General features: G+C 46.3%; 7 protein-coding genes, 2 long non-coding RNA genes and 2 pseudogenes across 14 annotated transcripts; 6 read left to right on the top strand and 5 right to left on the bottom strand.

The window, feature by feature from the left end:
- Positions 1-23,778: 23,778 nt before the first annotated feature.
- LOC125506498 (uncharacterized) lies at positions 23,779-30,049 on the top strand. 2 transcript variants are annotated; one of them, XM_048671302.2, is made up of 11 exons: positions 23,779-24,018; positions 24,134-24,734; positions 25,561-25,711; positions 26,025-26,159; positions 26,311-26,363; positions 26,452-26,649; positions 27,073-27,123; positions 27,211-27,674; positions 28,136-28,325; positions 28,708-28,801; positions 28,929-30,049. In XM_048671302.2, the coding sequence occupies exons 1-11, from the start codon at positions 23,960-23,962 to the stop codon at positions 29,054-29,056; spliced, it is 2,124 nt and encodes a 707-aa protein (XP_048527259.1). In that variant the 5' UTR covers positions 23,779-23,959; the 3' UTR covers positions 29,057-30,049. The 2 variants fall into 2 exon arrangements, with proteins under 2 accessions (XP_048527259.1, XP_048527260.1); XM_048671303.2 differs by having other exon boundaries at positions 23,780-24,018; positions 25,579-25,711; positions 28,929-30,048.
- A 2,988-nt stretch (positions 30,050-33,037) lies between these two features.
- LOC147973922 (uncharacterized) lies at positions 33,038-45,395 on the bottom strand. Its single transcript, XM_087524839.1, has 4 exons — positions 45,296-45,395; positions 36,200-36,584; positions 35,650-35,896; positions 33,038-35,516 (listed from the first exon to the last, which is right to left on the bottom strand). The coding sequence occupies exons 1-4, from the start codon at positions 45,393-45,395 to the stop codon at positions 33,300-33,302; spliced, it is 2,949 nt and encodes a 982-aa protein (XP_087380965.1). The 3' UTR covers positions 33,038-33,299.
- Positions 45,396-60,709: 15,314 nt separating this feature from the next.
- On the bottom strand, positions 60,710-63,496 carry LOC125529356 (uncharacterized). Its single transcript, XR_015603069.1, has 5 exons — positions 63,360-63,496; positions 63,114-63,290; positions 62,845-63,012; positions 61,964-62,166; positions 60,710-61,727 (listed from the first exon to the last, which is right to left on the bottom strand). It is a non-coding gene; the product is annotated as an uncharacterized LOC125529356 (long non-coding RNA).
- On the top strand, positions 61,337-65,836 carry LOC125529355 (uncharacterized). Of its 3 annotated transcripts, none has more exons than XM_048693769.2 (7): positions 61,337-61,473; positions 61,955-62,155; positions 62,457-62,515; positions 62,994-64,428; positions 64,502-64,614; positions 64,702-64,942; positions 65,047-65,836. In XM_048693769.2, exons 2-7 carry the CDS (start codon positions 61,999-62,001, stop codon positions 65,601-65,603), a joined length of 2,562 nt encoding a protein of 853 aa, XP_048549726.2. In that variant the 5' UTR covers positions 61,337-61,473; positions 61,955-61,998; the 3' UTR covers positions 65,604-65,836. The 3 variants fall into 3 exon arrangements, with proteins under 3 accessions (XP_048549726.2, XP_048549725.2, XP_048549724.2); XM_048693768.2 differs by having other exon boundaries at positions 61,455-61,589; XM_048693767.2 differs by having other exon boundaries at positions 61,458-61,593.
- LOC125529357 (uncharacterized) lies at positions 64,616-66,271 on the bottom strand. The gene is made up of 2 exons (XR_007292615.2): positions 66,072-66,271; positions 64,616-64,918 (listed from the first exon to the last, which is right to left on the bottom strand). It is a non-coding gene; the product is annotated as an uncharacterized LOC125529357 (long non-coding RNA).
- A 4,426-nt stretch (positions 66,272-70,697) lies between these two features.
- LOC125511511 (putative metal-nicotianamine transporter YSL9) lies at positions 70,698-86,771 on the top strand (annotated as a pseudogene). The gene is made up of 9 exons (XR_015603070.1): positions 70,698-70,745; positions 70,958-71,374; positions 82,765-82,931; positions 83,045-83,142; positions 83,416-83,550; positions 83,667-83,856; positions 83,945-84,062; positions 84,181-84,482; positions 85,102-86,771. The product of XR_015603070.1 is annotated as a putative metal-nicotianamine transporter YSL9 (transcript).
- Positions 86,772-88,539: 1,768 nt separating this feature from the next.
- On the bottom strand, positions 88,540-89,272 carry LOC147973923 (uncharacterized). The gene has a single exon (XM_087522296.1). The coding sequence runs from the start codon at positions 89,183-89,185 to the stop codon at positions 88,787-88,789; it is 399 nt and encodes a 132-aa protein (XP_087378422.1). The 5' UTR covers positions 89,186-89,272; the 3' UTR covers positions 88,540-88,786.
- A 432-nt stretch (positions 89,273-89,704) lies between these two features.
- On the bottom strand, positions 89,705-92,307 carry LOC125511510 (putative apyrase 3). Its single transcript, XM_048676897.2, has 7 exons — positions 91,977-92,307; positions 91,745-91,873; positions 91,551-91,607; positions 91,334-91,426; positions 90,987-91,192; positions 90,505-90,596; positions 89,705-90,395 (listed from the first exon to the last, which is right to left on the bottom strand). The coding sequence occupies exons 1-7, from the start codon at positions 92,250-92,252 to the stop codon at positions 89,860-89,862; spliced, it is 1,389 nt and encodes a 462-aa protein (XP_048532854.1). The 5' UTR covers positions 92,253-92,307; the 3' UTR covers positions 89,705-89,859.
- Positions 92,308-104,341: 12,034 nt separating this feature from the next.
- On the top strand, positions 104,342-105,691 carry LOC125506443 (acid phosphatase 1-like; annotated as a pseudogene). The gene is made up of 2 exons (XR_015603071.1): positions 104,342-104,892; positions 105,542-105,691. The product of XR_015603071.1 is annotated as an acid phosphatase 1-like (transcript).
- Positions 105,692-116,596: 10,905 nt separating this feature from the next.
- On the top strand, positions 116,597-119,222 carry LOC147973924 (stem 28 kDa glycoprotein-like). The gene is made up of 2 exons (XM_087522297.1): positions 116,597-117,133; positions 118,640-119,222. The coding sequence occupies exons 1-2, from the start codon at positions 116,694-116,696 to the stop codon at positions 119,022-119,024; spliced, it is 825 nt and encodes a 274-aa protein (XP_087378423.1). The 5' UTR covers positions 116,597-116,693; the 3' UTR covers positions 119,025-119,222.
- A 16,407-nt stretch (positions 119,223-135,629) lies between these two features.
- Positions 135,630-138,267, top strand: LOC147973925 (stem 28 kDa glycoprotein-like). The gene is made up of 2 exons (XM_087522298.1): positions 135,630-136,178; positions 137,685-138,267. Exons 1-2 carry the CDS (start codon positions 135,739-135,741, stop codon positions 138,067-138,069), a joined length of 825 nt encoding a protein of 274 aa, XP_087378424.1. The 5' UTR covers positions 135,630-135,738; the 3' UTR covers positions 138,070-138,267.
- The last annotated feature ends 5,912 nt before the right edge of the window (positions 138,268-144,179 follow it).

The following is a 144,179-nucleotide window of genomic DNA, read 5'->3' on the forward strand; positions in this document are numbered from 1 at the left end:
CATGCCCCATAAACCACCCAAGTCCGTCCCTAGACATATGTGCGTCACGTTGACACGCTGTGACTCTACATACTACTCACGCATGACCACCGGTGACTTTGATGTTTCACAAACATTCCCCCTTTCTGAAACCGTGTGCTGCCGAATGCCACCAACCTACAGAATGAGTCTGGCGTGAGTACAAACATGACTCTCTAAATGAGTATTCAAACAAATGCATGTGGTCCCACCAACTCGCGCCGTTAGAGACCTCACACCTGTGCATCCATAATGGTGCCTTCCTACCTCAGTGTTAGCAAGCAAGCCTCTCCGACCACACCACCATGCATCCAGAGGGTTAAGAGCCAGTAATGCCTCTCAAAGGCCCACACCACTCCATGCCCGTGATGCCAGACACGCGTGACTCTCTAGAGGCTTCACAACCGTGACTCCCTAAATTCGTATTCAGAAGCATGCCTCTGGTATCACACTTTTGAATTTTCGCAACAACAAAAAACCCACTTCCGTGCCTCTTGGGTCTTCACCTCCGTGCCTTCCGTAACTGCATCTACGTGCCTAACGTGTCACGCCACGAGACTCTTACATGGTCACGGTACCACGCCCATGTCTCTTCACAAATGTCAGAACAGTGCATCTCTAACCGAGCATTCCAACACATGCCTCTCAGACCACACTATTGTGCACCCACAACATTGATACCCATGCATCGAGAAGTCGCAATCCCGTGCCTTGCGTACCTGGATCCAAGTGCCTCTCTCACATGACACTTGCCATGACTCTTACATGCCCCATGACGTCGCACAACCTTGACTCACTTCCAAACCGTGACCCTGTAACTATGTATTAGGAGCTCAACTCTGCTACCCCGTCCACGTGCCTCCAGCCCTTGTAGTAACACACGCCGATGACTCTAAAGACTGCAAACATGTGCCTCTCTAACTGCGTATTCCGGCCCATACCAATCCTGCCACTCCTCTAGAAGACGCGCTTGTGTGGACAACTAAAGTATACTCAGCGCAAAAAGACTGCTTTGCATTTTGTTATTTTTAGAGTAAAAAGCAACATTACTACTTCAAAATCACATGATTATTGAATAAACATAGTACTTAGCAAGCTAAATAACTTGCTCAATCACATAAAAAACTACAACTTGACATAAGGAAACTTGTTTAACCTGATACAGATGACATTACAAACTCCTTCGTTCTAACAGAAGTAAACTACGAACCTGATACAATAGAAAGGACAAGCATAAACACAAGCAACTCCACGACCAGTTTTCTATGTTTTTGTCGTCACTAGTATACGTAGTAAGGATCGTCATAATTCTTCTCTGCCTCTTTTGCACTCTCCAGACCTTCTCTGATGTTTTCAATTCTCTTCCATGACTCGTAGGTTGCGTACGCATCTACCGCTGCATACTTAATGAGGTAATTTGGCAATGGGCTGATCCCCCATAGTTTATGGTCTTCAACTCTATCAATCTTATCCTTCATCTGTTTATAGAATGGGTGGATCACGCTACCTGCAACATCAGCCAAAGAGTGGTACCTCTTTCTTCCCTTGAAAGGAACTCTCCATTTGCGCTGGATGTCGACGTACTTGTCGGGGTTGATCTCCAAACCAGAACTTCGCAGCATCTCTTTGTCACCTGCAATACTGAAGCCGGCAAAGGTGTAGAACATGTCCTTCAGGAATGGGCGCAGGCTCTTGGGCCTGCAGGGGGATGGCACATTTAAGGTCGATTCATCAAGTATCGATCAAGTACATACTTATATAGTACGTATAATTCATGGACGAAAACATTTCAGAAACTGCTACGCAGAGTTCAGAAATAAAATACAAGCACAGCATGTTATTTTTATTTTTGGAATTTACACTTGAACCAATTACCTATCCACTTCTTAGCCACGTTAACACATCAATTCAAGAAACTGAACTACACTAGAACATGAAATGTAGAAAATACACTAGAACAGAAAGTACGCTAGAACATCGAGTTCAGAAAATAATCTCGTACATCAAACCCATAAATTAATCTAGTGCATCAAATACGCACTGATCTGGTGAGTCAAGTTCAAAATCTATTGTGCTGCATCTACTTCAGAAACTTCACTGATACATCAACTCAATAAACCAATCTAATCAAATTTCCGGGTGAAAAGATAATTAAACAGAAGCATAGAGAGGTTGAAACTGTAGGATGGTTCACTATTTTGTTGCCGCGGTGATGTGATATACCAAACAGAGTTCCTCCACGCATAACTGTAGAACCGCTGCCCTCTACGGAGGTTGGTCCTCCCTGGTATACTCGACATCAACGCCGATGTAGTGAGGGTACAAGCCGCAGACCCTCTTCAGGATCCTGCTGATCATCTTGTCGGCTTCCTCAGGATTGCTGGTGCATACGACATCCAGCTTTTCCTTGCCATGGATGTCAACCTCCTTGAGGTGCACTTTGTAGTCGTGCTTCTGACCGGGGACCTGAACGTCGTCGACCTCCGTGCTCTGGTCGAACGTCTCACCACGGGGACGCTTGGCAGATGGTTCCACCGCCATTACGCTCCTCCAGTGATGGCTGCCTTCACACAGAGATTGTGAGGAGATGCTAGTTGAGATGGAATGGCAATAGTGTTTTCGGAATTGAGCGACTATGGAAGCGCGGTTACCCTTTTCTACCAAGGTCTGGGTCATGGAGGAGGCGATTGGACGCGACCTCGTCGTGGTAGAGAGGGCGGAAGACATGCGCTCGTCGTTGCTGTGCGTCGAGGCAACCGCCGAGTGGCAATGCTCGCGGTTGGCGGGAAAAAGCAACCGTCAAATTGTCCCATTAAGTACGTAACAAATGTTATTGCTCACACCTTTCCCGGCGCACGCTGCTACTACCACACGACCAATGCTGCACAGACTTCACACATGTGGACCCACAACCCATACTCTCTGAGTACTATTCGCACCGATGCCTCTACTACCAAACTTCCCGACCCATCACTCTCATGTGCCCGTGGCGACACACGCTCGTAACTCTAAAGACTTCACAACCATGACTCTCTGAGTAAGTCTTCAGATTCATGCCCCTGCCACCACATATTTGTGCATCCACAGAGTTGATACCAGTGCCTCTAAAATTCCAACGTCGGTGCCTGTAGAGCCTGATGTTCCGTGCCTCACACGTCTACTAAGATGCTATAGCGAAAAAAAACCAGGCAACACAAATCTTGATACTAAAATCAGACCGTCGAAGATTACATATGGTTCCATCATTTCCATTTATCCCACCTCCACTACTCTCTTCCTTCCTCTCTTCCACAGCAAAATCTCGAAACATTCCACACTCACACAAGATCTCCTCATAGGTTCATTACACCAAATTCCAAGTAGAGTTCCCCTCGCAAAACAACCACCACCATGCTTCACCAACCACCCTCCCACTTCGAGATACACATTGTCAAACGATGCACCCAACAACACAAAGTACCCACCCGACGACGACGAAGCAAGGACTTCAACACCGCCGGGGGAGATCACAACAAAAAAAAAACAGACAGAATCGACCGATGGAAGCGAGAAGCCGAACACAAGCAATCGAATGTAAATAACAATCTATCCCATTACATTCCATTCTCCAGGGACAACAACCCTATCCACCACAAAAAAACAGAGTTTTGCACTATCCAAAATCAACTTGTCTCAAAAATTGAAGTACCGTACACACGACATTTAATAGAAACGCTACTGCTCCCCGCTGTGGAATTTTCACCACACGAAATGTGCTTAAAAGTACTACACCTGCCACTTCACTAACTATACACTACTAGGGAAAACCTTATACACAGAAATTTAGCAACAGTGCAGGTTAAAAAAGGGCGCTAGTGCTAGATAGCAGTAGCGGTTCAGAATAAACCGCGCTGCAGATACGATCCTAGCAGTAGCGCGTGTGCCTGTAAAAGCGCTACTACTAATATTCCCATTGCTGGAACGATGGGCTACGCATAGCAGTAGCGGCCTTGCAGGAAGCGCGCTACCGCTACGGCATGAGTAGCAGCATGCTTCCTGTAACAGCGCTACTGCTAATGGAAATAAAATAAAATTAAAAACAAATAGAAAAGTAAATGAAAATGAAAGAAACAGAAAGAGGAGAAAGAAAAAAAATAAAATGTAAAGCAAAATAAATGAAAAAGCGAAAAAACAGAGAAAGGCTTAGCTGTAGCGTGTGTTAGTAAGAGGCGTTGTAGCTAATGCAGCTGCAGCGCGTTTCCAGGACCCCCGCTATAGAAACAGAAAAGGAAATAAAAAAGAGGGGAGAGAAAATTACATATGTATAGCAGTAGCGCATTTTGGAAAAAGCGCTATAGCTACCTTAGCTATAGCGTGTTCTGCGAAACGTGCTACCGCTAGTTTTGACTTAAACAAAAAACCGTCCCCCCCCCCCGGCCACCACTTGCCCCCCAAATCTCTTGACCCACCCCACCGCCGTCTCCTGTCGGCGTCGACGCCCCCGGAGCCACCAGAGCCGTGCGCCGTCGACGCCACCAGAGCCGCCCCCAACGCCACGGAGCCGCACGGCCTCATCAACGCCACCGGAGCCGCCGTCGACGCCACCGGATCCTCCCTCACCACAACTGCCTCCCTCGCCGTCATCAGAGACGCCCCTACCTCCCTCGCCACCACCGGAGCCATCCTCTGTAAGCCCCCACCCCTCATCTCTCTCTCTCATGCATAGGTTAGCTAGTTTAATTATGTTAATTATCTAGGTTAGGGCAAAAATTTAGTTAGGGCTTTGACAGAGAAGTAGTTAGGTTAACTAGTTTAATTAGGTTAATTACCTAGGTTAGTGCAAAAATTTAGTTAGGGATTTGACAGAGAACTAGTCAGGTTAACTAGTTTAATTAGGTTAATTATCTAGGTTATTTAGGCAAGTTTTATTTTAAAGATGATCCCTTCCTAGACTTTTATTGTTGATTATATCTTTTCATTGAAGTGGTCATGTTGTTTGTGCCCAAGTGGCTTTGTTGTTTGAATGAAGTTGAGTGGCCTATATATGTTTTGCCGGAATGTTGATTCATTTCTGTTCTGGCAAATTTCAGGTTCTCGATTTGTCCACTTTTTAGCAAAGGTCATGCCGAAATTTTCCGTGAATTTCGGCATGACTTGTGCTACAAACTAGGATATATCGAGTGCCCGGGATTTGCCGCACCAGGAAGGAGTCAATGTTCCTACAAAACATAGGCCTTTTGTATGTCATTATTCATTTTATTAGGTCTAGAATTAATTTACTAGATTTAATCGTAGGAAACATGGCTAGCAACGATGAAGGACAGGGTTCTGGTGATTGTGACAACGTCTCTGGGCGGCAGACCAATTTTTTAGCATTACCGACGATCAACCGGTGGCATCAGGGACTGAGACCGACACGCAGACCGGTGCTGAGACTGAGACCGGCGCTGAGACTTAGACCGGCATCGCGACCAGCGCTGAGACTGAGACCGGTGCTGAGACTGAGACCGGCGCTGCCTCGGAGAGCGGAGCCGGTGTAGAACAGAAAGCAAAGAGGCAACGGCTTCCTAACAAACTCAAGACTACTAGACTGGTGGTCACGGAGGTGGACGACGGCAATTTTGAGCCAAAGGCGCCCGAGGAAGCGCGTCGATGCTACGGCAATCAAATAGGCTGCATCGTACGGACAACCTGTATCGCTGTTTTCGAGATGATGACGAGAGACCACTTTGTGTTGGATGATGATTATGATGAGACTATTTGTATGTATATGCTATGATTACATTTGTGGTCTCGCAGGCATTTGTATGTGTAGCATGATGACATTTTTATGTGCTGAAGATTCTGATATAAAGCCTGTTCAAATACAAAACAAATATGCCAAAAAAACAAAAAACTACTAAAATTAGCAGTAGCGAGTGGAGAAAAGTTAGCAGCAGCGCGGTAGTAGCAGTAGCGCGCACGGAAGAAGCGCGCTATAGCTATTAGCAGTAGCGAGCTTCCACTAAGCGCGCTGCTGCTACACTTGTGTAGCAGTAGGGCTGGTGAGCACGCGCTACTGCTATGTGTTAGCTGTAGCGCCTTATTAGTAGCGCCGGTCCGCGCGCTACTGATACACCTAAAACCCGCGCTGCTGCTAGCCTTTTCCCTAGTAGTGATAATACCTCAAACGATCCAAATACTTCGAGCATACTGAGAGCTCAAACTTGGTAATTACACTAGATTTTCTCTGCCCGTTCTCCCTTGATTGTAACTATTTTCAAGTTAAGTGCCTCGTGTCCGTCACAACACTATTTTTACTTCAGTGCCCCCTGTACCATAATCCGTGCCTCTTGTACATTCTAAGCCCTGCCTCATGTGCGTACAACCACGTGCCTCGCATGACACTTGCCGTGACTCCTACGGGGCCTGTCGTGCCACACCCACCTCACTTCACAACCTTGGTTCTGTAACCAAGTAGTCGGACCCATGCCTCTGCCGCCACAGGTTTGTGCATCCAGAGAGTGCACACCCGTGACTTAAGAAAACACACGTACGTACCTGTTGTGGATTCACCTTTTTCTGCCTTCCATGCCTGAACCAACGTGCCTTTGTCGCTCCCGAGACTTCACCACCATGCCTCTTTAACCAAGCATTCTAACACTCGGACCCATGCCTCTGCAGCCACACGTTTCTGCATCCATAGAGTGTACACCCGTGCCATGAGAAAACACATGTACGTGCCTTTGTCGCTCCAGAGACTTCACAACCATGCCTCTTTAACCGAGCATTCTAACACATGCCTCTCCCAACGCACTCTTGTACTACATCCACAGGGTTGATACCCGTGCCTCGAGAAGCAGCATGTCCGTGGCTGCGTTGGCTTGATTTCCGTGCATCCACTGCTTAAATCCACGCGCCTCACACAACACTGGCCTCCTGTGCCTGCGTCAACGTGCCTGTAGAACCTGCACTTCAGTGCCTCGTGTGCCTGTATCCACATGCTTGTAGAAAGGCTCCACTTCAGCACTACCACGTGACTTCACAAACGTGGTGCCTTCACTTCTTTGCCTACACGTATATGCACCCACGTGCCTCACGTGGCACTCGCCCAGGCTCTTACGTGCCCCATAATGCCACACCCACGTGACTTCACGAACATTGTTCTGTAACCGAGTAGTCGGACCCATGCCTCTCCCGACACACATTTGTGCATCTAGAGAGTACACACCCATGACTTGACAAAACACACGTACAACGTGCCTATTGTCGATTCACCTTTTCTGCCTTCCGTGCCTGAACCAACGTGCCTCACATGCCTAACGAAACATGCGTTGTGACTCTTACATGGTCCCACTGCCATGCTCGCGTCACTCCCGAGACTTCACAACCATGCCTCTTTAACCGAGCATTCTAACACATGCCTCTGCCACCGCACTCTTGTACTACATCCACAGGGTTGGTACCCGTGCCTCGAGAAGCAGCATGTCCTGCCTGTATTAGCTGCATTTCCGTGCCTCCGCTGCTTACATCCATGTGCCTCATACGACACTGGCCTGACCCGTGGTTCTCTAACTGCCTGTAGAACCCATACTTCTGTGTCTCCTATGCTTCCCTCTGGAAGTGCCTGTAGAACCCACACTTCTGTGCCTCCTGTGCCTGCATCCACGTGCCTGTAGAACCTGCACTTATGTGCCTCGTGTGCCTGCATCCAAATGCCTGTGGAGAGGCTCCACTTCAAAACTAACAGTCTCAACACTAAAAAAATATTGTAGCACAAAAAAAACCCAAGCCAAGCATAACGAATCTTGATGCCCAAACGGACGGCTGAAGATTAGAGACGGTTCAATGGTTTCCATCTCTCCCTCCCTCTTCTACTACCTTGCTTCCCCTTCCGCAAAGTAAATCTCGAAACCTTCATCACTCCTGCACGCTCTCCTCCTTCCTTCTACACACAAACACAAACTCAAAATCGAGTTCGCGTCACCGGACAACTGCCACCGCGTTCGCCAACCACACTCAAATCCGACAAAAAAACAGCCACACTCTGCCCGCGACAACACCAATAACCCCGCAGGCTGCGGCGACCAACAGCGAGGACTTCAACAGCGGCGGCGGAAATCACAACAAAAAAGGAGCAACGACACAATAAGCGGATGGAAGCGAAAAACACAGCACAAGCAACTGAAGGTAATTATCATTCTATCCCACTCCATTCCACCGGGTAGATCGTAGTGATTTTTCCACTTCCAGGAACAGCAACCCCAGCCACCGCTACCAAGGAGTTTTCTAATAACCTAAATCAATTTGCCTAACAAGTTGAACTAGCGCAGAGATGAGATTTAATAGAAATGCTACTGCTCTCCACCCTGGGATTTTCGCCATACGATTTGTGCTCAAAGGTAAGAAACCTGAAACATCAGTAACTAGAATACGTCCATAGATCCAAACCCTGCAAGCATCCTAAGAGGCCTAAACTGATAACCGTACGAGATTTTCTACATCCCTTGTCCGATCAATGTAACCGTTTTTTAAATTAAGTGCCTCTGCTGTGAAATACCGTGAACAAAGAATAGATGTACCATGTGCTTCTATGGTAAAACAACCCGTGCCTCTCTATCCATCCAAATTTGTTTTCACACCACGCAGGTTTTTTTCCTGTGACACTTGACTCTGCTTCTAACACCTGCCCATTTTTTATGCAGCAATGACAAATCGTCACGAAGAAGCTAAAACGCAGCAAAATACTGACGAAGACCCTGCTGAAGAGCATGCAAATCAGCAAGCTCCGATCAAAGGTTAGAGCAAAAAGTCTCCACTGTCCATCTACAAAAAACTATATTGGGAGTTATTAATAACTTAACTGCTATCCTTGACAACAATAACTTAACTATGTCTACAAATAAAACTACCTACCACTTTTTATATATTTCTTTATAGAAAACATAAAAAATGTTCACACACTATCTTATTTTTAATTCAAAAACAGTTTAACTTACCCAATAAATCTTGAACTATCATTGATGATATTCCTCCAATTATGAAATATCACCTGCAGAGTGCATTTTTGTCTCAGAAAATGCTTCACCCTGACTTCACTACCCCAGCTGCACTCATAACCTTAATTAATATTTTCTTCCATCCCTTGATTAGCTCAATCGATAACAATAGTAATAACCTATCTTAACCCAAGAAAATAAAACTAAAAATCCCCTTTGGGAGTTTCACATTCCTTATGCATAATCATGGAAGACATATATTTTAAATGTGTATCAACTATTTTTGGACAAAAAGAACATCATTTTTTGTTACCTGGTCATTATACAGGACACGAAGACGGTGATATTCACAGCGCAGAAACAGGCAGCATGACTCCTCATTCATCAGAAAAGGACACAAAACAAAACATGAGGAACAAACCACTTGCAGAAGAAATGATAACTTACACCAGGCTCAACAAGAATAAACATCCAGCAACAAGCAAAAAAAGAGGAAATCAGATACAAGCACTGTTTTTACTCCTGGAGCAAAAAGGCTAAAGCAAAAGGACAATGATGAAAACATCATCGACACTAGTACCTTGCAGAATCAGCCATTACCTCTAATGGTACTCCCGCCAACATCATCAACCACCACGAAGAAACAAGCTAAACGCAAGAAGAAAAACAAACGACGAAGGGTAGAAAAAGAACAAGACGATACCAACAGCAAAGGTTCAGATACCAATGATGACGACGATGACAAGGAACATGATGCAGATTTCATTCCTACAGACGGCGATGATGCCGACGAGCATGACACCGACGCAGAACATGACGATGATGTAAAAACACACTTATGTACTAATTTTGAATACCACCATTAAGGACTCAGGATCTAATGTTGCTTTCTAACGAAACCCTTTCATTTTGTCTTCTGAAATAGAACAAATCAGGACAGAAGGACAGAAAGAGAAGAAAGACAAGCGGAAAAGAATTGGCAGCACCAACAGTTGACGAAGAACAGCAAGAAACAGACGAAGAGAAATGCCAAATCAAGGCCGGGTCAGCATTCGCTCATGTCAAGAAAGCATGGAATTTACTTAAAGACCGTCATAGGGAAGATATTAGGACGGCAGGATTTGGCAGCATAGAGAACTGCAAAATAACGGGCTCCATCTGCAAACCACTTGCAGCACACATCTACGACAACCTGGACATAGAAAGCATGACAATAACCTTCGGTGATGGTACCGAAGACAAGAAACTCAAGATTACCAAGGAAGCTATACACAAGGTGTTTGGTTACCCAAACGGCACGGAAAAGTCAGCACCAAGGCCAGTGAAGAGCCCAACTTCAATGAAAAAACTGATGTCAGACCTTGGCTTCAAACATACAGATTTCAGGCCAAAAGAACTGTCCGTAGAGCTAAATAAATTGGTGGAACTAGATGACAAACAGTCAAACAGGAAATCAGTTAAAATATTTTTCCTTATTTTTTTCCACAACGTTGTCTGCGGGTCAAGCGCCGCTATCTTCGCCCGACAAGCTATAATGGTAGAGGACATGAACTATCCAGAGATGGCAAAGATGGATTTATGCAAGGTAATCGTCGAATTTATTAAGGAAGGAGCCAAGATATGGCAGAAACACAGAGACTCGCCTCAGGAAGAAAAGAACAAAAAGCATGTCAATGGTTTGTCACAAGGGCCAGTAATCATGTACCTTGACTCCCTGCTGCTGCCAACTGACACAAAAGAAATGCGGAAGATTGCAAAGACAATGGACAAGACCTCATTACCATGAGCAAACCATCTCAAAGAGAGTGACCTAGCGAAAATAGCTAGAGCAGACATGAAAAGGGGCGGAAAAGCACGACCAGATGACTATGAATTTGGCAAAATACAGGTATAGCTATATTGTACATAAATCAGTCCTTCCCTTTTTCAAAACGGTTTCCGTTCTAATTAACTACATTCCACCAAAACGATGCAGACATGGAAAGGAACATCAGAGAGGATCTTCTATGCCAACACAGCATCAACTCTGTCTTCAATTCGGCAGATAGCAGGAGAACATCGCAAACAACAGCAACACCAGAACACGACCAAACTGCTACCACCTCCACCCAAACGCCGGCGCAAACCATGTGTCAGCACCAGTGGAAGCACGGAACCAAACAAAAGCAGAAGAAAGATTCCAAAGGATAAACAAATTGTTGCAAAAAGTACTTCATGAAGCAGAACAGATACCCTCAATAACCACCAGGCCTGAAAACCAATGCAACGAAAAGGAAAAAATACTGGATGAAAAAAAACAAGAACCTAGTCATGCAACAAACAATTGCCCTGATGGATTCATTGGAACAACTCAGACAGTTTCAGGACATAGTTTGCACAAGGTACCTGACAGACAACGCGACCCTGCAGACACTAGAGCAAGCAGATCCAGCAGCCTCAAGTAGACTAGCCGATGCCAACCGCACGAATGAAATCGTAGCCACAACAGAACCAAGAGAAAGGAGAAAAAAAAGAAGACGAAGAGAGGAAGAGAAAAGCAAAATCAAGGGACATAGGCATTGACAAGAACAAGATAAAGCGGCAAAAACAGGTAAGTAAATACTAATGCATGGTGCCATGCGCACACTAAAGCAAACCCCTGTTTCATACCTAAACTGAAAAGAACTGCCTCAATGCTTTCAGGAACGTACCAATAGCACGCCAGACCAAGATGAACTCCAACAGCAGGATGGTATCAACAACCCCAAAAACACGAATGAACACAACAAACAAAGCTACAACAACAACTACCCCAACACAAGCACAAGATACGATCGACGTCAGAACCTATGAAGAGGTCTGTATGAACATCCATTTTTCCTTTCAAAACCAGATAGAGTTCTATGTGAACTAACAAACCTCCAACAAAATTTAGGCTCAGCTGAAGAACAGTCAACTCAGCAGCCCAGCCAAATAAATGCAAGAGCCTAACCCATAATCAACCGTTAGCATAACAAACAACAAAGAAGAAGAAAACAACGAAGAGGAGGTAAACTTCCATAACCCACTATTACCCACACCGAAAACTCATAAATAGCAGGAAAGAAAGTGAACCACAAACTCATATTGTTTGATCTCCAGGTATCACAAGCACTGCAAGACCAAGAGACAACCCGTGATGAAATTGAACCCATAGTGAACCTCAAACAGACGAAGGGGTCACACAACAGGAACTTTGTGTACAAGAGATTTCTAGTGCCACAACATTGCAGATCACCATCACGAGTACAAAGGAGAAAGCGCAAGACATCCTAGCAGATGAGAAACAAGAGACTGTTATACCTGACAAAGAAACAGTAGATGCATGCACAAATAACCCAGTCATCAACACGAAGGTAAAAATTCAACAACAACAACCACTTTTCAAAATATTTTTATGATGTCTGAACTACCTAATACACCCCGCCACGTCAATACAAAGATTATAAGGGATGTCTCACCATTTTCTATGAACAAATGCAGGAAACAAACGAGTATGCTGATCTCGAAGATCAAGAACTTCAAACAACAACATATGAAGAGGTTGAAGAGGTGAAGTTACAAAGCTCAGACACAAATGAAGTTCAATCTATAATTTCAATTTTTATTAAACAGGAAGAGGAAGCAAGCAAAAGCACTGGCCTAGACATTCAACAAGAAAAACTAGAGGACAACACGAGACAAGGAGAAGCCGTAGTACAAGGAGTAGACAGTCCTGCAACTCCAGAGATAGAGGTCTTATAAAAAAATTGTAACTAAAACAGTCAGAAATGCACCCATTTCTTAAATATTTTTTGTGATGGTGCAGACACAAGAAGCTCAAGAGACCATCAAACACAACCAGGGGAGCCCAATGAGAACCCAAACATGTTCTTCAAACAATAGACAATAATGCCACTGAAGACCAAGCCACAAAAAATTCACTGACCAAACAACAGGTACAAGAGACAGCGGCAGCGTCAACGACTGAAAAGGTAAACTTACGAAACCTGCAACTATGAAATTATAAAATTGCTGCATGCAGAATAAAATAAACTTCAACCTAAACCACATTTGTACTCACTCCAATGGACTCTCACTTTGCCGCCTCTATGTTTGAATAGCTGCAAGAAAAAAACAAGGTCAATGACGATGAACAGCAAAATAAAGAGCAAGAGAAGGACCCAAAACCACCACTGAACGAAGAATCAGCAGTAACAACAACAAATACAGAGGTGAAAACACATAACACCTCTTCATGAACTTATAGTTGGAAAACACGCATTTGACATTTCACTACTTTCTTGCATAGCAGAGAGAGGAGACCAATGAGCAAAAGGAGGACACTGAAGAAGGGCAATATGTTCTTCAAAAGGCAGCCATCAACGTAACAGGAGACCAAGCCCAAAAATATTCACTCACTGGAAAACACGCAGCAGAGACGGCAGTAGCAACAACGACTGAAAAGGTAAAGTTACATACGTTGGTCCTACCAAAGTATAAAATAGCTATGTGGAACCTCAAATGCACTGCCACTTAGCCACATCTATGTTTCAAAAGCTACAAGACAAAAACGATGGCGCCAGCAATGAACTACAAAAGAAAGAAGAAGAAGATGCCCAAAAACCTCCACTCAACGAAGAACAAGCACAACATTCAGCAGCAACGATTGAGGAGGTAAAGTTACATAAGCTGATTCTACGAAAATATAAAGTAGTTCCATGAGAACTGAAATGCACTCAAACTTAGCAATCTTTATGATTGAACAGCTGCAAGACAAAAAACATGACAGTGACGATGAACACCAAAAAAAAAGAACAGGAGGATACCCAAGAAACTACACTCGACTAAGAACAGGTGGAACAGTCAGCATCACCAACGACAGCTCAACAGGTGAAGTTGCACAAAATATTTCCACAAAATTACACGACTTAATCACAATCAAAATAGCTCAAACAACGCACCAAACAATTTGATGTTTTCCCATAACATCTGCTATAATTGAAATAAAGTAGCAAGTTAAATTATTTCAATGCTTTTTCAATGATAATGCAGAAACACGAAGAAGGCGACCATGGAGATACAAGCAATGAAATAGACACACACATTGTTCCAGAGAAAGAAGAAGAAACCATCGAAGAAAACCCTACACCGTCATACGATGCCAATTCCCCTGGCAAAGAGGTCAGTGCCAACCAGGTCGAGACTAAAAAACAAGACGAAAAGACCACCAGCAAGACACGACGGTTGACCAGGAAAAACATGATGCTAAGAAAGACATAGACGACTCGTATGAAGATGCAGAAAAAACTGAACAAAAGGGTACAATGCAAAAAGAAGAACAAAATATGCCGCAACAAGCAGAAGGAGAACAAGAAAGGAATAACACTGGACAGGACATATCTTCTAGCATCGAAGCAGGCAAGACAATATAAACTTAATTGCTATCTTGTGATCTTGTGACTTGGAGTTATTTATATTAAATTCAAAATCATCGCAGGCACACTGGAGAAAGGGAACAAAGATAGTGATTCCGTCAACAAAGCCATCGAAGACCTGTACAACGCTGTATGCAAGCCATGGACACAGAGAGAAATGTAAGTTCATGAAACTAACACAAAACACATTATTACACACGATCATTTTGACTGTATCATGTGTAAACTAAAATTTTTTTATAAATATACTTTACAGGGATGAGCTTTTCATTGCAACGAACAAGTTTGATGTCAATCTAGGCCATGTCGCTGAAAGTTTCAAGGTCGATAGTTCAGTACGCACTGAAGCAATCGAGCCCATGCTAACAATTTTGAGAAAACAACTAAATGGCACAGGGAGAAAGATTATGTCGTTAAGCAACACTGTAAGTAAAGATCATGGCAAAAGAATCACGTTTAAAACAATATATATGACTTTATAACTGAACTTACAAATTCCCTTTGTGTATCTGTGACAAAACAAGCAGCACTCGATAAAGGAAGCCGACGACGAAGATCCAATGTGCTACAGAAATAATGATCAAAACACAATAGAAAAAAATTACTACCTGCCAGGCTTACATCATTTTTCAACATGCAAGAACACGAAAAACTGCAAGATTATAACATGGTAAGCAGATCAGCTTGCGTATATGTTATGAAAAGTTATCTTTTTATTTTATGTTTCTAAATATAAGAAGATTTCCAAATATTTTCTTTTTATTTTTTGTTTTGCAGTTCCTTCTACCATGTTGTTGCGCGGGTTTGAGCAAGACGAAAATACAAGTCATTACTTCACCATTACAGTTAACATGCAAAAACAGCGCTTTGAACTCCTTGACTCTTCAACTGCATATCCAGGCACAATAGAATTCTTCCACAATGTAACCAGCAAATTAATGAAAATATGGAAGCACGTAAGCACAGAACTACAACTTTCACAAAAAAGCATCGACCATTTCAAAAGGGTCAAACTACAGGTGCCACTTCAAGGAGAAGAAACATAAGCACTTCCAACATTTCACTTCTTTGATTTTTTCAATACAAGTTTCACTACTAAAATTACTGAAATAATTCTCTTATTTCGTCTTTTCAATGCAACAATTACCACTACCATTGCTCCAACATTTCTCTTTGTTCCGTTCCTTGAATACAACAATCTTACTAGTAACATTCCTCTACATGCAGAACGGACTGCGCATTCTATATGTACATGAACCTGAAGCACTACTCCAATGATGGAACAGCAGCAACCTTAAAGCCAGAACAAGTACCAGAGTTGAGGAAAAGAATTCTATATCAACTAATCAGTCAACACAGAGGGAATACCAAACTGTCATTAATCAAGTGTACAACAGGTTAGTCTTTTCAGAAACTAAATCTTACAATTTTGTCACACTAGAAGAAGTAATATTCTTTTTTAAAAAATATTATTATTTGATTCTAACAGATATGCTGAAGTATGAAGTCGATATGGGAGATAAAGAAATGCGACAGACAGAATGTTGCATACTAGAAGAGTTTCCGCCAAATCCCGAGCAGAAAGAACATATTATGCGTGCGACAACCACAAAAGAGCATGAAGTTATTGATATATCCAGTAAACACAAAGAGGTTATGGATGTCAGCAGCCACGCCATCGCCCAAGAATCTTGCACAGACCACGAAGAAAAGGATCCACCAATAGAACCAGATCAACCACCACCAGACGACAAGATACCACACCATGCTGAAGAGGAAACGGACGAGCAAAATATTAACAGAAATATCCCGAGCACAGAGCAACCTGAACAAACAGGAACTGGTTTAAAAGAGGATGACAGAAGCAACGACGTACCAAATACACAAGAACAGGTTTCCGAGCAAAAAAACAACATGTTCTTCTTCAAGAAGAAACAGACTCGACAAGAAATCAGGAAGGCACCTCCAGCACCATCTCTTTAGACTTCCTAAAATACAAAACAACGAAAAAGCATGAAGAAGTTGATGAATTTATTTCAAACCTTGACCCAGACCAACTAAAGCAATACGATATGCTTAAACAGATGGGGCAGACATCCGATGAAATCAAAACAGCAATGATTTACCAGGAAGACTTTGAGTTCAACAAAAATGCCACGCCGTATCTGACAAGCTTACAGCAAGAATCAGGAGAACATTCAATGGGTCAATCATCTGAGAACAGTTCAGACAAGAAAATCTCGGTCAAGAAGAGACCGGTAAAGCCTTCAAGCAGGCTCCATGGAAAAATCGTGATTCCTACTTTTGTCCCAGGAGATTACAAATTTATGAACAAAGCCAAAGCACTTCATGAATACCTATTCAGCAAAGAAGGATAGGACTAATGCGGAGAGTAAGTACTTTCTCTTGCCACAACAAAAAAACAAAGAAATGTTGCCCCTTTTTTAACCAACCTAACTAATGTATAAACTTTTTCTGCTTGCAGTGTAAACGTATATATTAGCTCGAAGCGACCCGATTGGATTACAGGAAAACAAATAATGGAACAGCTACAAAAAGGAGATGATGGACAGATGGAGGGCTCCATCGCAAACACATTGTTCGAAGAATGGATAGTGCAGCAACAATATAACACAACCGATAAAGCCACACTTCCTGCAGAATTTGCAAACGTATGAACTCCAATTTGACAAAAAACACTTGCACCGTTTCAGTGTTTATAAAGATTGAACTAAAAATTAGAAAACTTTTTGGTCACAGATCGTTCTCGGTGTCAAAATTGGAGAGAAAGGAGGACTGGCAGAATTCAATGAGGACGAAGCATTGAAACAGTTTGCACCCCTTGTAACAGGGAATGAACTTTTAAAGAAAAAGGTGGTAAGTTAATAGAAATATACAAACATAATTCATTTCTCCTACAGATTGCACATTTAAATAACATTTAATTCTCCTGACAAGAATGAACTTTAACTGACTCTGTCTCCAAACACCGCAGATTATGATACCTCACAACACAGATAAACACTACACACTATACGTGCTCAACAAGTACACGAGCTCCATCGACATACTTGACTCACTGAATTACAGAAACAGAGATGGAAAGAATACATGGAAAACACACCATAAGGATCATCCAGAACTTGTACGTCAATTAAACCTTGTTTTCTAATTGGTTTTCCAATTCCTGCATTCCCTTGTTTAATGCCAAAACACAACAATAACACCAAACCGTAATCACGGATTAATAGGATGCACGCACTCATGAAGAAGCATTACGGCGAAGCGGAGCTACGAGCCAACGGCGAACCGAACTGGTCGAGGATAGCAGAAACACCTAACAGAGTTTGCGTGCCAAAACAGCAGGGTACCCAATGCGGACACTTCATGGTTCAATTTGCAAAATACTGGAATGGCATTGATCTCATAAAAGATGATGAGGATTTCGATGTAAGTGAATAGTACGAGAGCAATAATTTTAATTTTTACAAGCACCACTACTTGAATACTTCAGTTATCTCATGAAAGAAAAATAAAAGAATATCCAATGACCTCCATGCAGCAAAGAAACATAGATGCCGAGTGGAAACCAGAGTTCCTTTTTACAGCCATATTTGGTGAAACAAACCAAGTAAAGTGCGAGGATCTACCTGGAAGAATCAAAGAATTCAAACCAGAAACTTCGAAGTTCTTTTACACCAACAAAGGTAAGAAAATCATTTGTACTTATCTTTTTTTTGTAATAACCTACCCATCCCACGGTTCACCAATGTCTTTCGTATCACAAGAGCTTACATATTACATATCTGTTTCCGCTGACAGAAACAGATGAAACTAAAAGGGACAAAAGACGAAGCATTAGTCCATACCCAAAACATTCTCATTACTTCCAACACACAAAGGAGGCGTCCAACCTCTTCCATCTCATCATGAGCGACAGCTGGCAGGAAGAATACAAAAAGTGAGTTGTTTTCTATTGCACCTCAAATATAGTTGGACAGAGGCCAAAAATAATGTAAAATTCTGTTTCTCACTGACCGTGACCTCCAAAATTATTTAATCTCCCTGTCGCAGCAAAACTATATTTAGGCGCATCCGCAGGGACAGTGAAAGCACGCAACTTACTGGAGCCCAACTGAAGGCAGTATTAATTTGGTCCAAGACCAGCACAGACGAACATATTTAGGCGCATCATATGGAAAAGAGGGTCCTCGATGACATAGCAGAAATCTGGGAAAGCAAACAAGATTCAAAACAGAGTGATAGAGTAATATTAGGCCCAAACTTTGCAGAGGTAAAATTTTAAAAAGCAAAATCTTGTTTATATTGCAACACCTACTCTTTTTATATTGTTACACAGCTCTTTTTTCTAACCGTTTTTTTCATCGTAATTATTGTTTGCAGCATATATTGGATTTAAAGCATCACAAAACTGGTATTAACAATTTAAGAATGAACTGCAAAAAAGAAAGAATCAGCTGGTTCCCATGTATCTCAAGGAAAATCAACGGAAAAAGCTCTCAACAGCAAACATGGTAACAACCTTTTCCTCCATGACAAAATCTCAAAATATGCGTTCTATTAAATTACTTTATATTAAACTGTCATCTAAGCAACAAGTATTTTGTACGTGGATATTCATTCCAATGGAGAAGGATGACCGCTATGTACTATATGTGCTGGACAAATACAAAAACAAAGTTCACATTATTGATCCTCGAGAAATGCTCTAGAGGAATTTGAGAAAGAAAAGATAGACGTAGATAAATTGGATGAAAAATAAGCAAGTCGAGTTCTTCAGGAAAATGAAGATGCTGAAAAAGAAAGAGAAAGACATGTTCAGGAATATCATGTTCATAAGATGGCAATCGTAAGCATTTATACATAACAATTTTTTCAGTTTTACAAGTTGCAATATAAAAACAATTAATTACAAATGCAATATTCCCAGGTACCTAGGTTTAAAGAAGTCTTCAACATCATACTAGGACAAACAATGACTCCCATGCGTACAAGATGGCAGATTCATACCGTGCAAGATGTTCTAGTGGTAGAAAAGGGAGAATCAACATTTGTTGTTTTAAAGCTTGCATTCATCTACAATGGTGAAAAGTTTGTCCAAGACCTGGAAGATTTGACAGTAAGTTTATATAGATTTACTTATAAACAACTTATATGCACAAACTCTAATAATATACTTCTCTTCTCGGCAAAATTTCACAGGATGAGGTCGAAGATTGGAGGGCAGAGGCAATGTACATTCTCTTAAGTAGCGAGATGAATCAAGTCAAAGCTAGTGAAATGGGTGACGAGATTAGCAAGATCTTGAGAAAAATGAAGACTAAAACTTTTGATTTAGCCCGCGAGGCTAATTCTATCTAGACGTGACAATTTTTTTATCAATAACTCACATTTCTATGTAATATAGTTAGAAATTGAGTGTTCATATTGAAAAGAGAAGTATTTCGACAACAATGCCTCTTACATCATCAGAGAGTGCCAGTAAACTATAAAAAACAATGCCTCCTCTTATTTGTACCACAACACTGACTCCCAAAACGAACCCTTACGCATGACTCTGGGGACCACCCTCCCGTGCCTCCAGAGGTGACAAGGCCTTTGTGCCACCAAACCCTGGGTCACCATGCACTCGGGCAATATCCACACACACACATACCATTACGCGTGACTCTGGAAACCACCCTCCCATGCCTCCAGAGGTGAAATGGCCTTTGTGCCACCAAACCCTGGGTCACCATGCCTCTGGGCAATATCCACACACACACATAGCCTTACGCGTGACTCTGGAGACCACCCTCCCGTGGCTCCAGAGGTGAAATGGCCTTTGTGCCACCAAACACTGGGTCACCATGCCTCCGGGCAATATCCACACACACACATAGCCTTACGCGTGACTCTGGAGACCACCCTCCCATGCCTCCAGAGGTGAAATGGCCTTTGTGCCACCAAACCCTGGGTCACCATGCCTCCAGAAAATATCCACACACACACACATAGCCTTACGCGTGACTCTGGAGACCACCCTCCCGTGGCTCTAGAGGTGAAATGGCCTTTGTGCCACCAAACCCTGGGTCACCATGCCTCCGGACAATATCCACACACACACACATAGCCTTACGCGTGACTCTGGAGACCACCCTCCCGTGCCTCCAGAGGTGAAATGGCCTTTGTGCCACCAAACCCTGGGTCACCATGCCTTCGGGCAATATCCACACACACACACATAGCCTTACGCGTGACTCTGGAGACCATCCTCCCGTGGCTCCAGAGGTGAAATGGCCTTTGTGCCACCAAACCCTGGGTCACCATGCCTCCGGGCAATATCCACACACACACATAGCCTTACGTGTGACTCTGGAGACCACCCTCTCGTGCCTCCAGAGGTGAAATGGCCTTTGTGCCACCAAACCCTGGGTCACCATGCCTCCGGGCAATATCCACACACACACACACATAGCCTTACGCGTGACTCTGGAGACCACCCTCCCGTGGCTCCAGAGGTGAAATGGCCTTTGTGCCACCAAACCCTGGGTCACCATGCCTCCAGGCAATATCCACACACACACATAGCCTTACGCGTGACTCTGGAGACCACCCTCCCGTGCCTCCAGAGGTGAAATGGCCTTTGTGCCACCAAACCCTGGGTCACCATGCCTTCGGGCAATATCCACACACCCTCTTAGCCTTACGCGTGACTCTGGAGACCACCCTCCCATGCCTCCAGAGGTGAAATGGCCTTTGTGCCACCAAACCCTGGGTCACCATGCCTCTGGGCAATATCCACACACACACATACCAAGAACGCCTCAACAGTGGCTAGCTCCTACGCACACGTGACTTCACATGCTTCAAACCCGTGCCTCCGCGGGCAACATACCAATGCCTTCGTAGTATACACACATGTGAATGCACGCACAAACCTAACTCGTAAACAGACGTGACTGCAAAAATTCAAACCCGTGCCTTCAGCACAACGTTCAGCACATGCTTCAAACACATGCTTCAAACCCGTGCCTTCGGCACAACCTGCTATATAAAAATTAAACACACGCCGCACAAACCAGCACGCCGCACGACCAACGCGCCGCACGACCAACACACACTTCGACCTATGCCCCCCCCTTCAAGATGTTTATAAAAATTAAACGAGCCGAAGACGAGCCGGAGGTTCCCTCGCGCCGAAGGAGCCGTGTCACACGACGACGTACAACGCGCCGCACGACCAACACACACTTCGACCTATGCCCCCCTTCAAGATGTTTATGAAAAATAAACGAGCCGAAGGCGAGCCGAAGGTTCACTCGCGCTGGAGGCGCCGTGCCACACGACGACGTACAGCGCGCCGCACGAACCAGCACGCCGCACGACGAACACACACTTCGACCTATGCCCCCCCTTCAAGATGTTTATGAAAATTAAACGAGCCGAAGGCGAGCCGGAGGTTCCCTCGCGCCAGAGGCGCGGTGCCACACGACGACGTACAACGTGCCGCACGAATCAACACACACTTCGACCTATGCCACCCCTTCAAGATGTTTATGAAAATTAAACAAGCCGAAGGCGAGCCGGAGGTTCCCTCGCGCTGGAGGCGCCGTGTCACACGACGACGTACAACGCGCCGCCCGAACCAGCACACACTTCGACCTATGCCCCCCCCTTCAAGATGTTTATGAAAATTAAACGAGCCGAAGGTTCTCTCGCGCCGGAGGCGCCGTGCCACACGACGACGTACAACGCACCGCGCGAACCAACACACACTTCGACCTATGTCCCCCTTCAAGATGTTTATGAAAATTAAACGAGCCGAAGGCGAGTCGGAGGTTCCCTCGCGCCGGAGGCGCCGTGCCACACAACGACATACAACGCGCCGCACGAACCAACACACACTTCGACCTATGCCACCCCTTCAAGATGTTTATGAAAATTAAACGAGCCGAAGGCGAGCCGGAGATTCACTCGCGCCGGAGGCGCCGTGCCACACGACGACGTACAACATGCCGCACGATTGAATGATTCTGGAGACTGCTTTTTTACATTAAAAAGTTGCTTTTTTTTCTTTACTTGAAAGGTGACATTTGATAGTGTTGGTAGTCCCCGCCTGTAACTACCCCATAAATCTCCATTACCCGGAAATATAATGGGAACAAAAAGGGAAACAGAAAAGGAAAAAAGGGAACCAACCGCGCGAACCGGTATTTTTTTTGTGTTTTCGCGTGAATAGGGAAAACAGAAAATTCAGGTGGTTTGAGGGTCAAACTGCAAAACGCACCAAACTACAAATCGGAAAGGGAAAACCGGGAACCAACCGCGCAATTGGTTTTCCCTTGCAGGAGCGCTCCGCGCGCGACACTTGTCACGTGCGGAACGCTCCCGAACCGCTCGTTACGAGCGCTCCGAAGGAGCGCTCGTTAACTAGTTGCTCCCTTATAGCTATTGCGGCATTTCTAAAAAAAGATGATGTGACACCACGCGACTCCCTGATGGCCATTGAACTCTACCCTGAAAAGAAGAAAAGAAAAGTGCACAGAGTCGGAGATCTAGTTGTAAAGTATGGATTATTCATAGGTGTTTGATGAACCAAATCCTCAACCATGTAAAAATAGACACAACTGTTCCAAGGCAGAGCAGAAGCTTCACCTTTTCCCCAGATATGCAAACCCCGGTGGCAAGCACACTCTATGGAAAAATGTGTGGCATGCAAAAGTCCCTCTTAAATATGTGTATTACTGCATGGAAAACAGTGACAAGAACATTTGCGACTGAAAGCATGGCTAATAATAAAGCCTGTTGCTGGCTATATACTAATGTCATGTCACATATAGCCTTTGTAAAAGTACACTCATATAATAAGCCAGCTATTAAGTTGGCTATAGTATTTAATATATGCATGTGAAGACACACACTTGATTGGGAGGAAAGAAGGCTGCACTTGTTCACACGCTGCATGCAAGCACTTTTTCTAGTAACCTGTGCTAGCGCTTGGCGACTGATCAAGCGCCCGCTGCGCTCTCTCTCCTTCTTTCTCACCCTTCCAGCTAGGATTTCAATGACTTGGCATGTGTTATAGCCAGCTGACTAGGCTTATTATACTTGCTCTGACAAGAACAGGGTATTTGGGCACCTTTCTTGGTCGTTTTTTTTTTTTTTGAGTCAAACAACTCCGTGTGAGGCGACGACTCTGATCCGACGCTGGGCCAACCAAAGGCCTAGCCGAAACCACGCTGTTCTGGGCCTCATGATATTTTTCGCTCAGTTCGTGAAGCAACGCAGCCCAAGACCATTCCGCACACCGCCCACGCTGCCAGCCTGGGCCCGCATGGCCGGCTGCCTATAAGGCAACGGCCAGTGCGAGGGGGCCCCACCAGGCAGGAAGCAGCAGAGAGAGAATTCAAATTCCAATTCCTCGGTGTCTCCCCATTCCCCAACACCACCAGTCCACCGCCACCGCCACCCAATCCGTCGCTCTCCTCCCCGCCGGCGATCGCCGCCGGGGCCCTCATCGGCGCGGCGCCGCTCCGGGACCGGGCGATGAAGCTGAAGATCAACAAGGCGTGCGACATCGCCTCCATCTCCGTCCTCCCTCCCCGGTACGGTCCCCCCGCCCAGGCCGATCCCCTCCCCTCTCGCCGCCGGCTGCTCGCGTTCGTTCCGACGCGTGCTTGGTTTAATTCGTGCTCGTGGTGTGTTTTGTTGGTGGTGCAGGAGGACCGGAGGGAGCAGCGGTGGCGGTGGCGGGATGAGCGCGCCTGCTGCTGCTTCCGCCGCGGCGGCGGCGCAGCAGCAGCGGTCCCAGTCCATGTCGCAGAAGTCCTTCTCGCAGGGAGGAGGAGGAGGCGGCGGCCCGTTCTCGCAGGGCGTCGGCGCGTCCTTCTCGCAGGGCATAGGCAGCGGTGGCGCGTCTTTCTCCCAGGCCAGAGGAGCGTCCTTCTCGCAGGGCAGCGGCAGCGGAGGCGCCGCGTTCTCTCAGGTCGGTGGAGGCGGAGGCGCGGCCTTCTCTCAGGGCGGTGGAAGCGGAGGCCCCGCGTTCTCTCAGGCCGGCGGAGGCGGAGGCGCGGCGTTCTCTCAGGGCGGTGGAGGCGGAGGCGCGGCGTTCTCTCAGGGCGGTGGAGGCGGAGGCGCGGCCTTCTCTCAGGCCGGTGGAGGCGGAGGCGCGGCCTTCTCCCAGGGCGGTGGAAGCGGAGGCGCGTCCTTCTCCCAGGGCGGTGGCAGCGCGCCGCTCGTGCACGCGCAGTCGCAGCTCTCGCAGGCCTCCCTCGACGCGAACCTCCTCAGCCTCCTCTCGCAGGCTCCCGCGCGCGACCAGGTCCCGTATACATCATCCCTCCTCCTTCTCCAATTGTTGCCACTGTGTGGTGATCCATGATCGAGGCCGCGTTTGCTTCTACCGGTTGGATCACAGGATCGGTGTGTTCGGTGAATTTGTTGGATCAGTGGGTCACTAGCATGTCGGGTATGTCGGTCTTGAGTTTGTTGCTTGCAGTAGCGAGTTTGCATCGAATTGATTGGTGTTGGTTACTGTTAATTAGTCGCTTCCACTGAATCCTCTTGTGCTTGGTTAATCTCTGAAGTGGCCATTTTATCGATCTTATGTTTAGTCACAGTAGCGTTGCAACGAATTGATTAGTGTTGGTTACTGTTAATTAGTCGCTTCCAGTGAACCCACTTGTGCTTGGTTGATGCGTGGAACAAATAGTTCAAATCTCTGCAGTGGCCATTTCATTGGGCAAATTAGTGAACTAAGTGTTATTGCTTGATATCTCAATTTGGTGCACGCGAGCCGAGCATTCATGTACTTGCATTACTGAAAGTGTTAGAGGAACGACACCCATGTGATCCTTTTCTGCTAGACTGTTTGAAATGGTGATTTTGATCTGTATGATTTGTCACAATTGACGCCGTTCTGTGCACAGTCAGTATGCAGTTACGATTTATTCATATCCCTCAATGCAGAGGGAATGCCCAAACCAACTGTTCTTATCCTAATAAATGTTTGAGTGAGAACAGCTATGTTTTTTGTTATACTTGCTGGTTACAGAAGGTGGATTCCTTAAAAAAAAAAGTTATATGATGTGCACACTTTTTATCTGCTGCCCAATTATGATCTTCATTCTCTTTCCTTTGGTGACCAGAGATTTGCCTTGGAACAGGACTCGTCGAAGAGGACATCTTCATATCCTGCCAGTTCAGCTTCTTGTGTGCGTGAGGAATCTCAGCTGCAACTGACAAAGATACCAACCAACACTATCCACCGCTGGAGCCCCTCTCTTCCGGATAGCAGATGTAAACTCAAGCCCTTGCACCTGACAGAATTTACATTTTATCCATTTTTCTTTTGCGGGAAATTACATTTCATTCATGGCCATAACAACAGTTCACATGCTCTTCAAGCACACTGATTTTGGTGTTCTGAATAGGTTCACAAAAATTCTCTCATTAACTGGGTATGTAAGTCATATAGTGCATGCTTTAAACAGATAGTGACCTGAAGCTGTTCTAAAAGTAGAATCTAGATTTTATTTTAAGCTGTCACATTGTCATGATATACTTGGAAGTATATTTCGACTAAAGTGCCAAGTTGATGTTTTTTCGACAGGTCAGGTTAATGAGGAAGTTGAGCGCAAGTTTCAGCATCTGGCAAGTTCAGTACATAAGATGGGAACGATATTAGACTCAGTGCAAAATGATGTGATGCAGTTAAACAGAGCCATGAAGGAGGCATCACTAGACTGTAAGTCACCCCCTAATTGGTACTTTTGATCAATATATGGGCGATCGTAATTGCTGCTATTTCTTCATGAGTTTTGCACTCTAGCTAATTCTGTTACATCCCACAAATAGTACATCATCGACTAATGAGAGCGTGTATTCGCTTTGTTCAGCTGGTAGCATTCAGAAAAAGTTTGTGCTCCTAGAGGACTCTCTAAAGCAAATTGTAAGGATAGTTGCTAGTTCAGTCCTTTTTTTGCTTCTCTTTTTTTCTGAGGCAACAAAGTTTAATTAATCCAAACGTGGTACCACAGCTTAAGGGACAAGATGATCTGAAAGCACTCCTTGAAGGAATCACAGAAAGTAATCCTGACCGACTGAGTGTTCTCAACTCTCTCGCCAGCAAACAGGATGAGATGTCCTCGTTACTTTCAGTCTTGCCAAAGCATGTGCAAATAGAACTGGGGCAACTGAAGGGTGACATCAGCAGAATTTTCTCAAAGGAGATAGAGGTACTACTGCTAAGATCAACCACTAGCTTTAGGTTCACTTGTGTTTGGGAATTATTCTGATGTGCATATGAGTAATTATCTTACCTTGCTGATTTACCACCATGTAAAATTCTCCCTTATGTCCATATGTGTGAGTTTAGTTTCTATGAAGGCATATAAGCTCGTTCATACCATTTTCTTCTATATCTTATTTTTCTTTCAGGAAGCGTAATTCCGTTGTGTATTCATGATATCTAACACTAAAAATTCACAGTCTACACTAGGGCTTATTTTTTCAGCATTTTACTCTGAAGTTAAAGGATTGCTTCTGAAGAACATGCACAATCTTGTAGTATATCATGTGGCATGCTAAGACCCCATCACTTCACATACTAGAGTAAAGCAACTAATGTTGGTTTTGCTGACCTTTGCCTATTTGGACAGGGGATAGTTAGAGCTGTTGATACTAGGCTTGACCGGATGCAAATGCTGGCAGTACGTGTACTTGTCGCTCAACTAATTGAATTAACAAGCCTTTCAGTACTTTTCTCCTCTTATTCTATTTCCCTTTCTTTGCTGAAGAACCAGAGCTGCACCACCAATGCAAAACCCCTGATGAACCAGACAAGTGTAACAAATGGAAGCCCCCTGATGAAGCAGACACCAGCAGCAGATGGAAGCACCCTGGTGAACCAGACAAGAGTAGCAGATGGAGGCCCCCTGATGAACCAAGGACCAGTAGCAGATGAAATCCCCCTGATGAACCAAGGACCAGTACCAGATGGAAGGCCGCAGAAGAAACAAAGACCAGTAGCAAATGGAAGGTCCCAGAGGAAGAAACAAACACCAGTAGCAAATGGAAGGCCCCAGAGGAAGAAACAAAGACCAGTAGCAAATGGAAGGCCCCAGAGGAACCAAAGACCAGTACCAAATGGAAGGCCCCAGGTGAAGCCAACAAAAACAGCAGATGGAAGCTCGCAGATGAACCAGAAACCCGAAGCAGATGGAAAGGCCCTAATGAACCAAGTACTACCAGTAACTCAAGCGTAATCTTCTAACCTCAGCTCCTTATACAGATCCAAGTTGTTAGATAACTAGTACTATGCATTGCTGTAGTATGGAGCATCAGATGTGAAAATTGCCTTGATGAAAAATCGAAACGCTAACTGAACCTATAAATGCCGACATCCTCAAGAGGAAAGCTGCAAGATATTCTTATGTGCAGGAGGATCTTGTGATAAGATCCTTCTCATTTTCTTTTGCTGCAAAGCTAGTTAGTTCTGGCCTTTGAAATGTTGAAATGTCCTCTTGAGATTTGGTAATTAAAACGCTTGTACAGTAGATCGTTATCTCCGTTTTGACAGCAAGATCAGATTGGTGTGTTTTCAGTTATATTGCTAACTAAAGTCCCTTCACTTTTCTGAATATGCATCTGCCTTTGCTTTAGTCTTCCCTGTTCCTGCTTGGTTTGAGATTCTACTACTAATTAGGCTTGTTTGTCTGTCAGTGCCAGTGCTCCTGCGCCCTTGGCTTATCAGAGGAAGACAGAAGGTGTGAAGCCAAATGTGGAAAAGGGGATGGCAAAGGCCGCCACAGGTGCACAGGAATTGGGTGGCTCAGGCGACAGCAGTCCGGCGCCACCTAAAGAGCAAGAGTTGGCGATTCAGAAGGTCAATGAAGAGGCACCAGTCAACAAGGTAACTCGCGCCGCAACCTTGCTCATTTCTGGCTCGACTGAACAACTGTAAAATGTTAATGGCTCAAGGCCGACACCGCTGAATTGTTATTATTTACCCTTAAAGAAGAGCATCACTGATTAAGCGAATCATTTTGTGCTGAAAGAATAACATGACTGATTAACCGAATCATTTTGTCCTGAAAGAAGAACATGACTGATTAACTGAATTTGCTTGAGCATGCTTGGTGCTGCTGCTTCACGAATGCTCTGTAGTTTGCCCCCGTGGATTAAGCAAGTGAAGTAGAACAGTAGGTTAAACAAGTCAAGTTGTTCCTGCGGTTATTGACTGTGTTTGCGATGATGATGATGATGATGGCTGTTGCGGATGGAAAACAATGCAGGCGATGTTGACCATTGTCATCGACTCGGACGACGACGAGGAGGGGGGTGGCAGCGCCGGGAGCGCGTCATGCGTCACGCTGAAGGCCGAAGCAGGTAGAGCCAGCCAGCCGCTGAATTGAACTGAACTGAACTGAACTGAACTTCCTTTCTCCCTCTACAGTCTACACTACTGAGAAGTGTAAACACATGTGATGTGACAGTGACTGTATGTCTGGTGCAGGTGGTGCGGGTGGTGGAGCGGTGGCGGAGGCGGCGATGGGCGAGGGGGAGGCGCTGGAGATCCTGCGGCGGGCGAGGAAGCGCCGGCGGAGGGAGGAGGCCAACGCCGTCGTGCTCGACCACTGCTAGACTGTTTATTTAGTACGTAGCAGCAACCCAACGGTAACGATTGGCGTACAGATACAGACAGAGGTGGGTCGACAGACAGTGTTTTAAGAAGATAACAGAGGTTAGGGGGCGTACAGATCAGAGAGGGAGAGGTGAAAACTTACCACACAGCGAAGGGGAGATGTTCACGCAGAGAGGTGGGTCGACAGACAGTGTTACAGTGCACGCAGAGACAGAATGCAGATATATTTCTGCCTGCTGTTACGGTGCCATTACTATTACAATCTCCGAAATAGGCTTTCGCCCCGCTTTATAAATAAAGCATAAGTCCATACAGCCACATCTCAGGTACAGTCAGCAAGAAAGGAGAAAACGCTGGGGCCACAGCACAAAGAAGCCCAAAAGAAAGGAAAAAAACAAAAGCCTCCAGGGGCAAGCTAAGTAGCAGACGAGCGGTTGGAGAGCCGGCGCGCAGAAGACACCAGAGCGTCCAAAAGAAGCTGAAGACGATCACGATCCCTCAGCCTAGCGAGCGGATGCCAGTGCTGCAGGAAGGCAAGAAATTTGAAGAACGAGTCAGAAGCACGTCGCGGGAACACCCGCTCAATCACCATCTTATTGCGGGTAGTCCAGAGAGTCCACATCATAGCCGCGAAGATAAGCCAGAACAGTCGGCGCTTATGGCCAACCTGGGTGGCCCTAACCTGCAGAAACCCTGCGAGGTCAGTGGCCTCCCACTCCGGCCCAAGAGCCTAACGAACAAAGCACCAAAGTGCCTGCGCTGCTATGCACGAGAAAAGAATGTGCGTTCCCGTTTCCGGGACATGGCACAAAGGGCACAGTCCATTGCCCGGACCATGGCGCTTCAGCACCTCGGTCCCTGAAGGGAGACGATCTCGAAGAAGCTGCCAAACAAAAATCTTGATCTTCAAAGGTAGCGGTGCCTTCCACAATGGGGATAGCCACGGTAGAACCGGCAGCCTACATAATGCCTGATAAGCCGAACTAACGGAGAAATCGCCCGAAGGCGAAAGGCTCCACGACACCGAATCAAGGTCCAGGGACAGAGGAAGAGGGACTACTTCCCTCAGGTCTGCCCATTCCCTGACCTCAGCAGGTCCGAAGGAGCGGCGGAACGCAATGTTCCATCCGTCCTCCAGAGCCGCCTCAGAGACTAGAATGCCCGGGTTCGCACAGATCGCAAAGAGACGCGGGAACCGCAGGCGGAGAAGCTCGCCCTAAAGCCAGGGGTCCAACCAAAATTGGGTCCCAGACCCATTGCCAACCGAGAAGCGCACACCCAACCTAATCTCTTCCTTGATGGCCTGAATAGATTTCCAGAATTGAGAACCAGCCGACTGAGAACACGCCAAGAGGGGCTGGCCCTGCAAGTATTTGGCCTCAACCAGCTGCAACCACAGCCCCCCATCTTCCCGCAAGATCCGCCAAACCCAACGTAGCATGAGCGCCACGTTCATCCGGCGGGATGCGGGTATGCCCAACCCACCTCGGTCCTTAGGCATACAGATGTCAGCCCACTTGACCATGTGGTACTTGAGCCGACCGTCCCCTGCCTGCCAAAAGAACCTAGCCAGCTCCTTGTCGAAGGAGCTATGTACACCTTCAGGTAAGATGTACATCCCCATCATATACATGGGGAGGCTGGCAAGGTTAGAGCTAATGAGGATAGTTTTGCTGCCCTTAGAGGTGAACCTACCGCGCCAGGGCTCCGCACGGGACGCTACTCGCCCCACTAGCGGATCGTACCCACTCATTGTAATACTGGACTCGGCCAGGGGTATCCCCAAGTAAGATATGGGGAATGACGCCAACCTACAGTTGAGATTATCTGCGATCCGAAGCTGCTCAGCCTCAGAATAGCCAAGTACCACCACCTCGCTCTTATCAAAGTTAATCTTAAGTCCAGACATTTCCTCAAAGCAGAGCAAAAGGAACTTAAGATTAACAATGTCAGAGTCCGAGCCTTCCACCATAATCATGGTGTCGTCCGCATACTACAGGTGAGTAACCCCCCCATCCGGGATGAGGTGGCTAACAACACCCTTAAGGTGGCCGGCCAACTTGGCCTTATCTAAGATGCCCGCAAGGGCATCAACTGCGAGATTGAAAAGCAAGGGAGAAACAGGGTCCCCTTGCTTTACTCCTCTGGACGCCTGGAAAAAGGGTCCCACCTCACCATTAATGTTGATCGCAGTGTTCCCAGATCTAACCAGTTGCATGATCCAGGAACACCACCTCACGTCGAAGCCTCGTCGCTCCATCACCAACCTCAAAAAGGACCAATCCAGACGATCATACGCCTTCTGGAAGTCCAATTTGAGGAAAACCCCCTTGAGCCCCTTCAACGCCACCTCGTGAACGATCTCGTGAAGGGCAAGAATTCCATCATGGATCCGTCGGCCCTTCAGGAAGGCGGACTGAAGGGGGTGAGCAATCCTTTCTGCCACCGGTGATAAACGAGTGGCACAAACCTTTGCAAAGATTCGCTCCAACACGTTGATTACCGTGATCGGTCGGAATTGGCGGATATCCGTCGCCCCAACTACTTTGGGGATCAGGGATATGACACCGAAGTTAATCCTAGCCATGTCCAAGGTTCCAATATAAAACTCGTGGAACATGGGCATAATGATCGGGTGCAAGATCTCCCAGAATTTCTGAAAGAAGACTACCGGAAGGCCATCCGGCCCCGGGGCCGAGCAGGCTTTCATAGAAGCAATTGCCCGTCCCACCTCCTCAGGAGAGAAAGGGAGAGTAAGCTCCGCATTCTCCGCATCGGAGACCTGCTCTGCAGGCGGCCAGAAGTCAGCGCAGAGGGAGACGCCTCCACGTGGCTCAGCCGAGAAAAACTCCTTATAAAAGGAGTAAATATGGGTGGAGATGTCCTCTGGGCTTTCCAGAAGGACATCCCCATCCCAGAGAAAAGGGATAGCACACTTTCGCCTGCGGCCATTAGCAATCGCCTGAAAATAGGCAGTGTTCGCATCCCCCTTAAGGAGCTAGTTCAAGCCCCCACGCCGCTGCCGGAAGAGCTCCTCGCTCTTGTAGATGTCCATGAGCGAGGCCTCGAGGCCGTATCTCCTAAGCCAGTCGTCAGGAGACAGGCCCTGCCTATCAGTAAGGTCATCCAAAACCTTAATCTGATCCAGCAGGGTCCCCTTACGGGATCGCAGCTCAGCACCAAGGTTCGCCCCCAGCCCTTCATGGCCTGATGAGACAATTTAGCACAGTGATGCCACACATCCATAGCACAAAACACACGGGGCGGGGATGCGATCGCCTCTAGCCAGCAGTCGCGCACCAACTCAAAGAAGCCCGGCTGCTCCAGCCAAAAAGTCTCAAAGCGGAAACGGCGGGTCCTAGGGGGAGACACATCGCCCGACGAGAAAAGCAAGGGGGTATGGTTGGAGCCAATCCGAGTGACCGCCTTGAGAGAGCACAATGGGAACATCACTTCCCACTGAGCCGACACAAATACCCGATCCAAAACACTCCGGATGGGGTCCGCCTGCTTATTCGTCCACGTGAACCTAGCCCCTACGCGGGCTATCTCACGGAGCACAAGGTCCGCAATGCAGTCGTTAAATAGACGCATGCGGACCCGATCAACATTAGGCGAGCTTTTATCAGAAGCCCATCTAATGAGGTTGAAGTCCCCGGCCACCACGACCGGGGTGGTGCACCTCTCTACCTTATTTTTAAGCTCAGCGAGGAATACGGCAGAGCGAGCATGGTCCGCAGGACCATAAACAAAAATCACCTCCCAACTGAAGTGAACTCGTCGGTCAGTGACAGACATGCTCAGGAAGAACTCCCCTCGGTCCATATTGTCGACCGAGAAAGCATCCTCCCTGACCCCGAGCAAGATGCCTCCAGATTGACCCGTAGCGGGCAGCCACTGCCAGGCAAACTGGTGGCGGGAGAGCCCCTGGGGCTCATGCATACTAAAGTCCTGACGAATCGTCTCCTGAAGTCCCACAATGTCAATCTCTTCCTGTCGCAAATATTCGATGAGCTGCCGCCGCCTACCAGAGAGGCCGAAGCCCCTAATGTTCCAACATAGGAGCTTCATTTAATAACCTCAGTGTAATCCCTAGGCCCCGCAAGCGGGGCCGAGCTAGCCCGCCCGTCAATCGCGGGTCGGTGGGATGCCTTCACTGAGCGTCCACGTCGCCCCCGTGTAGGGGGGCGGCGGAAGTCTCCGGCCCGAGGGAAGCGGACCTGGAACTAGACCCACACACCTCTATCCGGTGTTTAGTGGGGTTGAGACGTGTGGGAGGGGGCGCCCTCGCAAAGCCCTCACCGAGGGGGGAACTGCAAGGGGCGTCTCCGCCCCAGTCTCCATAGGGGGCGCCTCACCAGCCCTGGTCTCTCTATGACCAGGGTCAGTGTGCGCCGGGGTGCTGGGTTCACCACGCGCAGCACAAGAACGGGCTTCAGCCAACGCCCCATCGAGCCTCTCCTTGGCGCAAATAGCAGAAATCTGCTCAAGAATGAGCCCCTTCTCGCCACAAAACACAATGCCACTATCGGTGGCCACCTCTGCCAGGTGAGACAACGGAGCGAAACCAAGCACAGAAAACTGAGAACCAGAACTAGAAGGAACAGAGGGGATGGATGGGGTACCTGAGGACAGGTCGCGAGCTGCAGCCCGCATGGCGGCCTTCTCCGAGATCGTCGGGACGCGGCCATCCAGGATGACCCGGGACTGGCTGAGCATCGCACTCTGACGCGCAGCCACCAGCGGAGAGGACCCACCCCGAAGCTTGGAGCCGGCCGCGGTAGGGGTCACAGCGGCCAGGTCCAAGGGCGGAGGCGGCTCCAGGTCCGGGGCCCCCAAGGCAAGGGAAGGGGGGGACCCTGGCGAACGCGAGTAGCAGACCACCCCCGGCGAGCGCGGCGATGACGAGGGGCGCACCTCCATCCCCACACTCACCACGTCCTCCTCCACGACCTTTGGGTCAGCCACCTGGGTCACAACAGGGGAAGGGACGGCCACAGCCACAAACCCACCCCCTGACGCCACCTGAGAGGCCGTTCCAGCAGGACCAGAAGAACCACCAACAGTAGAAACCGGGCTACGCCGCCCAGCAGACGGAGCCGGGGGAATCACATCATCATCATCATCCCCCTCACAAGAAGAGCTCCCATCGGACGAGCCCCCACCCCCACCCTGCCCTTCATCCAAGCGCGGCACAGTGGCTGCGGGGGCCGGCCCAAGCAAATCCTCAGGAACCGGAGACTCGAGCTCGAAGGTCAGGCGCTTCCCCTTAGTGCCGAAGTAGAAGACCAGGGACAGACCGTCAATCTCTGCCGGAGCAGGGCACAGGATCTCAATGCGGGCTGGACCATCATCCTTAAAAGACGCCAAGTCGGCGGTCACCAGCTTGCCCACCGGCTCAGAGATCACCTTGAGAATGTGCGCAAGCTTGCCACCCCGCGGTGCCGACCTGCCACCTCGAGGCAAGCCGTAGACAAGAACCCACACCCTCTCCAGAGGAGGCACAGGATCAGGCTCCGCAGCAGCTGCACAAACGGAGATCAGGAGCTTGTTGATGGGACACCGGATGACATCATGGGAACACACGCGAAGCAGCTCAGCAGAGGGGAAGGGGACCGAGAAGACGAGGGGAGCCGTCTCAGTCACCTCCCAAGTGAAGTCGGAGTCGCGGAAGTCGCCGATGTATGCGGCGAGCTCGGCCTGGATGAGGGCGGCCAAGATCACCACCCCAGACGGCAAGTCCTGCTCGGGGGCAAGAGTGACCGTCGCCAAGACCGGTCTAACCGCCTCCTCCTCAATCTCAGCATCCACATAGTAGAAACCACCCCCCTCAGTCCTGTACCCAAGGTAAGCAAGGGTCGTGGGGCATCGGGGAGGGGCCTCACACTTCGAGCGGAAATGCCCCGCGCAGCCACAGTTGATGCACATCGTCTCCTCGCGAGTCCTGGGGCGGCCAACTCGCGGGGTCTGCTCAGGAGCCACTAGCTCCGAAGCACCAGCCGGAGTGGGACACGCGGCCATCCCAGGGGTCTTCTTCTTCTTGTGCTTCTTCTTCTTCTTTGACTGAATAGCGGCACCAGGCGCCTCAACAGAGCGGCGAGCAGGAGAGGCCCTCGCGGTCACAGAGTCGCCCCTCCTCCCTGACTGGCCGCCGTCCCGGTCAGAGCGGCGATCCACCCAGTGCCCAGGATCGGGGGAGCGGGAATCATGAGCCGAGACAGCCCGGCGCTCACGAGATGCACGGGCAGAGTCATCCGCAGGCCGCCCACGACGCCAATCGCCATCCGACGCCCGCGGAGAAGGCACCCGCGGCGCCGGCCGCCCCGGCTCCAGAACAGCCCGCGCTCGGTCGGCAGCAGGGGGCCGGGTCTGCAGCTCCTCCTGCAGATCCGCCTCGCGAGCAAGGTCCTCATCACGGCGACGCCCATCATCACCATTGGCGCGACGGCGAGCAGCATCCTGGCGTCGCAGGTCGCCCGGGGACCCCGGCAGCGGTAGCCGGGCATCCCGAGATGGGTCGCGGGGGGGGGGGGGGGGGAGGGCGGCGCAGAGAAGTTCCGGCGTAGGTCGCCGAGGCCCGAGCCGGCCGGACGTCGGAGCGCGAGGAGGACGCCTGGTCCAGAGGCCTCTTCGGCCGCGGCAATCCGTCGCCGGCGTCCCTGGTCATGAGGGCCTCCAGGTAGGACCGGGGGCAGGGCGGGGGGATGGGGAGCGACGACCGCGGCGAGGACGGAGACGGGCCGGCGGCGGAGACCAAGGCGGCCGGAACGGCGGGAGCGCAGGGGGAAGGCGGCGGCTGCGAGGTAACAGGGAGGAGGAGACGAGCGCACCGTCCAGCCCTAGCGACATCTAAACAGGTCGCAGGCCATCCGTGCGACACGTCTCCAGCGCCACGCTGGATCCACACCCAACGGGACGGGTCCGCGTGGGACAGCAACTAGGCCCGGTTGGCACGGTCAATAACGGCCTGGGACTGGACAGCCGTGCAGCGGGCCGCCGGGTCAGCCCAGATGGCGCTCCGAGAGGAACCAGGCCCAGAACGGCGCAGGCCCTCCCACGCTCCCCCGGGCCGGCCCACCATGCGAGCGCTAGCTGGCCCATGTAGGAGCACGACCCGATCCGGACCCGACCAGGGGGCAAACCCCTCCCGCAGCGCTGCCGGCGCCATCGCCGGAGCGGCCTTCCTGGACCCCGCACCAGACCCGGCAGAGCTACCAGGCTCCGCCAGGACCAGGCGACGGTCGGAGACGGCGGCCACCACGACCACAGGAACCGGCAGATCCGCACGGGACGCCGGCCCAGATAGGGGCGGGCGAGCCACGGGACGCGCCGCCGGCGGCCGCAAGGGGCGGGGACGGCCGGAGAGGCGGCGAGGACTGACGCGCCCGGGCCGGGCCGCCACCCAGAAGTCTCCGAAGAGCGGCGGAGCCAGCTTCACCGGACGCTCGACCGGTCCGACGTCCATGGCCTCCTTGTCCGCGAGATCTGCCCAGGAGAACGCCGACGACGCGAAGGACAGGGACGGCCCTGAAGGAAATATGCCCTAGAGGCAATAATAAAGTTATTATTTATTTCCTTATATCATGATAAATGTTTATTATTCATGCTAGAATTGTATTAACCGGAAACATAATACATGTGTGAATACATAGACAAAAAAGAGTGTCACTAGTATGCCTCTACTTGACTAGCTCATTAATCAAAGATGGTTATGTTTCCTAACCATGAACAAAGAGTTGTTATTTGATTAACGAGGTCACATCATTAGTTGAATGATCTGATTGACATGACCCATTCCATTAGCTTAGAACCCGATCGTTTAGTATGTTGCTATTGCTTTCTTCATGACTTATACATGTTCCTATAACTATGAGATTATGCAACTCCCGTTTACCGGAGGAACACTTTGGGTACTACCAAACGTCACAACGTAACTGGGTGATTATAAAGGAGTACAACAGGTGTCTCCAAAGGTACATGTTGGGTTGGCGTCTTTCGAGATTAGGTTTTGTCACTCCGATTGTTGGAGAGGTATCTCTGGGGCCCTCTCGGTAATACACATCACATAAGCCTTGCAAGCATTGTAACTAAGATTTTAGTTGTGAGATGATGTATTACGGAACGAGTAAAGAGACTTGCCGGTAACGAGATTGAACTAGGTATTGGATACCGACGATCGAATCTTGGGCAAGTAACATACCGATGACAAAGGGAACAACGTATGTTGTTATGCGGTCTGACCGATAAAGATCTTCGTAAAATATGTAGGAGCCAATATGGGCATCCAGGTCCCGCTATTGGTTATTGACCGGAGACGTGTCTCAGTCATGTCTACATTGTTCTCGAACCCGTAGGGTCCGCACGCTTAACGTTACGATGACAGTTATGTTATGAGTTTATGCATTTTGATGTACCGAAGGTTGTTCAGAGTCCCGGATGTGATCGTGGACATGACGAGGAGTCTCGAAATGGTCGAGACGTAAAGATTGATATATTGGAAGCCTATGTTTGGATATTGGAAGTGTTCCGGGTGAAATCTGGATTTTACCGGAGTACCGGGAGGTTACCGGAACCCCCGGGAGCCATATGGGCCTTAATGGGCTTTAGTGGAAAGGAGAAAGGGGCAGCCCAAGGTGGCTGCGCACCTCCCCCCTCCCCTAGTCCTATTAGGACTAGGAGAAGGTGGCCGGCCCCCCTCTCCCTCTTTTCCCCTCGGGGAATCCTAGTCCAACTAGGATTGGGGGGGAGTCCTACTCCCGGAAGGAGTAGGACTCCTCCTGCGCCCTCCTCCTGGCCGGCGCCCCCCTCCCCCTTGGCTCCTTTATATACTGAGGCAGAGGCACCCCAGAAACACACAAGTTGATCCACGTGATCTATTCCTTAGCCGTGTGCGGTGCCCCCAGCCACCATAGTCCTCGATAATACTGTAGCGGAGTTTAGGCGAAGCCCTGCTGTTGTAGTACATCAAGATCGTCACCACGCCGTCGTGCTGACGGAACTCTTCCCCGACACTTTGCTGGATCGGAGTCCGGGGATCGTCATCGAGCTGAACGTGTGCTCGAACTCGGAGGTGCCGTAGTTTCGGTGCTTGATCGGTTGGATCGTGAAGACGTACGACTACTTCCTCTACGTTGCGTCAACGCTTCCGCGGTCGGTCTGCGTGGGTACGTAGACAACACTCTCCCCTCTCGTTGCTATGCATCACATGATCTTGCGTGCGCGTAGGAATTTTTTTGAAATTACTACGAAACCCAACAGTGGCATCCGAGCCTAGGTTATTTATGTTGATGTTATATGCACGAGTAGAACACAAGTGAGTTGTGGGCGATATAAGTCATACTGCCTACCAGCATGTCATACTTTGGTTCGGCGGTATTGTTGGACGAGACGACCCGGACCAACCTTACGCGTACGCTTACGCGAGACCGGTTCCCCCGACGTGCTTTGCACACAGGTGGCTTGTGGGCGACTGTCTCTCCAACTTTAGTTGAACCAAGTATGGCTACGCCCAGTCCTTGCGAAGGTTAAAACGGAGTCTATTTGACAAACTATCGTTGTGGTTTTGATGCGTAGGTGAGATTGGTTCTTACTTAAGCCCGTAGCAGCCACGTAAAACTTGCAACAACAAAGTAGAGGACGTCTAACTTGTTTTTGCAGGGCATGTTGTGATGTGATATGGTCAAGGCATGATGCTGAATTTTATTGTATGAGATGATCATGTTTTGTAACTGAGTTATCGGCAACTGGCAGGAGCCATATGGTTGTCGCTTTATTGTATGCAATGAAATCGCGATGTAATGCTTTACTTTATTACTAAGCGGTAGTGATAGTCGTGGAAGCATAAGATTGGCGAGACGACAACGATGCTACGATGGAGATCAAGGTGTCACGCCGGTGACGATGGTGATCATAACGGTGCTTCGGAGATGGAGATCACAAGCACAAGATGATGATGGCCATATCATATCACTTATATTGATTGCATGTGATGTTTATCCTTTTATGCATCTTATCTTGCTTTGATTGACGGTAGCATTATAAGATGATCTCTCACTAAATTATCAAGATGTGTTCTCCCTGAGTATGCACCGTTGCCAAAGTTCGTCGTGCCCAGACACCACGTGATGATCGGGTGTGATAAGATCTACGTCCATCTACAACGGGTGCAAGCCAGTTTTGCACACGCAGAATACTTAGGTTAAACTTGACGAGCCTAGCATATGCAGATATGGCCTCGGAACACGTAGACCGAAAGGTCGAGCGTGAATCATATAGTAGATATGATCAACATAACGATGTTCACCATTGAAAACTACTCCATCTCACGTGATGATCGGTTATGGTTTAGTTGATTTGGATCACGTAATCACTTAGAAGATTAGAGGGATGTCTATCTAAGTGGGAGTTCTTAAGTAATTTGATTAATTGAACTTAAACTTATCATGAACTTAGTACCTGATAGTATCTTGCTTGTTTATGTTGATTGTAGATAGATGGCTCGTGCTATTGTTCCGTTGAATTTTAATGCGTTCCTTGAGAAAGCAAAGTTGAAAGATGATGGTAGCAATTACACGGACTGGGTCCGTAACTTGAGGATTATCCTCATTGCTGCTCAGAAGAATTACGTCCTGGAAGCACCGCTGGGTGCCAGGCCTGCTGCTGGAGCAACACCAGATGTTATGAACATCTGGCAGAGCAAAGCTGATGACTACTCGATAGTTTAGTGTGCCATGCTTTACGGCTTAGAATCGGGACTTCAACGACATTTTGAACGTCATGGAGCATATGAGATGTTCCAGGAGTTGAAGTTAATATTTCAAGCAAATGCCCGGATTGAGAGATATGAAGTCTCCAATATGTTCTATAGCTGCAAGATGGAGGAGAACAGTTCTGTCAGTGAGCATATACTCAAAATGTCTGGGTATAATAATCACTTGATTCAGATGGGAGTTAATCTTCCAGATGATTGCGTCATTGACAGAATTCTCCAATCACTGCCACCAAGCTACAAGAGCTTCGTGATGAACTATAATATGCAAGGGATGAACAAGACTATTCCCGAGCTCTTCGCAATGCTGAAAGCTGCGGAGGTAGAAATCAAGAAGGAGCATCAAGTGTTGATGGTTAACAAGACCACTAGTTTCAAGAAAAAGGACAAAGGGAAGAAGAAGGGGAACTTCAAGAAGAACGGCAAACAAGTTGCTGCTCAGGAGAAGAAACCCAAGTCTGGACCTAAGCCTGAAACTGAGTGCTTCTACTGCAAGCAGATTGGTCACTGGAAGCGGAACTGCCCCAAGTATTTGGCGGATAAGAAGGATGGCAAGGTGATCAAAGGTATATGTGATATACATGTTATTGATGTGTACCTTACTAGAGCTCGCAGTAGCACCTGGGTATTTGATACTGGTTCTGTTGCTAATATTTGCAACTCAAAACAGGGACTACGGAATAAGCGGGCACTGGCAAAGGACGAGGTGACGATGCGCGTGGGAAACGGTTCCAAAGTCGATGTGATCGCGGTCGGCACGCTACCTCTACATCTACCTTCGGGATTATTATTAGACCTAAATAATTGTTATTTGGTGCCAGCGTTGAGCATGAACATTATATCTGGATCTTGTTTAATGCGAGACGGTTATTCATTTAAATCAGAGAATAATGGTTGTTCTATTTATATGAGTAATATCTTTTATGGTCATGCACCTTTGAAGAGTGGTCTATTTTTGATGAATCTCGATAGTAGTGATACACATATTCATAATGTTGAAGCCAAAAGATGCAGAGTTGATAATGAAAGTGCAACTTATTTGTGGCACTGTCGTTTAGGTCATATCGGTGTAAAGCGCATGAAGAAACTCCATACTGATGGACTTTTGGAACCACTTGATTATGAATCACTTGGTACTTGCGAACCGTGCCTCATGGGCAAGATGACTAAAACACCGTTCTCCGGTACTATGGAGAGAGCAACAGATTTGTTGGAAATCATACATACCGATGTATGTGGTCCGATGAATATTGAGGCTCGTGGCGGATATCGTTATTTTCTCACATTCACAGATGACTTAAGCAGATATGGGTATATCTACTTAATGAGACATAAGTCTGAAACATTTGAAAAGTTCAAAGAATTTCAGAGTGAAGTTGAAAATCATCGTAACAAGAAAATAAAATTTCTACGATCTGATCGTGGAGGAAATATTTGAGTTACGAGTTTGGTGTATATTTAAAAAATTGTGGAATAGTTTCGCAACTCACGCCACCCGGAACACCACAGCGTAATGGTGTGTCCGAACGTCGTAATCGTACTTTACTAGATATGGTGCGATCTATGATGTCTCTTACTGATTTACCGCTATCGTTTTGGGGTTATGCTTTAGAGACGGCCACAATCACGTTAAATAGGGCACCATCAAAATCCGTTGAGACGACACCTTATGAACTGTGGTTTGGCAAGAAACCAAAGTTGTCGTTTCTTAAAGTTTGGGGCTGCGATGCTTATGTGAAAAAGCTTCAACCTGATAAGCTCGAACCCAAATCGGAGAAATGTGTCTTCATAGGATACCCAAAGGAGACTGTTGGGTACACCTTCTATCACAGATCCGAAGGCAGGACATTCGTTGCTAAGAATGGATCCTTTCTAGAGGAGTTTCTCTCGAAAGAAGTGAGTGGGAGGAAAGTAGAACTTGACGAGGTAACTGTACCTGCTCCCTTATTGGAAAATAGTACATCACAGAAAACTGTTTCTGCGACATCTATACCAATTAGTGAGGAAGCTAATGATGTTGATCATGAAACTTCAGGTCAAGATACTACTGAACCTCGTAGATCGACCAGAGCGAGATCCGCACCAGAGTGGTACGGTAATCTTGTTCTGGAAGTCATGCTATTAGATCATGATGAACCTACGAACTATGAAGAAGCGATGGTGAGCCCAGATTTCGCAAAGTGGCTTGAAACCATGAAATCTGAGATGGGATCCATGTATGAGAACAAAGTATGGACTTTGGTTGACTTGCCCGATGATCGGCAAGCGATTGAGAATAAATGGATCTTCAAGAAGAAGACTGACGCTGATGGTGATGTTACTGTCTACAAGGCTCGACTTGTCGCAAAAGGTTTTCGACAAGTTCAAGGGGTTGACTACGATGAGACCTTCTCACCCGTAGCGATGCTTAAGTCTGTCCGAATCATGTTAGCAATTGCCGCATTTTATGATTATGAAATTTGGCAGATGGATGTCAAAACTGCATTCCTGAATGGATTTCTGGAAGAAGAGTTGTATATGATGCAACCGGAAGGTTTTGTCGATCCAAAGGGAGCTAACAAAGTGTGCAAGCTCCAGCGATCCATTTATGGACTGGTGCAAGCCTCTCGGAGTTGGAATAAACGCTTTGATAGTGTGATCAAAGCATTTGGTTTTATACAGACTTTCGGAGAAGCCTGTATTTACAAGAAAGTGAGTGGGAGCTCTGTAGCATTTCTGATACTATATGTGGATGACATATTGCTGATTGGAAATGATATAGAATTTCTGGATAGCATAAAGGGATACTTGAATAAGAGTTTTTTAATGAAAGACCTCGGTGAAGCTGCTTACATATTAGGCATTAAGATCTATAGAGATAGATCAAGATGCTTAATTGGACTTTCACAAAGCACATACCTTGACAAGATTTTGAAGAAGTTCAAAATGGATCAAGCAAAGAAAGGGTTCTTGCCTGTGTTACAAGGTGTGAAGTTGAGTCAGACTCAATGCCCGACCACTGCAGAAGATAGAGAGAAAATGAAAGATGTTCCCTATGCTTCAGCCATAGGCTCTATCATGTATGCAATGCTGTGTACCAGACCTGATGTGTGCCTTGCTATAAGTTTAGCAGGGAGGTACCAAAGTAATCCAGGAGTGGATCACTGGACAGCGGTCAAGAACATCCTGAAATACCTGAAAAGGGCTAAGGATATGTTTCTCGTATATGGAGGTGACAAAGAGCTCACCATAAAAGGTTACGTTGATGCAAGCTTTGACACTGATCCGGACGATTCTAAATCGCAAACTGGATACGTGTTTACATTAAACGGTGGAGCTGTTAGTTGGTGCAGTTCTAAACAAAGCGTCGTAGCGGGATCTACATGTGAAGTGGAGTACATAGCTGCTTCGGAAACAGCAAATGAAGGAGTCTGGATGAAGGAGTTCATATCCGATCTAGGTGTCATACCTAGTGCATCGGGACCAATGAAAATCTTTTGTGACAATACTGGTGCAATTGCCTTGGCAAAGGAATCCAGATTTCACAAAAGGACCAAGCACATCAAGAGATGCTTCAATTCCATCCGGGATCTAGTCCAGGTGGGAGACATAGAGATTTGCAAGATACATACGGATCTGAATGTTGCAGACCCGTTGACTAAGCCTCTTCCACGAGCAAAACATGATCAGCACCAAAGCTCCATGGGTGTTAGAATCATTATAGTGTAATCTAGATTATTGACTCTAGTGCAAGTGGGAGACTGAAGGAAATATGCCCTAGAGGCAATAATAAAGTTATTATTTATTTCCTTATATCATGATAAATGTTTATTATTCATGCTAGAATTGTATTAACCGGAAACATAATACATGTGTGAGGAATACATAGACAAAAAAGAGTGTCACTAGTATGCCTCTACTTGACTAGCTCGTTAATCAAAGATGGTTATGTTTCCTAACCATGAACAAAGAGTTGTTATTTGATTAACGAGGTCACATCATTAGTTGAATGATCTGATTGACATGACCCATTCCATTAGCTTAGCACCCGATCGTTTAGTATGTTGCTATTGCTTTCTTCATGACTTATACATGTTCCTATAACTATGAGATTATGCAACTCCCGTTTACCGGAGGAACACTTTGGGTACTACCAAACGTCACAACGTAACTGGGTGATTATAAAGGAGTACTACTGGTGTCTCCAAAGGTACATGTTGGGTTGGCGTATTTCGAGATTAGGTTTTGTCACTCCGATTGTCGGAGAGGTATCTCTGGGGCCCTCTCGGTAATACACATCACATAAGCCTTGCAAGCATTGTAACTAAGATGTTAGTTGTGAGATGATGTATTACGGAACGAGTAAAGAGACTTGCCGGTAACGAGATTGAACTAGGTATTGGATACCGACGATCGAATCTCGGGCAAGTAACATACCGATGACAAAGGGAACAACGTATGTTGTTATGCGGTCTGACCGATAAAGATCTTCGTAAAATATGTAGGAGCCAATATGGGCATCCAGGTCCCGCTATTGGTTATTGACCGGAGACGTGTCTCGGTCATGTCTACATTGTTCTCGAACCCGTAGGGTCCGCACGCTTAAGGTTACGATGACAGTTATATTATGAGTTTATGCATTTTGATGTACCGAAGGTTGTTCGGAGTCCCGGATGTGATCATGGACATGACGAGGAGTCTCGAAATGGTCGAGACGTAAAGATTGATATATTGGAAGCCTATGTTTGGATATCGGAAGTCTTCCGGGTGAAATCGGGATTTTACCGGAGTACCGGGAGGTTACCGGAACCCCCCGGGAGCCATATGGGCCTTAATGGGCTTTAGTGGAAAGGAGAAAGGGGCAGCCCAAGGTGGCTGCGCACCTCCCCCCTCCCCTAGTCCTATTAGGACTAGGAGAAGGTGGCCGGCCCCCCTCTCCCTCTTTTCCCCTCGGGGAATCCTAGTCCAACTAGGATTGGGGAGGAGGGGGAGTCCTACTCCCGGAAGGAGTAGGACTCCTCCTGCGCCCTCCTCCTGGCCGGCGCCCCCCTCCCCCTTGGCTCCTTTATATACTGAGGCAGAGGCACCCCAGAAACACACAAGTTGATCCACGTGATCTATTCCTTAGCCGTGTGCGGTGCCCCCAGCCACCATAGTCCTCGATAATACTGTAGCGGAGTTTAGGCGAAGCCCTGCTGCTGTAGTACATCAAGATCGTCACCACGCCGTCGTGCTGACGGAACTCTTCCCCGACACTTTGCTGGATCGGAGTCCGGGGATCGTCATCGAGCTGAACGTGTGCTCGAACTCGGAGGTGCCGTAGTTTCGGTGCTTGATCGGTTGGATCGTGAAGACGTACGACTACTTCCTCTACGTTGCATCAACGCTTCCGCAGTCGGTCTGCATGGGTACGTAGACAACACTCTCCCCTCTCGTTGCTATGCATCACATGATCTTGCGTGTGCGTAGAATTTTTTTTTGAAATTATTACGAAACCCAACAGGCCCCTGGGGAGCAACCACCTCCGGGCATGGCGCAGTCGAGACCGCCGACCCGCCGGCCGCCGGGGCGGCGCCGGCGAGGTCAGCCATGGGCGGCCCGACGGCGAAGTTTGAATCGCCAAGCGGACGTGAGCGCTCCACCGCAGTAAGAATGTTCGAGGATGTGTATCCTAGCATGGGAACAGAGGTGCCGCAACCGTAGCGTAGTCTTACTATTACAATCTGGAGCCGTGAGTGCGGTGCGGCCGCATTTTGGCATCTTGCTTGCCCCTTGTTTTTCTTTTCTTTTTTGACTGAGGGTATTTGCCCAGGCAGCAGCAGCCAGCACCAAACAAGGGCCACTGTACTACAGACTGGACTAGAGAGAGACGAGGAATCCACGCGCGCCCGACCCGGTAGCCGGTTGCTCCTCCGCTTGCATTGGGCCAGCTAGCCAGCCAGCCAGCCTAGAGAGAAAGAGGTGGGCCGGTTTGAAACGAGGTCGGTGCCTTTTACGCTGGCAGGCATAAAAAAACAATCGCTCAAAAAAAAGGCATATAAAGAAACAATGTTGCGTGCAGGTGAAAGAGTGTGATGCTGTTCCGGCCTGATTGTAGTCTCTTTACTAGAGTCCATAAAGTTTTTCGTCTTGCAGAAAGTGATACCGCGAAGAGATGGACTTACAAATATCATTTCAATTCTTAGTCATAACAGTTATCGTATACTCTCTCCATCCGAAAATACTTATCGGAGAAACGAATCATTTCTCCCACTAGTATCTCCGGGCGGAGGAAGTATTTTCTTGGCTCTTGAATCCAAACCAGTGCAATGAACAGGAACTAAATTAAAGATGTTTAATAAAAACTGCTTCTGCGTGCCAACTGTCAAGGAAGGTTACCTACTGAAGTAGATTCGAGTCCAGTCCAGCACTCCATTATACTCCTATGCGTGTCAAGTGTTAGCATCGCTTAATTTGCAACCCATATTTTTTTTCTTCTGAATGTTGGTAGAAGATGTACCAAATTCATTGATCAGCGAGGGAACACAAGGCACAAAGGCAACCCTTATTTGTTAGGGACGAACAAGGAAGGGGATCGATCTAGTATTTCTCTCGGTGGCAATATATCCAGGATACAATATCGAGTACAAGAATGGATCAAACAGGAAGGATTAGGGTTCGTGCCGCCGACGGTTCCGTGATCCACTGGATGAGCCAGAAGGAGAGGGCGATGCCCTTAAGTAGTAGCCGTCGCTGGGCCGGACCCGTTGTGCCACTCTGGGCCGCAGAAGCGAGTGTTGGCGCGTCGGGTGCGGCTGGGCCGCACCATCTTCTCCTGTGCAGGTGGGGCGGGTCGTCAGCGGTGCTAACATCCCCTCGTCCTTGAGAAGATGCTTGCCCCCAAGCCTCCGCCTGGGGAAATCGAGCCTATGGTGCTTGCTTGTCTTCCCAGGTGATGTTGATCGCTGCGCCTGCCGACCACTGCACCTGGACTTGTTCAATCATGGCGTCATTCTTCTTGCGCCACCTTGATTGCAGCACCTTGACCGGGATCGCTGTGTCGCCCGCACCAGTAGGAAGTGTTGACGCTGCTGTGGTGCCGGCAAGTAGGGCATGCCGGAGTTGGGAGACGTGGAATACCGGATGTACCGTGGCTTGACGCGGCAGCTGGAGTTTGTAGGCGACTTCATTGATCTTGTCAATGATCTTGAACGGTTCGTATAACTTGTAGCTGAGCTTGTGGTTGGCGCGAGGAGCCACTGATGTTTGGATATACGGCTGGAGCTTGAGGAAGACTTGATCGCCAACTTGAAACTGCCGAAAAGAGCGCTTCTTGTTCGCCTGATCTTGCATGATCTGGCGCGCGCGATGGAGTTGTTGTTGTATCAGATCTTGCATGACAGCACGTTCCTCGAGCCATGATTGCAACGCCGGTACCGAAGAAGTTGTTGAAGCAGTGATCCCCCAATGTCTTGGCTCTCTCCCGAACATGGCCTTGAAGGGTGTCATCCCAATGGTTGAGTGGTGGGAAGAGTTATACCAGAATTGCGCCAGGGGCACCCAAAAACTCCATTGCTTTGGGCACGCCTGCACGAAACAGCGAAGATATGTCTCGATGCATTGGTTCACCCGCTCGGTCTGACCGTCAGTTTGAGGATGGTTCGTCGTGCTCATTCGGAGCTCAGTGCCCGCATATTTGAAGAGTTCCTGCCAGAAGTGACTGGTAAAGACTGGATCACGGCCCGACACGATAGCTCCTGGGAATCCGTGAAGCTTGTACAACTGCTGCATGTAAAGGATGGCCACTTTAGCTGATGTGTACGGGTGAGCCAAGGGTAGGAAGTGTGCAAACCAGGTTCTCTTGTCGGCGACCACCAGCAAGCAATTTGTACCGTCCTGACTGTGGTAGTCCATCCACAAAGTCCATGGTAATCATATCTCAGGACTCCTTTTGGTATAGGTAATGGCATAAGTAGGCCCGATGACGCCGTGCGATCCGGTTTGGCTTGTTGGCAGACCGTGCAGCATCGCACGTACTCCTGGATGTGTGCTTTCATTTTCGGCCAAGCAAACAGTCTGCGAACTCGGCGGTATGTCACAGGGAATCCGGAGTGACCTCCCATGGGGCTGTCGTGGAAAGCTGTGATTATGTGTTGTTGCATAGCCGTGGTCCCACCGAGCCAGATGCGGCCCCTGAATCGAATGAGTCCATTCTGGATTTGGAATCGTCCCTTGGGATCTTCCCGTACGGCCAGCTGCTCTAGAAGCCGTTGCGCCTACGGATTTGTGTTGTAGCTGTTGATGATATCTTCGAGCCACGCGGGTTGACATACGCTGAGGGTGTGCAGCACCTCGCCCGTGTTCGCCCGAGATAGTGCGTCAGCTGCAGTGTTCTATGCCCCTTTTTTTGTACTTGATGCTGTACCGAAGTCCCAGGAGCTTAGTGAAAGCTCGCTGTTGCCATAGTGTTGAAAGCCGTTGCTCTGTGAGGTGTGTCAACTGCGCTGATCAGTGAGGATAGTGAACTCAGCGTGTTGCAGGTAGGGGCGCCATTGATCCACGGCCACGATGACTGCCAGATACTCCTTCTCATATGTTGATAGACCCTGGTAACGAGGGCTCAAAGCCTTGCTCATATACGCAATGGGATGGCCCTCTTGCTGAAGAATTGCGCCGATGCCCTTGTCGCAGGCGTCAGTTTCAATTACAAACGGTTTGGCAAAGTTGGGCAGGGCAAGAACTGGGGCTTCAATCAAGTGTTGTTTGAGGAGCTGGAAAGCTGTGTTGGTAGCAGGTGTCCATACAAACGGTGCACCTTTCTTCAGCAGGTTGAACAGCGGTCGAGCGATGATGCCAAAGTTTCGGATGAATCGCCTGTAGTACCCTGCCAGCCCCAAACAACTGCGTACTGTCTTGACATCAGATGGTGTCGACCAGTTGGCCACCACACATATCTTGGCTGGTTCCGTAGATACCCCTTGGCTGCTGATGACATGGCCCAAGTAAGATAATTTGTGCTGACCGAACTCGCATTTGGACCTCTTCACGCGCCATTGATCGCGGCGCAATAGTTGCAGCACCTGGTGGAGGTGGTTGATGTGTTCTCACAGTGTCTTGCTGAAAACTAGGATGTCGTCGAAGAAGAGGAGCACGCACTTGTGATCAACAGGCTTCAGAGTGGTCGTCAGGGCACTGTTGAACGTGGCTGGCCCGCCTGCTAATCCAAATGAAACCACCAGAAACTCATAGTGTCCTGAATGCGTCTGGAAGGCCGTCTTGTACTCTTCGCCTTCGGCGAGACAAATCTGGTGGTAGCCAGATCAGAGGTCTAGCTTGGAGAACCAAGCTGCCCCGTGTAACTCGTCTAGCAGCTCTTCGATGATTGGCACTGGGTACTTGGCGATGTAGGTGATGGCATTCAGATGTCTGTAGTCGATGCAGAGCCGCCAAGTCCCGTCCTTCTTCTTGACTAGAATGGCTGGTGAACAGAAGGGGCTGGTGCTTTTCTGTATAATCCCTTTGCGAAGCAGTTCTTCCACTTGTGCATCTATCTCCTTCGTGTGCTCGGGTTTGTGCCTATACGGTCGGATGTTGACGGGTTGAGCTCCTCGGATGAGTGGAATCTTGTGGTCACAATCACGGCGAGGTGGTAAGCCCTCTGGCTCCTTGAACACGTCCTCAAACTCCTCAAGGACAGCTTGGATGTCAGGTGGGATGGATGTGTCGCTGCTGTCCTCCCTTGCTGTTGCGTAGATCAATGCCATATGGGTGATGGCGCCTGTATTGCATAGTTGCTGAAGTTGGAGAGCGTTGATGAAGACGCACTTGGTGTTGGAAATATGCCCTAGAGGCAATAATAAATTGGTTATTATTATATTTCCTTGTTCATGATAATCGTTTATTATCTATGCTATAATTGTATTGATAGGAAACTCAGATACATGTGTGGATACATAGACAACACCATGTCCCTAGTAAGCCTCTAGTTGACTAGCTCGTTGATCAATAGATGGTTACGGTTTCCTAACCATGGACATTGGATGTCGTTGATAACGGGATCACATCATTAGGAGAATGATGTGATGGACAAGACCCAATCCTAAGCATAGCACTAGATCGTGTAGTTTGTATTCTATAGCTTTTCTAATGTCAAGTATCATTTCCTTAGACCATGAGATTGTGCAACTCCCGGATACCGTAGGAATGCTTTGGGTGTATCAAACGTCACAACGTATCTGGGTGACTATAAAGGTGCATTACAGGTATCTCCGAAAGTGTCTGTTGGGTTGGCACGAATCGAGACTGGGATTTGTCACTCCGTGTAAACGGAGAGGTATCTCTGGGCCCACTCGGTAGGACATCATCATATGCGCAATGTGACCAAAGAGTTGATCACGGGATGATGTGTTACGGAACGAGTAAAGAGACTTGCCGGTAACGAGATTGAACTAGGTATTGGATTCCGACGATCGAATCTCGGGCAAGTAACATACCGATAGACAAAAGGAATTGTATACGGGATTGATTAAGTCCTTGACATCGTGGTTCATCCGATGAGATCATCGTGGAACATGTGGGAGCCAACATGGGTATCCAGATCCCGCTGTTAGTTATTGACCGGAGAACGTCTCGGTCATGTCTGCATGTCTCCCGAACCCGTAGGGTCTACACACTTAAGGTTCGATGACGCTAGGGTTATAAAGGAAGCTTGTATGTGGTTACCGAATGTTGTTCGGAGTCCCGGATGAGACCCCGGACGTCACGAGGAGTTCCGGAATGGTCCGGAGGTAAAGATTTATATATAGGAAGTCCTATTTTGGCCATCGGGACAAGTTTCGGGGTCATCGGTATTGTACCGGGACCACCGGAAGGGTCCCGGGGGCCCACCGGGTGGGGCCACCTATCCCGGAGGGTCCCATGGGCTGAAGTGAGAAGGGATCCAGCCCAAAGTAGGCTGGGGCGCCACTTCCCCTAGGGCCCATGCGCCTAGGGTGAAAGGGAAACCCTAAGGAAGAGTCCCAAGGAGGGAAGGCACCTCCTAGGTGCCTTGGGGGGGAGGGAAACCTCCCCTGGCCGCCGCCCCCTAGGAGATTGGATCTCCTAGGGCTGGCGCACCCCCCCTTGGGCTCCCTATATATAGTGAGGGTAGGAGGGCCTCTTGCAACACCCCTTATGCCTTTGGTGCAGCCCCTCCCTCTCTCCCAAGTTCTTCTCCTCTCCCGTGATGCTTGGCGAAGCCCTGCAGGATTGCCACGCTCCTCCACCACCACCACGCCGTTGTGCTGCTGTTGGATGGAGTCTTCCTCAACCTCTCCCTCTCTCCTTGCTGGATCAAGGCGTGGGAGACGTCACCGGGCTGTACGTGTGTTGAACGCGGAGGTGCCGTGCGTTCGGCACTTGATCATCGGTGATTTGAATCACGACGAGTACGACTCCATCAACCCCGTTCACTTGAACGCTTCTGCTTAGCGATCTACAAGGGTATGTAGATGCACTCTCCTTCCCCTTGTTGCTGGTCTCTCCATAGATAGATCTTGGTGACACGTAGGAAAATTTTGAATTTCTGCTACGTTCCCCAACAGTGGCATCATGAGCTAGGTCTATGCGTAGTTTCTATGCACGAGTAGAACACAAAGTAGTTGTGGGCGTTGATTTTGTTCAATATGCTTGCCGTTACTAGTCTTATCTTGATTCGGCGGCATCGTGGGATGAAGCGGCCTGGACCAACCTTACACGTACTCTTACGTGAGACCGGTTCCACCGACAAACATGCACTAGATGCATAAGGTGGCTGGCGGGTGTCTGTCTCTCCCACTTTAGTCGGATCGGATTCGATGAAAAGGGTCCTTATGAAGGGTAAATAGCAATTGGCATATCACGTTGTGGTTTTTGCGTAGGTAAGAAACGTTCTTGCTAGAAACCCATAGCAGCCACGTAAAACATGCAAACAACAATTAGAGGACGTCTAACTTGTTTTTGCAGGGTATGCTATGTGATGTGATATGGCCAAAAGGATGTGATGAATGATATATGTGATGTATGAGATTGATCATGTTCTTGTAATAGATGATCATGGAGCCCCAAGATGGAGATCAAAGGGGCTATATGATATTGGCCATATCATGTCACTATTATTTGATTGCATGTGATGTTTATCATATTTATACATCTTATTTGCTTAGAACGACGGTAGTAAATAAGATGATCCCTCATTAAAATTTCAAGAAGTGTTCTCCTCTAACTGTGCACCATTGCTACAGTTCGTCGTTTCGAAGCACGCCGTGATGATCGGGTGTGATAGATCCTTACGTTCACATACAACGGGTGTAAGACAGTTTTACACATGCAAAACACTTAGGGTTAACTTGACGAGCCTAGCATGTACAGACATGGCCTCGGAACACAGAAGACCGAAAGGTCGAGCATGAGTCGTATAGAAGATACGATCAACATAAAGATGTTCACCGACGTTGACTAGTCCGTCTCACGTGATGATCGGACACGGCCTAGTTGACTCGGATCATGTAATCACTTAAATGACTAGAGGGATGTCTATCTAAGTGGGAGTTCATAAGATGAACTTAATTATCCTGAACATAGTCAAAAGGATTTTGCAAATTATGTCGTAGCTCGCGCTTTAGTTCTACTGTTTAGTTATGTTCCTAGAGAAAAATTAGTTGAAAGTTGATAGTAGCAATTATGCGGACTAGGTCCGTAAACTGAGGATTGTCCTCATTGCTTCTTAGAAGGCTTATGTCCTTAATGCACCGCTCAGTATGCTGAACCTTGAACGTCGTCTGTGGATGTTGCGAACATCTGACATACACGTTTTGATAACTACGTGATAGTTCAGTTAAACGGTTTAGAGTTGAGGCACCGAAGACGTTTTTGAAACGTCGCAAAACATATAAGATGTTTTGAGGGCTGAAATTGGAATTTCAGGCTCGTGCCCACGTCAAGAGGTATAAGACCTCCGACGATTTTCTTAGCCTGCAAACTAAGGAGAAAAGCTCAATTGTTGTGCTTGTGCTCAGATTGTCTGAGTACAACAATCATTTGAATCAAGTGGGAGTTGATCTTCCAGATAAGATAGTGATGTTTCTCCGAAGTCATTACCACCAAGCTGCTAGAGCTTCGTGATGAACTATAATATATCAGGGACATATATGATGATCCTTGAGATATTCGCAATGTTTGACACCGCGAAAGTAGAAATCAAAAGGGAGCATCAATCGTTGATGGTTAGTAAAACCGCTAGTTTCAAGAAGGGCAAGGGCAAGAAAGGGATACTTCATGGAACAACAATTTAGCTGCTGCTCTAGTGAAGAAACCCAAAGTTGAACCCAAACCCGAGACTATGTGCTTCTGTAATAAGGGGAACAGCCACTGGAGCAGAATTACCCTAGATACTTGGTATATGAGAAGGCTGGCAAGGTCGATAGAAGTATATTGGATATACATTGTGTTGATGTGTACTTTACTAGTACTCCTAGTAGCACTAGGGTATTAGATACCGGTTCGGTTGCTAAGTGTTAGTAACTCGAAATAAAAGCTACGGAATAAACGGAGACTAGCTAAAGGTGAGCTGACGATATGTGTTGGAAGTGTTTCCAGGGTTGATATGATCAAGCATCGCACGCTCCCTCTACCATCGAGATTGGTATTAAAACCTAAATAATTGTTATTTGGTGTTTGCGTTGAGCATAGACATGATTGGATTATGTCTATCGCAATACGGTTATTCATTTAAGGAGAATAATGGTTACTCTGTTTATTTGAACAATACCTTCAATGGTCTTACACCTAAAATAAATGGTTTGTTGAATCTCGATTGTAGTGATACACATGTTCATGCCAAAAGATAGTAATGATAGTACCACCTACTTGTGGCACTGCCACGTAAGTCATATCGGTATAAAATGCATGAAGAAGCTCCATGTTGATGGATCTTTGGGCTCACTCGTTTTTGAAAAGTTTGAGGCATGCGAACCATGTCTATTTGTGTATATGCATGAAGAAACTCCATGCAAATGGACTGTTTGGACTCACTTGATTTTGAATCACTTGAGACATGCAAATCATACCACATGGGCAAGATGACTGAAAGCCCCGGTTTCAGTAAAATGGAACAAGAAAGCAACTTGTTGGAAGTAATACATTTTTGATGTGTGCAGTCCAATGAGTGCTGAGGCATGTAGTGGATATCGTTATGTTCTTACTTCACAGATGATTTGAGTAGATGTTGAGTATATTTACTTGATGAATCACGAGTCTGAATTATTGAAAGGTTCAAGTAATTTCAGGGTGAAGTTGAAAGATCGTCGTGACAAGAGGATAAAGTATCTATGATATGATCATAGAGATGAATATCTGAATTACGAGTTTGGCACAGAATTAAGACATTGTGGAAATTGTTTCACAACTGATACAGCCTGGAACACCATAGTGTGATGGTGTGTCCGAACATCATAACTGCACCCTATTGGATATGATGCATACCATGATGTCTCTTATCGAATTACCACGATAGTTTATGGGTTAGGCATTAGAGACAACCACATTCACTTTAAAAGGGGCACCACGTAATTCCGATGAGATGACACCGTATGAACTATGGTTTAGAGAAACCTAAGCTGTCATTTCTTAAAAGTTTGGGGCTGCGACGCTTATGTGAAAAGTTTCAGGCTGATAAGCTCGAACCCAAAGCGGATAAATGCATCTTCATAGGACACCCAAAACAGTTGGGTATACCTCCTGTCTCAGATCCGAAAGCAATAAGGGATTGTTTCTAGAATCGGGTCCTTTCTCGAGGAAAAGTTTCTCTCGAAAGAATTGAGTGGGAGGATGGTGAAAACTTGATGAGGTTATTGAACCGTTACTTCAACTAGTGTATAGCAGGGCACAAAGAGTTGTTCCTGTGGCACCTACACCAATTGAAGTAGAAGCTTATGATATTGATCATGAGACTTCGGATCAAGTCACTCCCAAACCTCGTGGGATGACAAGGATGCGTACTACTTCAGAGTGGTACGTGATCCTGTCTTGGAAGTCATGTTGCTAGACAACAATGAACCTACGAGCTATGGAGAAGCGATGGTGGGCCTGGATTCCGATAAATGGCTCGAGGCCATAAAATCTGAGAGAGGATCCATGTATGAAAACAAAGTGTAGACTTTGGCAGAACGGCTCGATGGTCGTAATGCTATTGAGTACAGATGGATTTTAAAAGGAAGACGGACAATGATGGTAAATGTCACCATTAAGAAAGCTCGACTTGTCGTTAAGATGTTTTCCGACAAGTTCAAGGAGTTGACTACGATGAGACTTTCTCACTCGTAACGATGCTAAGAGTCTATTGGAATTATATTAGCGATTACTGCATTATTTATAAAATCTTGCAGATAGGATGTCAAAACATTGTTTCCTCAACGATTTTCTTGAGGAAAGGTTGTATGTGATACAACCGGAAGGTTTTGTCAATCCTGAAAGATGCTAATAAGTATGCAAAGCTCCAGCAATCCTTCTGAGGACTGGAGTAAGCATCTCGGAGTTGGAATGAATGCTTTGATGATGATCAAAGATTTTGGGTTTATACAAAGTTTATGAGAAACTTGTATTTCCAAAGAAGTGAGAGGGAGCACTATAGAATTTCTGATGAGTATATGTTGTTGACATATTGTTGATCAGAAATGACGTAGAATTTCTGGAAAGCATATAGGGTTATTTGGAAAGTGATTTTTTCAATGGAAAGCCTGGATTAAGCTACTTGAACATTGAGCATCAAGATCTATAAGGATAGATCAAAACGCTTAATGGTACTTTCAAATGAGCACATACCTTGACATGATCTTGAAGGTGTTCAAGATGGATCAGTCAAAGAAGGGGTTCTTGGCTGAGTTATAAGGTATGAAGTTAAGACTTAAAGCTCGACCACGGCAGAATAGAGAGAAAGGACGAAGGTCGTCCCCTATGCTTAAGACATAGGCTCTACAGTATGCTATGTTGTGTGCCGCACCTGAAGTGTGCCTTGCCATGAGTCAGTCAAGGGGTACCAGAGTGATCCAAGAATGGATCACAAGACAGCGGTCAAAGTTATCCTTAGTAACTAGTGGACTAAGGAATTTTCTCGATTATGGAGGTGGTAAAAGAGTTCGTCGTAAAGGGTTACGCCGATGCAAACTTTGGCACTAATCCAGATTATTCGGGTAGTAAACTGGATTCGTATAGTAGAACAGTTATTTGGAATAGCTCCAAATAGAGCATGATAGCTGCATCTAGGAGATGACATAGAGATTTGTAAAGCACACACGGATCTGAAAGGTTCAGACCCGTTGACTAAAACCTCTCTCACAAGCAACATGATCAAACCTAGAACTCATTGAGTGTTAATCACATAGTGATGTGAGCTAGACTACTGACTCTAGTAAACTCTTGGGTGTTAGTCACATGGTGATGTGACCTGTGAATGTTAATCACATGGCGATGTGAACTAGATTATTGACTCTAGTGCAAGTGGGAGACTGTTGGAAATATGCCCTAGAGGCAATAATAAATTGTTTATTATTATATTTCCTTGTTCATGATAATCGTTTATTATCTATGCTATAATTGTATTGATAGGAAACTCAGATACATGTGTGGATACATAGACAACACCATGTCCCTAGTAAGCCTCTAGTTGACTAGCTCGTTGATCAATAGATGGTTACGGTTTCCTAACCATGGACATTGGATGTCGTTGATAACGGGATCACATCATTAGGAGAATGATGTGATGGACAAGACCCAATCCTAAGCATAGCACTAGATCGTGTAGTTCGTATGCTATAGCTTTTCTAATGTCAAGTATCATTTCCTTAGACCATGAGATTGTGCAACTCCCGGATACCGTAGGAATGCTTTGGGTGTATCAAACGTCACAACGTATCTGGGTGACTATAAAGGTGCATTACAGGTATCTCCGAAAGTGTCTGTTGGGTTGGCACGAATCGAGACTGGGATTTGTCACTCCGTGTAAACGGAGAGGTATCTCTGGGCCCACTCGGTAGGACATCATCATATGCGCAATGTGACCAAAGAGTTGATCACGGGATGATGTGTTACGGAACGAGTAAAGAGACTTGCCGGTAACGAGATTGAACTAGGTATTGGATTCCGACGATCGAATCTCGGGCAAGTAACATACCGATAGACAAAAGGAATTGTATACGGGATTGATTAAGTCCTTGACATCGTGGTTCATCCGATGAGATCATCGTGGAACATGTGGGAGCCAACATGGGTATCCAGATCCCGCTGTTGGTTATTGACCGGAGAACGTCTCGGTCATGTCTGCATGTCTCCCGAACCCGTAGGGTCTACACACTTAAGGTTCGATGACGCTAGGGTTATAAAGGAAGCTTGTATGTGGTTACCGAATGTTTTTCGGAGTCCCGGATGAGATCCCGGACGTCACGAGGAGTTCCGGAATGGTCCGGAGGTAAAGATTTATATATAGGAAGTCCTATTTTGGCCATCGGGACAAGTTTCGGGGTCATCGGTATTGTACCGGGACCACCGGAAGGGTCCCGGGGGCCCACCGGGTGGGGCCACCTATCCCAGAGGGTCCCATGGGCTGAAGTGAGAAGGGATCCAGCCCAAAGTAGGCCGGGGCGCCACTTCCCCTAGGGCCCATGCGCCTAGGGTGAAAGGGAAACCCTAAGGAAGAGTCCCAAGGAGGGAAGGCACCTCCTAGGTGCCTTGGGGGGGAGGGAAACCTCCCCTGGCCGCCGCCCCCTAGGAGATTGGATCTCCTAGGGCTGGCGCACCCCCCCTGGGCTCCCTATATATAGTGAGGGTAGGAGGGCCTCTTGCAACACCCCTTATGCCTTTGGTGCAGCCCCTCCCTCTCTCCCAAGTTCTTCTCCTCTCCCGTGGTGCTTGGCGAAGCCCTGTGGGATTGCCACGCTCCTCCACCACCACCACGCCGTTGTGCTGCTGTTGGATGGAGTCTTCCTCAACCTCTCCCTCTCTCCTTGCTGGATCAAGGCGTGGGAGACGTCACCGGGTTGTACGTGTGTTGAATGCGGAGGTGCCGTGCGTTCGGCACTTGATCATCGGTGATTTGAATCACGACGAGTACGACTCCATCAACCCCGTTCACTTGAACGCTTCCGCTTAGCGATCTACAAGGGTATGTAGATGCACTCTCCTTCCCCTCGTTGCTGGTCTCTCCATAGATAGATCTTGGTGACACGTAGGAAAATTTTGAATTTCTGCTACGTTCCCCAACACTTGGAAGAGGTCGCCTCATGCTCGCGGAGACGGATTGGCCCCATGGGAGAGGGAATTTCGATGAGCTTGGTACGCCAGTCCACGGTCATGGGGCTGTGCTCCTCGAGTTAGTCCATGCCCAAAATCGCATCATAGGTGCCCAGCGCCAGCACTTTCATGTCCGTCGTGAACTGGTGGCCTTGTGAACACCACTGGCATTTTGGCGCGCTAGCGGAGCAGGTGAGGGTTCCTCCGTCCGCCACCCACACCTGATACGCTCGCGGTAGCGGTTGGACGCCTTGGATGGATGCGGCAAGTTGCTCGTTGATGAAGGAAGTGGTGTTGCCGGAGTCCACAAGCATCAGAACTTCACGCCCTTGAATCCACGCGCGAAGTTGGAACGCCTTGGGTGATACGCCTCCCGTCAGAGTGGTCTTGGATATGGCCATCACTACCCCGTCCTGGGCAGCCTCTGGTTGAGTTGGCTCTGTTGTGGAGTCGATGCCGAAGAGCTCCAGAAGCTCCTCGACGACGTGGAGCTGGACCGATGTTGGGCACACATGGTCGGGGCCCCAGCGCTCGCCGCATTTGAAACAGAGGCCGCGCGCCCTACGGTAGTCGCGTAGAGCTTTGATCTTGGAGGTGTCGGCTCGTGCGGCGTCCGTGCCGCGGCGATCCACGGCTGGTGCTGGTGGTGTCGCGCGCAATGGCGGGGGAGGAAGTGGCAGCGGCACGCTGAGCCGATGTGACGCGTCAGGCGGTCGCGCTGGAGTGGGACGCTACGCTTCGGCGTGAGCATTGTCCGCCACCTCATCTTGAAGCAGTGCCAGAGCACACGCCGTGTCCAAGTCCGGTGGTCGCTGGACCATGACCACCGCTCGAATATCCGCCCGTCGTCCTTCCATAAATCGAGTGAGGAAATAAAATGGGTGAATTGAATCTGAGTAAGAACTGAGATGATTAATGATTAATTCAAAGTGTTCAATAAAATCCGCTACTGTGGATGTCTGCTTAACAGTGTAAAACTGGCGGATCAGCAGTTGGTGGCGATCGTGACCGAATCGGGTGGTTAACAGGGCAGTAAAGGAATCCCAATCGAAACTATTGAGTCTCTTTTGGACAGATTGCAACCAAATGGCCGCAGCCCCTGTGAAATTGAGGGCGGCCATGGGAACCCAGAAAGTTTTGTGGATGGCAAACATGGAAAAATATTGCTCGCACATCGTCTTTCACATGTTCGGGTTCTCGCCTGAGAACTGTGGAAACGAAATGGAAGGATGGGCTTGTCCCAAGCCAGCGAGCATTTGACTAGCATGAGCGAAAGGGGAAGACAGGAATTCGATCTGACCGTTGGCCGGGAGTGGCGGCGGCGTCTCGAACGACACCCCCCCCCCCTGCTGTAGATGAAACTCGCCGTGGTCCTTAGACCCTTGAGGGGCGTCCTCATCGCCTCCCGCCTGGCCCAACTTGTCGGTGGGCAGCGCGGGCGGTGGCGCCGTAGATCGAAGCGTTTGGCCGCGCTTGCTGCAGAGCAATGACCGCGTCGCCCAGATCGGAGACGCGACGCTCCAGATCTGGCCTCCAGGCAACCAGATCATCCAGGCGGGAGGTGACCGCGGTGAGAGCCGCGGTGTTGGCCTCCATTGTCGTCGTGAGCTTGTCGAGTTAGGCCTTCGCTGCTGGATCCATGGCTTCGATGGTGTTGTGGCCGTGACGAATCCCTCTGGTCTCGATGAGGTGAGCCAGATCGGGTGGAGGGAAGGTGGATTTCTGGTGACTGATACCAGATGTTAGGGACGAATAAGGAAGGGGATCGATCTAGTATTTCTCTCGGTGGCAATATATCCAGGATACAATATCGAGTACAAGAATGGATCGAATAGGAAGGATTAGGGTTCGTGCCGCCGCCGGTTCCGTGATCCACTTGATGAGCCAGAAGGAGAGGGTGATGCCCTTAAGTAGTAGCCGTCGCTGGGCCGGACCCGTTGTGCCACTCTGGGCCGCAGAAGCGAGTGTTGGCGCGTCGGGTGCGGCTGGGCCGCACCATCTTCTCCTGCGCAGGTGGGGTCAGGTCGTCAGGGGTGCTAACATTATTACCGAGGGTAAATGGTGAAGAAAGAAAAAGATTGCAATCAAGCTCCTCAGCTTAGTTTGCAACCCTTATTTACCAGTGTATTCTACTCCCTCCGTCCCATAGTAACGATAATAATCATGTACAACAAACATGAAGCAGCATCGAAAGAGGTAGACAAACACCCTGGATTGATGTGGAGTAAGTAAGCACAAACAAGGCGTCGCTAGCTAGAGAACCTAATTAATATTAAGATAAATAATGTGAGCCGTCGTTTCCAAGGGTTGATTGGCGTGCACTGTACTGTAGCTACGTGTGCCGGCTACACTACGTACTCCATCGATCGCAGCCACAGCACGTACGTGACATGCACGCATAATCAGCAGACCAGGGCAAGTATATAACAGAAAAATCAAGGCACGTGCGCATGCTTGCTGCTCACGTTGTATCCTGTTCCTGTGTGTGCAGTATCCCTACTAGTGTTTAACGGAAATGAGATGTAGTACTTTCTTTTTGATAAATGGTATTTTTATTAACTTAAAATTTAGCATCAAACGAATATAAAGGACGATGAGTGGCATCCAGTGCACAACCAACACAAATAGTCTGGCACAAGTAAAGAAACTTAGCTCCGCTCATGAAGCATGTGGCACAACCATTGACATATTTCATAGTTAAATGCACAGAACCATCACTTTTACGGCACGACTTGCGAAAAACCACCACTTTACAAAACCCGACATGTCACACCGACTTGAAGATTTCACAGTGGCAAAAACACCGATCCAAAATGCTAACTGTTTTGATGATGCCGTTAACTAGTCTGGCCCGACCGTCGCGCTGAATTGGCAGAAAAATGTGCCCCCCAACAAATCACAAAATAAACAAATTGATGGTACGATGCTTTTACCACAAGGCTGGATCATTGCTACAGGAATAAATATGCTTCAAGGACAATTATCAACCGCTCTGATCCTGCCACTTTTCCCTGCAGAGCAGAGGGGTGGGGAAAAAGCATGCGTGCCTGGTGCCTGCCTGCTGCTTGTGCGTGTGTGGGGGGGCCGTGGTCACCTTGATGCTTGTCCATGGCATGTGCCGCTGCTGCTGCTACACCTGTCCGTCGCCATAGCTGTGCTGCTGCATGCCCCTCCACGCTAGCTCCACAAAGCACAAAGAGGGGAAGAAGATTGAAAAGATGGCGTGCCACTGACTGGCCAGTGCGAGCAAGCAAGAAAAGGCTTCTTCTTCTGATTCCTTCCTTCCTTCCACCGCCGTTGCCGCCGCCGCCTGCTCCGCAGCTCAGGGCAGCCAGCTGGTCATGGCATCCCTTCACATGGCCAGAGACATGCCCTGAAGGACCTCTCATGGTTGGTTGCTTCCCTTGCACTCCTCTATCTAGTCCTCTGTGTGTGCTGATCTCCTCCTCATCGGCTCGGAGCTACGGGCGGTTCTTCATCTTCTTCCCTGCTGCGCCGTCGCGATTGTCAGTGAGCAATTCTTTCTTGTTATACTCTTGCCTTGTAATATTGCTGGCTGGGTTTCCCTCTTGTTTTCTAACCATAATGATACAAGTTGTCTCTGCGGTGGCTTTGCATCCCCGGCTCCGTTTCTTCTGTGATTACTACAATAGCAGAGAAAAGGAACAAGGGTCAGAACCAAACCAGAGTGAAAGTAGTTCAATTCTAATCCATGTTGATACTAGACCCAGCAGTAGTAAAATTCTGTTATACGTTGATTTAACTGCAGAGTAGACACATGCATTTTCTGCAACCACGTTTGCTTGCTGCCGGGTACTTCACGTTTGCTGAGGATTAGCACCATGAACTGAACAACTCATACTTCTGCCAGGTACTTCACCTTCAGAGTGCAGGTAGAAGAAAACCACCGAGAGAATGGGGAAGACGAGCCACAGACGGGCTTCACAAATCCAAGAGAACAATGTTGGGTGCACCTGGGGCCTCATCCGCATGTTCTACTCCCGCCGCGACCCCAAGCTTATCCTCGACAGGAAGCAAGGGAGCAGAAGGCACTCCTTCAGTGGCTTTGCTGGTACTGCTTCTCTTAATTTAATTGTAAACCACAGTTATATTAGTTATGCGAAGAGTAAAGACAGAATAGTAAGGAGTAGTAGTGATCTAGATAAGTGGGTAGTGCAACAGCAATTCAGTTTCATGACAGTACTATCTTCATTTCTGATGTCCATCCTTCGCTTCACAATTCTCTAATGCTACAAACCAGCAACTGATCCCTCTAGAACTAACTGAATTTTTTTAAGGCATTCAGGAAATACATCACTCAAGCTTCTTGTTGTAAATTCTGTTATTGGGATTAACAGCCTGCTTGGTTGCAGGAAGAGGGCACTTGAGAAAGAAGTCTAGGGACTTTGAGGAAACAGATGAAGACAGGGATGTAAGTTAATTTTTGTATATCAAATGAAAAACATGCAGTTCTACGAGAGAAAAATACATATGAATTACTGTTTACTGTAGATCACATAGCGTGTTCGTTAAAACCACAACTCCACCCAGATGCAGCAGATGCTATATCAAGTTACTTGCATAACAAAAATCGCTGTGACTTGTGGTTTTGAAAAGTGCCAACTTGATTCTGATAGCAGCCAAAAAGTTTTCGAAGCAAAGTACAGTTTAATATAAGTTGAGTAATAAACTTAGAAAACAGCAGTCCGGATATGATTTCATAAATACAGCATTGTTGGGCAGTTGAAGGAACCTCCTTACTGTGTATGGGCTTGTACTGAACTACCATCATTCAGTCCTCTTGATGCAGTACAGACTCTGTTCAAGCTTTTCTATTGTTGTAATATTTACGCTGCATGTCGAAACTTGTTTCCTGGAGACAACTGATGTTTTGGTCCTGTATTTCTCAGAACACGGAGGAATGCAGCACTACGAAACCAACTGTCAAAAGACTCATGGAGGGCGAGGTTGGCAAGCCAAAACATTCGAAGAAGATCCCAAACGACGAGGTTCAAAGGATATTGGCTGACCTGGGACATGATGTCTGTCTGGACAAAAGAACAACGCCGAACAGCAAACCAAAGGGAGTCACAGATCCCAGCGCAGACATAGGCATTGCTTCCTCCTCTGGGTCCCTGGATCCCAGTGGTTCAAAATGCATGGAACAGGCGGAAGAAGATGGCCTTGAGCTTGCTTTGTCAGATTTCCTGGGACAAGTCTATAAGTACCATGATGAAGGGCCGCATGATGATTGCAGGAATAAGAGTGAACTATACCCTGAATTAGAGTCCATTATCCATACAAAGCTTAATGAGTATAACAATCCTCCCCGTGACCTTGATTATCAGAAAACACCGGTGAGCGAGGAAAAGCAGCTTGTTGACAACAAATATATTTGCAACAGACATGTAGGGGCCAGGCTAGAGCCCAAGAAAATGCTTGAAAAAACTAACATTGCCGAAGATACAAAGGCTTCAAATCAGCGTGAGTTGGCTATCAAAACAAAGAATAAAGAGAGCAGGAATATATTCTTCTGGAAGAAAGATAAATCAAGCAGAACACATGCACCAGAAGGAAGGTCTTCTCAGCCTGTTAACAAAATAGTAATACTGAAGCCAAATCCAAGGAGAGGATTTGATCCTACAGAAGCAACTGCATCGACATCCTTCCATCGGCAAACAGGTGGAATTCAAGCTCCAGAATACAGTGCAGCTGAATGTTCAACATTTTCAGTTAAGGAAGTCAGGAGAAGATTCAGAATCGTGACCGGAGAAACTAGAAAAGGAAGACCCCCAATGAACGAAGATGATGTACAAAGAGATCCGTGTTTGCTCAGAGATTCATTTACAATTATAAAGGATTCCAGACAGGCCCCTCCAGCTACTGATAAAAATGATGTTGGACCTTCAAACAGCAGTAAACACAAGCAAATAAATCATTCAGTAGGTGGTTTCAACAGCGACTTATCTACCTCAAAGGATGCATCCAACTTCTACGCAGAAGCCAAAAAACATTTAACAGAAATTCTGAAGGACGATACTCATACTGGCAAGTATCCAAGTCCAGCAGTTCAGGTCTCAAGGTCCTTGGTAGGAATGCTTTCCCTCCCTCAATGCAGTACCCCATCATCACCTGGGAATACCCCAAGGGTAAAAGAGTATATTGAACATTCACAGGAAGATAAAAATATTTGTGCCATACACAAGGCTGAGGGGGAAGAATCTGCAGAAGAAGGAAATAAAACAGAGGGAGATTCAGGGAGTGTTGAATGTGGTCCTAGTGAAGCAACGGTTGAACAAGCGGATCGAGAAAGATATTATTACAAGGAAGAAGACACGCAACAAGGTGAGTGATTACAGGATGCAAAATTATCAAATACTACATGGATATTATATTAATAGAATATGAATACTTGCAGACGTTGAACCTGATACTGGTTGTATTGAAGAAACTGACAATCTGGATCACTCGCAAGCAATTCGGAATGCGCAATGCATTCCAGCAGAGCAACACAAATATAACTCACCCCCAGTATGTTCAAGACAATATTTATTGCTATTTCATCTAGTTTCCATTGATGTGCTAGTTTAATGAAAATTTTGAATGTCTGCATTGAAGGAAACGAAAGAAGCAGCAGAACCAAGTAAAGAGCATGCTGAGATTTATCCAGGTTCCCCTGAGAATGTTGTCAAGATGCTAGAGCACCAAGAGCCAGAAACTCCCAGACGAAGCGCATCACTTGGACCAACATCACAAGAGGAAAACTGTGAAAAGCAAGAGCAACCCAGTCCTGTGTCTATTCTTGATCCATTCTTCCATGAAGATGTCGACAGCCCTGAAAATAAGAGCCCAATACAATGTAATATTCAATTGATAAAAAATCTGATGTATGCTAACCATTGACCTTCAGAAAAACAAAGTGTTTTTTAATCTAACGGTTTCATCTCCCAAAATGACCTACAGGTGAGTTGCGCCAAGATGTCTCGAGTCCCCACCAGTACTACCCAGACGATGGATCAGACCAAGAAGGAATCTTCTGGGAGGACAAGGATGTCAGGTTAGGTTACATACAAGCAGTGCTGGAGCTATCAGAACTATGCACATCCCAGAACTTAGATGTATGGTATCTGGAAGATGAATTGATCAGCCCTTGCCTGTTTGAAGAGCTACATCAGGGCAATCATCAAACTGATGATTTCATGCTCTTCTTTGACTGCATCTGTGAAGCTATAACAGCAATTCAGGGGAAACACTTTGGAAACCCCCATTGCTTATCTTTTGTCAGACAAAACATACAGGCACCTCCAATGGGACAGAACCTCATCTCAGAAATAAATAAGCACGTTGAGGGCCATCTCTGTTACCAATTTCCCAGCACATTGAACCAGCTAGTTAGTGTGGATCTGGAAGAGGGAGCTTGGATGGATCTTCGATCGGAAAGCGAGGAGACTGTTGTGGATATATGGGAATTCTTGCTGGATGAACTGTTGGAAGATGTCGCTTATGATTTGTGGATATAGTCTATCAGGGCGATCAACTCAGAGCATTGTGTGCTTGCTAATGTGAGTATTGTAAGTAGCTTTTAACATGTTTGGGAGGGAAGAGCCAGTGAGGTTTTCTTCTTGATAGTGTGCAGCTGACGGTTCGGATGTTGTCCTTGTGATTTGTGTGGTGTGTGCATATGTGATTTGTGTAACTTGTAGTGTCAGTTAGTTGTGCAAAATATAATCAAAGTGATACCCTTTTCAGTGAAGTTGAGAGCTAGCACAGTGTGCACATAATCAACACCAATATACATCATATATCATCCATTCCAGTCATGCCCATAACATAACAGAACTGATTCATCATATGAAAAGTAAAGGAAATTCAGTGGGCAAATCAAAACAATAAACATCATAGAACAGGACACACTTGGCAGATAACTTAGCTAGCTATAGGCATAATTAAGCAGTAGGAGTAGGTCGGATTAAGGATCAGGCATCAACCAAGCAAGCAAGCGAGTCCAGGTGGAACTGCGGCAAGACCAGCCTCTTCCTCTTCTTCGTCCTCTTTTCTCCCTTTGCGGGCGCCGCTGGATCCTCGCCGGCGGCGACGGGCGGCTCCCTCTCGGATGCTGAGCTCGCTATCCCTCGCCCGGCCAGCCGCTCCCCTTCCTTTCTCTGAGAAATACGGCCCGGTGGCCAACCCTAGGTCAGAAAAGCCCGTTTGCACACCGCTGGGCTCAATTCCACGTCCCTCGTATGATCTCGGTTGGGCCCAACCAATTACAGGCTGGTTGGACTACTTTTAAAAACAATAATATGTCTCAAAAGAAACTTTTGAAAACAAAAACAAGAACAAGAACATTATATTTCTGGAAATGTTATCTAGTGCCCGTTAGACTTTTAGGCTGTTCCAGCGAACACATTCCCTGCTGTTGCACGAATCTTGATGCAAACCATGTGTCAGGTCAGCTCTCTGGCGTCGTTCGCTATCCCAGATATACTGGCGAACAGTTCCTAGGGAATAGAACTTGGGCCCTTCTACAGGAAGCCAATGCACACATACCACCAGGGCTGAAGCACAGTTTTGTATACATTTATGGTCAAACATCTTTATGTATTTTGAGTTAAAAAATTAATTTGAATTTTTTTTCCAGAAATTGTATTTTTTTCATTTTTGGAAAGAACAAAATTCCCTATTTTTAGAGGGATTTTTAAAAACTTTCCGCGTGCATATATTATAGGCATGGAGAATCTTTTTTTCTATTAAAACCATAACATATATTTTTCCTTCTAAAACATGCCATTTTCAATTTCTCACATGTCATTATTTACTAAGAGAGTGACATTTTAATAATTACTCCCTCTCTAAAGAAATACAAGAGGGTTTAGATCACTATTTTAGTAATCTAAATACTCTTATATTTCTTTACTGAGGATAACATGACTTTTTGTTAATAATAGGATGGTAATTTAATTATATAGCATGTCATTTTAATATTTAATAACATTGTTAATAAGATGATGACAGTTTTATTATTAAGAGCATGCCATTTTGATAATTAATGACATGGCATTTTTCTAAATGAGCTGATGACAGTTTTATTACTAAGAGCATGGCATTTTTAATAATAAATAACATGAATTTTTTACTAATAAGAGGACGATAGTTTTATTATTAAGAGCGTGGCATTTTATTATCAAGAGCATCGCAGTTTTCTAATTCAGGGCATAGAATTTTAGTAGTCAATAACATGACATTTTTATTTTTAAGAGGATGACATTTTTTATTTTTATGGCATGGAATTTTTTTCCTTTTTTGATAATGGCAACACCTGTAATCTAATTGTGATTTATCCAAATAAAAAAATTATCTAGAGGATGATAGTCTTTAAAGTTTAGCATGGCAACTTTATTTTTTTGTACATAATCTTTTTTGTTTTTTCTTGTATCAGTTTTCTTTATAATGTTTTTTTTAAATAAACTGCTATCTAGGCCTAGCTCATTTTGTTCGTATGTCCAAGCCACCTCACTCGATTGTGTAACCCCCAGCGAACGAAATGTTCGCTGGTCGATCCACGCGCTAGCAATCAATTCGTTGGCACTGAGCGAATCAATCTATGGTTGGATGGTTAGAAGGACAGTAATATGCATAGCCCACCAGGGTTCAAATGCTAGTGCTCACATTTATCCTAGGTTTATTGCATGATTTTCGATGATGTGCGTTCAGTGGGCGGAGAGGTTCTCATTGACTACGAGGCGCATACGGCGACTTTGTAAAATCTCAAGATTATATGTTGGCTCAGTCTTTTAAAGGTGCTCATAGGGGTAGGGTGTACGTGTGTGTGTTTATAGGGGGTGAGTATATGCGCGTATATATGAGCACTTGCATCTGTACTATGTTTAAAAAAAATTGTTTGCGCCGACCTTCCTTATGATAAAGGATATTTTCATTTTTTTTCCATTGATCATTATTCTATTTATTTTGGCCTCCATAATTCGATCGAGATATTGTACATAGAATGCCGCTTTTTTAAAAGGGGAAAAAAGGAGTAATCCACTATGACAGAAAAAAACGAATCCTTTTGTAACTCATTATTTATTGGCAAAGATAGAAAATAATTTCAGCTAGATTTTTATTGAACACACCACAAACATAAACACTTTTACACACACATACACTCATCCTTATGAACACACATACGCACACACACCCTTCCTCTATGAGCACTTCCTAAAGACTGAGCCGACACATCATCTTGAGATTGGCAAATATATAAAAGAATTTAGGTTTTTGTGTAATGCAAGCCAAATCCCAGACGTCAGTCGGCCCTAAGTTATTGGGGGCAATACGCAACGTTGGGGTAGGGGTGGTTGGGGGGAGCGGAAATTTAATTTCGGACCGATCTAGCGTCTGTTTCCTAGAGAAAACTTCCCGAGGTTGATCTAGCATTGGCCTCGGGACAGACTCTGTGGCCGCGCTCATTGGGTCACAACAGAGAGTCTTTGGATATGAGCTCCAGGCTTGGTCCAACTAGATGTGACTATTGCCCTGTGGCAGATGCGAAACCGACTCTTGGGCAGTGATCGCTTGAAGATCCTTGGCCGAATCCGAAGATACGGTGAGGGATCCGATCACCAGACTTGGTTTGTTAGGATTTATGCCTTGACGGTGTGTAGGAGGTCCAAGATTCTTCTGCGTCTCAGTTAAGCCGAGGTCTTGATGCTCTGGCACAAAGATCGCGTCGGCGTGGATCCGTTCGTCAATCAATGCTTTCATTGAGCTTTTTGCGACCACACAACAGGCCTGTATGGGCTACCAATGTTGGAGCTAAATTTGGCGAATCTCACGTAGGGGCCCCGAGCTAGTGATCTTGACTTGATGGTAACAGGAAGTAGAGAGACACATTATTTACCCAGATTCAGGCCCTCTCGAAGAGGTAAAACCGTACATCCTACTTGTATTGTATAGATTGTGGATGGGACTTGCATCTAGAGATAAATATGCCAAATATTTGAATATGCCTTGAAGTATACGCCAAGTCTTCGGAGTATTCCATTTTGAGTATGCTGAGGGCCATATCTTACGTGGACCGGGGTGTATTCTTCAGTTGTCGGTGGTCCTCGACCCGACCCATAAATGATAGGCCGACGTGATGAGTACTCCCTAATCTAGGACACCGTCACAACCCAATTATGCAAAAAAGCCAACAACATTCCATCAATATTCTATGGGTTAGTTGCCAAAAGCAAACAACATTCTATGGATTAGTGAGGTTTGTGTCCTCGTTTCAAGCTGTCTGGCCTGGAATCTGTCTGGGGTATGTTTAGTTAGAGACCCGGGGTGACTTATCTGCCTCATGAAGTTGCCTGGGCACATAATAAGCCGCTCCCTAAATTTGTTGAGACTTCTAAATTAGTTATCCCATAACTAGTTCAGAAGCTCCAATGAATGAAGGAGGTGGCTTATGGAGAAAGCTGGGGAGGAGGAGGCTTATTTTTAAGCCGTCAAAAGAACTGGCCCTTAGTCTCTCTCTCTCTCTCTCTCTCTCTCAATTTTTCACGAACATGAACAAGGATACACGTGTTGGAATCAGCGATACAAGTCACTAGCAGCAAGAAGTGGGTATAGAAAGTTGGAGCTAGGGAGGTGGGAGAGGGAAAACGTCCAATAACGGTCAGTTCGGGTTCCAGTTCTTCGATACCCCTTCACTGAAGTGATGTGCTTCTCTATAAAACCAAGTGTAAAGATCGACCTAATCTATTTCTTACGGATCGCCCAGGACCTATACCACTCCGATGCCTTGCCCACCAAAGATAAAGAGAATACTTTTTTTTTTGGCTTCATCATGTGGTAGACCTGAATACTAAAGAGACCACATAATTTTTCAAGCATGAGTAAGTGATCTTTTAGATGGACAATGTCATCTCGTGCGTAACAGTCATCTCTCACATGCTGAAGTGTGCCAATAGATATTTGTAAACTTCTTTTTCATTTCAGAAGGTGGAGTCATTTCCTAACCTCAGTACTTGTGCAGGAGAGGCCTCCCAACAAGCTATCAACAACAAGATATTTGATAAATGGACTAAAAGAGTAAAAGAAAAACAGAAAACATTAACCACAGTAAAGGTTTTCCTTAGCGGTTTTCACTTATCAAAAGCGCTACACTCTCCGGCAACGACAAGCGTAGGAGGTCAATTCTAGACCTTTTTGATAAGCAATAGTGTCAAACCCAAAAAAAAAGGAGGAATTGGTCGATAGGAATCAATGTAAAAGCTGTAAATATGGATGGACTTGCGATGTGCTAGCACAAGGTGTCATGGAAAGTAAACCTCCCCGCTCCCGTGATCGACCGGAGGGCCAACCCTAACGCCGCCAGGGTTGGTCCCCTCCTCCCCCATCGCCGCCAGGACGCGCGGGCTTTGGCAGGGTCCGTCTTTAGTCAAAGCATAAAGGACGTGGCGTGGACATATTTTTTGTCGTTGCTGTTGACGAACCGTGGTGGTGTTATCTAAGTGGCACTTAAAAGTTAAAACAGCGCCAAAAACGTCGCACCTAACAAACAAGAGATGCATGAAGCATGCTGTCCACCCACATAATAACATGTATATATGTACTATAATAAACCTGTGGTACTGTGTCGCACGTCTGCCCCTGGTGCTTCCACGAGCAGCCAAGTTAGTTCCTTTCCAGCATAATCATAAACTGAGTTAAGCTCTTTAGGCGCTCAGTTCTTTTGTTCGCCATGAATCACGTTGGTTAATCTCTTATTGATTATACCTACTTATTGGTGCTGGAGAGCCCAGGCGCAATTATCCATTTTCCCGCAAGCACACTGATGGAACCGATCTGCTGCTTATCCAGAATCTCTCTTCCCCATGTGACGCAGGCAGGACAGGAGAAAGGAGAGGAGGAGAGGAACCAAAAATGGCGCCACACCAGCGGGGCGCCGTGGGAGGGAAGGAGGAGAAAGCCCGGCTCCTGGATGTCGACGAGATCGTCGAGGCGCCAGGAGCCGCGCGTGGCCGCGTGCCGGTGCCGCCGTGGTCGGAGCAGCTGACAGCGCGCGGCCTGGTTGTGAGCGTGGCCGTCGGAACCATGTACAGCGTCATCGTCATGAAGCTGAACCTCACCACGGGTCTCAACCCTACTCTCAACGTCTCCGCCGCGCTCATCTCCTTCGTCATGCTCCGCGGGTGGACGCAGGCCCTCGCCCGCCTCGGCATCCCCGTCAAACCGCTTACGAGGCAGGAGAACACCGTTGTCCAGACCTGCGCCGTCGCCTGCTACAGCGTCGGCGCTGCAGGTTATTATCTTATTTATTAAAAGTTATACTTACTCCACTAAATGTCTAACTAATACTCCAAGTTTACGTCCCCTAAAAGGCCATCCTTTAAACTACATATTTAAATCAAATAGGGCAACTTCTCAAGATACTACCTCCTCATAAGGAAATATAAAAGCGTTTAGATCAATATGATCACTAAAGCAGTGATCTAAACGTTCTTATTATGTTTCAAGGGAGTGACAAAGAGATGACCGTGCCGCCTGCAGCCACTATACCGCCCCAAACATTAGGATAAGCCATCCTTTTTTTCACTTAAAAGTTCCTTATTTTGCTCTTAGTTGTTTTGTTTGTATTTTTTCATTTAAACATTTTTTCCTCCCTTCTCCCTATTTTTATATTTTCCTCCCACCCCTGATATTTTTCCCACCAGCTTGCCTCAAAAGTCAAAACCGTATCCAGGGCCGGCCCTGTGTTTCGGGAGGCCCTAGGCGAATTCGATGCCATGTGCCCCTATGTCCTAAGATCATATATATGTATGCGTGTACGCGGTACATAAACTTAAACATAATAATTGTTGGACAATGCCATATTACGACAGAAATACTAAAAAGATAGAAAATTGAAAGTAACATGATATGATTACCTCAAATAAGAACCAAATTCAACTGACTCCATCGACAACAATAATACTTAAGTACCCTTCAGTTGTTGAATCTTCAGATCCCTTTCTATCTTTTTTCTCCTTGTTTGAGCAACTGACAAATGCTTCTTAGGCAACATGGCGGGCTAATGTCCTAATATTATGAAGAAAAAATTATTCAAGGAATTAGAAATTTATACATGGGATGATTTGAATGATTGGAACCCTAGACATGTGCATAGAATGACAAAAAAAGGATGGTTGAATACATACTATGAAAGATTGAATTCGAAAATTATACATTAAAATTTGGAACTTCGTGTACACTGAAATTAGAGGATGGATCATGGATGAATAATTGAATACGTTCTAAAAAATAAAAGAAATTACTGAAATTGGGGTTTGCAGGGATGGATCAGGAACATGGTACAGAGAGTTATGCATGGATACGTATACGTACTGCTGTGGGCTACGCTCACTGCTCACATACATACGTATACGTACTGCTGCAGGCTGCGGCTGCTGGATTGCCGCACGGCGGGAGACGTGCACAGCGGTGACCGAGGCGACCACAGCGACGAGTGGACGAACAGACGAGCAAGGCGTCCCCGAGATCTTCGATTGATTTGTTTCACAATCGAAACGAGCGGCCCTGCCGTGCGGCATGCTTGACGCTTCGCTAATCGCTACCTGCTATCTGATGGGCCTACCTCATCTCGTTTTTCTTCTCTCATAAATTTTTTTCTCACCTATTTTGCTTGGCTATGTTATATATGTGCACTACATCATGGGCCCCTCCCTGGGCTGGGCCCTGGGCCGTTGCCCCCCTGCCCATGCCCCAGGGCCGGCCCTGACCGTATCAACTACCCCACCAGCTATTGACTTACCAAATACTCCCTCCGTCCCATAATGTAAGACGTCTTTTGATACTAATGTAGTGTCAAAAAACCTCTTACACTATGAGACGGAGGGAGTAGAAATTTATTTTCTTTAATAAGCCAATAAATAAATACTTGTGAAATAAATGTTTACCGAATAAAATCCTACTGTATGATTTCTTCTCCGTGTTCCAAATCCATTCTCCCTGTTTTAGATAAACATTCTTGTTTAGCTTTCTAGATCAATTTTATCCGGATTTCTGGTTCATAAATTCAGACAGATTCTTTTGAAATAGGCTTGTGCCCCACTTTACATATAAAATACAACATAAGAGTACACGACAACGAGAAGGTCCTTTTACAAACCAGATATAAAGATACGACAAGAAGCATAAAACAATCATAATATATCACAACAGTCCAAGGGACGGCACCCGAACTCCACCACTCCATGACAACGCCCTCAGGAGGGTGACGACGTGTCACCGTTGCCGAGTCCGCGGACATTGATTTTCACCCGGAGCCCTGGCACAGGAAGAGACCCACAAACAACATCCTCAAGAAGATAGCGGCACCCGCGAGCGTCGCCTTCACCGGCGTCAAATCGCAAAGTTTTCGCTCGGGAACTCACCCGCACCACCAGGAGACACCTAGGCCACCACTACGATGAAGACTTGCCTGTCCAAACAAGATCCGGGCGCCGCCAGAGAGCATGCCAGACCCCCCCCCCCCCCACAGACGACCAAGAGGCGAGACCACCACCACCATGAATCCCGCAGAGAGCCGACTGGGCAGACCACCATCCCATGTCGTCCGGGGCTTCCAAAGATGAACCCATCACCAACGCCATAAACGCCACCACAAACAACCGATGGTACTCCGCCTAGACATGGTTGGAGGTGATCCAAAGCACGGGCGAGGAGCAGCGTGTGCCGAGAGGAGCGGGCGTCGCCCCGTCAGATCTAGTCATCCAAATCCGGACAGGGGACCTCCGTAGCAACCGGCACCTCCGGCCGCCCTGTGGCAGCCGGCACGTTCGGCCGCCAATCGCAGTCACCTCCTTTGGCTCCTGACAATGTGCTCCACCAGCGCGCTTCACCGCCGAGTGTCGTAGTCTGACCCCACGCATGCTCATTGTCACATGCTCGTGGAAGGAGAGCGCCACACGCCCGAGCACGCTCGGAGCAACCAGCCGGGCCGCCATCGGATGAGCGCCACTACCACTATGACGCCACCTCCATCGGGCACTGCAGAGGCAGCCGACTACGGCCCAAGCTGTCCGCAATATGCCTCAACCCGCGCCGCATGCTAGCCTCCGTTGTCAGATCTTTTTTTTGACGAGAACAGCAGGAGCTCTGCCTTTGCATTATAGATGGGAGGAGATATAAAGTTACATGGTACTGGTAGAGGCGGCAAAAGTGCCCCACGAACCGAAGACAAAACTAGCTCTTGAAACAGAGAGCTACAGAGACAAAAAAGAAGACACCATCCTACACCCTGTTCCTACCCAGCCACCTGAATGGAAGGGCGGAAGGCCTCGTTGAGCATCTTGAAATCTTCTTGAATGAGATTCACCAAGGCTCTTGGCGTCATCTCAGCATTTTCAAAAACCCTTCTGTTCTGTTCCTACCAAAGATGCCAAGCAATGTATGCCGAGAGGGATGTTTCCTCGGCAGCCTTGGATTGCGCACCGCGATGCATATAGAGCCTCTTCCACCAATCTGAAACTGAAATTGCAGAGTGCACCACATTGTAAATCCTGTCACTTGTGCCCTGGGCTAGGTACCAAACCTCTCTTGCATAGCTGCATCGCAGCATGATATGCTCCGCAGTTTCTGGCTCCTAGTCACACAACCGACAACAGGCATTGTGTGGCCATCCTCTAGCCTGCAGCCTGTCAGCGGTCCAATTTCGGTTCTGTAGCAACAGCCAGATGTAGAACCGAACCTTTCCCTCGAGCTTTGTTCTCCACACCCGTGCAATCCCAGGTTGTTCAATCCGTGCAGCGAACTGGATCTCATAAGCAGAGCAGGCCGAGTAACGTCCATTTGCAGTGATTGTCCATTTGATTTTGTCTCGATGAGCCAAGAGAGTAATCAGCTGTACTTTTTCCCACAAACTGACAAATTGACAGAGTTGATGATTGTTGTCCATTCTTTGCAACCCTTGCATCCACCGCCCATTGCACAAAGCCTCTCTGACTGTCAGAGTTTTGAATCTGGCAAGATTGAAAATGTCGGGGGCCAGTTGATTAGGGGCCTCACCATTGAGCCAGCGATCCTTCCAAAAAACAGCAACACTGCCATCCCCCAATTGCAGGGAAGTGCAGCTGGAGAAGAGCTGGCGGTCAATATCGTCACAGGGAGTCGGCGATCCTTTCCATGGTCTGTCCTCATCTTCCCACTTGAACCATTCCCACCGCAATCGCAGAGCCCTGCTAAAACAGTCAATATCCTTCACACCGAGCCCACCATAACGCTTGGGAGAGCACACACGTCTCCAATTTACAAGACTTTTCCCTCCCACCGACTCATTCTCGGCAGACAAAAGAAAATTTCTCCTCATCTTATCCATCTTTTTGATGAACCACTTGTCAGGTTGGAAGCTTGTCAGGAAGAAGGTGGCAGTGGCCGTAACCACTGAATTGATGTACACTAGTCTTCCCATCCTGTTCAGCATCCTCCCCTTCCTAGGAGCCAGCTTACCCGCGACTTTGTCTAGAACCGGTTGCAATTCTGCTCTTCGTGGCTTCCGAAACCCAAGTGGGAGGCCAAGATATTGGCATGGAAAGCTTCCCTGCACCCCGCGAAAAGCAGCCATCAGATGTTGAATATCGATTCCAGAGCAAGAAATGGGATACGCCACTGTCTTCTCAATGTTGGCACAGAGCCCAGAGGCATCCCCAAAAGCCTTAAGGATAGCCTGGACAGCAGCAAAGTCTTGGGGCACCGGGTTAATGAAGAGAGCCGCATCGTCGGCGTAGAAACTAGATCTCAGCCGAGCCACCCGTAATCTTAAAGGCATCAGAATTGCCCTCTCCGTGGCCATCGCAAACATCCGCTGCAAAGGCTCCATCGCGATGATAAAAAGCAGCGGCGATATCGAGTCGCCCTGCCGCAGTCCACACCTATGAACAAAGGGGGGACCTGGTGACCCATTTAGCATTACCCGAGAGGAGGAAGAAGCAAGAATGATAGAGATCATATCCCGCCAACGCTGGCCAAAACCCATTGCCTCCAAAACCTCCAGCAGGTAGCCCCAACAGACCGAGTTAAAGGCTTTGGCCACATCAAGCTTCAGAAATACCAGGGGAGATTTTCCAGAGTGAGCAGCCTTGATGACATTCTTCACATATAGAAAATTATCTTGGATCGACCACCCTCTGATAAAAGCACTCTGGTTGTTAGAAACGAGCTTGTGGATCTCGGGAGCCAGCCTAGATGCCAACATTTTACTCAGCAGCTTAGGCACACTGTGCATCAAGCTAATAGGGCGGAAATCACTTGCATTTTGGGCTCCATCTCGCTTTGGCAGTAGCACCAAGTTTGCCGTGTTTACAATGTTCCAATTCGGAGCGCGGAGGGAGTGTATGCAATTCACAGCAGCAAGGAGATCCCCCTTAATAAGCGGCCAACATATTTTGTAAAACGCGTCGGTGAAGCCATCCGGTCCCGGCGCTTTTTCCCCATGGATCTCTGACACGGCATCTCGAAGTTCTTGTTCAGAGAACAACCTCTCAAGGTGGGACAGATCCAAGTGTGGCAAATTCAGGGCCTCCCAATTAAGTGAAACAGTGCACAAGAGAGGGCTACCCATGATCCCTTTGAAGCGGTTGAGCAAGATCTGGGCCTTTGCGGCATGATCAGAAACCGGTCCATTTTGTCCATTTAGCACTGGAATATGGTTCTTCCTGCGCCGCCCGTTGGCCCTGAGATGAAAAAAATGGGTGCTGGCATCTCCTTCCTTGATCGCGGTCAATCTTGACTTCTGCCTCCATCTAGCTCTATCAATGGCCGCAAATCCCAACAACTTGGCTTTTAGTAGACTCCTCAACTTTCTCTCTGCTTCTGTCAATTGTCTGTCCTCTTGCGCAAGGTCAAGCTGAAAGATAACTTCATTTGCAATTCTAGACATGAAAGAAGCCCATCGCACATTCTGCTTGTTCCACTTTTTTAGTGCCGCTGCAGTTCTGGACAATTTTGTGTGCATCACCCTAACTGGATCCCCGGATGTGACCTCTTTACTCCAAGCTTGCTCAACAATCCCGTCAAACTCCGAAGATTTTAGCCAATGGTTCTCGAAACAAAAGGCCCTACAGTGAGCAAGCTGCATCTTTTTCAGCACTAAAGGGCAGTGATCGGAGATATTCGTTGATGCTGGGCTCAACTGAAATTGGGGAAAGGCAGCTTCCCACTCGCCAGATACCAGCACTCTGTCAATTTTGGTGAGATTGGTGTTTTGACGCTCGTTAGACCAGGTGAACCTCCTCCCCAACAATGGGGAATCAATTAGTTCCAGATCCTTGATGAGTGCCCTGAATCTGCCCATCATCCGGAGATTGCAGTTAAAATTGCTCTTGTCATCAGCCCGTCTGATCATGTTGAAATCTCCCAAAACCATCCATTTCGGCAGCATGTGTTGCTTAATCCCTCTTATCTCAGCAATGAACCCCAATTTTTCAGCCTCTAACTGAGGGCCATAGACCCCAATGATTGACCAGCTGCTGCCATCCGATTTATCCTTTATTGTACCAGAGATGGAGTGAACGCCTGTTGCCAAGGGGACCTCAGAAATCTCAAAATCATCTAAGCAAGCAAGCAATACCCCTCCTCTAGACCCATTGGCAGGTAAGGTAATGAAATTATCAGCAAAACGGTGCCCCAAGGTCTCCAACACTAAGCTCCTGGTCATGTCATTGATTTTAGTTTCTTGCAGGCAAATCAGATTACACTTTAGCTCAGTGACAAACAATTGTACAGCCCTTCTCTTTGCCGGGTTATTTAATCCCCGGACGTTCCAATTCAGAATTGCAATATCCATAAAACAGTGCCAACACTCATAACAGACCTCCAAATCTTGACATCAATCTCCATCCACTGTCTCCACCAAAGCCAGGTGGAGCTGCAACAACTACCCACATACAGATACAAACGCACACACCACAACCCTGAGCAGCACCCCACGCCCATTAACCTTTGTTTGACTAACATCAGGAAACTGAAGCTACACACACACACAACAAGCATTATAACAAGTTCAGGCAACAGAGACTTGTGCCCGCCCATGGACCGGCTGCCCGCCCTTCTTGCCAGGTTCGCCCGTCGCATCGATCAGCTCAGTGATCGCCTCGACAAACTTATCAGACAGCGGCTGCTTGTACATGTCTCTGTATTTCTTCTGGAGGTCCGCCGTTGTCGGGCCCACCATCTGCGATTCTCCTGCCCAGACACCCCCTTTCTTCATGAGAACGAGCTGTACCTTGTCTATGGTGGACCATCCCGCAGTTGGCTTAGCAGCGAGCCTGCCGCTGCTTCGCCTAGCGAGCTTCCCAGCTGCGCCCCCTTCTTGGCCGCCGCCATCGACAGGGGTGGGGAGAAGAGCGGCGCGGAGAGGAGATGTGCATGAGATGAGGAAGCGGCTCAGGTGGTCGATGGTTTCCTCTCCCCCGCCCGCATCTACATCCTTGTGGCTGTCCAGGCCCAACACCGGCAGTCCCTGCTCAGGGTGCCCAACCTGTGGGCTTGCTGTAGGCGAGTGTGGCCCAAAGACGCCTTCAAAGGATTCCCCTCCCCCGTCCACCTCACCGCTCACCTTGGCTCGATCCTGACCCAGTCCTTTCGCTAGGATAGGCTCTAGCAGCCCCACTGGTCCCACCTTTAGCGGGGCACATGCACCAATCGCCAGATTTGCATGAGAAAGGCCATGCACGTTGCCCTCATCGGAGGCTGCCCTTGCTGCTTGATGCCCCTTCTGGCCATGGTCTTCCATGCCTGCACAAGGCTGAGCTGGTTCCTGGCGCTGCGTCCCTGGCTCCTCAGTAATCACACTTTCACGAGGAAGGCCATGCACAACCTCCCTGACGCCGGACTGCCCTTCTGCATATTTCTCTTGCTGTAGCTGGCCCATGACTGCAGAGATCGCTCCCAGCTGACCGGGGATGGGAGGCGTCTCATCTGATCTCATGAACGGATCCCTTTCTGACCTTGAACAGCCCGCCGTTGCAATGTCAATCAGCGGAGGCAGGTCCTCCTCCAGCCGCCCGGCGTGCTGCCTCCCTTGTCCGGCGTGATCACTATGTCGACGTTCACCTCTGCCGGCTGCTTCCTGACGCAACCCCACGCTCGCCAGCCGGTGGCCCTCGCCGTCCCCATACCGGCGCCTACTTCCACCACCTCCACCACTGCCTCCAGATCCGCCCGCGCCCGCGTTTGGGAAGCGAAGCCTGGTGTGCGCCGAGACGCGCGGCGGTGGCGGCGGAAAGTCACCATCTTCGTAGCTTATAAACCACCTGTAACCCCATCTGGCCGGCCAAGACGGCGGCACACCATCCTCCGAAGGGATGCCGCTGACCGCACTGTGACTGCTACAAGCACTGTCCGGGCTCGACTCCGGCGGGCAGGTGAAGTCGAACACATGATCCAGATGGATGAGAACTGGATGGCTCAGCAGCCCAACCTGTCCCCAACGTGGTGATGGTTCCTCGAAGATGCCCAGCTCAGGGTAGTGAGATCCTGGCGACTCCATCTCCCTCGGCTCCTCCAATTGAAGGACACCCCTGGTCTTGAGCTTCTCGACGGCGTCCATCCACACCCAGAGGCGAAAGCATCCAGTCTCCTACTCCCGACGCACCTCCGTGTCAATCCCCTCGATCAGCATGGAGGGATCGAACAAAGAGGCCACACTGCTGATATCCCACGCATGCTCTGGAACCCCTTCTAGGCACACCCTGGCCCTGTACAACAGCTTCGCCGGCGTACCACACCGGAAACGCGACCACGGCGCGATCATGAAGGAGACGCGCCCAAGCACTAGCGGCCCCTGGATCCCCAGCACCATGTCCCGGACTACCGCGTCGTCGAAGACGAGGAGAAGCTCCCCAAGCGCTCGGAGTGACACCTTGACTTGCTCTTCAGGGAAGCGGAAGCGCAACGCCAGGGCCCGCTTAATGTCGACGAGCTCAAACGGGGCCGGCGTCCCCACCACGATCGCCACCACACCACACCTGGAGAGACTCCGCGAGACCAGCGGTCCGGCGAGCCGTCGCGATGACCAGCCCATGCCGGACCTCGGGGTCATATGCCGGCGCCTCCATGGGAGCACGGACAGCAGAGTGCGGCGGCAGGCCGGGTGGCGGAGGGGGAAGGATGACTTGCGAAGCAGCTGCCGGTGGCTGGACTTGAGGCGAGCACCACCTAGCTCTATGGCCTATGCCGCCGCACAGCAAGCACCTGGAGCGGTTAGTGCACTTGGCGATCCGGTGGTCAGGCTCCAAGCACCGAAAGCACTTCCCCCAAGCTTTCTTGAACAGGAGCTCTTTTCCACTGGCTTGCTTTGGGCTTGGGATGCCGCTGTGGTCGCTGGTAAAAAGGGGGGCGCCTGCCCCTTCCAACCATCGTCCACCCACCATCTTCAATGCGAGCGGGGGGGATGGGCACAACGGGCAGCGTGGGAGTGGGATCCGCACGCGGGGCAGTGATGATGGACTGGAGACGCCTCGCCGGCGCTCCCGCCCCCGCGGGCGGTATTGAAGGCGCATCAGAGCCTGCAGATCTTGATGGCGCAGCAACCTTACCCGGCGAAAGCAGCGCATCCAAGAACGGGGTGGGTGAGGAGTTTCCCGACTCCTTGAGCGGCCCTGAGCCAGCAGCGAGCGCGAGCAGAGCGGTCGACGAGGCCATGTCGACCCCGCGAGCGGCCGGAGGGAAGGGGGGTCGGCGCGGCGCCGCCGAGGAGGCGACGCAGGGAGCGACGAGAGGGAGAGTGTTTGGTCACTTCTTTCTCAATCTCAAATGTGTCGGCCTAGTTGCTCGGTGTTGCCTTTGTAGTGGTGCGGCACTGCGGCGGCAGTGGATCTTTGATGTTCGTTGTCAGATCCAGCTGGACCTAACCGGAACCGAGCCTGCATGCACCGCCCTCCATCCTCACCACCGGTCTCGACCGCGCATCGGACGGCGACCGCCACTGGCCTGCACTACCTACAGGCTACAATACGTGCCGCCCGCCGCCGCCCATCGCTAGATATAGGGTCTCTTGACCTGCAGGACCCGACGCAGGAGACGCCCCCACCTCGCCTCAACTAGCCATGCCACTTGAGGAGCCTGTGTGCAATCGTTGGAGGGTGCTTGGTCACGCCACCATGCGGTGCCCTTGCCCGGCGACACTGTCCCGCCTAGGATCCTAACCAGCAAGGCCGACAGGGCTTCTCCTGACCAAGCCAATGCGATCTGATGGAAAAAAACTAGTCAATGTATTTATATATTAACACTCCCCCTTACGTGTAGCTCCCTCAGGCCTAAACGTGGACCAAAAGTGGGCTGCAATTTTAATTGCGCCAGGTGAGTTTTGAACTGAAGACCTCTTGACTCTGATACCATGTAGAAGTGCATGCTCTACCCAATGCAATCAAAAGACTGATATGATGAAAGAGACTCGACAATACATTTATACGTCAACATTCCTCCCCGTCGCCTAGGAAGGAAGGGGTTTCTTTTTACCTAAAAAGTCACGCACCCTCATGAACTCAGATAGATTGCCAGTATGTATACATGGTTCTATATATTCTCTTTTTTCAGGTTTAGGTTCTTGAGACCGTAGATCTCTGTACAGTGTTTTCCTTTTGCTCAGTCTCCGATCTGTTCATGCAGATCTTTTTATTAAACACACTGTTCTTCTGTTGATGTTGAAAAGAGGGACAAGATCTTTATAATTTTTTGCTGCAAACTTTTGCACACACAATATTGTCTAAACTCATGTATGCATCCCCGCCGTGTTCTATTCAATGCACGTGGTGGAGACAAAAATAAATCATGCAACAGTCTCTTCATTTTGTTTGAAGTTAAAAACATTTTTTGTGAGATTCATGCTCACTTAAACCATTACCGTTGAAACAATCTGGCTGGGGCAGCACCCTGGACATGCCATCAAACTCCAGATCTGACACCTCTGTGTGACGACGTCGAAGGAGGAAACTTGACCGACCAACCTTCAACCACGAATCCATCATCTTCCAACCACCGCCGATGGAGAACACCGTCGGTACCCGCTTCTTAACAACCTCTTGTGCTCCGTGCCAATGTTAGAGAGAACGTCGTCTTAACGGCAAAGCCCGAGAACACAAGTCCGCTATAGGGATGCCACCGCCGCCACACCATCCTCACTTGAACAAACTAGCACCCAGATTCACCGCTCACCAAAGAGCAGTATGCCATGTCTTGAAAGGATCTGAAGCTTTCTTATTCTTCACCAGCATCGCCCTCGCCGGAGCCGAGACGATCAACAACCAAAACCTAAGCTAAGCCGTAAAACATGTAGCTACATGATCTGCATGCTAGAACCAGCGACCTACCCCCCCCCCCCCCCCCCCCCCACACACACACACCACACACACACACCACCACTAATGACCAATAGATCAGCAGCAGAGGGGAGCCGTCGAAGGCTAGCCGCTCTTGGCGAATGAGATGGCCTTTCTTTCTTTCCTGGGAAGAAAGAAAACCCTTTTTAGAAAGAAAAAAACCCTTCATACATAACTCTACACATGTTACTCACCATTCATTTCGTAGCAGCAACGGATGGGTATTTAGCTAGTTTTATGAAAATAAGAAATGTTGTCAAGTAAATTGACGAGCTCCTTCCTGGATTGGAATCCTTGCTTTGCTTTATTTTACCAGGAGGGTTTGGGTCCTACCTGCTTGGGCTCAACAAGAAGACCTACGAAATGTCGGGAGTGGATATGGAAGGCAACGTGGGGCACAAGGAGCCTGGCCTTGCGTGGATGATCGGTTTCCTCCTCGCCGTGAGCTTCGTAGGCATTCTTGCGCTCGTCCCTCTAAGGAAGGTTGGTGGAAAATTATTACATACTATCTTGCTTCTCTCATAGGTCATGTGTAAACGATTGATTGTTTCAAATGCAACCTAGCAACAATTCTCTCTCCCACTGCACAATTTCAGATTTTGGTAATTGACTACAAGTTAATTTACCCAAGCGGGACAGCAACCGCCGTGCTTATAAATGGATTTCATGCAGCTCAGGAAGATCAACTGGCAAAGTAAATTTGAGCTGCTTTTCCTAATTCAATAGCATGAACATATTGTAAATTTGAGTCCATATATATGGGATATTATATATGGTTTTACTATGCATGTTAGGCCACACATTAGTTACACTAAATCTTGGAGCGGGGTTATTAGTCATGTGACTCATAAAAGTGATTAAGGTGAATTAAATCATCGAAACTTGGAAATAGACAATCTTCTTGTTTCTCGTAATCATGCTTTGGTTTTGCGCTCTCTTACTTAATGTTTTGCTTTGCTAACGTCAGGATGCAAGTGAAAGGATTTACAAAATACTTTACAATCAGTTTCTTTTGGAGCGTGTTCCAGTGGTTCTTCTCTGGTGGAGATAATTGCGGGTTTTCGCAGTTTCCCACTCTTGGACTACGAGCTTGGAAACATACGTAACACTAGCTGTCCGCTTCACTCATGATTACATACTGTGATGGTTGACTAATAACAATATAAACTGATCCTTGTCTCATGATTCCTCTTCCTGGGATCGATATATGTATGTCAGATTCTTCTTCGATTTCAACCTCACATATGTTGGCGCTGGGATGATTTGCCCGTACCTTATCAATGCGTCTCTACTTCTTGGTTCCGTCCTGTCTTGGGGTGTAATGTGGCCACTGATAGCTGGTTTGAAAGGGGACTGGTATCCGGCAGATTTACCAGAAAGCAGCATGAGAAGCCTGCAAGGATACAAGGTTTGTTTCCAAATTGATTTTCCTACGATATCGAAAAACATGTGTGATAGCATTCCTTCTAACCTTCCCATATTCATGTCATGCATAGGCCTTCATCTGTGTAGCTCTGATCCTAGGGGACGGCGTATACAATTTTACCAAGATTTTTGTGACCACAATTAAGAGTCTAGTTGCAAAATCATCAACACAGAAGAATGAAAAGATAGGTAAATTAATTGTTTAACATGAATGAATGGCATCTTTCTGATCCTAGCCAGTTTGTTTTCTTCACATGAAAGATCATATATACGATCTGATCCCATGGCTGCTTATATATGTTTCCAGAGCAAGATATCGATGACATTCAGCGTAGTGAAGTTTTTGCAAGAGACAGTCTCCCTAACTGGCTGGCCTGCTGTGGTTACGTCGTATTAGCAATTGCAGCAGCAATCACCGTTACCTTGATGTTCCCTGAGATGAAGTGGTACTATGCAGTTATGGCCTACGTTTTGGCTCCTGCCCTCGGTTTCTCCAATGCCTATGGAGCCGGCCTTACTGACATCAACATGGCCGCAAATTATGGCAAGATTGCGCTACTCGTTCTTGCGGCCACAGCTGGAAAGGATTCTGGCGTTGTCGCTGGCCTGGTAGCAATGGCGAATCTAGGAACAAAATGAAGGGTAGGCTCAAGTCAATGGCGAGGAAACTAAGCTCTCTTTTGAAGAAAAAAAAAACCATGATGTCCTAATGTTGTTGTCAAAATAAGCTCAAAGTTTTCCAGATTATTACTTAAAACATGTTGTCTTAACTATATTTTTCTAGGATTTTTTAAAAAATATATGAATTTTTGAAGCAAAATTTGAATTTATCTTGAAAAATAGCCACTATGTCCCCATCTTGCTGTCCATATAAGGAGGGATTCCGATCACATTAGCTGTTAAGGGAAGGGTATCTGGGTTCACATTAGTTGGGATAGGTTCAGGGGTTCAGTGCGAGGAGTACATGCATGCACTCATCTTTGTACTCTTCTTTTTTGCAAATAAGTTGCATTAGACACTAAATTAGTTAACTGTACATGAACTAGTAATTACAGTAGATGGAGGCTGGTCATTCATGTGTGGTGCCGGTTCTATGCGTGTGTGGCGTTGTGTGCTTGCTACTCATGGTAGATGTACTATTGAGCTGGTATGAAAGTAGTAGTAGTAGTAGTAAAAAAATATTGGTTTTTGGAGGGTAGGCTTGAGCCTCTTTAAGCCTCCCTAGTAGACTCGCCGCTGCCTGGTAGGCTGCGGTATGGTGAAATGCTTGACGTCGATATCTGCCGATCTGATGCAGGATTTCAAAACTGGACATCTTACATTGACCTCGCCAAGATCAATGCTTATTGCTCAGATCATTGGAACCGCCATGGGGTGTGTTATCTCACCACTGACATTCTTTGTGTTCTACAGAGCCTTTGACATAGGCAACCAAGAAGGGCGCCGTATGCTCTAATATACCGGAACATTGCGATTCTTGGAGTCGAAGGCTTCTCGGCTCTGCCCATGCATTGCTTGAAGCTGTGCTATGGTTTCTTTGGCTTTGCTGTGGCCGCCAACCTTATGAGGGACTTCCTTCCTTCCAAGTATGCTAGATGGGTTCCGCTACCAATGGCAATGGGATTTCCTTTCCTTGCAGGCGCGAGCTTTGCCATTGACATGTGTGTCGGGAGCTTGATAGTCTATGTATGGAACAAGATTGATAGACGTAATGCGGTACCAATGGTGCCAGCAGTTGCATCTGGTTTGATATGTGGGGATGGTCTTTGGATCTTCCCTGCATCCTTACTTGCACTGGCCAAGGTCAATCCACCAATGTGCATGGCATTTGCTTCTACACACTAAACGGGCCAGTAAACATGGTCCATAGCATGCAATAAGTTGAATGATAGGATGATGATGATGCAGCAATTGCCAAATCAAATTGAGTATCCAGTTATTCTCTGTAAACTTTATCATTATACAGTATATTTATACCAATGAGGGTAATCAAATTAAGGTGTATTTTACCACTTATATTTTGTGTCGTCACAATGGTTTTACCAACTAACTTGCAACCAACATTTGTACCACTTTGTACCATCTCAGAGTTTGCTGCAGTTGTGCCAAGAAGAATGAGGTTCTCGCACGAAAAATGGCGAGGCAGATCAGCGGCAGGAACATAACTGTACAACCAAGTAGTAAACATGGCTAGTATGATCTGCTTCCACTTGAAATTCAGTTTTCGTGACCATAAGCTCTCAGGCAACCTGTATCGAAACTGTAACACCATAGCTCTTGTTTTGGACAGGTCTTCCTGTACATGAGCATGAGCCGCTAATAAGCTTCAGGGTTAGTTGAGTAGTGGCTGCACCCTCGTGTGCTGCATGTTGTATAAATGTAACACTTGATGACTGCATACAAACTGTATATTCAATCTCTCTCATTTATCTGCTGAGTAGAATTCACTTATCTTATCCATTTTCAAGTGTGACCATACTACTGGAACTCCAAGAAATATAACACTCAGCCTACTGTGAGGAGCCATACAGTTCCATCAGTGTCAGGTGGTTTTGCTGGTGGTAGGGAGGAAGAAACAATACCAGACATGTTCATGGGAATCCCACTTCCTCCAAAATCTGTACGAGCACCACTGTGCAGAGAAAATATGCAGGACAAAGATCATATGCAGTACTTTTGGACCTAAGCCTGTTGCCGCTACCGTACTGAAGGGACCAAGAATTCGCCTATGATACCCAGAGGGACAAAGGTAATGCCCAGTATACATGTACCTCAAAGGAAACATTTAGGGCCTGTTTGGACCAGCGTTTTCGTTTCAAATACCTCTGTAAAAAATACATGCCTCGCTCGGTCGTTTCGTTTTCTGGCCGGAAATTGCTCACTAGCCGGTAAGTTACACCTGTAAAGAAAACACCTCCGTATTATTTTACACCCAATCCAAGCGCAGCCTTAACAGAAATTGTAAAGGGCGGAAGTCCTACTGACAAGTATCCAAGTCCAACAGTTCAGGTCTCAAGGTCCTTGGTAGAAAAATGCTTTCCTTCACTCAATGCAGTACCCCATCATCACCTAGGAGTACCCCAAGGGTAAAAACTGCATTGAACGAACATTCTCACTAAGAGAAAAAAATATATGTGCCAGGCACAAGGCTGAGGGGGGAAGAATCTGCAGAAGAAGGAAATAGATCAGAGGAAGATTCAGGGAGTGTTGAATGCGGTACAGTACTAGTGAAGCACCGATTGAACAAGCTGATCAAGAAAGATATTACAATCAACAAAACACACAACAAGGTGAGTGACTACAGATTACAAAATTATCAAATACTGCATGGATATTGTTTTAACAGAATGCGAATACTTGCAGGTGTTTAACTTGATATCGTTTGTATTGATGAAACTGAAAATCCAGATCAATCACTCTGAAACAATTGGCAGCGCACAATGCATCCCAGGAGAGCAACAAAGATATAACTCACCCCTAGTAGGTTATTGTTCAAGCCAATGTTTATTGGTATTGCATCTAGTCTTCGGTGATGTACTAGTCTAAGTTCTTTTAATGCCTGCACTGAAGGAAATGATGGAAAGAGCAAAACCAGGGAAAGAGCATGCCGAGGTTTGTCCAGGCTCCCCTGAGAATGTCATTGAGATGCTGGAGCACCAAGAGCCAAAAACTCCGAGACCAGTGCCAGGCACGTCACTTGAACCGATATCACAAGAGGAAAACTATAAAAAGCAAGAGCAGCCCAGTCATGTGTCTGTTCTTGATCTGTTCATCCTTGAAGATGTCGACAGCGCTGAAAATAAGAGCATGATAAAATGCAATATTCAATTGACAGAAAGTAAAACTTATGCTTACCATCGTCCTTTAGAAAATAACATGTTGTAATTTTTTGACTGGTTTCATCTTCCAATGACCTACAGGTGAGTTGCACAAACATGTCTTGATGCCCCAGTACTACCAAGAAGAGATCTTCTGGGAGGACAAGGATGTCAGGTTAGGTTACATAGAAAGCTATCAGGACTATGCACATACCAGAACTTAGAGGCATGGTATCTACAAGATGAATTAGTTAGCACCTGCCTGTTTGAAGAACTGCATCAGGGCAATCATCAAACAGATGATTTGACGCTCTTCTTTGACTGCATCTGTGAAGCTATAACAGCAATACAGGGCAAACACTTCAGAAACCCCCCTGCTTATCTTTTGCTAGACAAAACATACAGGCACCACCAATGGGACAGAACTTCATCTCAGAAATAAATAAGTGTATCAAGGGCTATCTCAGTTATCAGTATCCAAGCACATTGAACCAGCTAGGTAACATGGATCTGGAAGAGGGAACTTGGATGAATCTCCGATCGGAAACATGTTGTGGATATATGGGGATTCTTACTAGATGAACTGTTAGAAGATGTCGCTTATGACTTGTGGACATGGTCTATCAGGGCGATCAACTCAGAGCATTGTGTGCTTGCTAATGTGAGTATTAGATAGCTTTTTAACATGTTTGGGAGGGCAGAGCCAGTGAGGTTTTTTTCTCTTGATAGTGTGCAGATGACGGTTACGATATTGTTCTTGTGCCTTGTCCCTTGTGTGGTGTGTGCATATGTAATTTGTGTAACTTGTAGTGTCAGTTAGTTATGCAAGACAATCAAAGTGATACCCATTTCAGTGAAGTTCAGAGTGATCCTTAATCAGTGTGCGCATAACCAACACCGATACATATATCATCCATTCCATCCATACCCAATAACATTATCCTACAGCAGTTTCAGAATTCGACAACAGCAAACATGATAGAACAGGACATACTTGACAGAAAGCTTGGATAGCTAGGCATAATTAAGCAGCAGGAGAGGAGGCCGGATTAAGGATCAGTCACCAACCAACCAATCAACCGACGAATCAGCTGTTCAGCTGAGCTTCTTGATCGCAGTGCCGCCGCCGCAGCCGCCGTCCGGTTTCTTGGTCACCTCGGGGCTGAACCTGTCCTCCTCCATAGATCCCCTTCCACCAGCCGGGGGAGCTGCGTTTCCTCCCTCTTCCTCCTCCTCGTCTTCGTCGTCGTCGGTGAGTTCTATCTCGACGAAGCCCTTCTGCACGCGCTGCTCGCGGACCCGCGCAAGAAACTCCTTGTCCGTCGGCGGCAGAGGCTCCAGGAATTCCTCGGCCCTCATGAGCGTGTCCAGGTGGAACTGCGGCAAGACCACCCTCGTCTTCTCCTTCTTCGTCCTCTCTTCTCCCTTTGCGGGCGCCGCTGGATCCTCGCCGACGGCGACGGGCGGCGCCGCCTGGGATGACGAGGTCGCCATGTCGCCTCCCCTTCCCCCGGCCCGCCGCTCTCCCTTCTTTCTGACTGAGAAATCCGGCCTGGTAACCCTGGGTCAATTTTCACTTCCGGCTCGGAAGGCAGAAAACCCCGTGTATGATCTCCTACGGGCCGGCCGCATCGCGTGTATGATCTCGGCCGGGCCCAACAAATCACTGGTTGGGCCACTTTCTTTTTCGTTCTGAAACTTACCCCTTTGAATCCTCAATTTGAACTTTACTTTTGGCATTCGTCATCTACTCCGTTGCACTGCATGCTGACGGCGATGGAATGTCCGTGTGTGTGTGTGTGTGTGTGTGTGTGTGTGCGCGCACCTTATCGCATGTATCATTTTGCGGGTTGTTCTTCATGGCAGACCATTTCTATCGATAATGGTGACATTTTTTTTTGAACCAGATAATTGTGACATTCGTAGTCGTGAAGAACCGCGACTCCAGTATTCAGTAAACGACGTGTGAATGAGTGCGGTTTGTGTGTGTGTGTGTGGGCACGCACATCTATATGTTGTAGCGCATTATACTAGGCAATTCTCGCCACAAAGATGATAAAAAGGATTACAATTGGAGATGGCGTCCAAGCATATGCACCTTATTTCAATTGATCGTACGATACACATGCTTGCACCTTATTGCGAGGGACTAGCAATTATATCTAAAATCATGCATCGTTGAGCCGCTTGGTGGGTGAGACGGCCTCGATGGCTTCTCCGAGCGCCCACGCGGCTTCAATGAAGTACTCCCCATGCTTCACCTTCTGCGCCACCGTGATTTCCTTGGTCGGCTCCAGACCAAAACCGTCCACGAGCAGGGAGTACTGGTAGATGAGGTCCATGCAGATGAAGGGCGCGTCGACGGATCGCACCTTGGGGTACGCGGCCTTGGCTTCCACGAAGCCCATCGGGCAGATCTTCTCGGCGGCGGCCCTGAACGCCGCAGGGGTGGTCTTCCCGCTGGTGGCCTCACTGTCGATCAAGCCAACGTCTGCTGCCATGTAGTAGAAGCTGGAGGTGACGTAGAGGTCGGCCTGGCCGGGGCCGCCGCCGCCGTTCCATGCGCCGTTGAAGGTGCAGTTCTTGGCCTGGCAGGGCGCGCTGATCTTAAGCGCCTTGGTGACGTCCTCTCTGCACTTGTCGTATGCCGCTCCTTGCGGAGGCGCTACGGCGTCGTATTGCTCTCCGTTGTAGGTGTATTTGCCTTCATTTATATATATTCAAAGGATTTGTAATTGTACATCGATCACTCCTGTATTTGATTATATTATGTGCTCTGCTTACTCAACCCAAATTAAGGATATATATCATACCATTGTATCCGCGCAGCATGCAGTAGCTCACTGGTCCATTCTTCGCCTTGAAGATCTCTACCCGAGAAGCCATTGCGCCATAGTGCAAGTAGCTGAAATGGTTCAAAAATTATCACCCGTAAAGCCATTAATAAGGAGAGCAAAGTAGTTACCACATGGCCTTTGTAGAATTGCAAATTACTCCCTCTGTTTTTATTTACTCCACACATTAGCTTTGATTCAAGTCAATTTTTATAAAGTTTGACCAATTTTATAGAAAATAATATGAACACTTACAATAATACATCTATATGATGTGAACATATATCCAATCATGATTCTAATCATATTAAAGTTTTTCCTTCAAACTTGATCAAAATTTATAAAGTTTGATTTTGGACAAAGCTTATATGTAGAACAAATCAATACAAAGGGAATAACAGAGATGGATGCACAGTAATAAGTAAAATAACAAAGGAGGGAGCTAGCCGAGGGTAAGTAACCTGTGAACATAGACGTTGTAATCTCTTCCTTTGAGATACTCTTTGGTGACGTATGGATCGTCCCCTTGAGGCACCACGGGAGCGGCAGCAGCGGCATCCGCAGAGATGGCATATGCCATCTGCACGGATCCGCCTCCAAGGTCGATCACACCCACCGTCTTGGAGTAGTCTCCTCCCAGATTACCCAGCAGGTAATTCAGAGCAACCTATGAGTACGGTGCAATATCAATTTGTGTGACAACAGTAAATACTTCTACGTGGATACGTATATAAATTGAGTATAGTAATAATTACTTAAGTTCTTTTTTTGCGGGTGAATAATTAATCAAGTTCAACTAAGTACGTACCCATAGGTAAGATCCTTCCTGGGACCCCGTGAGAACATTGATCCAACTGGGATTGTACTGGAATTTGCTCTTGCTGTGGACAGCATCCCTCACCTGTGCGTACATGTTTTGGTTAGGAATAATAATCAGTTCAAACAAGTCCGTCCGTTTGAAATTTTAGAAAATATGTAGATACTGAAACAAGAGTAGAATATATATAGAGATAAAACATAATTACTGCTTCAAGAATTTGCTCCGCTTTCTCGTCTCCGATGAGCCTGAGCCCAGCCGTCGCCTGCAGATATTAATTCCATTTCTGGTTTTAGCGATTGATTTCTGTCCCATATACAAATTTCGTTTCAGTTTGTAGTAGTAAACTAGGTCCTGGGCAAACTGTATATTTGTTATTACTATAGTTTGTTAAGAACGGACCCCTAGTTTAACGGGCGTTTTCTTCATGAGCCAGCGAGGCACGGTGCTCTTGGCCTTCTCCAGCAGAGGCACGATGGACTTGGCCGCCTCCTGCGGCCGTCCGGCGTACGCGCTCAGCCCCGGCTCCACCTTTTTTGCACCAACAAATCAGAACGAATATAATTAAGAGGAAAGCAGCAACATACGATACTCCTAGAATAGATTGCTATGCGTCATGCGCATAAATATATACCTTGGCGAAGACCTCGATGTCGTCGCCGTCGCCAATGTCGATGAGCTCCATCTTCTTGTCGAACCGGAAGACGTGGACGCGCGTGCCCGTGCTGCCCGCGTCGAAGATCACCGCGTACTTCCCGGGCGCCGCCTTCTTCAGCTCGGGCTCCTCCTCGGCAACGGCGCCAATACCGGCCTTCCGGCCGAGCACCGCCGCATCGGCGGCAAAGGCGGAGCCGGCGAACGAGAAGGCCATGAGGAGGAAGAGGAGGACGCCCGAGGCATGGTGAGCCATGGCGAGCTGCTGCTGGAGTGCTGGTGGGTGGCTCGTGCGCGTGCTCGAGTGAGCAGCCGAAATGGTATTAAAAGGAGGCAGGAGTTTTCATGGGCAGCCCCAGGGTTTGGTAGGCCGTGCAGCTGAGTCCCTGCCATGCAAAACAATCCATCTTACTGTAGGAGGGGAGGGTACCGTGAGTAAGACTAGTGCATGCATGCATGCACCTCGATCGTGTGTGTGTGTGTGTGGATCTCATCGTGAAATGATACATGATCTGGATGGATGGGGTTGTTGGATCTGAAGCATCGATCTACCAATGCAAGTTACTGTATGTGCCGCTAGTATCGCTAATGCTAATCAACTGTGAGTATGGCACTAGTATCATGCAACAACTTATCCATCCAAAAAAGTTGTCCCCTGTGGGGCCCCCTCCACGCGAAACACGCTGCATGTCTAAACAAATATTGTGGCGGGACCCTTAGGGCATGTCCAATGGTTGATAAGATAGTCTTATCTTAAGTTTTGCATGTAATTTAAAGATGACAAAGAAAAATGTCTACAATGGGTCATCTCTTAGCCTTATTTTCAATAACTGGCAATTCCTAAAAATGCGGTGAGACATATTATGCTAAGAGATCATCTCTTGTCTTATCTTAAATAAGAGAAGACAAGCCTTCTCTTATGAGTTCTCTCTCCTCCACCTCATCATTTATCCTACGTGGCACTCGAAAGATAACACCATTGTACATGTCCTTACCCGACGTGCGCACGACACGGACACATGCATGCGCCTCCAAAAGATCATTTCGCTGGCCGGCCCAGTCAGGCAGTCACTCTCTCGCCGATCTCCACCCACATATGGAATGTAATCACAGGTCACAGCTAACGTAGTTCGGAGCATCTACGTACATCGCTTCTTCTATATATTCCGTTGCCTAAATGTTCATGTACACCACGGTCTAATACGGAACCCTAGTTTTCCTTCAGATTGTTCTACGTTCTCCCCCCCCATGTATTGTGATGGCATCTTACCGCCGACAATTCAACTACCATTTCAACAGGGTGAATATCTGGTGCTACAGGAGCACCTCACATTAGGTGCTCCCGTTTTCAAAACGCACATATAAATGTTTCAAAAAAATTGAAAAAAATTGTGGATGTTAGCATCACATGAATGTACAATCCCTAAAAAATTCAAATCAAAATTCGAAACGCACATTGAGAAACAAAGAAGACAAATCCAACATAAATGTTTTGCAGAAAATCCCCCAAACATTCCAAAAATGACACTTTGGTCCACATCCCGTGATGCTGTCCAGTGGATCTCAGATCGACGGCTGAGAACGCGCGGGAGCACCTAATGTGAAGTGCTCCCGTAGCACTGGATATTTTCCCCATTTCAACATCAATAATCCGAACTTCGTCCCTCTACCCATGTGATGTCATCGCATCCGAGCTGCCCAAGCATGGGGTCTCCAGAAATGCGCCGGCGGCCCACTTCCTCTCCTTCCTCGCCTAATCCAGTTGGATGGCGCATGGAGGCGAACGGTTCAACGCCGAGGATCTCCTTTCCCATCGGTTCTAGACGGACGCCAAACGGTAGCCCCTGGATCGACCACGATATTCCCTTCCCGAACTCCTCCACCCCCACCCCCGCCCTCATCGCATTCACGAGAATGGAGCCCACCTTGCAGGACGTTGCGGCCACTCAGACCCCGCGGAGCTCGCGCGGTGCCCTCATGTTTTCTGGATGGTGGCACGACAAAGGCTCGGAAAGGGTGGTTCGTGTTTCATTGTTGTGGACGATGTCGAGCCGTTTTTGGACGGTGTTTAAATTTAGGCAATGCTTTACACAACCACATGCATGATGATTTTGTCACTTCAGTGTCTAAATCAGCTATACACAACGCTTTAGACATGTTGCTAGAGATGCTCTTAACTTCTATGTTTGTTTCATGATATGAACTATAGCGTTATTCAGTTATCGTTCGAATAACTATGAGACTAGAAGCAGAAGGACGCTTTGCCGCACTAGCTATATTTTTTCCGTAGGGTTTATTTGTTAGTTGTGTGTTTACTCAAGGGTCGTTTTGTGTCATTGTTTTCATGCTTTTTGTATAGGTGGCCGCCGTGCGAGAGATCCGTGGAAATGTAGATATGGTGAAAGAGGTGACACATATACACACGGACATCTAGTAAATGTGTCTGGTTTGGCCCAACAAACTCTATATATAAACAATGATGCTTTACTTTGCTTGTTTCACCTTGTCTTTTTGTTGTGTTCTATTCCAGAAAGATCTCGTCACCTCTAGTTCTTAGGTTTGCGGTAATGGCGTCCTCTCTGCATTGTGGTTTTACCAATTGACTAGGGGATTAATGTTTGTCCCAACTTTTGTGCGGTCACGAGTCTTTTCTGTTGGAGACATAAGCCGGATGAGAGATGGAGGATATTCAAGACCATATTCCTCGGTAGCAATTGATCATAAATGTAATTGGTAGAGGCAATATACAGAGAATGATGACACATGTTACATAGTAATTGCGAGATCGAGTATGAAAGATACACAACCAATTTTTAATGATTGTGATGTCCAAATGATCCAATTGCTTTGAAAATCATGCTTAGCAGTGTTGATAGCTTACTATTAAACCCACACTAAGTGTATGAAATACAAAATGAGAACACAAAATATCAATATAGGAAAAATTAAACAAGTAAAAATAAGCACGGGTCATGTCATACATAGTACTTAAACTATTGGAGCGCCCTCGAAGCACTCTACACACATCATGCATATTTATTCTCCAACCACAAGCACCCCACCCTTCCAAATATAACTTGTTCCATCCGGATATACCCAATGGAACCTTAATCTACTTGTATCCGAATTAAGAAAAATAGCGAAAAGGTCAAACATTCCTGAAACTTTTGTTGTAACAAACATGGTCAGTGTTATACTCACGTGTAAAGTTTCGCGAAGGAATGGCTTCTATGGTATTCTGTGTGAAAAACAAAACAAAGTCAATCTATATACCTAATAATAATGGGAGGTGCGTTTCTCTAATTTTTTGGTCCATTCACCGTATAAAGTTGTCTTCCCCTGTACCTATCTGAGGTGGTAATAAAAAAATTGTCCGTCGATGCTTAAATAAATATTTAGGCTGGAACTCTGAACCGTGTAGTTAAGGGGGAGTCATTCCCCTACATGGGCAAAGGGTCCTAAAACCCATCAACTCAATAAGTTGGCTCTTGCTATTATCATTAAATAGTACCACCTCGCTCCCTTAGAACCGAAGCCACCAATTTATATACGTCTTGGGGTTACCTGTTATCGATTAACTTAATAAGTCGGCTCGAAAATCAATAAACGAAAGATGAGGACGATGACGTGAGAAGAAGAGAAAGAGTCCTGCCAAAGGAAGGAAGGGATGTCCTATGTGGTCTAATTAAGGGGTGTGCAATTAAATTGCTTGGAGCATAATTAAAGAAGGTTGTACAATGTGCATATTGGGATTGGCTTGCTACATAATTAAAGGAGGTTGCATGTTGGACATATTGGGATTCAGTAAGTGATGGGTAATTAAACAGAGGTGGACGGAGTACTGCAAATATGAATGTGAAGAAGCTCATTGTCCAAAGTAATAAAGGAACTCTCCAAGAGGGAGAAAGAGGACATTAGGCGGGAGAGACGGGAATAAGTGGATGCACGAGACGGGAAACAATGTCTCCTATTGCATATTGGGAAACGTAGTAGAAAACAAAAACAAAAATCGCCCTACGATCAAGATCTCGGATCACTATATATGAAGATGCATACAAGGTTAAATCATATCGTTACCAACTTCAAGTTCCAGCGGAAAGAAGAGTTGGCGTAGAATCGGATAGTTACCAACTTCGAGTTGCAGCGGAAGAATAGTTGGCGTAAATCATTCTTGAAGTCCCATGAACTATCCGCGATGATACTCGAACCATAGAACAAAATCATGACCTCTCTACTGATTGCATGCGTTTGGGCTTTACGATCCGGCAGCGCTTCACCATCCAGATCTTCATGTCGTTGGGGAGCTAGAGGAGTGAGGGAGGAAGAGAATCGCATGGGGCTTCTCTATTATGAGGACAAGAGAAAACTTGATCAATATCTAAAATGTAGACTAACTAGAGAGAAGGGGCACCCGGGGCTTGGGAGTTGTGTGTCTGAATAGGGGCGCCCCCTTGGATATATATAGGTGGAGGGAGGGGGTACCTCCCTTGGCGCGTTGCTTCCCGGTATTACCCAGTATTCTCCGAAACACTTTCGGTAACCCCGAAACGCTTCCGATTTCTCTCAAAACCATTTCTTCTATGACCGAAACTTTTTCGTGATATATTCTCATATTCCATACTCCAATAGAGCTAAACAAATTGCAATCCCCTTAAGAGTGTGACCCTATAAGTTCGGTGAAATATAGACATGAACAAACTTTCTTTCATTCAATGTTCAACAATGGAGCTGTGGACATCCATGTTGACCCCTATACTCACACGAATGATATTCGGGTGAACCTTTGGTTATCATATGCTTTTTATTTTACTTCGTGAAACTTTATAAAACCCTAGGTGAGATATATCGGTATCCCCGTGAGTCATACACATGCTCACTGTACCGGTCTCTTTGTTACTGGTTTTGTTCTTCTTTCTCATTGTCGTGTTCCGGCATCCCTGTGAGCTAGTCACCTGTGTCTGGCCAGATGATAATTGATGTCGCCACACTAAGAGGGCAATAAGAATATCTCTCCATTATCAGAGGAGCAAATCCTACTCTTGACCTATCTTGACCCTTGTCATACTTTCCCATAAACGCGTAAGTTGTTGTTATGATCACCATGCTACAGATGGCGTTGGAGCAACCCCAAAGTGTATCGTCTACATGAAGTGACTCGACACTCTCATAGTCTAAGGAACTAACATACATTAACTCTCTGTGTTATTGACTATAGACTTGTGACAATAACATCTCTAAGTACAACATACAACTTGGGCCAATTCAATAAATCATTCTTCTAACATCATACTCTCAATGTTGTTGGTATCCTCATTTAAAAAATGCCTATGATCAGATAAACATAATCATTATACAACACTTGAACTACTAGTCCTAGAGGCAAGACTAGCAATCAGGTTTTACCGTTTATTATTCTACATGTGGTTATGAGTCTTGCTCCGAATCACATACTCAAGAATCATATCCTCTATAGCATAGAATATAAACACATAATTATGAACGTGGAAATAAATAATACAAATATTATTGCCTCTAGGGCATATTTCCAACATTGCAACACACAGACATTTGTGCTAGTAGCTCTTGAAGTTTTTGGTAGTTGCCATTTTGTTTTTTCCCAGAAGTCCAAAAAAGCAATTTTCTCATGAAACATCACATACAAGTATAACACTAGATCATGTTTGTTAGAAAAACAGAAATATTTGATTATTTTAATTTAAAGTCTTAACCGGGTCCGCGTAGACCCATGTTCCAAAACTCTGCACTAGTGTTCCACCCCGTAAAAACATATGGAAGTTTAACTTTTCAAGAAAAATACTTAATATTTTGGAATGGAGGAGTATATCATTAATTGTACAGAGACCTATCAACCCCCTTGTGTAAATCATTCCATATTCCAGCGGGATCCTTGCGGACTACCATCTACCAAATGCCCGACACAGACATGTGCACATCCATACAAACCAAGATACCTGATTTCTTGCGCACTAGTCGCTCTCTTGTTTAGAACCTTATATAGAACAAGCACAACCTAATTTAATTTCTAGTTTCATTCAGTCATCATACAAACGACATCATTATTCATCTAACATTTAAACATTTGTGCAAGAAGGAGCAGAAGCGTGCTTTGCTGTGCAAGTTTTTTCAGGGTTTATCTGTTGGTTGGTTGTTCGCTAGTGTACCATTGGTTTTGGTGCGCGTGGCCGTGCTGTGTTGAATCCATCGAAAGCATATATATGGTTGAAAGTGTGTGTACTTGTGCAATATATGAGTACTTTACAGACTTATATTGTAGTTTCAAATGATATAAAATGGTGCGTAATTATTTGTAAAGACATGCGGGTCTAGATGTCTATTTGTTCTAAAGCAGAGAGCTCAAAAGACAAGTAACAATAACCATATAGTTAAATTGCTGAAAACAACTAGCCTAACAGCTAAACTTCAAAGTCCAATGGGCCTAATGGTTTTAATCGAATATATGGTAAGACAAAGTCCTAAGTTGCAACATTTTGTTAAGCTGGAGGGCTGAAGCATGAACCAATGGGACTTGTACATAAATATGATAAGTCAGAAGTACAAAATGAAACTTACCAAAGGGATACGGTTCCTTGCCCTATCTTTTGTGTAGTTACGAATCGAATGGTTTAATTTGGTCGGAGACATAAACATAATAGAGATGACATAAATTCGAGATCATGACATATTTGTTCTATCTTTTTACCGAAAATATTCTGCACTAGCAATTCTGTCATAAATACAAGTTAAAATTTACATATAGAGAATGATGACACAAATTACTCAGTGGTAGCAGGACTGAGTGGGATAAACATACAATCAATTTGTAATAATTGGGATGACGATCCATGATGCGCCACACCGATCATTACACTGTGCCAACTACATCCAAAGATGTGCTTAGATTTGCAGTTAGCTAACAATAGTTGTGCAACATATTAAACAAAAATCTAAGAATACAATTTTTTTTAGGAAAGATAAAACAATAAATGAGCACTGATCAGGAAAGATAAAACAATAAATGAGCACTGATCATGGCATATGTAGTAACTGAATTATTTGAGCATAGTCGGAGCGCTCTACATCGAGATTGGATCACACATGATGTTGGAATTGTAGAGCCAGTCAAGTTAAAAATCACAATAATTCAAAACAAATTCTAGAAGCCCACTGATGCATGACAAGTAGTGGAACTTTAGTCCAACATTATGGAGAATGAGTTAGATCAAATATAACGCCCGGTTTTCTACCCTCTCGTTAATCATCGAAACCCACTAGGGATATAAGATGTTATTTTAAAGTATGACCAGGATATAAGACTTCGTTTTCTACCATCTACTAATAGCTTGAGAAGTGAACTGATACTCATGTGCTCCTCCTGTGTTGTCCGCATCTACAGGCATTTCATGTTCATTGTATTATGTGAACGAGTTGAGCTGGGCTTGGATCCATGCGAAATGTGCAAGTTATTTCCTTTTTGTTGTCCCTCACGGGGGAATCTTACTATGGAGGGAGAACGTTGATGAAAACGGCAACCATCCACCCATTATGGTTTAGTTAGTACTCGTCTACAAGTGGTCGTTCCTCAAGGAGAGAAGAAGTAACTACTCCGCAACCTTCTATTGCAACGATTTGGGTTGCCTCTAGGTTTTTCCCATCCTGGCAAGGTGCATGCACTGGTCGCACCAAGAGAGTGAGTCTTCAGAACCTCCGCTCTCAAAGACTTGGCACGAGTGAGGGCAAATGAGGTTTTTACGGAGCGTGTGCATGACTACTTGCTGCTTCACCCACTCCCCCGGCATCGACTGCTTCATCCCATGGCCCCGTACTAGTCTACCACCATTGCGGCGAAGGGTGCTACACCCACTCAGTAAGTGTTGTTATCCCTTTTGGTAGGGATCATTTTCGGTCTCTTAGTACTTGCAATCAAGATAGATATTGTTTGTGTATGAGATAGCATGTCTAGATCATCTAGTATTGTTTGCTTGTTGAATATGCCTGTAATATTCATCAGGCTTTTTTCGCTAATTTTTGAATTAAACCGCATATATCCAACACATCTTGCCCCTCCAATCACAACCACATGCATCCAAGCCTTACAAATATCACATAACATAGCCAGGTAAGATCAACATTATACGTATAATGTAGCCAGGTCGGAGCGACGCCCCAGGCCAACCTCACAGCTACAGTGCCAAACAATGCTACTATCAGTCACTAATGAATCATGTCGCCACACCTCAGACCGTGGTCCACGTTTCTTGGGCCTGGCTATGCCCTACGTGTGCCATTGTTACCTGAATTATTAAAGTAGCACATCTCGATCGGATCACATCATATCCCGGTCATCCCTGAAAGGAAATATCATATCCCCATCGACTCTCCTCCAATCAAAGTCGTGTAATAATCCTGTAAAATATGGACCCAGCGTGCTCCATGCTCTGAATGCGACCCCGCCAATGACACCTACCCCCTCCCTGGAAAAAAATCATATAAATAAATACTCATCTATCATATAGCCAACACATCTATCACATGAGTAACTTTTAGAAGGAAAAAAAAACACATCTATCTCCTCAAATCACAACCATGCATCCAATCCTTTCAAATATCACATGACAGGTTCTTGTTAGAATAAATCCGAGACGTTCCGTCGATCTACCGAGGACCAAGCAATCACACGAGGCACAACACCAAGATTTGTTAACGAGGTTCACCGATATGGCTACATCCCCGGGACATGACTACGGGCGCTCCTCCCCGTGACACCACTACAATACCGCACTCCGGCCGCCCGGGCGCCGGCACACTCCGCCGGCTCCCCCACGTGCCCGTGCTATTATGTTGGCATAGGTTACATCGTGTGTCTACCCCCGATATATATGAGAGGCCTAGGATACAAGTGTCCTATTAGGACACAACTCCTACCCTGTCTACACACAGTCCAAAACCAAGTCCAACTGTAACCTACCTTGTACAATAATATTCGACACAATTCTAACAAACTCCACCTTGGCGAATATTCTCCACCACCTTGGATTCATTCATGCGTCAAACCTCCATGTACATTGGACTTGAGATACGCCATGAGCACCGCTGCTACTCCCAGACTCCATGTGACTCCACCTGCAACTGTAGTCCCTTCTCGTCTTCATCACAGTCAACACTCGAGCAAAAAATTAAGTTCCTCGTTACTCTACTTTGTGCTCCCAACTTCCGGAGAATCCGTTCAATACCATCACACACCGACCACTGTCTGCATGAAAATGAACAACTCACATATTGGACGTCAAATATAAGAGTTACCCGAACTCAACGTCACCGCTCTTTCTTGACTGCTTGTCTGAAACTTGAAGGAATTTCACCGTCACCTTGTGTCACCCTGAGTCAAATTCGCAGTTGTCTCACCCTTCTTCCGGATAGTCTCTGACATGTCCCACCACTATAGCACTCCGCCTCCTTCTGTATTTGTCATCCGCACTTTGCCATGTGCACTGAACACCACAGAATATACGGCCATGTACTCTCTCAGCTTTTGACAATTCCAGACTCTCTGTCACTTTCTCAGATTCTCCATGGTCAACTCCTGTCCATCAACTAGCACCGATAGACCCAGTCACCAACTTGAATCTGGTACTCGTCAACACTGCTTCAGCACCCCTGCACACTTTGTCCGACCACATGTCTCACCATTAGTGCCTTGGTCTGTCGCTGTGTCCCGTGCTTACCGCACACCTCGCCGCTATTACCGCGTCGAGCCTCTGCTGTCCTGGTCGAGTCTCCCGGGTAGCTAGCCCCCACTGCCTCAACCCCCACTGCAGAGAACCACCGATCATCATCGACCGCTGCCGAGTATCACGTCTCCATCAGACCACTGGTACCCAGTCCAATCCACGTGTCTCTCGCTATCCCACTGAAATAGGCTTCGACTCTTTGTCGACTTACGCCGTAGCCCCTCCATCAGCTCAGAGTGAAGTCTTCCACCAAACCTCAGCTCCACCTTCAACATGACTCCATGTAGCTGCGCCATGCTACCCCATGCCCTGTCGTCTTCAAGCTCGCATGTGTACACAACCTTGAATTAACCCTGCGCCATAGTCCGTCGAAGCCGCACAAGCCCTCAGGCCCGCACCACGTGTTTCCACGCCCCAGAAGTCGGCCACCATCAGCATCACACTCCTATGTCATCGTCGCTGAAATCACCGCCGTCTTCTGCTTTGACCAACATCCATGTCGGTCCGTCAGACAGTCCAGTCCGACCCAGCCGAAATTATCCGACTGCAACCATGCTCCACCCTGCATCGTGTCCGCCCGCACATCGGTGCATTGCCTTGACGCCCTGTGTTTGCATGATCCTGTCACGGCGTGCTTCAGACTCCTCCAAGACTTATACGCAGGTCGCCATCCTCGACTCCCATTTGATTGCTGTACCGAACAACAATGCTGCTGCCATGACATCATCTCCTTAGCATACAAGAAAAGAGCCTCAAAATCAGTCCCTGTAGTCTCCGTGCACGTGTAGGAACCACTCAACAATTAACTAGCTCAGCTCCACACCCGTAACACAACTTCTTTGACTAATTTTCTAGTTCTATTCTTCTCCACACTTGAGATCAACATGGTACCAAACGAATCCTGTACCAATACACCGCAACACCTCTCCAGGGAATCGATCATTTTCCTTAACAAATCTCTCGTGCCTTTGCACTTCCAGCATCAGCCACGCCCACGCATGCATATTCCACGCACGGTAGCTCACCTAGCCTGCGCCTCGATCGCTAGCGCTCCAAGCTCCAGCTGCGTTCCACCCTGACATGGGCCTTTGCCCGCGCGCCTCGGCTGCTGCCAGCGCCCAGCTGCTATGCCAACGTGCACGTCGCGCTGGAGACCAGCTCCTGGAACGTGGCACACCACGGCCTTGGGCCTGCCTAACACTGCGCCTCGGACCGGGCCGCCTGTCCTAGTCATCTGCACGCTGCTGCTCTCTCGATACGATCTCGCCGAGAACTCGGCCACGATCGCTCACGAGACGCCGTTCCCATGTAGTACACGCCGCCCGAGCCTCCAGTCCAATCGAAATCCTATGAGTTCCACGCTGACGCATCTACGTGCTTCTCCGATTGCCTTGCTGCCAATCCACGCAGATTGGTTGATCATGTCACCGATCCGATCAAACCAGTTGCTATCCACCGTGGCCGCAACTTTCAATCTCTCGGCCACACGCCGATCAACTTCCGATCTCTGCGGCAGATCCTCTAGATCAACTTCCACGGTCTCTTCGAACCTTGCTTTGATACCACTTGTTAGAATAAATCCGAGGCGTTCCGTCGATCTACCGAGGACCAAGCAATCACACGAGGCACGACACCAAGATTTGTTAACGAGGTTCACCGATATGGCTACATCCCCGGGACATGACTACGGTCGCTCCTCCCCGTGACACCGCTACAATACCGCACTCCGGCCGCCCGGGCGCCGGCACACTCCGCCGGCTCCCCCACGTGCCCGTGCTATTATGTTGGCATAGGTTACATCGTGTGTCTACCCCCGATATATATGAGAGGCCTAGGATACAGGTGTCCTATTAGGACACAACTCCTACCCTGTCTACACACAGTCCAAAACCAAGTCCAACTGTAACCTACCTTGTACAATAATATTCGACACAATTCTAACAGTTCCACGCTCCAAATGTGGCCCCGTCATTAACATCAAACCCCCTTTGTCCCCCTGTCACTCTCTACGTTGGAATCCAGGACATAAAATATACAAGTTTTTCTTGTTTGCAGGGGATAAAATATATGAAGTTAAGAATGGTAACACTACGTAGTACATATGGTAAACGGAAATGCTAAAAATCCAACATCAAATTTTGAAGCATGACAAATCGAACGTTTTTTATGGCAAATTATGTTGTCGTAAGGATGACAATTTGCTTTAACAAGCATGTCAATTCCTGGTGAAAAACTAACATGACAAAGATTTGTCATGCTTGCTAAAGGAAATTGCCATCCTCGCGATAATATAATTTGTTATCTCGCACGTTCGATTTGCCATGCTAAAGAGTTAACGTTTGATTTGTAGCGAAATCCTATATGATAAATCAGGAAAACTGATCTCCATGGTAGTACCTATGCATGCTATAATTAACTGAATTATTGGACTAACTGCATCAAGATCTGATCACGTCGATCCAATCCCTGTCGACGACACTCTCCTCCAATCAAAACATTGGCCCAAGGCGCGTGTCCCATGCTTTGAAAGCGAGCCCTAGCTACCATATAACACCACCCCCTCCCTCTTTTGTTTTGTCAGTTAATTTGCCTCAAACTCACACTCACGCACACACCGTGTCGCTAGGATTGATCGATGCAGCTTCCCTTCCCTTCCTATTTAACAAGCTAGAAACCCAACACTCTTTGCACCTCAGCAAGCACCAAAGAGTAGCTAGAAATGGCGATGGCTAGGACGACGACGCTCCTCCTCCTCGTCGCCGCGGCTCTCCTCCCGGCTTCATGCAGCGCATGCGAGGTCGACATCCGGATGCCGACGTCGGTGAGGCTGTGTTGGCGCCGCTGATCCACACACTGCGGCCACTGCTGGGCTCCGGCAAGCACACCGGAGGAGTGCGACAGCTGGGTACTGGGGGTGGAGGCGCACAACGTGCGGGACTGGAAGACGGTGCCCGCCAGCTGCGAGGGCTACGTCGGCCACTACATGCTCGGTAAGCACTTCCGCCGTGACTCTAAGGTCGTCGTCGACCAGGCCCTCGCCTACGTCGACAGCCTCAAGCTCGCCGGCAACGGCGAGGAGGTGTGGGTCTTCGACATCGACGAGACCACCCTCTCCAACCTCCCCTACTACGCCAAGCACGGCTTCGGGTACGTACTACTCGATTGTATACATACGTACAGACCATGCTATACATGCGTACATACATGTAGTTGCTAATTATTGCAGGTGCATCTGAGCAGGGACTTTTCCGTTCACATGAAGTAAAAATCTGACTAGACTTCCTTAGTTAATGTCAACTCACTAGTTAGACAAAAGAACATAAAAGGTTTACAAGCACGTCCGAGAAAAGAAATAATGATGAACAGCTGCGTATCTAACTAATCGAGGGGTTCCAATAACTTTGCTTCACCACAATCATGACAAAACTAACTTTTTTTTTGTTAAAAGCCGAAACTCAGCTGCAATGGTAATGGTAAACCTATTTGATCTTGATCAAAGGAATCAATAAAGCCGCGCTACTGCATACTAGTACAATGCACATGTTAACTCACGAGGTAATGCATACCCTCCACTTAGCCAACTTAATTCACGTTCGTCCACAACTACGTACTGCTCATGCACGTTCGTTACGTACAGATACAGAGCATTGGGTTCGGTACTGCTCATCCACTGGGCTATTTTGCCACTCGGAGCATAATCTAGCTAGGTCACATATGCTTCTTCGGTATGCATAATACCTGTAGCTGATATGGTTGAATCTGCCATTAATCTATCTTCATATATATGTGCGCGCAGGGCTACGCCGTGCAATGCTACGAGCTTCAACGCATATGTGCTGGAGGACGCTGGGTACGTCATTGTTGGCAACTTCGGCGACCAGTGGAGCGACATCCTTGGCGCGCCCGCACCTTCAAGCTACCTGACCCCATGTACTACATCGGCTAGCCCCCCCCCCCCCCCCCCCCCCCCCCCCCGCGCGCGTCTCGGCATTGTTGCTTGGTTAATTTCCATTAGACGTGTTCCGGGAGAAGCTGCATGATGCTTAGTCGATGGATCCATGGTCCACTTTTTTTGCCAGCAATCCATGGGCTATATTATTGTTTGATGTGTTGTTCTTCTTAACATGGATATTGTACTGTTGATGGTGCATTTTTTTTACCAAAACATGGTTGATGGTATAACTAATATCAGAGATACATGATATTATTGCATACTATCTTGAATCCCTATACTAATGGGCCCATTTTGGCCCGTTGGAGGAAGGGATCATAATTGTCGAACCATCAAACACTAGTCCGGTGGGCACGAAGGAAGGCAATTCATGAAGAAGTCTATCAAAGTCCAGCATCAACTCATGAATTCATAAATAGATTCATTGCAGATTTGGAACTCCTACCAAAGAGCCCGGGCAAGGCCCTTGTAGCGTCCAGGATTGATACAGTGCGCCCCAAGGCTCCCCCCGCAGCTTACGCGAAAGTACATGTGGACGCAGCAGTGGCCAAAATAGAGAACAGAGGGGCTGGTGCGGCAGTGTGTAGAGACACAGATGGAAACTATATGGGCAGCTCAGTGTTGGTCGTGCATGGAATAACAGATGTGGCAACATTAGAAGCTATCGCCTGCCGAGAAGGGTTAGCTCTCGCCCAAGATCTGATGCTACAAAATTTTGTTTTGGCTTCGGACTCCAAGCAGATTGTCTCCGACATCTAGAAGGCAAGCCAGGGAAGCTATGGAGCAATAATAAAGGAGATTATGCAACACTTATTATCATTTAATTGTAAATTTACTTTCGAGGGCAGAGCTGCTAATAGCGATGCCGATAGGTTAGCCAAGTTTGCACATTCTTTTGATCGGGGTCATCACCTATGGTTGATCGAGCCCCATGATCCCTTTTGTATCCCACTCAATGTGGCTTTTGAGCAATAAAGACTTGGTTTAACCCCTAAGAAAAACACTAGTCGGGAGAGTCAACCAAGAGCCCACATACACGATTGGTTGTCTCCACTGACAATGTACAACTGACGGTTACGATGTTGTTCTTGTGTCTTGCATGTTGTGTGCATATGTATTGTATGTAACTTTTATTAGCTAATTATGCAACACAAATAAAGCACGCCTTTTTTCAATAAATGTCAGAACTAGATTAGAGACTGGCTTGGTCTCTTTCGACACCAAATCCTGGAGTGTGGACACCTCAATCAAGGAATGCTGGCCTAAACAGTTGTCCAGCATGAATCATCAGATAAAGAGTAATGCTACATTCACGGATCATTACGGTGGTTTTACAAGGTCATTATGATTTGGCAAATGGTGATTTATTAGGGGGGGGGGACACCTACCCGAAATTCAAGTTGGGGGGGGGGGATTAGAGGAAGGAGCCTGATAGAGGCTAAGGTGTCCCGATGTTTCGATGAGATGGTGGCTATCGTTTTCTGTGGGAGTCGACCTTGACGATCCGACTACGAACGTGCGAGACGTCGCGCCTTAGCAATCGCTAAACCAACTTCCGAGGGTTATTGACCACGCCGGAGCACGATCAACCTGACCACGAGGGTCTGTTTCCTGCGAGCAAACGAAGAACAAGCAAGAAATTGAGATTGCAATCGGGATATTGCGAATATAAGATGAAAGCTTTATTGATCAAGGTGGGGTTCTGTGACGTCTTGGTCTGGTCGTTGGACACAAACGAAGTACGCGAAGTTGCAGCTATGACGAACTTTTAATCTAAACAAAACCCAAAGTCTAAACGACGCCCTAAGGGCTGTATATATGGAGGAAGAGGGGGGAATTTCGTGGCCCTTGAGGGTGGGGTCCGAAACCAACCCTAACTCTTGTTTCCCCACACATACTGACTCTAAAAATAGGCTATACTTAAGTATTTCGAAATTACATGGGCCTGGCCCATTAATAAGGTGACGCAGCACCTAGAATAGCCTATGGACGAATATTATGAAGTGGCATCTTGTATATTTCGTCCAAGGCTTCATGCACTCCTTATGGCGGCTTCAAAGTCCTGAAATCATCACTTGTAACTCCGTTCTTGATCCCCTTGCGCATGCCATCAACTCCATGCGTGTTCTTGCTCCAATGTTCATCCTTCTCCAAGCTAGGCCCTTCATTTGTAAGCAAAAAAAATGTATCCAATTTGGGCAGCATCATAATCTCATGAACATTAGAATCATTACCAAGAAACGAAAGTACCTGATAATTTAATTGGCGTGCGCGAGCTCTAGTAATTGGTCCAGTATATGTAACAGTAGGGGCTGTGGGTGTAACAATGGTATTGATGTCCTCATCATCCTCCCCTTCTTGAAATGAAGTCGTCCTCGACGGAAGCGCATCTTCCTCACCCAAATAAGGCTTTAAATCTGCAATGTTAAAAGTGAGACTAACCCCAAAATCTACATGTAGCTCAAGTTTATATGCATTATCATTTATTTTCTCTAACACCTTAAAAGGACCATCAGCGCGTGGCATTAGCTTTGATTTGCGCAGATTAGGAAATCTATCTTTACGCAAATGTAACCAAACAAGATCTCCAGGCGCAAACACAACATGTTTTCTACCCTTATCTCCAGCAAGTTTATATTTAGCATTCATACGCTCAATGTTTTCCTTAGTTAACTCATGCATTTTTAAAATCAATTCAGAACGTTCTTTAGCATCAAAATTAACCTTCTCTGAAGATGGAAGAAGCAACAAATCAATAGGTGCACGAGGTAGGAAACCATACACAATTTCAAAAGGGCACATCTTAGTAGTAGAATGCAATGAGCGATTATAAGCAAATTCAATATGAGGCAAGCATTCTTCCCACATTTTCTTGTTATTCTTCAAAACAGCCCTAAGCATAGTAGACAATGTTCTATTGACTACTTCAGTTTGTCCATCAGTTTGGGGGTGACAAGTAGTACTAAAAAGCAGCTTAGTCCCCAACTTAGCCCATAAACATCTCCAAAAGTGGCTAAGAAATTTAGTATCACGATCTGAAACAATAGTATTTGGCACACCATGTAAGCGAATAATTTCACGAAAGAACAAATCAGCAACATTAACAGCATCATCGCTTTTATGACATGGTATAAAGTGTGCCATTTTCGAGAACCTATCCACGACAACAAATATGCTATCCCTCCCCTTCTTTGTTCGAGGTAAACCTAAAACAAAGTCCATAGATATATCCTCCCAAGGAACACTAGGTACTGGCAAAGGCATATATAAACCATGAGGATTGAGTCGTGACTTAGCTCTTTGACATGTGGTGCAGCGAGCAACAAAACGCTCAACATCCCGTCTCATCTTTGGCCAAAAGAAATGTGTAGCCAGTATATCCTCCGTCTTCTTGACGCCAAAGTGTCCCATTAATCTTTCTCCATGCGCCTCCTGCAACAACAAAAGACGAACGGAGCTAGCTGAAATGCATAGCTTGTTAGCACGAAACACAAATCCATCGTTAAGAACGAACTTGTTCCAAGTTCTCCCTTCCTTACAATTCTGCAATACATCTTTAAATTCAGCATCATGAACATATTGATCTTTGATGGTCTCCAAACCAAATATTTTAAAGTCAAGTTGTGAAAGCATAGTATAACGACGAGACAAGGCATCAGCAATAACATTTTCTTTACCCTTCTTGTGTTTAATGACATAAGGGAAAGTCTCAATGAATTCAACCCATTTAGCATGTCTACGGTTCAGTTTTGCTTGACTTTTAATGTGTTTCAAAGATTCATGATCAGAATGTATAACAAATTCTTTGGGCCATAAATAATGTTGCCATGTTTCTAAGGTCCGAACAAGAGCATATAATTCTTTATCATAAGTAGAATAGTTCAGACTAGGCCCACTCAATTTTTCAGAAAAGTATGCAACAGGTTTTCCATCTTGTAATAACACACCTCCTAATCCAATTCCACTAGCATCACATTCAAGCTCAAAAGTCTTATTGAAATTAGGAAGTTGGAGTAAAGGAGCATGTGTCAACTTATCTTTCAAAACCGTGAAGGCTTCTTCCTGTGCGGTATCCCAAACAAAAGACACATCCTTCTTTGTAAGCTCGTTGAGAGGTGCAGCAATGGTGCTGAAATCTCTCACAAAACGCCTATAGAAACCAGCGAGGCCAAGGAAACTCCTCACTTGTGTGACCGTTTTGGGCTGCGGCCAACTCTCAATAGCTTCAATCTTGGCTTTATCAACTTCAATTCCCTGTGGAGTAACAACATAGCCAAGAAAAGATACTCGGTTGGTGCAAAAGGTGCACTTTCCAAGGTTTCCAAACAAACGTGCATCACGTAGAGCAATAAAAACAGCACGTAAATGTTCCAAATGTTCCTCCAAAGATTTGCTATAAATCAATATGTCATCAAAGTAAACTACCACAAATCGTCCAATGAAAGCACGTAAAACTTCGTTCATTAACCTCATGAAAATACTAGGTGCATTAGTTAACCCAAAAGGCATGACTAACCACTCATATAATCCAAACTTAGTTTTAAATGCTGTTTTCCATTCATCACCCAATTTCATACGAATTTGATGGTATCCACTACGCAAATCAACTTTGGAGAATATTGTAGAGCCACTCAATTCATCAAGCATATCATCTAGCCTAGGAATAGGATGACGATAACGAATAGTAATATTATTAATGCCTCTACAATCAACGCACATACGCGACGTACCATTCTTTTTCGGCACTAAAATGATAGGAACAGCACAAGGACTAAGGGATTCGCGTATATAACCTTTGTCGAGCAGTTCTTGTACTTGACGCATAATCTCCTTCGTCTCCTCTGGATTGGTACGGTATGGTGCACGGTTGGGTAGCGAAGCACCGGGAATTAAGTCAATTTGATGCTCAATCCCTCGAATAGGTGGTAATCCTGGTGGCACGTCTTGTGGAAAGACGTCAGCGAACTCCTGCAAAATGTTAGTGACAGCAGGGGGTAAAGAGGAAGGCACGTCCTCGAATGAAAATAATGCCTCTTTGCACACAAAAGCATAGCAAACAGATTTGCTGAAATCTAGCTCATCAATATCAGATTTGGTGGCAAGTAAACATGCACTTTTCAATTTAATTTCAGAAACAACAGTAGATGGTTTATTATTAGGCTTCATTTGGTGCTCAAATTCTTTTGCCACAATCTGATTTTCACTCTTATTTGTCTCCTGTTTTTCTTTATTAGCTCTATTAATATCATCTTTCAAAATGGAATCAGTAGTCATAGGAAGCAAAGTAATATTTTTATCGTTATGAACAACAGTATACTGATTGTTTCTACCATGGTGTACAGAATTTTTATCAAATTGCCATGGTCTACCAAGTAATAAGGAACATGCTTGCATAGGTACCACATCACAATCAACATAATCAGCATATGTAGAGATACTAAAATGCACACGAACAGTACGTGTTACCTTAACCTTGCCGCTGTTGTTGAACCATTGGATGTAGTAAGGATGTGGATGTGGTCTTGTGGTGAGAGATAGCTTTTCCAACATCTTCATGCTAGCCAAGTTATTGCAGCTCCCTCCATCTATGATCACGCGAACAGAACGTTCCTTCACAACTCCCTTTGTATGGAACAAATTATGCCTCTGATTTTGCTCGGCTTGTGTAACCTGCACACTCAAAACACGTTGAGCAACTAAACATTCATACCTGTCAGCATCTTCAGGAGCCATGTATTGCGTCTCATGATCAGAATCGTCTCCACCATGTTCGTCACGTGTAATAAGAGCCAAAGTCTCCTCATCATAGTCACTAGCGGACTCATACCCACCATCCTCAGTAACAATCATCACACGCTTAGATGGGCATTCTCTCGCATAATGACCTCCACCCTTGCAACGTCGACAAATAATATCATGTGTTTGCCCTGTTGATGCCATGGATGAAGAAGAGCTCTTTGCAGGCCCAGAAGGTGTGCTCTTGGCAGATAGTGGTGATTGTGCCTGCTTTATTGTATCACGGTTGGAGGTGGTAGCCGACGGAGGCGCCGGTGTAGCAGAACGTGTGGAAGTAGATGATGCACGTGGTGTCCATGATGAAGGTCGACCTGCAGAAAAGTTAGTCCGCGCCAATGCCTGTCGATCCTGCACTTCACGTTCAGCTTTACAAGCAAGATGGAATAAACGAGTGATATTAGTATACTCCTTATACTCTAGAATCGTCTGAATCTCTCTATTTAATCCACCCATAAAACGTGCAAGCATAGCTTCATTCCCCTCAACAATACCACATCTAATCATGCCAGTTTGTAATTCCTGATAATATTCTTCTACAGAATTTTTTCCCTGTCTTAAGCGCTGCAATTTTTGAAGTAATTCACGTTGATAATATGGTGGAACCCAACGAGTACGCATAGCAGTTTTCAAAGCAGCCCAAGTAGCCGGAATAGGATATAATCTACAATGCTCAGACCACCAAACACATGCAAAACTAGTGAAAGCACAAACAGCAGCAGGAACACGTCTCTCCTCGGGATATTGTAAACATGTATATCGCTGTTCAGTTTCTAACTCCCAAGTAAGATATATATCAGGAACATATCTACCCTCAAATGGTGGAATATTCAATTTTAGTTTAGGGAGATGGTCATGATCTCGTACCTGAGGGTGAGCCCTACCATTGCCATTATTTGCATGTGGACGACCTGGTGGTTGCTGTGCTGTTGGTGGCACGTAGTTCTGATTTTGATCAACCTCATCCTCATAATCTCCCACATAAGCATCCTCCTCCACATCAGCAGTAGGAGCCACAGAAGTATCAACGGCAGCACCAGCAGTTTGGCCCGACTGAAGAGGGACACGGCTCGCTCGGCGGAGGGCTGTTTCCTGACGTGGAGGTAGTCGGTGTTGTTGCTGTTGTTGCAGAGGTGCGGCAGGAGCAGCCGGTGGTGGTGGTGGAAAACGCGAAAGCAATTCAGCAAACTTGTTATCGAGCTTTGTTTCAAACGTCTTCTCCATGCCATCTATCTTCTCCATGGCCTCTTCAAATCTGTTTATCACATCTTGCACCTGTCCATTCATCATTTGCTGAAACGTATCATGAAGCTCCTTGTTCGTCAAGTTCTCCCAGTCAGTCTCGTCGGCTTGTGATCCTGACATGGTTAGCAGCAATAGAAACACACAAGAATATGATCCTACAGACTACTAACAAGTGGTGGTGGTGGCGGGTGTCACAAATCCGTCAAGCAAATCTCAAATTCTTACCAGTTCTTACCCAGCAGCAGGCGGTGATCGGCAACCGTTGTAGTCAAAAACGCTCAAAAGCTTGGATAGAGCGATTGCCAGGGAGAGTCAAACGCACGACGTAGATGTATGTGGAGCTGGGAAGGCTTATAGTATGGTAGCAAAAAGGGTCAGCAATAATCAATTCAGAGATGCAAAGTTGAATAAACGCTCAACGACGGTACTGTGCTGGTCCTAGGCTAGACCGTGCTAGAGACGCGAGCCTAGAACACTAACAAAATCACGGCGCTGCACGTAAAATAAGGGAAAAGCACACTCTGGAACTCTTTTTTTTCGCTCTTTTTTTTGCGCTCCTTTTTTTTTGCGCTCCTCTTTTTTTTGCGAAAAATCACTATAATGGCGAGTGTCTCAAAACTCTTCCCTCGTCAAACTGATAGGACGGGCACGAAATTTTTTTTTTCACTTTTTTTTTCGGAAATCAGGGCAGCGATGACGAAAAAGTGCGACAAAAAATCACTATGATGGCACGTGGCTCAAAAGACTCAGAAAAGCCTAAAAATAGGATAGGGAAAAAAAATTTTGCCCGTGAAAATTTTGGCCTAAAAACTGCCCGGGGGTCTCCAGACTCTTTTTTTTCCGAGACCTACGCAGGCAAGGAAACACGACTCGGAATTTAGATTGATCTCAAGAACAAACCTAATATGAGAAGAACTCGGATTGGTGGTGGATATATGGTTGTGGTATATGGCAGCGGTGGTGGTATATGGTAGCGGTGATGGTATATGGATAGAGATTGGTGGTGGTATATGGATACGGATTGGTAGTGGTATATGGATATGGATTCAGAGCGGTGGCGGATAAGCAAAAGTGGTAGATGGGCGATGATGATGGTGCGGCGGCGGCGTGACAACTTATGACCAGAACTCGAAACTCTAAAAGACTAGATTCTAAGACCAGCAACTTGACACGACGATGCAACCGCAAATTCAACAAAGAAAAAACCCTAAAAAGATTATGCAAAGGCTCAGATTGGTTCGGATATGATGAACTAACCCTAATTTTTTTTGTGTGGCTTTTTTTTCGTGGACTGTAGATACGAAGAACAGACTCGATCTAATCTACGAAAAACTGTAAAAATCTCACCGAGCAACCTGGAAATCTGATACCACTTGATAGAGGCTAAGGTGTCCCGATGTTTCGATGAGATGGTGGCTATCGTTTTCTGTGGGAGTCGACCTTGACGATCCGACTACGAACGTGCGAGACGTCGCGCCTTAGCAATCGCTAAACCAACTTCCGAGGGTTATTGACCACGCCGGAGCACGATCAACCTGACCACGAGGGTCTGTTTCCTGCGAGCAAACGAAGAACAAGCAAGAAACTGAGATTGCAATCGGGATATTGCGAATATAAGATGAAAGCTTTATTGATCAAGGTGGGGTTCTGTGACGTCTTGGTCTGGTCGTTGGACACAAACGAAGTACGCGAAGTTGCAGCTATGGCGAACTTTTAATCTAAACAAAACCCAAAGTCTAAACGACGCCCTAAGGGCTGTATATATGGAGGAAGAGGGGGGAATTTCGTGGCCCTTGAGGGTGGGGTCCGAAACCAACCCTAACTCTTGTTTCCCCACACATACGGACTCTAAAAATAGCCTATACTTAAGTATTTTGAAATTACATGGGCCTGGCCCATTAATAAGGTGACGCAGCACCTAGAATAGCCTATGGACGAATATTATGAAGTGGCATCTTGTATATTTCGTCCAAGGCTTCATGCACTCCTTATGGCGGCTTCAAAGTCCTGAAATCATCACTTGTACTCCGTTCTTGATCCCCTTGCGCATGCCATCAACTCCATGCGTGTTCTTGCTCCAATGTTCATCCTTCTCCAAGTTAGACCCTTCATTTGTAAGCAAAACAAATGTATCCAATTTAGGCAGCATCATAATCTCATGAACATTAGAATCATTACCAAGAAACGAAAGTACCTGGTAATTTAATTGGCGTGCGCGAGCTCTAGTAATTGGTTCAGTATATGTAACAGTAGGGGCTGTGGGTGTAACAATGGTATTGATGTCCTCATCAGAGCCCATGAACCTCATGTAACCCATCTGTGTGTTTACCAATTTCGTCAGAGAAAGGCTATGGAAACCCTCACCATGCTAGTTAATTGGACGATTTAGAACAATAGAAATGCATGTGTCTTCCAAAGGTATTTCAACCATGGAAAACATCGTCCTTGCATGCATTACAAATGAGGTGGCAAAATGGGTCAAGGGTGGGGCAAAGGATTTGGGAAACATTATGCCTGAAGAATAGACCTGTTATATTATTTTATCCTTTCGTATCTTAATTAATGGAATGAGATAAATAGTTTGCGTCCATTTTTAAAAAATCTCGTAGCTTGCAAAGTTCTAACATCCACTTACAATGCTCACGCTAGAGAGAGCGTGTACTACCGTGTTCTCTCAGGCATTATTGTAGGACGCGATTAGTGTCTTAACATGCAATGTTTGAGCGTTAAACGTTCAACTCTCAAAAACATATCACTTCAAATTACATCGCAAAAAGAAGAACATACACTTGCATTTTTTTGCAATTTCATGCAACCATAAAAAGCTCAACGAGATATTATATAACACTTTGAAATAAGACAAGTTTTGTGAACAACCAAAAAAATGTAATCATCAATTAGACTGATAATGCTTTTTTATGAATCTCCACAACAAAAAAGGTACTTATGTATGAATATGTTAGAAGTCAGAGTATCTTTACATGCTACACAACTACTATTCCTTAGATTAACTAGTTGGGCATAACTTCCTCCTTTTTTTTCAAACCATGTGATGAACAAGCTAATGCGATGTAAAGTAATCGTACCTCGCCCTAAGATATGAAATGTGAATCTACATTGGGCAGCTAGAAAAACAAACATAAAAGTATACAAGCGCTTCTGAAAAAAGAAAGTTGAACAACTTATCCTTCATAGGCCATCTAGCTAATCGAGGGGTTTAATTTGAATAACTTTGTTCGGCCACAATCATGACAAAGTGAACCTTTTGTTGAAGCCGGAACTCTGCAATAAAGCTGCAATGGCAGATCTCTTTTTACCAAGGGAATCCAAACAATGCTAGGCTGCTGCACACAATGCATTCTCACTCACGAGTCCCAGAGGAAGTGGGTGAGTTATTAAGGAGGGTGAGTGAGGTGCACAAAAATAAATACTATAAGTACTCCAAAGTAGTGGAGTACCAAAATTATAGGCCTCTTTGAATGAGAGGATTTTCATAAAACATTTGGAGATTGTGATCCTTAAGAATTTTCCTGTATTGCTTATTTGATTCGTAGATTGAATTCTATAGGATTTTTTTTCTTCTATAAGCACTCCCTTATAATACTGCATTTTATAAAGAAAATGTAGCATTGGCTATGCAGTAAATCAGAACAAGTGATCTGCATGGTACGTATGCATGCTATAATCGACTGAATTATTGGACTAACCGCATCAAGATCGGATCCCATCGACCCTATCCTCCAATTAAAATATCTCTCCAATGGACGCTCGTGTCCCACGCTCTCTGGAAGCGACCCCCTCCCCTCCCTCTTTTGCTCTGTCAGTTAATCTACCTCAAGCTCACACGCCGTGTAGCTAGGATCGATCGATGCAGCTTCCCTTCTCTTCCCTTCCTATTTAACAAGGTAGCCACCCCACGCTCTTTGCACCTCAGCAAGCACCAACACACACGCTAGGAATGGCGATGGCCAGGACTACGACGCTCCTGCTGGTCGCCGCGGCTCTCCTCGGGGCCTCATGCAGCGCGTGGGAGGTCAACATCCGCATGCCGACCTCGGCCGCGGACGTGGACGAGGCCGTGGTGGCGCCGCTGATCCATGCGCTGCGGCCGCTGCTGGGTTCCGGCAAGCACGCCGGAGTGAAGTGCGACAGCTGGGTGCTGGGCGTGGAGGCGCACAACGTGCGGGACTGGAAGACGGTGCCCGCCAGCTGCGAGGGCTACGTCGGCCATTACATGCTCGGCAAGCACTTCCGCCGCGACTCCAAGATCGTCATCGACCAGGCCCTCGCATACGTCGACAACCTCAAGCTCGCCGGCAACGGCAAGGAGGTGTGGGTCTTCGACATCGACGAGACCACCCTCTCCAACCTCCCCTACTACGCCAAGCACGGCTTCGGGTACGTACTACTTGATTGTATACCTACGTGCACACCATGCTACATATGCGTGTACATATATACATGCAGTTGCGAATTATTGCAGGTCCATCTGAGCAGGGATTTTTCGTTCACAGGAAGTAAAGATCTGACTAGACCTCGTTAGTTAAAATCAACTCACAAGTTAGACAAGAAAAGACACCAATAACATTGTGGCATCGTAATCTCTATTGAATGAGAGTTGGAAAACAAGTGAGAGTAGAAGTACGATATAAAAAGGAATGTACTCATCATTAGCGTCGTAAGATCTCTATTGAACGAGAGTGGGAGTACTCATCATTAGCTTTGTACTGGACACGTGGACATCATCATTGCTGGTCACCTCCAATTAATCGGAGTTACAGAGACGGCCAGCAGGACCATATATATGTCCCTCCAGTTTTTAGATATAGAGATGTGATGGGCAAGAGCATGGGCATGTGATTGCCGGAGTAGGACCGTATATCTGTTGTCCACTTGGCTACTTTTATCAACGGATTTATTTTTCAACCGTCCTTATCGACATATACTTTCTAATTATGTTATTCTTATTTGAGTTTAGATCGAGAATACTTTTTTTATAAAATGTACGAAGTCAGAACATCTTGCGCATAGTTACATAAGCCACAACACTGTTCCTTAGTTAAGAACATTCTCTTGAACCAAAATGGAAATTAACTTGAAACGTAGTAGAAGTCTAGATAATATCTAGCCAAGATAATGCTAAAGGTTTTGTTTGAAGCTATGATTAACTAGCTGTGTATAACTTCCTTACATAATGTAACGAAGGAACTAGTGCATTGCTATTTAGAGTAAATCATACCTTGCCCTAAGAAATTTTAAGTGAATCTACAATGGGTGGCTAGAAAAAAGAAACATAAAAGGTTTACAAGCGCGTCCGAGAAAAGAAATAATGATGAACAGCTGCATATCTAACTAATCGAGGGGTTCCAATAACTTTGCTTCACCACAATCATGAAAAAACTAACCTTTTTTGTTGAAAGCCGAGACTCAGTTGCAATATATAAGGCTGCAATAGTAAACCTATTTGATCAAAGGAATCAACAAAGCTGAGCTGCTGCATGCAAAGCTATGAACGATTATGTTAAATACTACAAGTAGTGAGTAAGTTTGGCATTCGTTCTTGGTCCAGCAAAACAGTAGCGTGATGATGCCGGAGTACGACCTCACTGTGTCATATTCATTATTTTATATCCTCCACTTGGCCAACTTTATTTACCGTCAGTCTCATTCGTCGTCCACAATACGTACTATACTCCTTTCAAAAAAAAAAACGTACTGTACTGCCCATGCATGTGCATTACGTACAGATACAGAGCATTAGGTTTAGGTACTGCTCATCCACTTGACCATTTGGCCACTTGGACCACAATCTAGGTTACACATGTTTCTTCGGTTTGCATAATTACTAGTAGCTAATATGGTTGAATCTGCCATTAATCTATCCTCATATACATGTGCTTTTAGGGCTACACCGTTCAACGCGACGAGCTTCAATGCGTACGTGCTGGAGGGGAGCGCGCCAGCGCTGCCGGAGACGAAGAGGTTGTACAACAAGCTGCTCTCAGTCGGCATCAAGCCAGTGTTCCTCACCGGACGGACCGAGGACCAGAGGGCCGTCACCATCACCAACCTCCGCCGCCAGGGGATCTCCGGCTGGATGAACCTGCTGCTGAAGCAGCCCGGGTTCAAGGGCTCTGCGGTGACCTACAAGTCCGGCGAGAGGCAGAAGCTGCAGGACGCTGGGTTCGTCATCGTCGGCAACATCGGCGATCAGTGGAGCGACATCCTCGGCGCGCCGGAGGGCGCCCGCACCTTCAAGCTCCCCGACCCCATGTACTACATCGGCTAGGCTGTTTCCTGACACCATTGATTGCTCCTCAGTCCTTATCCACGAATGAATAAACTCCATGCTCTTAATCATATGCATGCTTCGTCAATAATCGCCCCCGCGCGCACCCTGTTGTTGCTTGATTAATTTCGATTGTTGAGAACTTGAGATCAGTTATTATGAATTAGACATGCTCTGGGAAAGCTGCTTGCTGCTTAATCAGTGCATCCATGGTCCACTGTTATTTTTTGCAAGAAACCCATGGGCTATATTATAGTATAGATGTGTTGTTCTTCCTAACTTCGATCTTGTACTGCTGATGGTGTACTTTTTCTACTAAACATTGTTGATTTTTTGTTTGAGGGATTCTAAACATTGTTGATGATGTAACTAATATTAGAGGTACATAATATTATCACATATATCTTGAACCCCTCCACTAATGGGCCCATTTTGGCCCGATGGAGGAAGGGATCATAATTGGCGGACCACCAAACACCTGTCAGGAGAGGCAACCAAGCACCCACATAGATGATGGGTTATGTCCACTGATAGTGTACAACTGACGATTATGACGTTGTTCTTGTGTCTTGCATGTTGTGTGCATATGTATTGTATGTAACTTTTCAATAGAGTTCAGAGCTAGATTGGAGACTGGCTTGGTCTCTTTGGAGACCAAATCCTGGAGTGTAGACTCCTCGATCAAAGAATGTTGGTCTAAACAGGTGTCCAACAAGAATCATAAGAGGAAGGCTATAGAAACCGTAACTATGCTATTAATTGGACGATTTGGAATGAAAAAAATATGCACGTCTTTCAAGGTATTTCAACCATGGAAAACATCATCCTTACATAGATTAAAAATAAGGTGGCTAGGGATGGCAATTTCGCCCATGGGTATGGGTATCCGCGGGTACCCTACCCGAAAATAGTGGGCATGGGCAAGACTTGGCAAGATTTTGTACCCATGGGTAATGGGTATCCATACCCACAAAATATATGGATAGGGCATGGGTATGAGATTGCCCCCATGGGTAACCCAATGGATACCCAGAAAATATTAATAAATAAAAATAACTCCTATGATATGTGAGGTCGACATCCAACTCCTATTGCCCAACTCTTAACTCCTTATTCCCTAAACCAACCATAGCTAATAGGCTCCCAACAACCAGCTCACACCCCTCCTATGTCCTATGTGACTCCTCGAAATGATGAAATCTTGACTCATCACCAACACACTCTCTTCCAACTCTCGAACTAGCAAACCCCAAATCCCGTCGTCGCCTTCCACTATGTCGGCTTCCACCAACCACTTATCGTAATCCCTTGCCGGCTGGAATTGGCCACACACTACAGGACGTCGTGTCGGTACTAGATTGATTTCCCATCATGAATATTACATTCATGTATGTACTTCTTTAAAATTTAAATGCTATATATGTTGTACCCATTGGATACCCATTGGGTATAGGATACCCGATGGGTATGGGCATGGGTGTCAATTTGTGCCCATGGGTATTGAAATGGGTGGGTATAGACAGTTTCTATGGGTATGGGTTTGGCAAGAGGAGGTTGTACCCACTCATACCCTACCCATTGCCATCCCTGAAGGTGGCAACATGGATCAAGGCCGGGGCAAAGGATTGGGAAAATTTTATGCCGGAAGAGTAGCTCCATTCTATTATTTCAGCCTTTCGTTGTTAGCCTATCATTTTTGGTTGATGTTGTTCTAAATATCTCTTAATTAATGGACCGAGACAAATAGTTTTCCTCCCTTTAAAAAAAAGGTTCTTAGCTTGCAAAGTTGTAACATCCATTTACACCAACCCACTCTAGAGAGAGCGTCAGCTACCGTGTTCTCTCGGGCCTTTTTGTATGACGTGATTAGTGTCTTAACATGGAGTGTTTTACGGATTAACATTCAGCTCTCAAAAACGTATCACTTAAAATTACATTGCAAAACACACACACACACACACACACTTGCATGTTTTGTGTGCTTTAATGCAACAATAAAAAAGTCAACAAAATATTATGATAGACTTTGAAACAATAGAGAAACTCAATGAAACATTATATAACACTTCGAAATAAGAGAAAATTTGTGAACAACCAAAAAATGTAATCGTCAGTTAGACTGGTGATACTTTTTTATGAATCTCCACAAAAGAAAAGGTATGTATGAGGATGTTACAAGTCCGAATAACTCATGCATGGTTACATGCTACACCACTATTCCTTAGATTAACTAGCTGGGCACAACTTCCTCCTTTTCTGCAAACCATGTGATGAACAGGCTAATGTGATTTAAAGTAATCATACCCCGTCCTAAGAAATTAAAAGTGAATTTACACATGGCGACTAGAAAAAGAAACATAAGAGTATACAAGCGTGTCTGAAAAAAAAGATGAACAATTTATCAATTCATAGGTCATCTCACTAATTGAGGGGTTCGCATAACTTTGTTTGGCCACAATCATTACAAAGTAGACCTTTTGTTGAAAACCGAAAGTCTGTAACAAAGCTGCAATGGTAGATCTATTTTTTTTTTGAGGAATCCACAATGCTGAGCTGCTGCACACTATGCATTCTCACTCACGCATCACAAATATTGGCTGAGTTATTATTAAAAAAGACAAGGAGGTTGAGCGAGGCGCACAAAATATATAGATACTATTAGTACTCCAAAATAGTGGAGTACCAAAGTTATACATGCCTCTTTGAATAAGAGGATTCTCATAAATTTTTTGGAGGTTGTGATCCTTAAGAATTTTCCTGTATTGATTATTTGATTCGTAAGATTGAATTCTATAGGAACAGTCAATCTCCACCACTCTTAGATTCTCATATCATGGATTCGTGCATGAATATCTCTAGTTTCGCCGCCGCCCCACGCGCCTCCCCCGCCGCCGCACCTGCGCCCCGCCTCCCCCGCGCGCCTCCCCGCGCTGCCGCCCCTGCCCCCGCCTCCCGTATGTTAGGGTTTGGCGTCTTAGGGGCGACGCCCTTGTCGCCGCCGCCGCCCGGCCCTGGCATCGCGGCCAATGGCAATGTTCCCGTGTGCGTCCCTAGGGTGTATTACGGCCCCGTCGCGGCTTCGTCCGCCTGCCCGTCGCTTGAGCCCTGGGCTCCTGTTGACCCTGCTGGTCGCCTGATGGCATACCCTATCCATGTTCAGGTATCCATGGAGTATCCTATCCATGTGCAAGAGCTGAAGCCCAATATATGCATGAACCACTTCAGGGAAGGGGAAGGAGAGGTGGGCGCGGTCTTAAGGAACCCTAGACTGATGGCACAAACTCATCTGAAGGCTTGCGACTCGCCAGATCGATCCCTGCCTCCTGAGTACGGTTCTGTGGAGATGAAGATTGCGGAGGCGATGTCACTTTTGGTGTAGCCGAAGGAAATCCAGCCGTGTACTTTACCCGAAAGCCGGTGGGGGCGATCATGGGGCTCCCCTTGTGGATGCTGCCTGCCCGAAGCCGGTTAATGGGGAACCCGTGGAACACGCAGCCGTGATCCATGGTGTATTTGCAATCGTCGACACCAAACAGAGGCTGGTTGTGTCAAAGCCCTTGTGCCTTATGTTGATGTACCATTGAGAGGATCACTGATCAAAGAGTGCATTGCCGATCTGCAGCAATCAAGGTACCCGATAGACAAGGTTGTCTCCTTGAACAACCAAGACATGGAGATGAATGATGTTGTCTTGTTTCGGAACAAGCATGCAGTGCTAGAAAAGGAGCAATGCGTGAACCAGAACGAGCAAGACGAGGCAATTGTTATCTTTCAGGAGGTTGTCATGGCAGGTGGTGTTCAGAAGAGGGGCAAGGTGGTTGCGGATGGCACGTTCGCCGGGACAGAGGACCAGTCTATTAAGCAGGAAGCAACCGGCCCAGGGGCTGCCGGTGAACTGACGGGGCCGAATGTGGCGTCCCGTCAGGAGCAATGAATTGCCTGAGTTGGAACTGTCGGGGTGCGGCCAACAAACCGACAGTTCATGAGTTGGTGGGACTTGCAAGGACCGCCAGAGCACATTTGGTCTTTTTATGTGAAACTAGAGTTAAAGCTGAAAAAGTGCGTCGTTTAAGAGGTAGACTGGGTCTGAGGGGTTTTGCTGGATGTGATAGCAATGGTCTGAGTGGGGGCCTAGCCCTCTTCTGGAGTGATCAAATCTTTGTCGATGTTCAAGAAATAAATGATAGATATATTGATGCATATGTTCGTGTGTCTGATAATGATCCACTTTGGCACTTAACTTGTGTGTATGGTGCACCGAGGGTGGAAAACCGCCATTTGATGTGGGAGAAATTACAAGGCTTGAAAACAAGGTCTGCATTACCGTGGTGTGTGATTGGTGACTTCAATGAAGCCATGTGGTCTTTCGAACATCTCTCAGCAACACAACGTGGAGAAAGACAGATGTTGGCCTTCAGAGACACCTTGGAGATATGTGAGTTGTCAGATTTGGGATTTTCGGGTGTGCCTTTTACCTATGACAATAAGCAAGCTGGAAGTCGGAATGTTAAAGTCCGCCTTGACCGGGCAGTGGCGGATAACCGTTGGCGGGACATCTTCTCGGAGGCATGGGTCATGCACCATGTCAGCCCTTGCTCGGACCACTGTCCAGTGGTCTTACAGTGTATAAAGGAGGAAAAACTGAATTTCAAGCCAAACCAGAAACGATACGAGATTATGTGGGAGACTGATAATAGCCTGTCTGAGAGGGTTAAGAATGCATGGGCTAACGCGGGATCAAAGATACACCTGGGTGATATACGCAGAGGCTTATGTGAGCTGATGGCCGAGCTACATGTATGGAGCAAATGTAGGTTTGGATGTGTGGTGCGTGCACATGAGAAGTCTAGAAAAAGGCTAGAGGAGTTGCTGCGTATGAATGCTGATCGCAATGAAATACGGGCAGTACAAGACCATATGAATGATCTCATGTAGAAGGAAGAACTCATGTGGTTGCAACGATCACGTATTGACTAGCTGCGGGAAGGAGATCGCAATACAAAGTTTTTTCATCAGCGGGCAGTGTGGAGAGCGAGGAAAAATAAAGTCAAATTCCTTATTGATGATTCAGGTGCTAGAGTTGAGAAAAAGGAAAAGATGGGCGATTTGATAGATGCGTACTTCCAGAGCCTTTTTACTTGTGACAATGCACTCGTTCAGGCTCCCCTTGTACAGCTAGTACAACCAAAGGTAACTGATGAAATAAACTTAAGTCTTTGTGCTGACTTCAGTGATAAGGAAATTTCAGATAGCCTCTTCCAGATCGGACCGCTTAAGGCTCCCGGTAGTGATGGATTCCCAGCCCGTTTCTTTCAGCGAAACCGGTTGGTTTTAAAGGAGGAAGTCATATGTGCAGTCAAAGAATTTTTTTCGTACAGGAGTAATGCCAGAGGGGATAAATGATAAGATAATTGTTCTTATTCCGAAAGTAAATGATCCAACCCGAGTCTCTGATTTCAGGCCCATAAGTCTCTGTAACATTATTTACAAAATTGTTGCAAAATGCCTGGTGAATGGGTTGAGACCCATTTTGGATGAAATCATTTCTCCGCAACAAAGTGCCTTTGTACCAGGACGGATGATCACGGATAATGCCCTCTTGGCGTTTGAGTGCCTCCATTTCATGCAACACGAGAAAAAGCAAGAAAACAGCTACTGTGCTTATAAGTTAGATTTATCAAAGGCTTATAATCGAGTGGATTGGGTCTTCTTGGAGCAGACGATGATAAAGCGAGGCTTCGCTCACCAGTGGGTTCAGTGGATTATGACATGTGTGACCTCGATGAGATACTCTGTGAAATTTAATGGAGTCACCTTAGATTCGTTTGCACCATCGCATGGGCTTTGGCAAGGAAACCCCCTATCACCGTTTCTATTTCTATTTGTCGCCGATGGACTAAGTGCTTTACTGAGGCAAGGAATAGAAAATCATAACCTACAAGCTTTGAAGGTATGCCCGAGAGCACCCGGTATTTCACATCTTCTATTTGCGGATGACACATTATTGTTCTTCAAAGCTAACCTGGAGCAGGCCCAGTACATCCGTGGTGTTATTAATAGTTATTAGCAAGCTACATGACAACTTATTAACCCACAGAAATGTTCTATTCAGTTTGGTGAGGCTTGCCCGGTGGAGGTTCAACAAGCTATCAAGCAGGAGCTTCAGGTAGTAAACTCGGAATTTGAGGGGAAGTACCTCGGCTTACCGACCCCAGATGGTAGTATGCACAAAGGAAAATTCCAAATGCTGCAGGCTAGTCTAACTAAAAGGATCATGGCATGGGGAGACTCCCTGTCCCAAGCAGGTATTGAAGCAACGATAAAATCTGTGGCACAGGCTATTCCCACATATATCATGGGAGTGTTTAAGTTACCGGCATCGGTGTGTGATGACCTAACAAGGCTAGTGCGAAACTTTTGGTGGGGTTCTAAGAATGGTAAGAGAAAGACACATTGGTGGGCATGGGACAAAATTATTGAACCAAAAGGAAGAGGAGGGCTTGGCTTCCGTGATTTTCACATCTTCAACCAAGCCTTGCTAGCTCGCCAGGCGTGGCGCCTACTCACGAAGCCGGACTCACTTTGTGCCATGGTGTTGAAAGCGGGGTATTATCCTAATGGGTCCCTAGTGGACACTGTTTTTGCAGGCAACACATCACCCACATGGCATGCAATCCAACATGGCTTGGAGCTGTTGAAAAAAGGTCTTCTTTGGTGTGTCGGCAATGGTGAGCAGATTCGTATCTGGCGTGACCCATGGTTGCCTCGACCGCCATCATACATGCCCATCACGGCGCGGGGCACTTGTCATCTTCATCGAGCTAGCGAGTTGCTGGATGACTACGGGCGGTGGATACCGGAGCTTGTCCACCAGCACTTCCACGCAATTGATGCCGCATGCATCCTCAAGATCAAAGGCTTCTCCGCGGCGGCTTGAGGATGTCTTGGCTTGGGCACCCGACCCGCGGGGTATTTTCTCTGTCAGAAGCGTGTATCGCCTCGCCATCGACAACATGTCCAGCACTACTATGTGCGCCATTAGCAGGGCACCAGACGGCATGCGTGCCATCTGGAAGGCAGTATGGGGATGCCCTGCCCCTCCCAAGGTACGTGTCTTTGCATGGCATCTAATCACAAATTCCCTTGCAACAATGGAGAATAAGGCTAAAAGGAATCTGGAGGTCACTAATATTTGTGTCTTATGTGGCATGGAATCCGAGGATACATACAATGTCATGTGCAGATGTCCGCTTGCTCGTATGTTGTGGGAAGAGATGGCCGCCTCATTCAACATGCCACAACTTGAGAATATTGCAAACACTGGTTCGGAATGGGCCTTGCTTCTTCTGAACGAATGCTTGGAAGAGCAGCGGTTGCCAATACTCATGACCTTTTGGCGTACATGGCATGTCCGCAGCGAGATTACCCATCACAAGACAGTGCCAACTATTGAAGCTTCTCGCAGATTCTTATGCAGTTACATTGACAGCCTCATGTGCATTGCGCAACAACCCCGTAGCGATCTGGCTAAGGGGAAAATGGTGGTAACTCAAGGACAACACCGCCGACAATCCAGGGTGAGAAGCACGCCGGCTTCCTGCCCACGGCCGCCAGAGCGTTGGACAAAGCCTCCCACTGGATGGATTAAACTGAATCCAGAAAAACGACTACGATCGAAACATCTGGCTCCTCAGTGATTTGGGCTTCCTGGCCGTCCGATCTGGCTCCTCATCGCCGGCCCTCGCGAGAGAGGTCAGGGTTAGGGCGAGCGCCAGGGATGGCTACTGCGGAGTTCCTGGCGGGCTGCCTCCTCTGCCTGCTCGCGCTCGCGGCGGCCAAGGCGACCGCGCTGCTCTGGGTCACGCGTCGTCGCTCCGCTCCACGACGCCACGCCGCTCCCCCGCGCCTCCTCCCGGTCCTCCAGGTCCACTCTCCCGCGCAGCTCCCCCGCTCCTTCCTCCCAGTCCTAAAATCCTTTCTTCCCTCCATGAGCGCAGGAAGAAGGGGATGCAGGCGAAGCAAGGCTTTGGCATTCCGCTCCTCCAAGTTCTTCCAGCATGAGGTAAGCTCCTGCCTCGTTCTAAACATGGTGATTTGTCTCCATCGATCTGACCACTGTACATGCATTAGTTAGGCTGGATGGAGTAGGATTAGTTAGTGGATCGGACGCCAGATGCATAGATGTGTGTTTGAGGGTTGAAATCAGTCAGATTTGTATTGTACTGCTTCTGCTTGAACTCTAAAATTCAGTAAGGTTGGGGTTCCTTGCTCTGTTGAATTCTTCTGCGTGTAAAAGGGGAACCGAGTGATCCGGATGACATATCTTAATTGTTGTGCTGTGATTGAATTGCAGTTGCTTGGTACTGTGAGAACGTGGAGATGTGCAGTTGCTCGGTGAGCCTGCAACAACTGGGCCAACGACCACTACACCGAGGGTGCCGGAGCTCATCGAATCCGTCCTCGACGCTGTCCGCAAGGAGGCCTAGAATTGCGGCTGCCTTCAAGGTACTTTCCCCTTTCTTCAGGAGTCGCTCCAGTACTCCGTTCCTCAGATTCTAGCGTGCGATTCTGACTTCTGTTCATGTGCACGCCAGGCTTCCAGGTGTGCCACTCCCTTGGCGGGGGCACCGATTCCAGCATGGGCACGCTGCTGATTTCCAAGATCAGGGAGGAGTACCCGGACAGGATGATGCTCACCCTCTCCGTGTTCCCATCTGCAAAGGTCTCTGACACGATGGTGGAGCCCTACAATGTCACTCTCTCGGTTCACCAGCTGGTGGAGAACGCCGACGAGTGCATGGTGCTGGACAACAAGGCGCTCTACGACACCTGTTTCCGCACCCTCAAGCTGACCACACCTAGCTGTAAGCAGATCTGTGACATCAAGTTATATTACATGCCTGTACTTTTATTACTACTGTGAATGCTAAATGATCATTATGCTGGCAACGTGGTGAATTATATATAGCACTGTACAGTCAATTCTTGAAGAAGCTTATTTGTCAATTGTCATATTGTGGTAGTTTTGTTCGGTTCGGTGATACAAACTGACTGCTTGTAGTGTCGAAAATGTTGTCAGCAACTTATACTAGCTGGTTGATGCCATTAGTTAATTATATCACCTAACAGCCATCTAAGCAGTGACCTATTCTGTTTTACGTTGAAGAAGTTCATTTTCCAAATATTTTGCAAGTTTTATTTTGGTCGTATGAACTGCCTGCAGCCTGTAGTGTCCACAATGCAATTACCAACTTATCCCAACTGGGTTGATGCCATGTTGGAAGCTGAATTTGTTTTATCTGCTAAGAATATGTTTATTCTAGAGATGATTCGAGTTCTAGCCGAGGTTCCAATCTCGCCTACTTCGCCGGAACGCCGTCCACTCGAACTCCAGCTGAGGTACCAATTATCAATCCTTGGTTTAGTGTTTCCACATGAATCTCTTGCATAGTCTCGATCACGACCACTTGTGCAACGGCCTTCATATTTTCTGTGGTATTTCAGCAGCTTTCATAATTAATTACTCCCCTATAGTATTATATATGCATATATGTTCAGTTTTATGAACAAAAGAGATAGAGGATTAATACACTGACTGTGGCTTGGCAACTTTAAATTAGTTTTTTTACCGGGATTCTGGTACAAATGGAACAATGATTTGTGATAGTCTAACGATTAGTAGAAAGCTAACTGTAGGATCATGTGATTTGCAACTCTTGTCATAATCATATACATAGTATTAGTCCAGGTTAACTAGCAGGGATCCATATTGCTCTACTGTGGCACACATTGTCAATTTGTTAAGTGAGATCAAAATATTTGTACCTTGTTTGCACCTGAACTCCTCTCCTCTGATGGAGTTTACCTATGCACCACAATAATGTTCTAACAAATCTTATCCTTGGTTGCAGCTAAAAGAGAACTGACTAGGCCCCGGTCATCTCCACCCCTGATGGTGCTCCTAGACGTGCTACACATTGCCTCCTTGGCCGCTTCGGTGCCAGTGGCGTTCTTGCTCGTCGGCGGGATGGTGCAGGGCGCAACTCCGACGTGGTTCCTCGCCGGTTGGACGGCATTCAGGTGCAACCCCGGTGCCCACTGAGTACTGCCTTAGTTACAACCTCCCTCGGTAAGCTCCATCTTCCCCTGCTCTGCTTCAGCTACTATATGGGACATGGCCAGGGCTATGATGATCAGTTATGGCTGATATAGGCATGCTCTCGAGCAATTGAGGCACTTGTGGGTATCTATCCAGAAAAATGACTACGATCTAAACATCTGGCTCCTTAGCGATTTGGGCTTCCTGGCCGTCCGATCGGTTTGCTTGATGCGATTCCGGCGGTCGGATCGAGCCGCTGGAAGACCTCGTCCGTCCGATCCAATCCCGCCCCCTGTAGCAATGAAAGTTTGCCACCACTTGTAAAACCGGATGGCCGCCGAGGGCATTTTGGTCATTTCACATGGGTGAAAAAATATACAATCACGACATATGGGTGTGACCTAGTCGTCGCTCCTCGCACACATATGGGCGATGATGATTAGCCATGGCTGAAATAAGTGTGCCTTTGAGCAATCAAGGCACCTGTGGGTATCAAGTTGGATCCTCCCTCTTGTCTCTAGAATCCTTTTTAATCCTGTGATACTTATTGTTCTGTCCTTGGATGGTCATTCTTGTTGAGTGATAACCAGGGCAGCTTCACTGTATAAACAGATTGATCTGGTGATAAGAGATGATGGGGGTAGATTATATGATCGAGGAAAGGCAAGTCTGAGCCCACTATGCATTGAACCCTGAACCCTTTTTATTTGTATTTAAAGGTGTTGCTTATTTATGCTCCAGTGTTTATAGCTGTCTTTGTAAAGATTTCTTCTCTCTCATACCTTTATTGCATATAAGTTGTTCTTGATCTTTTATTGTTTGTTGTTGGTCCTTGATCTAATGTGGTTAAGATAAACTGTGGGAAATAGTTCTGGATTTGTTGTATGGTAGTTTGCAACTGAATTTCTGACTATTTTGGATACTGACCCCAACTAAGGTTATCTTGAAATCGTGGATGCACACGTGGTTTGTGTTCTTTTATCATGGGGTATCTGTTCTTTTGCACATTGCTAGAAAGTTGGTTACTATAAGGTAAGTTCATCTCCATTAATGCCACCCCGCATATTTCCTTTATGATGCTAGATGTTATTTGTTTATGTGAACACATTTGATGTAGACCCAAAACCTACTACTAAATGGTTCCAATAAATAATGCACATGGCCGTAGAACTCTTGATCAACATTCTGTGAGCAAACTAAGAAGTGACCTAATACTGGTATGCAAATCACAGTCATGCCAATTTCAGTATTGTCTAAATTGATTACGGTGAAACTACATCTGCTGTTCTAGATTCATGTTGAGTCTTGACCTTATAAATATGTACTTGCTTTTCCTCTCCATAGGTTTCTAGCATTCTGAGTGTATCCTATTGGCACATAATTACATCAATTTTCCTTGCAAATCAACTTAGAAATCCATTGCCCCCTATACAAAATCAACTTTCAATGGATCATGCCCATGCATAACTTCAGTTTTGGCTGGATTTTGGAACTGACAAACATTAGTTGTATATGTGTATTCAGGTAAAGAAAAGACATGGTATTCAAACTATTCTGGTTTCTCTATTAAATCGAAGATGACAACGACATCAAAGAAGGTCTGTATGCTCCTGTTGTCAAGTCTGCTTGATTTTTTCTTCTGATTTTAGCTAGCTCTGCCTGGTGAAAGCATTCTTCCATGCCAAGTAGCCAGTCAGCTTGCCAACATGATACAGAGTAGCGTTTAGTGACTTTTCCTCTCATGTAAACATGCATTTGTTTCAGGCACTAAGAAAAAACACACGTGTTCTAAAATGCTTTCCATTGCAGGTTGTTCTTGAAGGATTAGTTTTGTATATCTTCTATTATTTAATAAACATTAAATGCTCGGTTCATTTCAACCTAAACCGTATTGTTGGAGACATGCTCTATAGTAAGTCGCTGATTTCCATGTATTCAGGCAAAAAAAGGCGTGTTTAGTCAGATTTAGCTTTTGAACTTCCCTCGAGATATGTCCCAACCATCATATTTTAAATAGCTTCTGTTTTCTAAATACGAGACACTGGACATGACAGTATGTAATGTGTCGATGTTACTTTTCATTTACATTCACATGCTGTTGTAGCGTTCCAGGCTTGCAAATGATAAAACATTTCAAGTAAGTGTGCAGTACCACTCATGACGGTATGTAACAAATTGTGTTGTTTATAGGTTCTTCCTATCACCTACATCATATGTCTTCTGTTTGAATTGTTAAACCATCGTTGTTCTAACCATATTGTGCTTGTTATGTTCCAAATTTTCAGGTAGCACATGTGCCACTGTTTTGACAAAAGCAGTATTTACCGAGGGTTGCAAGTCTGTGGCCGCTGGAATGAACGCAATGGATCTAAGGCGTGGAATCTCAATGGCGGTTGATGACGTTGTGAAAAACCTAAAGGGCATGTCTAAAATGATCAGCACTTCAGAGGAAATAGCACAGGTTACACCCGAACTAATTAACTACAAAGTTCTTAGTTTATTCTTAGTTTCTAATTTATTACTAATTTTGTCTCTTTTCTCTGACAAAGTTGGGTACAATATCAGCAAAATGGCCTCCTCCCCTTTCGCCATTTGCTGGTGCATCTTTGTTAGAGAACGACCAAAAGCTGGTGCTGGGAACGAGCGGTGCCCTGCGCGGATGTGTGGTGATATTGGTGCTGTTGGGTGCACGCCTTGGCAGGAGGAGGCCGGCTGTGTGGTGTTGTTGTGATGAGAGACCGAGAGAGAGATTGGGAGACAGCAGGTTGTGAGAGATCGAGGGATGAGAGAGGCTTACGCTGGGATTGGGATTTCTACTGATTAGCCATTACTGTAGTTTGTGCTGCTGTCGATACTGAATGTTTCTACTATTGCTAGCAAGTGCAGATTGTGTGATGGCTTTGTGGTGGCAAATGGACAAGAAAAGAAAGGGTACAACAAAGGTAAAGAGTAAAGGTATAGATTTTGTGTGCCTATTGTAGTGAAGTTAAATAAGTTTATGTAACTTAGATTTTGTTTTGCGGGACATGTAACTTAGTTAAATATTGATTAACTGATACACACTACTTATGATGGTCTTCTAATTGGACAAGACATTTACAGAAATTTGGTTGGAGAAGCTATCGAGACACTCGGCATCAAAGAGATTCATGTTTCTATCATCTGTTGCTACTCTCTGTTAGATGATCATTAGCCATATATTGACAATGTGATTAATCAGGTAACATGAGTTATTACATATTGTTGTGTAATATATAACATGCCAGAATACACTTATTCAGCATATATCTGTCTTCCTTCTGTAGTAAACCTTCTGATTAAGTTTTACAATCATCACCTCATGTTCTGCCTTGCAATATCGTATCATTTTAATCAAAGTGCATGAATCTCTAGACACCATAACACATGTTAGGATTAACCGTGTTGTTGCAAAAATATTCCTGAAATTGATACTAGCTCTAGTTAGTATGGCCAAACTGATGTGTGAAAGGATGCCTGATCCTTTTATATCAAAAACTTTTAGACTTATTCAGCGGTAACATACAAGTGGTGGCTGGCCATTTTCTATGTTGTTAGCTTTAGAAAATTGCAGAAGCTACCTTAGGCACATGTACCTTCATAGGAGGAATTATGCCCTTGCAGTTGTTATTTTATCATTGCCTTTTAATCCCGTTCCCTAAAAGTATGCACTGTTGCTAGGTCCTTTTCTACAATATTATATCCACATGATTATTACTTTGTACTTAATTTTTCATAGCTTCCTTCGTTCCTGCAGTAATTAAAAGATACCCTAAACCTTGTGTGAGATTCTCTTGTTCCCACCGGCACAGCACAATAAAGGCATGATCTTTCTTCAGCTGTGCACATAAAAAAGCTCATGTAGGAGCCTGACTTGAATGTAGGTGTAATCTTACAAAAAATGAAGATTGAAGATAACCTGACGTGAACTACTAATGAATGGAAAAAACACAAGAGATAATTATTTACATTTTCCCCTAACTTAGGTTATTAACTGAGATAGCATATGATCCTGTTATTCAGATTTTATTATATCTTGCTCATACATTTTATTGGATTTGGCGCAGGCTGAGATAATATTGATGCTCAATCATTCTTGACGTTGGTTTCCTTGATGTGTCCAATTTATGGTTTAAGTTCTTGGTTCATTTAGGTTATTTTTTTTATGTAGTTGTTAATTGGTTAAGTGAGTTCTTACTGGAAATACACATATTTTGATCCTTTTCTTACATTTGATGCCACTTTTACATTAAGGTAGAAAATACAGTAGAATCTTGATAATGCCCATGATTGCCACCTTTGATATGTATCTCGAGTTCTCTACTATAAAATTGTTTGTGCTCTGCCTGTTTTCGCCTCTTTGTTGATATGTAACAATGCCTGGAACATAACAGATTGTGTTTCTATATTTACTTTCCTTTTAGGACGGTGGAAATTCACATTCTTATCAAAAGCACTTCATTTGTATAGACAAAAGCTTCAGAAACAGTAGCATTCTACTTCATTTTTTGTCTCTCGGGTTCATATTCATCTGTATTAACTAAAGAAGCTTGTGATATCATTTTAGTTAGCACAGTGCAAATCACACTAAAAAATACACATGCCTACCCTTTGTAATGTATTGAATCATGTGTATATTGTGCTTGCTCCTAAATTGTTGCTTTACACTGAACCACTATTGCTATATTATGTTTTGATATGAGTATTCGTGCTTTCTACTGTCAAGTTTTTATGGAGACTATGTCCTTATGTGAGTCTTCAGGCCTTGCTGAGTTGTTTTATTGTTGTGAAGGCATCATCATGGGTGATTGTAGTTACATTGCCTACCTCACACTTACATCAACCATCAATCAGGTAAGCACTCCCTTTTTCCCACATAAAATCAAGTGAACGTTGTACTCCCAAACCAATTAGCACGTTTCGGTTTGATAAATATTGGGCATTGAACCTTGCAGTTTTGAAAAAAATATGTTTATGAAATCTCCAGTTTACCCCTGTTCTTATTCTTTGTGCTTCTCAGGTTTGGCAGCTCCATGGAGTTACTTGTGCAAGTTACACCATCAGCAAACACAAAAAGACCTGCATGCTATCATCACAAGTAGAGCATTTACATGCTCTAAATCAATCTGTTAGGGAGAAAACAAAGGCTTGTGTGCCTATTAGTTACTTTTTTATTCTATCATATGTTGGCACCTTATCTATCTGTAACATGTGACCTGTGCAACTGCAAAAAATTAGGCAATAAAAATTATGTGTAACACATGTTCTTATACACTTTGCCTGTAGAAATGATGCATAGTTGTTACTCCCTTTTGTGTGGCCTTGTGTAATTGATATTGTAAGTAAATTATCGTGAACTAATGAACCTTTGCAATTTTGTTGCAACATACTGAACCTTTGCACCTTTGCTTTTCATTGTATAAATGTATGAAATAAAAAATGTCTCATACCAAATTGGATATTGGTGGGGTGGGTGGGGTGCGGCAAGCTGCACTTCCTATCTAGTGTTGATGGAGCTTGGAGGGAGTCGGACAGTACTGGAGGTGCTGGCATGATCCTTCGCGGCCATACCGGGGCAATCATCTATTTATCATACATGTTCATTACTTCCTGCACTATCCCACTTGAGGCAGAGGTAGAAGCATGTAGGGAGGGAATCGCCCTAGCACTGGAGTGGAGCAACAATGAACCACTCATACTGGAAACTGATAGCACCACTGCAGCCAACATGATCATGGAGACAAACCAGAATAGATCACCTGTAGCAGCTCTAGTTGGCGAAATAAAGAGGCTTCTTTCTGTAGGCCCAGAGCATGTGATTTCACATGTGAGTAGGAGTAGAAATAAAGTTAGTCATTTGTTAGCTCAAATGGGACTTTCGATCCCTCGTACTGCTGTTTGGTTGCGGAACGGACCTGATGAGATTGGCAGCTTATGCCAGCAGAATTGTAATGACCTACCCTAATTAATACAATTCGCAAAAAAAAAGATTGAATTCTATAGGAGTTTTTTTCCAAGGATTTCCTTGTACTACATTTCTTTTTTTGCATAAATTTTTTCGTTCTATTCATCATCAATTATGACAGTAAAACAAATATATCAGAACATAATAAAAATTACATTCCGTAGACCATCTAGCGACGACTACAAATATTGAAGCGAGTCGAAGGCACACCGTGTCATCGCCCCTCCTTTATTGTAGATAGAAAAAGTGATCTGGATGGTCCGTATGCATGCTATAATTAAAAGTTGTTGTACATAGAAAAAGTTATCTGCATGGCCCGTATGCATGCTATAATTAACTGAATAATTGGACTAACCGCATCAAGATCGGATCACATCGGTCCTCTCCGCGTCTGACGACCAACGACGCTCGTGCCCCACGCTCTGAAAGCGACCCCTCTCATATGCTTGAGACCAACCCCCGAACCCCCTCCCTCTTTTGTTTTGTCAGTTAATCTACCTAAAGCCCACACTCACGCACACACTTGTAGCTAGGATCGATCGATGCAGCTTCCCTTCTCTTCCCTTCCTATTTAACAAGGTAGCCACCCCACGCTCTTTGCACCTCAGCAAGCACCAACACACACGCTAGGAATGGCGATGGCCAGGACTACGACGCTCCTGCTGGTCGCCGCGGCTCTCCTCGGGGCCTCATGCAGCGCGTGGGAGGTCAACATCCGCATGCCGACCTCGGCCGCGGACGTGGACGAGGCCGTGGTGGCGCCGCTGATCCATGCGCTGCGGCCGCTGCTGGGTTCCGGCAAGCACGCCGGAGTGAAGTGCGACAGCTGGGTGCTGGGCGTGGAGGCGCACAACGTGCGGGACTGGAAGACGGTGCCCGCCAGCTGCGAGGGCTACGTCGGCCATTACATGCTCGGCAAGCACTTCCGCCGCGACTCCAAGATCGTCATCGACCAGGCCCTCGCATACGTCGACAACCTCAAGCTCGCCGGCAACGGCAAGGAGGTGTGGGTCTTCGACATCGACGAGACCACCCTCTCCAACCTCCCCTACTACGCCAAGCACGGCTTCGGGTACGTACTACTTGATTGTATACCTACGTGCACACCATGCTACATATGCGTGTACATATATACATGCAGTTGCGAATTATTGCAGGTCCATCTGAGCAGGGATTTTTCGTTCACAGGAAGTAAAGATCTGACTAGACCTCGTTAGTTAAAATCAACTCACAAGTTAGACAAGAAAAGACACCAATAACATTGTGGCATCGTAATCTCTATTGAATGAGAGTTGGAAAACAAGTGAGAGTAGAAGTACGATATAAAAAGGAATGTACTCATCATTAGCGTCGTAAGATCTCTATTGAACGAGAGTGGGAGTACTCATCATTAGCTTTGTACTGGACACGTGGACATCATCATTGCTGGTCACCTCCAATTAATCGGAGTTACAGAGACGGCCAGCAGGACCATATATATGTCCCTCCAGTTTTTAGATATAGAGATGTGATGGGCAAGAGCATGGGCATGTGATTGCCGGAGTAGGACCGTATATCTGTTGTCCACTTGGCTACTTTTATCAACGGATTTATTTTTCAACCGTCCTTATCGACATATACTTTCTAATTATGTTATTCTTATTTGAGTTTAGATCGAGAATACTTTTTTTATAAAATGTACGAAGTCAGAACATCTTGCGCATAGTTACATAAGCCACAACACTGTTCCTTAGTTAAGAACATTCTCTTGAACCAAAATGGAAATTAACTTGAAACGTAGTAGAAGTCTAGATAATATCTAGCCAAGATAATGCTAAAGGTTTTGTTTGAAGCTATGATTAACTAGCTGTGTATAACTTCCTTACATAATGTAACGAAGGAACTAGTGCATTGCTATTTAGAGTAAATCATACCTTGCCCTAAGAAATTTTAAGTGAATCTACAATGGGTGGCTAGAAAAAAGAAACATAAAAGGTTTACAAGCGCGTCCGAGAAAAGAAATAATGATGAACAGCTGCATATCTAACTAATCGAGGGGTTCCAATAACTTTGCTTCACCACAATCATGAAAAAACTAACCTTTTTTGTTGAAAGCCGAGACTCAGTTGCAATATATAAGGCTGCAATAGTAAACCTATTTGATCAAAGGAATCAACAAAGCTGAGCTGCTGCATGCAAAGCTATGAACGATTATGTTAAATACTACAAGTAGTGAGTAAGTTTGGCATTCGTTCTTGGTCCAGCAAAACAGTAGCGTGATGATGCCGGAGTACGACCTCACTGTGTCATATTCATTATTTTATATCCTCCACTTGGCCAACTTTATTTACCGTCAGTCTCATTCGTCGTCCACAATACGTACTATACTCCTTTCAAAAAAAAAAACGTACTGTACTGCCCATGCATGTGCATTACGTACAGATACAGAGCATTAGGTTTAGGTACTGCTCATCCACTTGACCATTTGGCCACTTGGACCACAATCTAGGTTACACATGTTTCTTCGGTTTGCATAATTACTAGTAGCTAATATGGTTGAATCTGCCATTAATCTATCCTCATATACATGTGCTTTTAGGGCTACACCGTTCAACGCGACGAGCTTCAATGCGTACGTGCTGGAGGGGAGCGCGCCAGCGCTGCCGGAGACGAAGAGGTTGTACAACAAGCTGCTCTCAGTCGGCATCAAGCCAGTGTTCCTCACCGGACGGACCGAGGACCAGAGGGCCGTCACCATCACCAACCTCCGCCGCCAGGGGATCTCCGGCTGGATGAACCTGCTGCTGAAGCAGCCCGGGTTCAAGGGCTCTGCGGTGACCTACAAGTCCGGCGAGAGGCAGAAGCTGCAGGACGCTGGGTTCGTCATCGTCGGCAACATCGGCGATCAGTGGAGCGACATCCTCGGCGCGCCGGAGGGCGCCCGCACCTTCAAGCTCCCCGACCCCATGTACTACATCGGCTAGGCTGTTTCCTGACACCATTGATTGCTCCTCAGTCCTTATCCACGAATGAATAAACTCCATGCTCTTAATCATATGCATGCTTCGTCAATAATCGCCCCCGCGCGCACCCTGTTGTTGCTTGATTAATTTCGATTGTTGAGAACTTGAGATCAGTTATTATGAATTAGACATGCTCTGGGAAAGCTGCTTGCTGCTTAATCAGTGCATCCATGGTCCACTGTTATTTTTTGCAAGAAACCCATGGGCTATATTATAGTATAGATGTGTTGTTCTTCCTAACTTCGATCTTGTACTGCTGATGGTGTACTTTTTCTACTAAACATTGTTGATTTTTTGTTTGAGGGATTCTAAACATTGTTGATGATGTAACTAATATTAGAGGTACATAATATTATCACATATATCTTGAACCCCTCCACTAATGGGCCCATTTTGGCCCGATGGAGGAAGGGATCATAATTGGCGGACCACCAAACACCTGTCAGGAGAGGCAACCAAGCACCCACATAGATGATGGGTTATGTCCACTGATAGTGTACAACTGACGATTATGACGTTGTTCTTGTGTCTTGCATGTTGTGTGCATATGTATTGTATGTAACTTTTCAATAGAGTTCAGAGCTAGATTGGAGACTGGCTTGGTCTCTTTGGAGACCAAATCCTGGAGTGTAGACTCCTCGATCAAAGAATGTTGGTCTAAACAGGTGTCCAACAAGAATCATAAGAGGAAGGCTATAGAAACCGTAACTATGCTATTAATTGGACGATTTGGAATGAAAAAAATATGCACGTCTTTCAAGGTATTTCAACCATGGAAAACATCATCCTTACATAGATTAAAAATAAGGTGGCTAGGGATGGCAATTTCGCCCATGGGTATGGGTATCCGCGGGTACCCTACCCGAAAATAGTGGGCATGGGCAAGACTTGGCAAGATTTTGTACCCATGGGTAATGGGTATCCATACCCACAAAATATATGGATAGGGCATGGGTATGAGATTGCCCCCATGGGTAACCCAATGGGTACCCAGAAAATATTAATAAATAAAAATAACTCCTATGATATGTGAGGTCGACATCCAACTCCTATTGCCCAACTCTTAACTCCTTATTCCCTAAACCAACCATAGCTAATAGGCTCCCAACAACCAGCTCACACCCCTCCTATGTCCTATGTGACTCCTCGAAATGATGAAATCTTGACTCATCACCAACACACTCTCTTCCAACTCTCGAACTAGCAAACCCCAAATCCCGTCGTCGCCTTCCACTATGTCGGCTTCCACCAACCACTTATCGTAATCCCTTGCCGGCTGGAATTGGCCACACACTACAGGACGTCGTGTCGGTACTAGATTGATTTCCCATCATGAATATTACATTCATGTATGTACTTCTTTAAAATTTAAATGCTATATATGTTGTACCCATTGGATACCCATTGGGTATAGGATACCCGATGGGTATGGGCATGGGTGTCAATTTGTGCCCATGGGTATTGAAATGGGTGGGTATAGACAGTTTCTATGGGTATGGGTTTGGCAAGAGGAGGTTGTACCCACTCATACCCTACCCATTGCCATCCCTGAAGGTGGCAACATGGATCAAGGCCGGGGCAAAGGATTGGGAAAATTTTATGCCGGAAGAGTAGCTCCATTCTATTATTTCAGCCTTTCGTTGTTAGCCTATCATTTTTGGTTGATGTTGTTCTAAATATCTCTTAATTAATGGACCGAGACAAATAGTTTTCCTCCCTTTAAAAAAAAGGTTCTTAGCTTGCAAAGTTGTAACATCCATTTACACCAACCCACTCTAGAGAGAGCGTCAGCTACCGTGTTCTCTCGGGCCTTTTTGTATGACGTGATTAGTGTCTTAACATGGAGTGTTTTACGGATTAACATTCAGCTCTCAAAAACGTATCACTTAAAATTACATTGCAAAACACACACACACACACACACACACTTGCATGTTTTGTGTGCTTTAATGCAACAATAAAAAAGTCAACAAAATATTATGATAGACTTTGAAACAATAGAGAAACTCAATGAAACATTATATAACACTTCGAAATAAGAGAAAATTTGTGAACAACCAAAAAATGTAATCGTCAGTTAGACTGGTGATACTTTTTTATGAATCTCCACAAAAGAAAAGGTATGTATGAGGATGTTACAAGTCCGAATAACTCATGCATGGTTACATGCTACACCACTATTCCTTAGATTAACTAGCTGGGCACAACTTCCTCCTTTTCTGCAAACCATGTGATGAACAGGCTAATGTGATTTAAAGTAATCATACCCCGTCCTAAGAAATTAAAAGTGAATTTACACATGGCGACTAGAAAAAGAAACATAAGAGTATACAAGCGTGTCTGAAAAAAAAGATGAACAATTTATCAATTCATAGGTCATCTCACTAATTGAGGGGTTCGCATAACTTTGTTTGGCCACAATCATTACAAAGTAGACCTTTTGTTGAAAACCGAAAGTCTGTAACAAAGCTGCAATGGTAGATCTATTTTTTTTTTTTGAGGAATCCACAATGCTGAGCTGCTGCACACTATGCATTCTCACTCACGCATCACAAATATTGGCTGAGTTATTATTAAAAAAGACAAGGAGGTTGAGCGAGGCGCACAAAATATATAGATACTATTAGTACTCCAAAATAGTGGAGTACCAAAGTTATACATGCCTCTTTGAATAAGAGGATTCTCATAAATTTTTTGGAGGTTGTGATCCTTAAGAATTTTCCTGTATTGATTATTTGATTCGTAAGATTGAATTCTATAGGAACAGTCAATCTCCACCACTCTTAGATTCTCATATCATGGATTCGTGCATGAATATCTCTAGTTTCGCCGCCGCCCCACGCGCCTCCCCCGCCGCCGCACCTGCGCCCCGCCTCCCCCGCGCGCCTCCCCGCGCTGCCGCCCCTGCCCCCGCCTCCCGTATGTTAGGGTTTGGCGTCTTAGGGGCGACGCCCTTGTCGCCGCCGCCGCCCGGCCCTGGCATCGCGGCCAATGGCAATGTTCCCGTGTGCGTCCCTAGGGTGTATTACGGCCCCGTCGCGGCTTCGTCCGCCTGCCCGTCGCTTGAGCCCTGGGCTCCTGTTGACCCTGCTGGTCGCCTGATGGCATACCCTATCCATGTTCAGGTATCCATGGAGTATCCTATCCATGTGCAAGAGCTGAAGCCCAATATATGCATGAACCACTTCAGGGAAGGGGAAGGAGAGGTGGGCGCGGTCTTAAGGAACCCTAGACTGATGGCACAAACTCATCTGAAGGCTTGCGACTCGCCAGATCGATCCCTGCCTCCTGAGTACGGTTCTGTGGAGATGAAGATTGCGGAGGCGATGTCACTTTTGGTGTAGCCGAAGGAAATCCAGCCGTGTACTTTACCCGAAAGCCGGTGGGGGCGATCATGGGGCTCCCCTTGTGGATGCTGCCTGCCCGAAGCCGGTTAATGGGGAACCCGTGGAACACGCAGCCGTGATCCATGGTGTATTTGCAATCGTCGACACCAAACAGAGGCTGGTTGTGTCAAAGCCCTTGTGCCTTATGTTGATGTACCATTGAGAGGATCACTGATCAAAGAGTGCATTGCCGATCTGCAGCAATCAAGGTACCCGATAGACAAGGTTGTCTCCTTGAACAACCAAGACATGGAGATGAATGATGTTGTCTTGTTTCGGAACAAGCATGCAGTGCTAGAAAAGGAGCAATGCGTGAACCAGAACGAGCAAGACGAGGCAATTGTTATCTTTCAGGAGGTTGTCATGGCAGGTGGTGTTCAGAAGAGGGGCAAGGTGGTTGCGGATGGCACGTTCGCCGGGACAGAGGACCAGTCTATTAAGCAGGAAGCAACCGGCCCAGGGGCTGCCGGTGAACTGACGGGGCCGAATGTGGCGTCCCGTCAGGAGCAATGAATTGCCTGAGTTGGAACTGTCGGGGTGCGGCCAACAAACCGACAGTTCATGAGTTGGTGGGACTTGCAAGGACCGCCAGAGCACATTTGGTCTTTTTATGTGAAACTAGAGTTAAAGCTGAAAAAGTGCGTCGTTTAAGAGGTAGACTGGGTCTGAGGGGTTTTGCTGGATGTGATAGCAATGGTCTGAGTGGGGGCCTAGCCCTCTTCTGGAGTGATCAAATCTTTGTCGATGTTCAAGAAATAAATGATAGATATATTGATGCATATGTTCGTGTGTCTGATAATGATCCACTTTGGCACTTAACTTGTGTGTATGGTGCACCGAGGGTGGAAAACCGCCATTTGATGTGGGAGAAATTACAAGGCTTGAAAACAAGGTCTGCATTACCGTGGTGTGTGATTGGTGACTTCAATGAAGCCATGTGGTCTTTCGAACATCTCTCAGCAACACAACGTGGAGAAAGACAGATGTTGGCCTTCAGAGACACCTTGGAGATATGTGAGTTGTCAGATTTGGGATTTTCGGGTGTGCCTTTTACCTATGACAATAAGCAAGCTGGAAGTCGGAATGTTAAAGTCCGCCTTGACCGGGCAGTGGCGGATAACCGTTGGCGGGACATCTTCTCGGAGGCATGGGTCATGCACCATGTCAGCCCTTGCTCGGACCACTGTCCAGTGGTCTTACAGTGTATAAAGGAGGAAAAACTGAATTTCAAGCCAAACCAGAAACGATACGAGATTATGTGGGAGACTGATAATAGCCTGTCTGAGAGGGTTAAGAATGCATGGGCTAACGCGGGATCAAAGATACACCTGGGTGATATACGCAGAGGCTTATGTGAGCTGATGGCCGAGCTACATGTATGGAGCAAATGTAGGTTTGGATGTGTGGTGCGTGCACATGAGAAGTCTAGAAAAAGGCTAGAGGAGTTGCTGCGTATGAATGCTGATCGCAATGAAATACGGGCAGTACAAGACCATATGAATGATCTCATGTAGAAGGAAGAACTCATGTGGTTGCAACGATCACGTATTGACTAGCTGCGGGAAGGAGATCGCAATACAAAGTTTTTTCATCAGCGGGCAGTGTGGAGAGCGAGGAAAAATAAAGTCAAATTCCTTATTGATGATTCAGGTGCTAGAGTTGAGAAAAAGGAAAAGATGGGCGATTTGATAGATGCGTACTTCCAGAGCCTTTTTACTTGTGACAATGCACTCGTTCAGGCTCCCCTTGTACAGCTAGTACAACCAAAGGTAACTGATGAAATAAACTTAAGTCTTTGTGCTGACTTCAGTGATAAGGAAATTTCAGATAGCCTCTTCCAGATCGGACCGCTTAAGGCTCCCGGTAGTGATGGATTCCCAGCCCGTTTCTTTCAGCGAAACCGGTTGGTTTTAAAGGAGGAAGTCATATGTGCAGTCAAAGAATTTTTTTCGTACAGGAGTAATGCCAGAGGGGATAAATGATAAGATAATTGTTCTTATTCCGAAAGTAAATGATCCAACCCGAGTCTCTGATTTCAGGCCCATAAGTCTCTGTAACATTATTTACAAAATTGTTGCAAAATGCCTGGTGAATGGGTTGAGACCCATTTTGGATGAAATCATTTCTCCGCAACAAAGTGCCTTTGTACCAGGACGGATGATCACGGATAATGCCCTCTTGGCGTTTGAGTGCCTCCATTTCATGCAACACGAGAAAAAGCAAGAAAACAGCTACTGTGCTTATAAGTTAGATTTATCAAAGGCTTATAATCGAGTGGATTGGGTCTTCTTGGAGCAGACGATGATAAAGCGAGGCTTCGCTCACCAGTGGGTTCAGTGGATTATGACATGTGTGACCTCGGTGAGATACTCTGTGAAATTTAATGGAGTCACCTTAGATTCGTTTGCACCATCGCATGGGCTTTGGCAAGGAAACCCCCTATCACCGTTTCTATTTCTATTTGTCGCCGATGGACTAAGTGCTTTACTGAGGCAAGGAATAGAAAATCATAACCTACAAGCTTTGAAGGTATGCCCGAGAGCACCCGGTATTTCACATCTTCTATTTGCGGATGACACATTATTGTTCTTCAAAGCTAACCTGGAGCAGGCCCAGTACATCCGTGGTGTTATTAATAGTTATTAGCAAGCTACATGACAACTTATTAACCCACAGAAATGTTCT

The sequence above is a fragment of the Triticum urartu genome, chromosome 5A (genome assembly GCF_056163025.1).
Source record: "Triticum urartu cultivar PI428250 chromosome 5A, HENAU_Tu73, whole genome shotgun sequence".
Classification (NCBI taxonomy): Eukaryota; Viridiplantae; Streptophyta; class Magnoliopsida; order Poales; family Poaceae; genus Triticum; species Triticum urartu.

Coding starts and splice junctions, on each gene's coding strand:
- LOC125529355 (XM_048693769.2), top strand. CDS start 61,999: ATGGGGAAGACGAGCCACAGACGGGCTTCACAAATCCAAGAGAACAAT. Junction 62,156..62,456: donor CTCCTTCAGTGGCTTTGCTG/GTACTGCTTCTC, acceptor GCTTGGTTGCAG/GAAGAGGGCACTTGAGAAAG. Junction 64,429..64,501: donor GGAAGAAGACACGCAACAAG/GTGAGTGATTAC, acceptor GAATACTTGCAG/ACGTTGAACCTGATACTGGT.
- LOC147973922 (XM_087524839.1), bottom strand. CDS start 45,395: ATGGCTGACCTCGCCGGCGCCGCCCCGGCGGCCGGCGGGTCGGCGGTC. Junction 35,897..36,199: donor CCGGCAGCGCTGCGGGAGGG/GTTTGCCCCCTG, acceptor AGATGTCGCTAG/GGCTGGACGGTGCGCTCGTC. Junction 35,517..35,649: donor CGTCCTCCTCGCGCTCCGAC/GTCCGGCCGGCT, acceptor CTGCGACGCCAG/GATGCTGCTCGCCGTCGCGC.
- LOC147973925 (XM_087522298.1), top strand. CDS start 135,739: ATGGCGATGGCCAGGACTACGACGCTCCTGCTGGTCGCCGCGGCTCTC. Junction 136,179..137,684: donor TACGCCAAGCACGGCTTCGG/GTACGTACTACT, acceptor ATGTGCTTTTAG/GGCTACACCGTTCAACGCGA.
- LOC147973924 (XM_087522297.1), top strand. CDS start 116,694: ATGGCGATGGCCAGGACTACGACGCTCCTGCTGGTCGCCGCGGCTCTC. Junction 117,134..118,639: donor TACGCCAAGCACGGCTTCGG/GTACGTACTACT, acceptor ATGTGCTTTTAG/GGCTACACCGTTCAACGCGA.
- LOC125511510 (XM_048676897.2), bottom strand. CDS start 92,252: ATGGCTCACCATGCCTCGGGCGTCCTCCTCTTCCTCCTCATGGCCTTC. Junction 90,597..90,986: donor TACAACGTCTATGTTCACAG/GTTACTTACCCT, acceptor GAACCATTTCAG/CTACTTGCACTATGGCGCAA. Junction 90,396..90,504: donor CATGCTGCGCGGATACAATG/GTATGATATATA, acceptor ATATAAATGAAG/GCAAATACACCTACAACGGA.
- LOC125506498 (XM_048671302.2), top strand. CDS start 23,960: ATGAAGCTGAAGATCAACAAGGCGTGCGACATCGCCTCCATCTCCGTC. Junction 27,675..28,135: donor GTACTACCAGTAACTCAAGC/GTAATCTTCTAA, acceptor TTTGTCTGTCAG/TGCCAGTGCTCCTGCGCCCT. Junction 28,326..28,707: donor AAGAGGCACCAGTCAACAAG/GTAACTCGCGCC, acceptor AAAACAATGCAG/GCGATGTTGACCATTGTCAT.
- LOC147973923 (XM_087522296.1), bottom strand. CDS start 89,185: ATGGCGACCTCGTCATCCCAGGCGGCGCCGCCCGTCGCCGTCGGCGAG.